Here is a 121,896-nt window from a genome sequence, read left to right as displayed (position 1 = left end):
TGGACAGAGATTTTGGCAGCTGTCACAGTGTTAGGGTGACCGAGTTTGGAGTTCAGGACCCATAAAATAGAGAGTTTTGGTAAATGACTTTGGGTTTCATTGAAATCCAAAAGGACCACACCTTAGCCATAAGCACCATATCCCAGGACTAAGAGATACGGCCTAGAATTGAGAACAGGATGAAGTAACCCTTCCCTAACCAGACTGCCACAGGATCAAGACTTTTTGCCAAAAATTTAATTGCCTGCCAGAACAAACTCAAACTATTACCCTTTAAAGATAATAATATAGTTATGTGTATTGTATTGTAAAATCCTTTGTAATGTATCAATCCCAAATGTTCAGTATACAAACTCTTAGGTTTAAAGAATCCACTATCTTGACCTCCCAAAGTGCTGGGATTGCAAGCATAAGCCACCAAGCCCAGTTTAACAAATGTTTTAAGCTTAATGAAAAAAAAATTTTTTAATGCCAGTCTAGGAGTTAGAAAGCTCAAAAACTAGCTTATAAGTACACAAGAGTGAAAGCAAGAGGTCAGTTAGCTAGTTAGTTATTAAAACAGCTCAATTTAAAAGAGTGCAGTGTCCAAGGCCTTGCATGGTGGCTCATGCCAGTAATGCCAACACTGTGGGAGGCCACGGTGGGAGGATTGCTTGGGCCTAGGAGTTTGAGACCAGCCTGGGAAACATGGAAAAACTCCGTCTCTATAAATAAATAAATAAATTAATTAATTAATTGGCTGGGCATGGTAGTGCACACTTATAGTCCCAGCTACTCTGGAGGTTGAGGTGAGAGGATCGTTTGAGCCTGAGGTTGAGCAGAGGTCGAGAGGAGGTTGTGGTGATCTGAAATTGCAAGACTCTGTCTCAAAAAAAAACAAAACGTATAGTGTACAGTGGTTTGGACCAGGGCGATGGCAGTGGATGTGGAGTAAAGCGAATGGATATGCCATATATATATATATATATTGCAGGTCGAACCTATATGATTTCTAAAGGTTTTTAAATGGGTCAGAGTAAAGACAGTATCAAAGATAATAAAATAAACTAAATTCCTTGAGTGCCTACTGTTTCATCGCTGTTCATATTTAATTCTCACAACAAACCTGAGTAGGTACAATTAGCACCCGTATCTTACACGCCATCCGTTTCTCCAACCTTAGGACTGGGAGTACAGGCGGTGGTTCTTGGGACCCAGCTAATGTCCAAAAGGAGCCGGGTCAGGAATTCCAAGAGGTGAGGGTGGGGAGGCGGTAGGGGAAGGAGCTAGGGAGGCGACCGCAGGGGCAGGGCCCGCTCGCTATTGGCTGAACTGCCGAGGAGGGTTAAACAGATTCCGCGTCGCGGACTGGTGGGAAGCTTCAGCCCCGCTCAGCCCCTCGGCCACGGCCGCTGCCTTCACTGAGACTTGGCACGCCGAGCCTGGGAGGATGCAGCACCCACTGTGGCCTGGGGGCTCCGAGGGGCTCCGGCTGCTTGTCTGCTTCCTGCTGCTGAACAGCTGCCCAGGGGGCTGCAGCGACATTAGTGCCCACGGTCAGGAGGAATCCTGGGGGGTGCGGGCAGGGCCCGGAAAGCGATCCTGAGAAGTGGGGGTCTGAAGGGGACCTCCAGGCTAGGAAATTTGGAAGTAAAAGAATGTGCTTAAGGACGTGAGAAGAGAAAAAGGTAGAGAGCATCTCGCGGAAAGAGGCGTAGGCATGGGATAGGCTGGGCGTATGGGGTCTGGACCCACCAGAAGGGCGTTCAGGGGAAAATTGGGGATTTGGAAAAGAGGTCGGAAAAACAAATGGACAGAGAGAGGTAAAACTGGCCTATGTGGCCACAGGAGAAGCAAGAAAGGCCAGAAAAGAGATGACCAGGGCTGCGGGTATCGGGGTCTTGGCTCCAGGGAGAAGGCTGGGCGGGGAGACGAGCTAGGGCTTCCTCGTGCTGTGATCCGATTTCCAATAAGGGGACCGCTAGGCTGAGGGAAAGCAGGATGGAGGGGGAATGGGACCGTCCTTCTCCCCGTCCCCTGCACCAACCCGGGTAGACACCGCGCTGACTCACGCGCCCGACTGCGCAAACTCGAGAATTCCTGCGCAGAGTGCATGGGGAAGAGAGCGCAAACTCCTAGTCTGTCGCCCCTTCTCACTGCCTGATTTTTGGGCTTAGAGGCCAATGCAGCGGATTCAGGAACAACTGTGAGGGGAGGCCTGGTGGCAATGAGAGGATGAGGGCCGTGGGGAAGGGCCGCCAAGCCTTGCGGAGATGCCTCACCCACATTCCGCCCAGCGCCGCCGCCACGCCGACTTCCCCACCTTTCAGCCCCACGGGCAGCGCCAGGCGCGCTCGGGGCCCAGGCCGAGCCCGTGCGGGTCACCACTCCGTCCCACCAGTCTGGTAACGCTGCCTCAGAGAACCAGCTCCCCTTCCCAAAACTCTTTTCCTTCTCCTCAGGGTGTTGGGGGTTCCACTCCTTCCTTAAGGAGGCTTTCTCATCCCCAAATGTCTCTACTTAAAACTTTCTTGTCACGCTCACCCCCCAGGAAATTATTAGACATCCACTTGATTGGGTAGGAAAATTCCCTTTTTTAAAGACCTGTCCAGAATGGCTCATGGTAACTACACTATAGCAAAAAACAGACTGTCCTCCAGCCCCATCTCACTTATCTGGAAGAAGGAAGGTGTGCATAGCATTAGGGGTTCTCTTCCCCAACCCCTGTCCTTCCCCCATGCACAACTGGGCAAACTGTGGGTTTCAGGAAAAGGATGCAGACCCTCAAACCCTAAACAAATCAATACTTTTTCTTTCTAATGATTCCAGGCCTTCTCCCTAACACTTCCAGGCTTCAATGACTTCCCTAAGATGAAGCTCACCTGTTTCCCCAAACCCCACCTACCCACCTGATTACCTTTCCTGTGTGCTTAGCTTTCTGAGCCTCTGCTCACCTGAACTTCTACCTTTGCCTGTAAGTTTGGTTCTAATCTGTAAGTTGGTACCAAGAGTGAACAAGGCCCAGGGGCTGAAGAATATGGCAAGTGGTGATGGAGGAAGGGAAAAATTAAAGAAGGAAGACTTGAAGCAGGCAAAGGTGCTGGTAGGGGGAACAGAGGTCAGGGGTCCAGGAGCAACAGTACAAGGAACCTGCTTCTCTTCAACTGAGATGTGGAAGGCTTCTGGCCAGGTTCCTTGCTGACACCACTATTTTGCCCTTAGATGGTCAGGACCAAGTAGGAGTAGGGCAGCTTTGGCCCCTCCAAGGATTTGCCACCCCAGTCTTCCAGCATTTACAGGTTGTGTTCCAGCAGATTTTGCCCCAAGGTAAGTAAAAGCTGGAGAACAGAAGTTGGGACCTGGTTAGATATGGGGAGGAGGGAAGAGGGGCTATCTGACCTGAGGACAGGCTTTCTGTTCCCCAAATATCTCTACTTAAAACTTTCTTGTCACATTTACCCCCATGGGGATGAGACAGGAGTAGGGGTGGGATCTGGATGGGTGGACTATTTGCACTAGAACACCCTGGAAGAGCCCAGTAGAGGCTTCTAGGGAAAAAAACACCTGAAAAAGGCCAGCATCCAACTCCTTGAGACTAGTCTCCCCTCAACCCCGGTACTATATGAGCTTTCCCAAAGCCAGGACTCCTCAAGTTCTCAGCCAGGAAAACACTCACCCACTTCAGCCTCTGAGTAGGAAATTATATGACCAACAGATGGAAGGAATGAAAGGGAGTGGAGAGTCCATTGGCAACATGTGGCTGACCCTGTTTTAGAGCAGAGTTTCATGAATGTTGGGGAGGAGAGAGTCAGATAGGAAATCTTCCTTGAGTTCATATTACCACTGCTAATGCCTAATATGTGCATAGTGCCTTAGAGCAGTAGTTCTCAAAGTGCACCCCTGGACTGGCAGCATCAACCTCACCAGGAAACTTGTTAGAAATGTGAATTTTTGAACTTCAGCACAGACCTACTGCATCAGAAGCCCTAGGGATGGGAAACAGCAGTCTGTATTTTAACAGACCTTGCAGGAGAGTCTCATGCACACGCTAAAGTTTGATAATCACTGCCTTGGCATTTTCTAAGCACTCTTTACATTCCTAACCTCATTTAATCCTCACAGTAGCATCAAATGAACCAGCAAAGAGACTGTCATCATAATCCTAATTTGAATATTATATGCTAGGCACTATGCTAAGCAACTTTAATACATCATCTTGTTTAATTCTTTCTGTAAAATGTAATCTGATGTGTACTTGAGGGAAAGGTTGATCTGATCCCTGGAGTGGATCTGAGTGTCCCAGGTGTCAACTCACCCCATCTTTTCATCCTGCAGGTCTGTTCTGGAAGGATGATATCACCCAGGATGCCATGATCCAAAAGATGGAGCACACCAGCAGACTGCATCCCCAAGATCCATGCCTGAAGGATGGCAAGGCAGTTTTCCCCACTAAAACCGCTGGGGTGAGGTGCGTGAGACCTGTGGTCATTCCAAGCATTCTGGCAGACGGAACAGGGAAGGAATGTGTGCTAAAGCTGCGGGTAGAAGTTTCCAGGAGCACTGTGAGGAGAATAATTCAGAGGTCCTGTTTGGAATCAGCAGAGAACAATTTCATGATCCATTAGTGATATCTGCAAAGGGAGGGGAGGTGGGTGTAGCAAGCCTAGGTCCAGTATGTCATTCCCTGTCTCTTCTAGAAGCAAGCAAGAGGAGAAACTTTGACTCCTATTCCCCACGGTGAGTCTCATGTATCTTCTCAAGAATTGTGAATCCCTGACTTTGTATCCAATTGCTTTTCCTGTGGGGCCCTCTCACCCTTTTCTGCCTCCTTCTCAACTCCTGGTTTCCCTCCTCACAGAGCCCCCTGGCCAAGGTGAACAGGGATCAGTGCTTTACCTCCAAAGTGGTTTCTAGGGTCCTGAAACAAGAGGTGGCCAACCCTGTCAAGGTAAGGGGCTCACTTTTTCTTGGGAGGTTGGACCTGTTTAAATGAGGGAGGCAGATAGGAAGAAGAGAATGGGCATTGGGGTGAGGGCACACAGCTGAAGGAAAGATTTTTCCATTCCTAATCAAAGGTACCCCTAATTTCCTGTATCTCTCAGACTTCCTATAGGCGTTCACATGGGGGGCTGGACATGATGCAGGCGCTGGGAGCCTCTAAGGAAGAAATTATCTATAAGATCATGCATAGGCATTGAGTTTAAAATAGCATTGAGAGTTTAAAGTAGGCATTGAAACTGCAGAGTTTTCAAAGTTAAAGGTCTTCCTTTTTGCCATATACGCCTTTGTATACAGCAAGTGATAGCAACACTCCCTTGATGAATGGGAGATGCAGCTCAGAGACCCTCACATTCAGCCTCCCCATTGCTCTACTCTATGGCCTGGGCAAGTCACCCGGGCAAGGCTCTGAGACATCTCTTTGGGATCTTTGAACTCTTCAGAATCCAGAATGGAAACCGCCCATCTAGTACTACCATCCATCTTTATAGATGAGAAATTGAGGCCCAGGCCATGGGATGTACTCAAGGCCACACCATGGGTTTGTGGCAGAGCTAAGACTGGACCCAGGTCTCCTGATTTCCAGCTCTTTCCCCTGCACAGTCCCTGCCCTTCCTCTCAAGAACTGCAGTGGGATTGGGTCATTCCAAACATCAGACTCCTCCACATTGAAAAAAGAGGGTTTTTTGTTTGTTTGTTTGTTTGTTTTTGGTTTTTTTGTTTTTTTTTTTTTTGGACTAAGACCTAAATTATAAGAAGGTGGCAACCAGAGGAAGATGTAAAGGAAGGGCATCTTAGGCAGATAGGCAGAGAGCATTGCCACTACAAATGTCCTGAGACACCCATACCATGGCATGTTAAAGAGTGGACAGAAAAGTCAATGGCAGAAGATGAGGGTGGAGAATTAGACCCAGGACTGACCACACAGGGGCTCACAGATCATAGCAAAAGGTTTGGATTTTATTCTAAGTGCAGTGGTAATTTAACTGGGAAATTTTAAGGAAAGGAATGTCACAATGTGATATGATTTTAAAAGGCCTCCCTGGTGATGTTGAGGAATGAACTGTAAGGAGAGCAAGAGTGAAAACTGAGAGATCTGTAAGGAGAGGCTCATCCTGGTCCAGGGAGACCGAGGTGGCTTGGATTTGGGTGGTGGCAGTGAAGCAGGGCACCCCCGGCTGGTTGCACCCTCCATCTAAAGGCAACCTGCACCACAGGGGGTTCCAGCTCCTCATACTCTCCAAGGAAACGGATTCCTACTTCCATATGTGGCAGCTGGGCTTCCTAAGCCTGGATTGGTTGCTAGGGCAACATAATCAGAGCTCAGTGACAGAAATGACAGAGACCTACCTGTGGGGGACTGGTTGCCCTGGTGCTCCCAGGAATAACGCAAACAAGGAGCTGCCATTCTTCTCCAGACCCGAGCTCAAGGGCAAACCATGGAGAGATGGGGCTACGTGTGAGATCCAAGGGTACAGGCTCTCAGTCAGTGTGCTGTCACCATGCCGAAGGGTTACTCAAATCAGGCTGTTACTACGGTATTTGTGGAAGGAGGGCAGATGAGGGAGGAGCCATCATCTCACATCCTGACTCTAGATCCCTTGTTTCTTCTCATTTTAGGACTTCTCTGGACCATTTCCTACTGTGGGCCACAACCTTGTGACTGATTGAGACCTCATGTGGAGCCTCCCTGCCCCAGCACCCTTCCCATTGACCTTCAGAGGGGCAGTTCTTGGATGACCCAGATCTGAATCATTAAAGTAAACTCTCAAGCAAACACTGTCTGTGGGCGTGTCTTGAGGCAAGATGGGTGGGGGTTGAACTTGGCCAGAGCCTCCAAAGGGAGGGAGGTGGGATGAAAACATGGGGTGGGGATGAGGGGAGCACAACTCTTGACTGATGGAAGGCTGACTTCTGTCTTGTTTTCCTTCCACTGATAATTCCTGGAGTGGGGAAAGTGTGAGTGAGACCACAGCTGGAATGGCAGCCCCCCCACCCCCAGCCACACTGTGTGGTCTAGTTGCCCATCCTTTCACATTATGGGGAGGTGGACTCCATATTCATTTATTTTACCCCTCATGCCAGGCAGGCCTGGCCCCTGCTGTTTTTTGAGGGTCCCCATCTCCAGCATTATAGCCCCTGCCAGGCTTTCCCACCCATCCTGTCTACAAGGACCAACAGATCAGTGTTGAGGTCAGAGTGTACACACATTGGATATTCTGATCGTTCTTGCCAGTTTGCTCCTGGTAGCTTAAAATCTTAAAAGGCAGTTGGTAATCTCACCACCCATGCTCAGCCAACAACCAAACACTAGAATGTCCTATTTGCAGAGCTTTATACATCTTGAAGCACTTCCACACACATTGGAGGCTCACAGGTGTAACCAAATGGGCAGGTATCAAGGCTGGGTTTCTTGGCCAGGCACAGTGGCTTACACCTGTAATCCATCCCAGCACTTTGGGAGGCCAAAGTGGGTGGATCATTTGAGGTCAGGAGTTCGAGACCAGCCTGGCCAACATAGTGAGACCCCCCCATCTCTACTAAAAATACAAAAATTAGGCTGGGCGCGGTGGCTCATGCCTGTAATCCCACACTTTGGGAGGCGAAGCAGAGGGATCACCTGAGTTCAGGAGTTCGAGACCAGTCTGGCCAACATAGTGAAATATCATCTCAACTAAAAATATAAAAATGAGCTGGGCGTAGTGGTGCACACCTGTTATCCCAACTACTTGGGAGTCTGAGGCAGAAGAATCACTTGAACCCAGGAGGTGGAGGTTGCAGTGAGCTGAGATCATGCCCCTGCACTCCAGCCTGGGCAACAGAGCAAGAGTCCATCATAAATAAATAAACAAACAAACAAACAAAAATTAGCCAGGCATGGTGGCACACTACTCAGGAGGCTGAGGTAGGAGAATTGCTTGAACCTGGGAAGCGGAGTTGCAGTAAGCCAAGATCGCACTACTGCACTCCAGCCTGGGCGACAGAGTGAGACTCCATCTCAAACAAACGAACAACAACAACAACAACAGAAAGAAAACACTGGGTTTCTCTAACGAATTGGAACTTGGCCACACCACATCTTCCCCATTTAAACAACCCAGAGAAACTACATGACTAGTTCTTAATGATCCAGATTCTCAGTCATGCTACTGTGGTTGTCCTTTCCCTTCTTGTTGTGTTCAAGGACGTAGCTAAAGCCAACATTAGACCAGTCATACTCATTCGTACCTAGTTCTTATCAAATCAGTTAACCCCTGCCACTCATCCATCTTTCCTTCTTGCACCTTTCTTTCTCATTCATTTTCAAACATGTATGTAATCATGTGCTTCACTGTGCCTGGCCTTTATGCTGAGTCACATATTTGGTTCCTGCCCTCAAAGACCTTTAAGAGTAGTCAGGGCGGGGTGTGGTGGCTCATTCCTGTAGTCCCAGCACTTTGGGAGACTGAGGCAGGCAGATCACTTGAGTCCAATAGTTTGAGACCAGCCTGGGCAACATGGCAAAACTCCATCTTCACAAAAATTCAAAAATTAGCTGGGCGTGGTGGTGTGCAGCTGTAGTTCCAGCTACCTGGGAGGCTGAGGTGGGAGGATCACTTGAGCCCAGGAGGTCGAGGCTGCAGTGAGTCATCGTTGTGCTACTGCATTCCAGTCTGGGTGACAGAGTGAGGCTCTGTCAAGAAAGAGTCAAGAAATAATCAAGAAATTAAGAGGCTCTGTCAAGAGGCTCTGTCAAGAAATAGTCAAGAAAGTAAGCCACGTATAACATAGCATCATTCAGGTATCTACAGGGAGTGAATGCAGTGGACACCCCACCCCATATCTCCTGCCTGCATCTCCATTTGCCTGCAGCTGCAGGTGAACAGTTCTTGAACCTGTCAACCTTCCCACTTCACGTTGTAGGATTCTACTTCTCATCTTGTAGGCTTTCTGGAATGCCAAGGGACTGCCCACCTGTGCCCCAGGCAGCCCTGAAGCACCTGGGATGTAATGCCCCTAGAGGCAACTCTCAACCGGTTAAGGACCAAATTTAGTGCAAAAATATCCCAGATTCCACCAGCCCTTAGTGGACTATTCTGAGGAATGTTCAATATGATTCTTCAGAGGGTCCCTAGTGAGATTCAGCCTAGTCACCCACAGTGGTAACCTGTTCAGCAACGCACTTAATATTATTGGCTTTTCTTCCTTCTATGGCTTACTTTCCCTATCCCTCATCTGTGATTTCTGGAATCATCTCCCACACGAACTACCTACACCCAAATTCTTATTTATTTATTTATTCATTCATTCATTCATTCATTCATTCATTTTTGAGACCCAGATCTCGCTCTGTCACCCAGGCTGGAGTACAGTAGTGCAATCATACCTCACAGCAGCCTGTCTCTCAGGATTCTTCCACCTCACTTGAGCCTGACTAGCTGGTACTACAGATGCTCACCACCACGTCTGGCTAATTTTTTTGGTTTTTAGTAGAGATAAGGTCTCACTATGTTCCCCAGGCTGGTCCCAAACTCCTGAGCTCAAGCGATCCTCCTGCCTTGGCCTCCCAAAGTGCTGGGATTACCAGCGTGAGTCAACATGCCCAGCCCAAGTTCTTGTCTCACTCTGCTCTTAGGTCCACACAGACCAAGCCTACTATGTGCCAGACACTCTTCTAGGCCCTGGGGATACAGTTGTGAACAAGTCAGAGTATCCACTGCCATGGATTTGGTTATAAATCATTGACTAACTGCCTGGGTATAGGGAAGAATCTAAGCAATTTATCCGGCCCACAGAGCATTCAAGTTCTTGTCTCACCAACCTCTTCAACGCTGCGGTGTTTCCCCCATTCTGCCGTCCTATGGGCGCCAGCAATTCAGCCCTATTTGCATTTCCCCAAACATGCCCAGCTGGTTTATGCTTCTGGGCCCTTGTATCAGCAGTTCCCTCTGCATATAAGTGCCCCATCCCCAGCACACATTGTCAATCTTATCTGAAAAATCTAAATTATCCTCTGTGGTCCATTCTCTGACCCTCCTAACATCACCCCCATGCCCAGAGGAAAGTTGCAGAGGTTGGAAAGGAAAAACCTATAGGGGACATTAAATAATCTGATAATTCTGGGACATGGCGAATGGGTAGGAAAGATGGGAGTTTTTAGAAAGGAAAGCAGGTTCAGTTCCTATTGCAGAGGACCAGGTTATCTAATTTGGGTAGTATCTGATAGGTGATGAGGAGACACTAAATGTCTTTGAGCAAGAGAACACGATGAAAGTTGTGCTTAAGCATAGCCTCACATTTCTGTTTAAGGATGGATTAGAGAACAGGAGAAAGTGGAAACATTTTAGAAAGACTGTTGCAGTGGTGGGGGTGTGCCACACAGGACCTGAATGGGAGTGAAAGAGGACATGTATGAGAGATATTTTGAAGGATGAGTTAATAAGCCTTGGTAACTGTTATGGGTTGAATTCTGTCCACCCCCAAAAAACAATCATATGTTGAAGTCCTAAATCCCAGCACCTCCAAATGTGACGTTATTTGGAAATAGGGTTGTTACAGATGTAGTTAGTTAAGATCAGGTCATTAGGACAGACTCTAATTCAATGTGATGAGTGTCCTTATAAAAAGGGGAAATACACAGTGGCCAGTGCCCATAGTCCCAGCTACTCAGAAGGCTGAGTCGAGATAATCGCTTGAGCACAGGAGTTTGAGACCATCCTAGGCAATATAGGGAGACCCAATCTCAAAAAAGGCAGGGGCAGGATTTGAAGACAGCTATAGCTACAGCAAATATGATGTGCAAAGTTAAAGAGAATGGAAACCATCCACAAGGCAAGGAGAGAGGTCTGGAACAGATTCTCCCTCACAGCTCTCAGAGAGAATCAAAACTGCCAACAGCTTGGTTTCAGATTTCTAGCTTCCAGAGCTGTAAGACCATAAATGTCTGTTGTTAAAGCCACCCAGTCTATGGTACTTTGTTACAGCAGCCTTAGCAAACTAGTGCAGATGACGGGGCTTTGTTGAGAGAGGAGCCTTACCTGAATTTAGAGATGTTGTGACTGAGAGAATAAAAGTGCCATTCACAGAATAGGAATATCTGGAGAATTAGTTGGAGAAGGAAAATGGATTTACTCTGAAGAGTTAAAGCTGGGAGCTCATTTAAGGACATCATCACAGCTGTGTCCTCCTGTCTCTTTCCTACTTCATTACCTTTTCTTTGGATGTCTGATCATTTTTGTCAACACATGCTGTAGTATCTTCTATATTTATTTTTTCATGAATTTCTGCTTCTGGTAATGATGCACCAGGTCATTACCTCAAGCCCTTTGGATGTCTGATCATTTTCGTCAACACATGTTGTAATATCTCCTATATTTATTTTTTCCTCAATTTCTGCTTCTGGTGATAATGCACTAGGTCATTACCTCAAGCTCATACTCCTCAGGCCTCCGCTGAAGACAACTTGTCTAGACTGATTCCTCCCAAAGTCAAACTGTGAAATAAGGTCTTGTATAGGGGTTGTTTAGTTTGGGAAGATATCACAAGATCAACATAAAGTATAACAATAAAAAAAGAAAATAAAAAAAGAGTGGGAGAACGAAAACAGTGAAACAGAATGAGTTATAAGCCACTGGGAATCAGTTCTTCTGGGGACCCTTTAAGCATCATGTACAAGATATACCCTACAATTGTCCTTCAGAAAGAAAACTATCTTCTAGTTTCCATCCGCCATTGGATCAAGAGTTGGCCTATGGGACGTTAATCTCCTCATACTTCCAGGTTTTTCATGGATGAGAATGACTGAACAGATTCCCAGGAGTGCCTAATACTGTCGTAGCAGAGCATAAACAAGAGATATTTAGTGCAGGTGAGGCAAGTGGTGTCAGATGATGCCTGCATGCTGCTGCTGGCTGCAGCAATGGCTGGAGTTAAAAGATAACTCAGGCCAGGAAAGGTGACTTACACCTGTAATCCCAGCAATTTGGGAGACTGAGGCAGGTGGATCGCTTGAGCTCAGGAGTTTGAGACCAGCCTAGGAAACATAGCAAAATCACATTTCAAAAAAATATATAAAAATTAGCTGGGCATGGTGGTGCATGCCTGGAGTCCTAGCTACTTGGGAGGTTGAAGTAAGAATTACCTGAGCCTGGGAGTCCAAGGCTGCAGTGAGCTGAAATCACAGCACTGCACTCCAGCCTGGGCAACAGGGTGAAATTCTGCCTTAAAAAAAAAAAAAAAAGAAAAAAAAAAGTGGGTGAAAAATTACCAAAATCTTTTTTAAACCATCAAGGAGCAAGCAAGAGAGTGAGGAGAAACTGACGCAGACCAAGATCCAAGAAAGGAACAGAATCCAGAGATAGTAGACCCAATGTTGCAATGGAGAAATTACAGGCTTTTTCTGCAATGGAGAATTGCAGAAATTGCTGGAGAAATTTTCCATTCTTAAGAAGTAGATTGGCCGGGCACGGTGGCTCACGCCTGTAATCCCAGCACTTTGGGAGGCCGAGGCGGGTGGATCACGAGGTCAGGAGATCGAGACCATCCTGACTAACATGGTGAAACCCCGTCTCTACTAAAAATGCAAAAAAATTAGCCGGGCGTTGTGGCGGGCGCCTGTAGTCCCAGCTACTTGGGAGGCTGAGGCAGGAGAATGGCGTGAACCCGGGAGGCGGAGCTTGCAGTGAGCTGAGATCGGGCCACTGCACTCCAGTCTGGGCGACAGAGCAAGACTCCGTCTTAAAAAAAAAAAAAAAAGGAAGTAGATGACCAGCCTGGGCAATGCAGTGTGACCTCGTCTTTACAAAAAATAGAATTAGTGGGGCGGGGCGGCACGCACTGGTAGTCTTAGCTACTTGGGAGGCAGAGGCAGGAGCACTGATTGAGCCTGGGAGGTCGAGTCTGCAGTAAGCCAAGGTTGCACCACTGCACTTCAGCCTGGGTGACAGAGAGAGACCCTCTCTCTCGGGGGAAAAAAAAAAAAGAAGTAGAGAAAACACTGATTTAGACAGCCTGTGGAGCTAGTGGACTAGATGTCAGAATCCAGGGCTTGTAAACTTCTCCCTGTTTTGGCCTGGGAACAAGAAACAAACTCCAAGCATAAAGATAAAAAAGTAAAATTAGCTGGGCATGGTGGTGCATGCCTGTAATCCCAGCTACTCTGGGAGGCTGAGGCAGAAGAATCACTTGAACCCAGGAGGCGGAGGTTGCAGTGAGCCAAGACTCCATCTCCAAAAAAAGGAAAAAAGATACAAAAGTAGTAACCCTTGCTTAGTCTGCAGTATGGCTCTGAAATTGGAGTAAGGTTATATTAGATTGCTAGTGCTTTCAGGCACCTGCAGACATAAATGAAAATCCATCAAAACCTTAAATTATTTCTACAAATAATTTTCCAAATACTACGCTCTGCACAATAGATAACAAAAACAGACTCACAGTGATTTCAATGAAAAACATTGGTTCCAGCATAAAACATCTGTGCTCGCTATATTCAAACATATGAAGACCAAACTATAATTTTTGACAGGAAACCAGAAACCACAGAGAGTAATATAAAAAATATATATATAAATATATTTATTTTATATTATTATTAAACTCCAGCCTGGCAACAAAAGTGAAACTCCGTCTCAAAAACAAAGACAAAAACAAAACAAATACAAAAACAAAAATTAGCTAGGTGTGGTGGCTGACACCTGTAGTCCCAGCTACTGAAGAGGCTAAGGCGCGAGAATCGCTTGAACCCGGGAGGTGAAGGTTGCAGTGAGCCAAGATTGAGCCACTGACCTCCAGCCTGGGTGACAGAGTGAGACTTGGTCTAAAATATATATATATATATCTTTAAAAGAACTAAATATGCCAAAATACATGTGGCAAAAACTGATCAAACTTAAAGGAGAAATAGAAAAATTCACTTTTATAGTTGGAGATGTCAACACCACTCTATCAGTAATTAATAGATGAAGCAAGCAGAAAATCTGTAAGGCTATAAATGATCTAAACAGAACTGGTCGACATTTAGAATACACCATCCCAGGGGAAGGAGTTCTACTTGTCTTGACACCATACAGGTGGCTTGAGAAGATGTCCTTTGAAGACCCAGTATAGTTTCTGTGCCCTGCAGCAGCCCAAGTGCTTTAAAGCCGTTTCAAGCTGTATAGTTTGCACACCCATCCCAGTGGAGGGGAAAGGGGATAAGTGTTTCAAGGCAACCTTTTCTGCACTTTGCTGAGAATAGCAAAGGGCCTTCTATGAAGGACAAAACTTGCAGAATTGGGTGTGTGGGAGAGCAAAAAAAAATACTGTAGATTGAAGATCTACATTGAGCATCTTCACAGCCCACAGCCTTCTTCCCAATAGTGTTAACTCTGCATTTTTACAGCATAGCATGTGTGCAGTCTTTGGCTACTACTGGTGTATTATTTAGGGGAGGGAGGGATGGGGAGGGGAGAAAGGGAGATGTATAGCATCATTTTGGTTAACATTTGGGGCCTGATAGGGGAAATGGTGAAGCAATGGAAAAGAACAGACAACTAATGATTTGCTTCTATGTCCAGAATATTTTACCTTAAAAAACAATGTCATTGGCACCATAAATAAGGGCTGTGAGAGACTGTTTAAAAGCTGTGAATGTCTGAAACCTATTAGCCAAGGTGTTCCCTGCCTAAACTTATTGCTGTTCCTACGAAGGACTAAGCCAGTTCATAAGTTACCAAAGTTCCCATTTTGGAGATGGAAATTGATGAGGAGGGAAAGTCTTTTATTGGAGAGTATACAATACAAGCAGATTATTCTGTCTCAGTGATGCTAATTCCTGAAATTAGAAGACCCTTTCTTTTCCAGTAATGAAGTTATAAATATCAGCTTGTTCATCCAAGCCACTGGCTGAGGTGTTAGGGAAGAGGAAGAGGGTGGTAGAGGAGATAAGACAGTAGGGAAAGACAAGGGCCCATGCTCTTAGCGGGAAAAACTCTTGGAGCCATTTTTAGTGGGGAGAACTCTTGGAGCCATTCCCTTTTTTGAGCGTTGAACTCTGAAACCATTGTTGGCAGGGTTCAGTCACTGACAGCACAAGTTTCACTGAATTGATCCAAGAGTTTAGTGATTTCAAAAGCATTGGTCTCAGGAGAAGATTAAACTTTCATATTGGGCAGTGGTTCACTTTAAAACACAAACACACACACATACAAATTTAAGCAATCCTAAGAAGTAACTGATAGCCAAAATGCTCTGTCTTGAGTCATGAGATCCATCAGTTCTTGATAATTGTCTAGACTTGCATCTAGAGCTACATTGTAAAGTCCTTTTAGGTATGTGTTAGATTTCTGTGTAAACTTTGTTTAAATGTAAACTTCATACTACACTGTCAGTTTTTGTCTTAATAAAACTATAAATTTATATTAAAAAAAATACACCATCCCAAAACTGCAAAATAACATTCTTTTTCTTCTAGAGACAGGGTCTCACTATGTCACCCAGGCTAGGGTCCAATTGTGTGATCATAGCTCACTATAGCCTTGAACTCCTGGGCTTGAAAGATCCTCCTGCCCCAGCCTCCTGAGTAACTAGGACTATCGGGTATGGCACCATGCCTGGCTAATTTTTAAATTTTTTTTGTAAAGATGGGGTCTAGCTATGTTGCCCAGGCTGGTCTTGAATTCCTGGCCTCAAGTGTTCCTCCTGCCTCAGTCTTCCAAATTGCTGAGATTATAAGCATGAACCACTGCTTCCAGCCAAAATATAGTCTTCTCAAGCTCACATGGAATTTTCACCAAGACAGACCACCGTAAAAACACACCTTTACAAATTTAAAAGAATAGAAATTATACAAAATATGTTCTCCAACCACAATGGAATTAAAGTAGAAGTCAATAACAAAAAGATAGCTCAAATATCTGAAATTGTCAAATATCTGAAAAACAACACCCTTCGAAATAACCCATGGGTCAAAGAAGTTTCAAGAGATACTTTGTTTCATTTTATTTTTACTTTTATCTTTTTGAGACAGTCTTGCTCAGTCACCCAGGCTGGAGTGCAGTGGCACAATCTTGGCTCACTGCAACCTTTGTCTTGCCTCCTGGGTTCAAACAATTCTCATGCCTCAGCCACCTGAGTAGCTGGGATTACAGGCATGTGCCACCACGCCCGATTAATTTTTGTGTTTTTAGTAGAGATGGGTTTTTGCCATGTTGGCCGGGCTGGTCTCAAACTCCTGACTTCAAGCGATCTGCCCGCCTCAGCCTCCCAAAGTGCTGGGATTACAGATGTGAGCCACTGTGCCCCACCCCAAGAGAAATTTTAAAATTAAACAAAAATGAAAATACAAATTATCACAATTTGTGGGATGCAGTAAAAACATTGCTTAATGGGAAATGTATAGTGATGAATGCGTATATTAGAAAATCAGAATGATCTAAAATCAATGACACTGGCCTAGTGCAGTGGCTTATACCTGTAATACCAACACTTTGGGAGGCTTAAGTGGGAGAGGATCACTTAAGCCTCCCAGATTGTACCAATTGGCTAAATTAATTGTACCAATTGGCTGGCCTAGCCAATTGGTACAATTAATTTAGAAAACAGTTTTATATTAGCCATTAAAGTTGAACATACACTTGTTAGGGCTCATCAGTTTAACTCCCAGGTATACAGTGGTTCTTAAATTTCAGCATGCGTTAGAATCACCTGGAGGGATTGTTAAAGTCAGAGAGTCACATTCACAGCTGCTTCTTCAGTAGTTCTGGAACCCAAGAATTTGCATTTCTAAGAAATTTTCAGATGATACTGATACTGCTGGTCCAGAGACCACAGTTCAAGAACTACTAGCTTAGAGAAATGCACACATATGTACACAAGAGACGTGTGTACAGGAATATTCATAATAACAGCCAGGCGCGGTGGCTCACGCCTGTAATCCCAGCACTTTGGGAGGCCAGGGCGGGAGGATCACCAGGTCAGGAGTTAGAGACCAACTTGACCAATATGATGAAACCCTGTCTCTACTGAAAATACAAACATTAGCCAGGCGTGGTTGCGCGCACCTGTAATCCCAGCTACTCAGGAGGCTGAGGCAGGAGAATCACTTAAACCTGGGAGGCAGAGGTTGCAGTGAGCCAAGATTGTGCCACTGTACTCCAGCCTGGGTGACAGAGCAAGACTTTGTCTTAAAAAAATAATAAATTATACATAATAATACCAAACCTGAAACAACCCAAATGTCCATCAGCAGAAAAATGGATACAAGTTTTTTTGGTTTTTTTTTTTTGAGATGGAATCTCACTCTGTCACCCAGGCTGGAGTGCAATGGCGCAGTCTCGGCTCACTGCAACTCCACCTCTCAGGTTCAAACAATTCTTCTGCCTCAGCCTCCCGAGTAGCTGGGATTACAGGCATGAGCCACCACACCTGGCTGAGAATACAGGTACGTGTATCCACGCCCAGCTAATTTTTGTATTTTTTGTAGAGACAAGGTTTTGTCATGTTGCCCAGGCTGTTCTCAATCTCCTGGGCTCAAGTGATCCTTCTGCCTCGGCCTCCCAAAGTCCTGGGATCACAGGCATGAGCCGTTGTGCCTGGCCTCTACAAAAAAAAAAAAAATTAATTAGCCAGACATGGTGGCTCATGGTGGTGGCTACTCAGGAGTCTGGGGCAGAAGGATTGTTTGAGCCCAGGAGTTGAAGGCTGCAGTGAGCTATGATCTTGCCACTGCACTCCAGACTGGGTGATAGAGTGAGATCCTGACTCTGAATAAGTAAATAAATGTTTAAAAATGTATTAGTCACTGTTAGAGGTCACAACACTACACCGACTTATTATTTTGCAAAAGGGTAAAGAGAAAAAACTAAGAATGTATGTTACCTTTCCAGTTGGAGTTGCATTTTAGTGTAAACTAAACCCAGTTGATGAGAGAAAGCCCTTCTTTACAAAATAAAATAAGTGATAAATGTGAATGGAATGATAGGATTATAAAACTCTCCATTTTGTAACCTCTAATGAAATCATTTAATAAAGGATGGATCACCAATGAATAGTGAAGCCATTAGGTGAAAAGTTGATGAGGAATTATATAGTCTCACAGTGCCAAAGTATCATCCAAGGATTACATGCTGGTCACATTAGAAACACACAGCTTTACATGCAGAGATCTGGCTGTCTCTATTTTAAATCAGTGATCAATTTAAACATCACTAATAGAAAAAGCAGACATCACGTACTTCCTGAAATGATGCAATGAGAGGCATTTTGCTTTAAAAATTCTTTAATTTGATACAATCAAGACTTCATATACAACTTCTAGTTTACAGGAAATACAGGTGATATACAGGTTATACACTGGAGAAATACAGGGAAATACAACATGAAGAAACAATTAGATAAACCCAGAAGAAGACTTCTAAAGAAAAATTGACCTGGTCTATAAACATGACGATGTCAAAAATGGGGGAGGGGAAACAGGAGATAGTGTCTATGCTAATTTACAGAGAATTAAGAAACATAACAAAGGCAGTGGTTGTCTTTAATTGACTGTTATTTTGAACAAAACACCTGAAAAGAAAAGACATTTGGGGAAAAAAAAATCTGAGACATTTGGATATGAACTGAGCATTAAATGATATTAAGGAATTATTGTAAATTTTTTAGGTATTGTAACGGCACTTAGGTTATGCAGGAAAATGTCCTTATTTCTTTTTTTTTTTTTTTTTTTTTTTTTGAGACGGAGTCTCGCTCTGTCGCCCAGGCTGGAGTGCAGTGGCCGGATCTCAGCTCACTGCAAGCTCCGCCTCCCGGGTTCACGCCATTCTCCTGCCTCAGCCTCCCGAGTAGCTGGGACTACAGGCGCCCGCCACATCGCCCGGCTAGTTTTTTGTATTTTTTTTTGTAGAGACGGGGTTTCACCGTGTTAGCCAGGATGGTCTCGATCTCCTGACCTCGTGATCCGCCCGACTCGGCCTCCCAAAGTGCTGGGATTACAGGCTTGAGCCACCGTGCCCGGCCAAAATGTCCTTATTTCTTGGAGATGCATAATGAAATATTTAGAAGAGAAATGTCATGATGTCTATCATTCATGTTTAAATACTAAAAAGAAGCAAATATGGTAAAACATCAATAACTATTAAGTGTGGATGATGAGTGTGTAGCTATTCATTATGCATTTCTGTCCTTTTTTAATTTTATTTTATTTTACTGGAAAGCAAGAGAGGAAGGAGATCAAACTTGAACTTAAGAAGCTCACTCCCCTACTTATTGGATGACTAGAGTGGAAGCAAAAGAGCAGTTAGCTGATTATTGCAGTGGTCGTGGTGAAAGAGTACAGTGTTTTAGTTCAGGTAGTGAGGATGGACAGAAGTGGACTGATGGGAGATGTATTTTGCAGGCAAAAACCATGAAATGATTGATTGAGTTGGCACAGGGGGAGAGAAAGGAGAGTCAAAGCTGATGATGAGGCTAGGCCCGGTGGCTCACACCTGTAATCCCAGCATTTTGGGAGGCAGAGGCCGTTGGATCACCTGAGGTCAAGAGTTCAAGACCATCCTGGCCAACAAGGTGAAACCTCATCTCTACTAAAAATGCAAAAATTAGCCAGGCAAAGTGCCCTGTGCCTGTAATCCCAGCTACTAGGGAGGCTGAGGCAGGAGTATGGCTTGAACCCAGAAGGTGGAGGTTGCAGTGAGCCAAGATCATACCAGTGCACTCCAGCCTGGCCAAAGAGCAAGACTCCATCTCAATAAAAAATAAATAAAAGCTAATGATGAAAGCTAATATGTATGGAGCATGGAGTATGTACCAGTCCAGTCATCTTTCTAAGTGATCCACATTAGTGTAACTAACGAAATCTTCACAATCTTCGTGTGAGGCAGATACTAACTATCAGTACCTCCACTTTGCAGATCAGGAAACTTGGACGCAGACAATTTAAACAAGGTGCCCAAGGTCATACTCTTAGTAGATGCCCTGCTAGAACTGGAATCTAGGCACGCCTAACCACTTCTTCTTAAGGAAGAGACCAATACCATCAATGACAATGAGTAAGAGTACTTATTCTACCCACTTTTCTGCTTCTTGTCTTCGGGTTTATCATTCTGGACCCACCTATCTTTCCTGGCCCCCCACTCAACTTGACCCTCTTCGCCCACCCTGGGGCGGGGAGACAGAGGTGGTCCTAGAAGAGGGCTACAGGTCAAAAAGGGGTGGGGCCAAGTGGGAATTCTAGCGAAGCGCCTACTATTTGACGGAGGAGGGATGGGCTGGGTAGGTCCCCCGCTCCGACAGGGCTCTTACGCCATATGTGACGCAAATTAGCTTACGAGTCGGGGGTGGAGGTGTCGTCAGCACCCGCCTGCTGTTGGCCGCGTTGCAGCGAGAGGGGCATGTAGACCCCGCCTCGTAGGGAGGTGGGGAGCGGCAGGCCCCGCCTCGGCCCCTCCGGCAGGCTCCCGCCAGCGTCGCTGCGGCTCCGGCCCGGGAGCGAGCGCCCGGAGCTCGGAAGGATGCGGCGCCCGCGGCGTCCTGGGAGTCTCGGGGGATCCGGGGGTCTCCGGCTGCTCCTCTGCCTCCTGCTGCTGAGCAGCCGCCCGGGGGGCTGCAGCGCCGTTAGTGCCCACGGTCAGGAGGAAACTTGGGCTGGCGGGTGGTGGGGGGCGGGGAGCAGCTTGGGGCCTGGAGCGAAACTCGGTGGGGGTGGGGGTGAAATGTCATGAAGCTCGGGTAGAATATGGGTTGGGGGAGGCATGCGAGATGAGGAAGGTGAGAGGGCGTCTGGGAGGAAAGGGGCGTAGGCCTGGAGGTGGGGCTGGGAATACGGGGGCGGGACCTAAAAGAATTGGGCTCAGGGGAAAATTGCAGGTTGGGGAGAAGGACGCGGGGTGCATGTGGGCAGAGGGACTTAGAGACCGGCTGCGAGACCACAGGAGAAGCCAGTTGCTCCGAGGCGCCTGGGAGGCGGTGACAGGCGCTGAGGAATGGGAAGAGGAGGGGGCGGGGACGTGGCGGGGAGGATGAGGGAACGGTGATCTCTGGGCAGTGGAAACCTGGGCCGCAGGCATAGAGTCCCAGCTGCGCCAAGAGAGAGACCAGGGTTTCTCCGTAAGCCTAGAAAGGCTGATTGCAGCGATTTGATCTCCTGTAACGGGGGACAGCACGGGGAGGGGGCAGAAGAGGATGAAGAGGGGAGGGTCCTCTCCTGTCCCCCTCCCCACAGCCAGGCCTGGTGCTGACTCACATCTGTGCGGACAGAGACAGTCAGCGCTGACTCACGGGCGGGGGGTGGGGGTAGGAGGACGGCGCGTGGGGGAAGGGGCGCAGCCTCGCCGCCTGGCGCCCTCTTTCCCCACCCGGGCTTGGAGGCCCGAGAGGCAGAGTACTTCCTGTGACGCTGTGGGTTGGCAGAATAGAACAGAGGGCTCAGGTCTAGTGGACAGTCCTCGCTCTGTGACCCCTTCCTCTCTGGTAACCGCCTCCAGGCGAGCCCTTGGCGGCGCCAGACTCAGAGCTTCAGCACCGCGGACAGCGCCAGCGGCTCGGGACAGCGCGGGAAGAGCTGCCTAAGAGGCACCCTCCCCAGCCCCACCCATACCCTCTTTCCCCCGACCGGGGGAAGTGTGCTAGGGTTTCCACCTCTTCTGAGTTCCAGGCCATTATAGGATGCTTTTGGATATTTGGGAAGGAAATTCCCCTTTCAGAATTTGGCCAAAACCTCTCCTACAGTAATTCTATGAGTCTCTCTCCCTGCACCTGGAAGGTTTCTTCCCCATCACTCAGTTAAGCAAACAGGCTTTTAAGGATACAGACTCACAAATTCTTAAAATCCAAAACTAGATCCCATGATTCCTTTTAAGAATTTCAGGCCTGATTCCTACTCTCCTCCCAGCTTAAGGCCTTCTTTAGAATGAAAGAATAAATTGCATCTGATTCTCCCTTTCCCAGCCTGTCCACCCATCTGCCCATTCTCTGTGTGTGGGTGTCTGAGCCTCTGCTCACCTGTTCCTCTACAGGCTGTCTATTTGACCGCAGGCTCTGCTCTCACCTGGAAGTCTGTATTCAGGGTGAGTGAGGCCCAAGCATAGAACTCACAAGATGGGGGTGAGGGGTGGAGAGAGGGGTAATAAAAAACTAGAAGGGGAGAGAGGGTCCAGAAAGGAAGAAGGCTACTGGACTTGAGAAGAAGGAAGACTTGCCTGGAAGAGGAGAGGTAGGGGAGGAGGTGAAGAGAGTACTGTTCATTTGCAACCTGGACTTTGGAAAGCCTCTTATTCAAGCTCCCTGCTGACACCACTTTTGTGCCCTCAGATGGCTTGTTTGGGCAGTGCCAGGTGGGAGTGGGGCAGGCCCGGCCCCTTTTGCAAGTCACCTCCCCAGTTCTCCAACGCTTACAAGGTGTGCTCCGACAACTCATGTCTCAAGGTAAGGTCTGGGTGCACTGGAGGAGAGAGATTGGAACTTGGTTAGTTATGGGTGGGGAAGAATATTGTTCTACGAGGAATATTCTTATCACCCCCACTGCTGGAGCCTCATCTTCCCAGATCTTGCTGGAGTGAGAGGTGGAACCCTAGAGATGGGCTATTCACATTTGGACTCTCTGGAGAAGCCCAAAGGAGGCTTCTAGAAGAAGTCACTGGAAAAGGCCAGCTTCCATCTCCTTAGGACCAGTTCCTCTCCCTGGCAGAGCCAAGAACTCTGGAATCTTCAGCCAGGATAATATTCCACTCACCCAATTCTTCATTCAACAAGTATTTATTGAGTACTGAATGTGTAGCAGGCATAGTTTTAGGTATTTGGGATGTGTCAGGGAATAAAACAAAGATCTCTGCTTACTGGAGTTTATGTTTGGGGGATAAGGGGAGGGAACACACTATAAAAGTTAGAAAATACATAGTGTCTTAGAAGACGATAAATAGCATGGAATATTACAGCAGGATAAAGGGATCAAAATGGTGAGGTAGAAAGCTACAGTATCAAATCAGGAAATCAGGTGGTCAAGGTGGACATTATTGAGACTATGAAATCTGAACAGACTTTTTAAGGAGGTAGGGGAGTTTGTCAGAAGGTTATCTAGTGGAAGAGTATTTCAGGCAGACCAAATAGCTAGGACAAAAGCACAATTCTGAAGAACACCATGCAGGCCAGAGGACTGTAGAGGAGTGATGGAGAGGAAGAGTAGAAGGTCCAGTCAGGTAGGTAATGGGAGAAGGAATGTGGATCACTTTAGGGCCTCATAGGGGAATGTGTGGACATTGGCTTTACTCTGAGTAAAGAAGGAAACCATTACAAGATTTGGAGCATAGGGGCGCATGATCTGATTTACACTTTACAAGCATCACTTTTGCCGCTGTAGTGAGACTAGAATAGATGGAGTCAAGAGTTGGTGAGGGGGACCACTAAAAACAGCCACAATAAGTTGTTCTGTCTATGGAGTGCCGTTCTTCTGTTTCTTCACTTCTCTAATAAACTGCTTTCACTTTACTAAAACAAACAAACAAAAACTACAATAACTCAGATAAGAGATGAATATGGATTAGGCCAGGGTGATTACAGGGAAGAAATGAAGGATGACAGAATTCTACATTTATTTTTAAGGTAGTCAGCACTATTTCGTGAAATATTGGATATGGTTATAAAGAGAGGAGTCAAAGATTTTTTTGGGTTTTTTTGTTTTTTGGTGGTTGTTGTTGTTGTTGTTTGAGATAGAGTCTTGCTATGTCACCCAGGCTGGACTGCAGTGATGCGATCTTGGCTCACTGCAACCTCCACTTCCCAGGTTCAAGTGATTCTCCTGCCTCAGCCTCCCAAGTAGCTGACATTACAGATGTGCACCATGATGCCTGGCTAATTTTTGTATTTTTAGTAGAGACAGGGCTTCACCATGTTGTCCAGGCTGGTCTTGAGCTCCTAACCTGAAATGATCCATCCGCGTGGGCCTCCCAAAGTACTGGGATTACAGGCGTGAGCCACCACGCCCAGCCAGGAGTCAAAGGTTTTATTTACTGAATAACTGAATAAGTGGAGATGTCACTAATTATAATGTGGAAACTTGCAAACGGATCAAGTTTGTGGGGGTGTTCAGCTTTGAATATGTTGAGTTTAAGATGTCTACTCAAGTGAAGTGGGAAGCTGAGTACATGAGACTGGATTCTGAGAGACAGAAGTCTCAACTGTAGATATAAATTTGGAATTCTTTGGCATATAAATGGTAATTAAACTCATGAGGTGGATGAGATAACCAAAAGATTGAATGTCTATGAAGAAGACCAAGGATCAAGTCCTAGATAATTCTTACATTAAAAGGACCAGGCCAGGTGTGGTGGCTCACACCTGTAATCCCAACACTTTAGGAGGCTGGGGCAGGCAGATCACGAAGTCAGGAGTTCAAGACCAGCCTGACCAACATGGTGAAACCCTGTCTCTACTAAAAATACAAAAATTAGCCAGGCGTGGTGGCAAGTGCCTGTAATCCCAGCTACTCAGGAGGCTGGGGCAGGAGAATCACTTGAACCCAGGAGGCAGAGGTTGCGGTGAGCTGAGATTGCACCACTGCACTCCAGCCTAGGTGACAGAGCGAGACTCTCCATCTCAAAAAAAAAAAAAAAAATGAGGACCAGGAGAAAAAGAGGAACCACCAACTTCCTCTCAGGGAGACTGAGAAGGGGAAGCCAGTGGAGTAGAATTAAAAACAACAGTGTTCATTGTTCCAGAAGCCAAGAGAAAGTGTACCAAGGAGGAGGAGTGACCAACAGTGTCAAATGATGATTACGGGATACGTAAAATAAGATATGAGAATTGACCACCAGATTTGGACATGCAGACGTCACTGGTGATCCTGATGAGAGCAGCTTTGGTAGAATAGTTGGGAATAAAATCCTGAATAAAGTGGATTAAGAGGGAATGGAAAGAGAGGAATTGGATACAGTCAGTACAGACAACTTTTTCTAGAAGTCTTGCTGCAAAGAAATGGAGTGATCCCTAGAGAAGAACGTGGGATCAAGCAGTATTTTTCTTAAGATGGAAGAAATTGCATACTGTTTGCATGGGAATAATGTGAATAATTCAGTAGAGAACAAAGGAAATTATGTAGGAAAGAGGAGAGAATGGCAAGGAGAATATTCCTGAGTAGGTGAAAGGGGACGAAATCTAGAGCTCAGAGGAACTGGCTTTAAATAGGAACACAGACAGCTCATCTAATGTGAATAAGCAAGGAGGCAGGTGTGGATGTTGGTAGATACCAGAATACGAGTTAAGAGCAGCACAGATTTTAAATCCAGAACCAGAGAAGAAAAAATGAGGGTGAAAAGTGGGAAATTATTCCTTCAGAATAACTCCTGACAGCAGAGATTTTTGGGGAAAGAGTCAAACAGGAGAGCTGTCTATGAATAAGATGATGATGATAATGATGATGGTGATGATGATGACAACACTGAAGATGATTATACGTGTTTAAAACATGTGGATTGTGCTTTAGAGTTTTCTAAGCACTTTGATTTCCCTGATCACCCTTGATCTCACAACAGCTTCCTGAAATATGTATCATTTCCACTTTACAGAGAAAGTTGAGGTTCAGGGTCAACACAAAGAATAACAACAATAGTAATAATAATTATGGTAATAGCATTTGTTAAAAGTTCACTACATGACAGGCACTATTCTAACTGTTTGATATTTATATGTGTTATTTTAATGATAATAACAATCCTAGGAGGTGTAAATCCCCATTTTATAGATGAGGGAATTGAGGCTTGGAGAGGTTCAGCAACTTGCCCAAGGTTACATCAGTAGCAAAGGCAGGATTCAAACCCAGGCGGTCTGGCTCCAATAGCTGTACCTGAGGGTGGGAAGAGGACAGCTCAGATCATCCACTGAGTTTGTCCCTCTACTCTGACAAACCCCATGAGCTGCAGGGCAGAGGGTACAGTTCTGATCCCCAGTGGTCCCCATTACTGGATCCCTAGACTCCTGAACCAACTTACGCCATACTTTTTCCTGACAGGATTGTCCTGGCATGATGACCTCACCCAATATGTGATCTCTCAGGAGATGGAGCGCATTCCCAGGCTTCGCCCCCCAGAGCCCCGTCCAAGGGACAGGTAGTCAGCCTTTCTCGACAACTCTAGCAATGGTGAGGCTGGTGAGTCTGTGGTTGTCCTAATGGATGCAGTGAAGGGGAAGGAGGTGGGCACCAAGGCCAGCATGCTGGGACACAGGTAAAGAGGTGCAGGAACGATCACTCTCTGACATGCTCACATGGCCAACAGGAGCTGAGCTCATCTCTAGGGATCCAGAAAAACAGGGGCATTTTTTAAATGTTTTGAAAAACTTTTACATTGGATACTTTAAAAGAAGCATCAACGTAGTCATCATGGGAGAAATTAGAATTTTGTTGGACTGAAGTTGTTCAATATTCCATTTCATTATTACGTGAATTTCTATATGACAGGAGCTGCCATCATCTTTTTGTGGTTAGGGCCTCTAAAGACATCATCCAGACTCTGTAAAGCAGAGAAAGTAAATGAGGTTTACGGAGCTCAGATGGTGAATACCAGGATGAAGATGGCATAGTGACGGGGGGTGGAGGAGCAGTCCCGAATATTTGGACATACACTTGGAGAGTCAGGTGTGGGGACATGGCACACGGGGCAACGGGGACAGCTGCAGCCACAGTTCATATAGAGAAATTCCTGGCTGCCTTCCCCTGCTCCTGTTTGCCCCTTCTCCAACCCCAGCCTCATGATTACCCAGCCTTTGCAGCTGTTTCAGAGACCCAGCCATGCTCACCAGGAAGGCAGATACCTCTGCCCTCAGCTTGGCCCTCTGGTCCCTCCCCATGCCCACCCAGCCCATCTCTCTTCCCCTGAAGTCACCCAGTTTCTAAAGAGGTCAGGCCTGCTCTTAACTGCTGAGCCTGCCTGTACCCGAGTAGTTCTGCCTTGCAGGCTCTCTATGCCCTTCCCCCGGCTACAACACATACACTTTGCTTTCCTCTACAGGTCTGGCTTGGCACCCAGGAGACCTGGTCCTGCTGGGGAGCTGCTTTTACAGGACATCCCCACTGGCTCCGCCCCTGCTTCCCAGCATCGACTTCCGCAACCACCAGTGGGCAGAGGTGGAGCTGGGGCCAGCTCCTCTCTGTCCCCTCTGCAGGCTGAGCTGCTCCCCCCTCTCTTGGAACACCTGCTGCTGCCCCCACAGCCTCCCCACCCTGCCCTGAGTTACGAACCTGCCTTGCTGCAGCCCTACCTGTTCCACCAGGTAAGCCCTTGACTCTGGTCCCACCCTGACCGCAGTCTCTCAGCCCGGACTTCTGCTCTTACCCAGATTTCTGGTTTTTCACAGTTTGGCTCCCGTGATGGCTCCCGTGTCTCAGAGGGCTCCCCAGGGATGGTCAGTGTCGGGCCCCTGCCTAAGGCTGAAGCCCCTGCCCTCTTCAGCAGAACTGCCTCCAAGGGCGTATTTGGGGACCACCCTGGCCACTCCTATGGGGACCTTCCAGGGCCTTCACCTTCCCAGCTTTTTCAGGACTCTGGGCTCCTCTATCTGGCCCAGGAGTTACCAGCACCCAGCAGGGCCAGGGTGCCAAGGCTGCCAGAACAAGGGGGCAGCAGCCAGGCAGAGGACTCCCCAGAAGGCTATGAGGAGGAAGGACTAGGGGGTCATGGAGAGAAGCCTGCTTCCCCAGCAGTGCAGCCAGGTAACAAGGTCCTCAGCATCCACCTCCCTGTGAGGGCTGCTTTGGGGGAACCATGGTTGGGCCCTTCCCTGATAATCCATGCATTTGTTAACTTGTCCTTAAATTCATTCATACACTTAAGGAATGTCTACTGACAAGCTGTTCTATGCCAGGCACTAGGAAAGTGGTGGGGACACTGTGGAGAGTGGAACTGACGTGACTCTTTGCAGTGGAGAGTCAAAATGTCCTGAAGTTTGATCTGGGTCCTAGAAAGACCTTTCCCGCAAAGTGTGGACAAGGGCTGGGAAAGGGAGGGTACCCCTTGGTGTCCTGGTGTTTGGGAAGAGTCTCTTAATATGCTAGTCCCCTCCCATCCTCACTCACTCATCAGCATCCCACAAGTTCATCGCACAATCAGCCCTGAGCTCTGTGTCTGACTTCCAGCAGATGCGGCTCTGCAGAGGCTGGCTGCTGTGCTGGCGGGCTATGGGGTAGAGCTGCGTCAGCTGACCCCTGAGCAGCTCTCCACACTCCTGACCCTGCTGCAGCTACTGCCCAAGGGTGCAGGAAGAAATCTGGGTAAGTGTCCAGGCAGAGGGAGGGACCACCATCTCCCAGCTCCATGGAGGCCGCTTGCCCTGCCTCAAGACCACTTGGAGTAGCCTGGAGGGGAAAAGTCAGGCTTTAGGGGAGAGAGTTCCTTTGAGACACAGGGTCATTGCCAGCAAGGCAGGGAGCAAGGGGGTAGGGTGGTGAGCTTAGGAGTTAGATCAGGAAAGACTAGAGGGTGGAAGTAATGGAAAAAGCAGCCAACAGAGGGTGTGAGCAGGAAAAAGGAGGCATCGGGAAGGATGAGTTGGTGACAATGAAGGCTTAAAAACGGGCATAGCCAGTGCTAAGGAGAAGCCAGAAATTGAGGTGTAGAGAAATAATTGAACAAAGAGTAGCTTTGAGAGAGATGGCCAATGGCAGAGGCAGAGGGAGGAGTTAATAAAACAATAAATTGGGAGGACGAAGCAAAGAGGAATGAGGCCAGGCTTAGGATGAGACAGTAACAGGGTCATGGTCACTGACTGAGATGAAGACCACAGCAAATGTACCAAGTTCAGGGTCTCTGGCCCTTTCTCCCACTTGTGTTGTGTAGACCTTGGCCACGGCCATTTTTCCAGACTCTTGTTTTTCCTGTCTTGCAGGAGGGGCTGTAAATGTTGGAGCTGATATCAAGAAAGTGAGTCCCCAGCACCTCCTCGACTGATAATCACTCCATGGCAGCACGCCCCCTCGCCAAACCTAAATCTCAAATTCAGGACCCAGAATCTGTATCCTCCCACCCCTCATTTTGGGGGGAAACCAAGGCCCAGAGACCACAAGTTATTGCCTAAGGTCTCCCAACAAGTTGATGGCAGAACTGGGGCTAGAAAACCAAATTCTTAATTCATTCCTCTTTTCACTGCAATCGTTTCAGATCATACTAGGGAAGGAGGGAAGTTTCGAGCAGGGAGCCCTTCCTGAGCTTCTGTAGCTGGAGGAGCTCTGCTTCTTTCTGTTTCATGTGTTGGATTTCTAAGACTTTGTGGCTAAACAAAAGTCTAGAAACCACTGCCTGACTGTTTGTCTTTTGCCCTCACCCCAGCTTCTCTTGCTGCAGGGGTTTTCTGTCTCCAGGCCCACTCTGTGGATTAGTACAGACCATTTTCTTTTCTTTTCTTTTTTTTTTTTTTTTTTTTTTTTTTTTTTTTGAGACGAGTCTTGCTCTGTCGCCCAGGCTGGAGTGCAGCGGCCGGATCTCAGCTCACTGCAAGCTCCGCCTCCGGGGTTTACGCCATTCTCCTGCCTCAGCCTCCCAAGTAGCTGGGACTACAGGCGCCCGCCACCTCGCCCGGCTAGTTTTTTGTATTTTTAGTAGAGACGGGGTTTCACCGTGTTAGCCAGGATGGTCTCGATCTCCTGACCTCGTGATCCGCCTGTCTCGGCCTCCCAAAGTGCTGGGATTACAGGCTTGAGCCACCGCGCCTGGCCGACCATTTTCAATCATTCAATCCTTTATCCATTCATGCATCCACTTACTTGTCTCAGATGCTCTGGTGTCCTCTCTGTACCCAGCACCGCAGTGGTCCCTGGGGGTAGAAAGTGAAAAGCAGGTCCTGAGCTCCACTGTGGAGAGCTCCGAGTCCAGGGTACCCCTTCCCCTAGCACTGTCCAGAGGCCACACCTCCACCCTCTTCTAAACAGACAATGGAGGGGCCAGTGGAGGGCAGAGACACAGCAGAGCCTCCAGCCCGTACACCCCCCATGCCTGGACACCCCACTGCCAGCCCCACCTCCAGTGAAGTTCAGCAGGTGCCAAGCCCTGTCTCCTCTGAGCCTCCGGAAGCTGCCAGACCCGCTGCCACATCTGTCCTGCTAGAGAAGAAAAGCCCACTGGGCCAAAGCCAGCCCACAGTGGCAGGACAGCCCTCAGCCCGACCAGCAGCGGAGGAATATGGCTACATCGTCACTGACCAGAAGTAAGAGCTGCATCCTGGGAAGCCTTCTGGTCTGCTGGGAGTTGGGCTGGCCTGCCTGGCCAGAAGCAGAGAGCAAAACGTGCAGATGTGCAGGGACAGGGAACTGGCGGGCTGCTCTGCACCCCTGGAGTGGCCTGCTTTAAGAAAATGACTGAGAGGGTTGCCCCACTTTCCTTCTTCTCCCTTCTCCCATCTCCAGGCCCCTGAGCCTGGCTGCAGGAGTGAAGCTGCTGGAGATCCTGGCTGAGCATGTGCACATGTCCTCGGGCAGCTTCATCAACATCAGGTGGGGCTGGCACCTTGCTGGGGCAGTGGCCGAGATCTAGAAAGCAGCTTGAGCAAGGAGGTGGCTGGAGGGGCTTGGGGGAAGAAGGGCAGACAAGCTCTGAGCTCAGGGATGCTCCCAGTTGTGTTGAAGGTCCAGCCACACCCAGCCTGTTGCTGGCCCCATCCAGCATCTTCCTTGCCTCAGACGCCCCTGTAGGGCGTGCCGGATCTGCTCCAGCCCCATGCTCTAATGGGGAGAGGGCTTCGGTCTGGGGTGGAGAAGGCAGTAACATAGCTCCTATCTGGCAGTGTGGTGGGACCAGCCCTCACCTTCCGCATCCGGCACAATGAGCAGAACCTGTCTTTGGCTGATGTGACCCAACAAGCAGGTAAATATCTCTGCGACCTCAATCCCAGGCTTGGCCCCAGCCCCATTCCTAAGTGGATATATCCAAGCCTGTGACTGATGCCCCCTTGAAATGTTCCCAGCCCACATGGGCCCTGCCTGCCGCTTGGCAGAGCAAGACAGAGGACGGAGACCACATGGGACTGGAGCGAGCCTGACCTTTGTCCTCCCCGCAGGGCTGGTGAAGTCTGAACTGGAAGCACAGACAGGGCTCCAAATCTTGCAGACAGGAGTGGGACAGGTATGCGCTAACTGGAGAATCAGTCAAAGGCCCCCGAGGGCTGATATTGTCCACAAGAGCTGGAGACAAGCCAGAGGGGAGAACTGGAGCTGAAACCTCAGGTGTCCGTAGGCCCGGCTGGGTGGGCGCGGCCTTCGTTCAAACAGCCCCTCCCCCTGCAGTTCTCTTTCTTACCAGTAGATGGCGCAGGTGTCCCTTCCCTGCAGGACCAGCCGTGTGCAGTAAAAAGACCTGAGAACTAGTTGAGCCGCCCTTAGCCTGCTGGAGCAAAGTCTCCAAATTCCAAGGGAACACCTTGCACAGAAATGACATTATATTCAAAATATGTTTTGTTTGTTTGTCTGAGACAGAGTTTCACTCTTGTCGTCCAGGTTGGAGTGCAATGGCTGTATCTCGGCTCACTGCAACCTCCGCCTCCTAGGTTCAAGAGATTCTCCTGCCTCAGCCTCCCAAGTAGCTGGGATTACAGGCACCCGCCACCAAGCCCGGCTAAATTTTTTCTTGTATTTTTAGTAGAGATGGGGTTTCACCATGTTGGCCAGGCTAGTCTCGAACTCCCAACCTCAGGTGATCCGCCCACCTTGACCTCCCCCCCGAAAATGCTGAGATTACAGGCGGGAGCCACCACGCCTGGCCTATACTCAAAATATCTTTGTCCTCTGCATCCAACATGGATGCCTCACATTCTACAATTCAATTCCTAGGGTTCTCCATCCGTTTTTAAATGCAAACACTCCTGGTGGGGGCCTCTGGCACTGCACTGTAGTTGAGTTGATCCGATGGGGATTGAGAGCCCATCTGGCTGTACCACCATACCCCTACTCTCCCAGCTTTGCCCCAGGAGATGTCCTAACAGGGGGGGAGCAGGGTGAGGAGCAGCTCTGAAATCTCCCCGTGCCACTGCCTCCCTTGATTCTAGCCTTGTTCCCACAGAGGGAGGAGGCAGCTGCAGTCCTTCCCCGAATCGCGCACAGCACCTCTCCCATGCGCTCAGTGCTGCTCACTCTGGTGGCCCTGGCAGGTGTGGCTGGGCTGCTGGTGGCTTTGGCTGTGGCTCTGTGTGTGCGGCAGCATGCGCGGCAGCGGGACAAGGAGCGCCTGGCAGCCCTGGGGCCTGAGGGGGCCCATGGTGACACTACCTTTGAGTACCAGGTGTGCAGCCCCAGAAGCTGGTTGAGCAGAAGAAATGCAAGGGGCTTGGGAGTCTGGGTCTTGCGTGGAGTAAGGGTAGGAACTGAATGGGGAGTGAGCCCTCATCCCCGGGAAGGTCCAGTGGGGGCTGGAGAAGCCCCGGTGGGAGGGAGTATGGTATGGGCCTTTATGAACGCATGGGAATTGGGAGCATACGGTGCCTAAGGTTCTTCTTGGTGCTGTGCTTCTGCGGTTCTGGGATTCCACTCTGTCACGTCTGAGGTTAACATAAGCACCACCGAAGCAGAACCACCCTGCAAAGGATCAGGGCCAGGCAGAAGACCCTACCCCAGAGGAGCTGAGTTTCACTGAAAATCAGTCAAGGACAAGCCTAGGAGCCCAGAGCTGAACCCAGGGCCCTGCTGAAAAGTTTCAGGGGACTCTTGGACCTCACCTGATTCTTCCTCCACAGGACCTGTGCCGCCAGCACATGGCCACAAAGTCCTTGTTCAACCGGGCGGAGGGTCCGCCGGAGCCTTCGCGGGTGAGCAGTGTGTCCTCCCAGTTCAGCGACGCAGCCCAGGCCAGCCCCAGCTCCCACAGCAGCACTCCGTCCTGGTGCGAGGAGCCTGCCCAAGCCAACATGGACATCTCCACGGGACACATGATTCTGGTCAGGACAGGGCCTGAGCTCAGAGTGGGTGAAGGAACGGGATGGTGAGAGAGGCCAGGCTGGCTGTGTGGGCCAGAGCCAGACCGTGGTGCCCCCACAGGCATACATGGAGGATCACCTGAGGAACCGGGACCGCCTGGCCAAGGAGTGGCAGGCCCTCTGTGCCTACCAAGCAGAGCCAAACACCTGTGCCACCGCGCAGGGGGAGGGCAACATCAAAAAGAACCGGCATCCTGACTTCCTGCCCTGTGAGTGAACCCTACTGGTCAGCCTGGCCCAGCCCTCTCTCTGCTGTGAGGTCTGGAGGGCTTGGGGTGAGGGGTTGGGCTTCTGGCTGAGGCTGAGTGGCAGAGGTCCCGCGACGCCAATGACCAGAGGGCCATCTGGGGTGGGGTGTACAGATGACCATGCCCGCATAAAACTGAAAGTGGAGAGCAGCCCTTCTCGGAGTGATTACATCAACGCCAGCCCCATTGTGAGTGGCCCTGACTCCAGCCCCCACCTCTGCCCCATCATTATCCTGGCCCTAGGCACTCCATTTCCCCATGGTCACCTCCCACCCCACCAACCCCCTGGAGTGGTGGGGCCTGATATCCTAGCAAGGAAAGGGGGAATTGCCAGCCTTCTTAGACCCTGACCCACTTGCTTTGACCACGCCTGTCCATAGTGGCATTTCCCACACTGACTCATGGTGTATCTTCCCTGCCTCCAGATTGAGCATGACCCTCGGATGCCAGCCTACATAGCCACGCAGGGCCCGCTGTCCCATACCATCGCAGACTTCTGGCAGGTGGGCTCTTAAAGGGAGGGCTTCTCTGGGGTCCTTGTGGCCAGCCAGGTCCCAGGTAGGTTAGAGTGGAGCTCACCTGGGTCTCTGTCCCTAGATGGTGTGGGAGAGCGGCTGCACCGTCATCGTCATGCTGACCCCGCTGGTGGAGGATGGTGTCAAGCAGTGTGACCGCTACTGGCCAGATGAGGGTGCCTCCCTCTATCATGTATATGAGGTCAGCAGGGCCCCACAGCAAGGGGACAATGGATGTGGGGAGAGTAGATGATGGCCTTTTCGTAACTTTTTCTTCACCAAATGAGCACTCAACAGTCTTTTTAAAAAGCCTTTTATTGGCCCTGCTCATGATTCATACATATATGAATATATATAAACACATATATGCATATACATATATTCACATATGTACATTGTGTGTGTGTGTGTATCCTGTCTAGAGTCAAAAAACATTCATAGAGACTTATGATAAAGGCACAGAAATAAAACTATAAAACCACCAAAACCGAGGTAAGAAGCTAACAGCTAAGTGTATATTAGACAGGGAAGATAAGTATACCCAAATACTGAGATTAAGACGTACGTTAATTGAGTCTAATTTAGCTCTGAGTTTCCTGGTGGCCAAAGCAAAGAAAGAAATACCCGTTGTATATGTTACTAATGTAAAAGAGAAACAAACTTTTTCATTCGAAGAGAGACTAGGTGGAGGGGTGGAGAAAGAGGGGGAACTGGGCAGAGGCCAAGCAGGGGAAAGAGAAAGATTTCAGACAAATGGGAGAATGTGAGCCCCCACTAAGACAAAAGACCTTAAGAACATAACAGAAGCTTCTCATCACCAGATAAGCCTGAATAGTAATTTTTTTCCCCACCAAATAAGCACATGACGGTTTTTTAAAAAGCCTTTCATTGGTCCTGCTGGTAGTTAATGAAAAAAATCCAATAAGAGTATTACAGAATTTCATCCAAGTTTATGGCACGTGTAGTACCGACACTCTGGTAGACCCTGCGAGGGAGAGGGAGGAGAAACTCCGACCTCGAGAGGCTCACAACAATAGTTGTGTCTGGGTGGAAAAGCTACCAATGGTCCTGAGCAGTAGATAAGTGACAGGTAGCCAGGGTTCCTGGGACCGCTGGAACTTATCATTTGAACCGTCCTGGGAGGCCGGGGGGTGGTTGGAGAGACCGAGAAGGTCTCGAGGAGCGCGCGCGCAAACGCTGAGACTGGGGCAGCCCGCGGCGCTCAGGTCTGGGCCCCTGCCGGGCAGGTGAACCTGGTGTCGGAGCACATCTGGTGCGAGGACTTTCTGGTGCGGAGCTTCTACCTGAAGAACGTGCAGACCCTGGAGACGCGCACGCTCACGCAGTTCCACTTCCTCAGCTGGCCGGCAGAGGGCACACCGGCCTCCACGCGGCCCCTGCTGGACTTCCGCAGGTGAGCGCGGGCGCCCCCGCCTGGAGGGGCCGCCTGGGCGGGGAGCGGAGCCGAGGTCCGCCCGCCAGCTCGGCCTGGAGCCCCGGGTCGGGCCTGGAGCCTCGGCCTCTGACTTCTGGCCGCCCCCTCCAGACCCCACGCTCCCACCCCTAAAACCAGGCCTGAGGCTCCGGCTGTGCCCGTCCCCGCGCCTCCACCACCCGCGTGGGCCAGCTCCGCGCCGGCCGCTGCTGCTCCGCTCCCTCTCTCTCACGCTCCTGGGACTGGCTCCTTCTCCTCCACCTGCTTCCTCCAGAGGGCCTTTCGCTTTCTGGTTCCCCTCCCTCTCCGGGGTCCCTGCTTCCTGTCTCCTTCCTGGTCCCTCCTGCCCCGCTGTCTCCAGGCCCTGCACTGCGCTGCCTCGCTGCCCCCTCCGTCTCTCACTCCTGCCTGCCCGTCTCCCACCATCCCTCCTCTTCATCCCTCGTTCATCCCTCTCCGTCTCTCCGCCTCTCTTTTTTTTATTTATGTGGCTTTCATTCTTTTTACTTTCCTCTTTCTTCCTCTTCTCTCTCTCCATCTCTGTCTCACTCTGTCTCTGCCTCACCCTTTCCTTCTTTCTCCATTTCTCCCTCTCTGCCCCCTCCCCTGTTTTTCTCCACCTCCCTCCCCTGTCTGCCAGTTTCTCTCTGCCACTCTGTCCGTCTCTCCCTCTCCCTCCCCCTGCGTGTCTTTCCTCTCTCTGTCCTTCCCTCTCCCTTCTTCCCTCTTTCTCTCTCTCCCTCACAGCTGCCAGTGTCATTTTTGTGATCTGCAGCTAGTATTCTCACTCCAGTTGCATAGTCACAAAAGTGATCATTGGCAGGTGTGGCTGCTGCATGGACAGACAGGACATGTGGCCCGGGGACCACCCCGAGCTGGGAGCAAGGGGGACAGGGAAGAGGCAAAGATTGTCAAAGGAGTGTGGGAGGATCTCTGGATTCTGGGGGGCTCAGTGGAGCAGGTGGGGACTAGACAGGGGCTACCTGACGGGCTTACCCTTTTCCAACACTGACACCAAGACAGGTCAGCCCTCCAGCGTCCCCTGCCTTTCCCAGCCCCAGACAGGTACTTGGGAAGCCTGCCACCAAGGGCAGGGGCCCACCCACACTGCACCCTTCTCCTGGTTCTCTGTCCCTTGCCAAGCTGGTCTAATGTCTCTAGGTAGTGGACAGAGGAGCAGAGCTGGGGGTGGGGACGTGGGTATAGTTTCTGAACCTCTGGACAGCAGTTTCTAACTGGGGTCCCTGAGGCCTGAGACACAGGCATCTTGAAAGCAGTGCCAGGGTATCAGAGCTATTTCCTTTTTTCCACATTTAAAAAATCGTGATAGAACTAGTGCATGGATCTGTTTTAAAGCTGCACGGATAAGCTAAAAGATTGCTTTAGGCTGGAATTATGTAAACTCAGTTGGCATTAGACATCCAGAACAAATAAATTGTTGCTTAATAAATGTAGTTCGGGGCCAGGCGCAGTGGTTCACGCCTGTAATCCCAGCACTTTGGGAGGCCGAGGTGGGTGGATCACTTGAGGTCAGGAGTTCAAGACCAGACTGGCCAACATGGTGAAACCCCGTTCTGCTAAAAATACAAAAATTAGCCAGGCATGGTGGCAAGCACCTGTATTCCCAGCTACTCAGGAGGCTGAGGCAGGAGAATCTCTTAAACCTGGGAGGCAGAGGTTGCAGTGAACTGAGACCGTGCCACCACACTCCCACTTGGGCAACAGAGCCAGACCCCCCCTCAAAAAAAAAAAAAAAAAAAAAAACAGAAAAAATAAATGCAGTTCAGTCAAGCCCCCCGAGAAGGAAAACAAATTAATAAAAGAGACCCTAAGAAAGTGACCCTGAGCAAGCTCCTTGGCCTCCCTCCGTGCCCCTACCTGTGAGATGAGGATGATGACACATGCTTTAGAGCAGAGGTCCCCCACCTTTTTGGCACCAGGGACCGGTTTTGTGGAAGACAATTTTTCCATGGCTGGGAGAGGGGGGTGGTTTGGGGATGAAACTGTTCCCCCTCGGATCATCAGGCATTAGATTCTCATAAGGAGCTGGCAACCTAGATCCCTCACATGTGCCGTTCACCATGGGGTTCGTACTCCTATGACAATCTACTGCAATGGCTGATCTAACAGGAGGCGGAGCTCAGGCAGTAATACTCACTTGCCCACCACTCGCCTCCTGCTATGTGGCTCGGTTCCCAGCAGGCCACAGACTGACATCGGTCCATGGACCAGGGATTGGGGACCCCTGCTTTAGAGGGTTGTTGCAAGATTTGATGAAGTATGTAAAATCTAGCATAAGTGCCTGATACATAGCAAGGGCTCAATTAACTCTAGATGCTGCCTATTATCATTATTAAATGAACAAAAACAACTATTGTGACTACTTTTCTACCCCAGCCCTCTGACATAACAGCCAACGAGCTAGAAAACCATGTGGACTCCTATAAAGCCATTCTAAGTCACCTGGTCCCATAGCTGAAGGACTGCGAAGTTCCAAACTTCAATCTGAGAACCCCTAAGAAGATCTTCCCTAGTTCTGGCTTGCAGGGATATCAGGAGTATGCAGGTGACTCCCAAAGCAGAAAGGTCATAAAGGACAAGGGCAGGTTAGATGGGTTCACTGAGAGATGGAGAAGCCCCCTACTCCTCACTGAGACGTGGTCAGGAGCAGCAGAGAAAGGTCTGAGGTCCAAGTGGACCCCAAGCCTGAATGTAATGTGGCCACAGAATGCCTGTGCTGAAGTGAGACTGCTCCAGGGAGATAGACAGTAGCACAATGTCCCGAGTTGAGGGGTTGGGGTTGTCTTCCCTTGGCCCGGGGAATGCTATGCCCAGGGCAGCCTGATGTCACAACTGTTAAGGACCACTGGAGCCTGAGTCGGGAGGAGAACAGCCTGGGTGGTCATAGAGGATGGCAGAGGGGCAGAGCAACGATGTAGCAAGACGGACACCCTTGAAGTCACCAGAAAGCCTATTCCCTTGGACTTGGGCAGAGGCGGCTCTTGATATGATGATGTATTATCATTAATAGTTGCTACTATGTATTGAGCACCTATTGTGTGCCAGACCTGGCACTTAGCTCTTTACATGGGTTATCTCATGTGATCATTGTAAGAACCCTAAGGAGGTTATTCTTCCTATCCTCCATTTTACAGGTAAGAAAACTGAGGCTCAAAGAGGTTAAATCAGTTGTTCCAGGCACATAGCTTGGGCACCTAGCTTGTAAGGCGAGCCCAGTGCCACCCACACCAGCTCTGGTTCTTTGCCTCCAGCCCTGGCTCCTTTCTCCGACCATCTTCCCCCTCTGCCCCCGGCAGGTGGGGAGAAAAGGAAGAAAGAGAGGCCCATGGCATGTGTTTCGGCTTCCCTTTCCCTCTCTGCTGGTGCCCACTGGCCCTCACACCCATTTCTTGTTGCAGGAAGGTGAACAAGTGCTACCGGGGCCGCTCCTGCCCCATCATCGTGCACTGCAGGTGGGTGGAGAGGAGGTCCCTCTCTCTGGTCCAACTCCCTGTGTGCGTCTCCTGTGCACATTGCCTGCCTGTCCCCTTGGTGCTAGCAAACCAGGCATGGGCCAAATCCAGCACACCACCTGTTTTTAGTGGCCAATACCTAAGAATGGCATTCACATTTTTAAATGGGTGAAGAAAAAAGAAGAAAAGTATGTGACACAAACTGTATGTGGCCCACAAAGTTGAAAAATATTGACCATTGGCCCCCATACACAAAAAGTTTGCTGAAGGCTAGAGAGGCCCATCCAGTTCCCTCCTGTTGCCTACGCTTCAGGGTTGAGCCATGGCTCTCCTCTTTGGTTGTCCTATTGCCCAAGTGACACCCACAAGTCACAGACTCCCCTCTCAAGGCCCAAGTCCCAGCATGCAGGTGCTATGAGCTTTCCTTCATCCTCAGCTCACTCACTCCTTCTCCAAGCCAACCCAAAGGGGTCACCCAGTGTCCTCCCCTCCCCCAGGCCTTCAGGCCTCCTCCATCCCTCCTCCTTTCTGCTGCATTGCAAGCTAAACCTGTCACTAACTCCTGTTTCAGTGATGGTGCGGGGAGGACCGGCACCTACATCCTCATCGACATGGTCCTGAACCGCATGGCAAAAGGTAGGGAGCTTCCCCATGGCGCCCGCAGCCCCCAGGCCCTTTTTAGAGGCTCCCCAGCACACAGGGTTGGGAGCTTAGAAGGAGCAGGTTGTCAACCTCTAGGCTCTGCCCAGCCCTCCAAAGCTCTTTGCCTCCAGGAGGCCCCAGGTTTTCTGGGTCCTGTCCTCCTCTGGACACCCCCTGAGCAGTCCCATCCCCACCCCCATCTCCAGGAGTGAAGGAGATTGACATCGCTGCCACCCTGGAGCATGTCCGTGACCAGCGGCCTGGCCTTGTCCGCTCTAAGGTGACCTTGCCTTCCTGCCCCAACCCCAGCTGCCACCCTTCCCTAGCACCCACTTCCTGGCCACCCCAGGGAAAGCAGCAGCTGCCAACCTCTCCCACCTGCCTCTGTCCCTCCTCCAGGAGGACTCCCCTCCTCCCAGGGGACCTGCCCAGGGCCCCACACCCCCACCGAAAACTCCCCACTTTGAGGGCAGAGCAGAGGTCAGGCCTCTCCGTGACCATCCTGCCGCTGCCCTTCCCCAGGACCAGTTTGAATTTGCCCTGACAGCCGTGGCGGAGGAGGTGAATGCCATCCTCAAGGCCCTGCCCCAGTGAGACCCTGAGGCCCCTTGGCAGGCAGCCCAGCCTCTGTCCCTCTTTGCCTGTGTGCGCATCTCTGTGTACCCACTCCTCACTGCCCCACCGGCCACCTCTTGGGCATGCTCAGCCCTTCTAGAAGAGTCAGGAAGGGGAAGCCAGAAGGGGCACGCCTGCCCAGCCTCACGCATGCCAGAACCCGGGGCATCCCAGAGCCTGGGGCATCCCACGGGGGTGCTGCAGCCAGGAGAAGAAAGGACGTGGGCAGCAATTCTACCCAGAGCCTTCTCCTGCCTACATTCCCTGGCCTGGCTCTCCTGTGGCTCTCCTGTGTTTCCGGGAGCTCCCCCAACATCTATGTGTGCCCCTCTATGCTCCAATGTGGAAGAACAGGGTGGAGGGTCACCACACCTGGCTCCCCTTGCTTCTCAGCCCCAGGCCTGCCTCCTTGACTCACACTTGGGCGCTCCGCCCTCCCTGGCCTCATGCCCAGCCTCCTCCCACCACCCTCCCACCATGTGCTGCTCAACCTCTCTCCTTCTGGCGCAAGAGAACATTTCTAGAAAAATCTACTTTTGTACCAGTGTGAATAAAGTTAGTGTGTTGTCTGTGCAGCTGCAACTGCAACCCAGACTCCTACACATTTCTGTCCGCTGGGCATCTGGACTCCAAACCCAGCCTAACCCCGGAGCTGGTCCCTGCTGATCTCTCAGAAGGTGCAGAGAGCAGAGCGGGAGAACACCAGCTGCCAGTAAGGCCCTCCTAGGCGGGAACGCTAGGTTAGAAAGAGGCTTCCTACGTGGCCAGCAGTCTCCAAGGTGCTTTACATGATGAGTCTCATTTTACAGATGGAAAGACTGAGGCACAGAACTTGCTTGTGGTAACACATAACACAACTTGTAAGATTGTAAAGTGGCTGGGCGCAATGTCGCACACCTGTAATCCCAGCACTTTGGGAGGCTGAGGCAGGCAGATCACCTGATGTCAGGAGTTGGAGACCAGCCTGGCCAACATGGAGAAACCCCATCTCTACTAAAAATACAAAATTAGCCGGGCATGGTGGCTCGCGCCTGTAATCCCAGCACTTTGAGTGGCCAAGGCAGGCATATCACCTAAGATCAGGAGTTCGAGACCAGCCTGGCCAACATGGCAAAACGCTGTCTCTATTAAAAATACAAAAAAAAAAAAAAGGCCATGTGTGGTGGTGGACACCTGTAATCTCAGCTACTTGGGAGGCTGAGGCAGGAGAATCGCTTGAACCCGGGAGGTGGAGTTTGCAGTGAGCTGAGAGCGTGCCGCTGCACTCCAGCCTGGGTGACAGAGCAAGACTCTGACTCAAAAAAAAAAAAAAAAGAATATAGATAGATGATAGATAGATAGATAGATGGATAGATAGATAGATAGTAAGGTGGAGTTAAGAGTTTGCACCTGGCTGACTAACCTCCTCTCTACTACCTCTCCTCTCAGTTCTTTTTTTGTTTTGGGGGTTTTTTTGGAGACAGAGTCTTGCTCTGTCACCCAGGCTGGAGTGCAGTGGTGCGATCTCGGCTCACTGCAGCCTCTGCCTCCTGGGCGCCAGCGATTTCCCTGCCTCAGCTGCCCGAGTAGCTGGGATTACAGGCATGCACCACCATGCCCGGCTAATTTTTTGTATTTTTAGGAGAGACGGGGTTTCACCATGTTGCCCAGGCTGGTCTGGAACTCCTGAGCTTCAGAAAATCTGCCCGCCATGGCCTCCCAAAGTGCTGGGATTACAGGCAGGAGCCACCGCGCCCCGCCTCCACTCAGTTCTTGGCAGCTGCTTTGTGCCTTTCTGCTGCCAGATTGAGGTAAGGCCTGAACAAGGTGATATTAGCAAAGTGCCTGCCACACCTTAGGCAAAACTATAGCAAAACTCTGACAGTGAGTTCAGGCTGGGCCTGTGAGATGCTAGGACAGGCGTTCCCCTGGGGATAAAGGACACACTGTCTCACCGCAGCTCCCAGAACTCTCCACCCTGTATGGCCCCAGAAGGTATACTCACCTGCATGTCATGAGGTGTCCTTGGACAGAAGTGGTGGACATGAAATAAGGCAAAAAGAGCCTTAGGCCTGGCGTTACTTGGGAGTTAGGGCCACTTACCTATGCTGAGACTCAGTCTCCTTAAATAAAAAACAGGGCAAACACCATCTGCCCTGGAGCCGGAGTGAAGGGACCCGCCAGCTGACCACAGGCCGTCCCGCTGTCTCACCCACACTGCTGAGGTTCAGCACCGGTGATAGCCATCTCAAGGGCTAGACAGATGTAGATAAAACAGCCATTTGCAAACTTCCACCCGACTCAGGATGGAAGTTTGAAATTCCTCTTTCAGGGTAGGCTGCTTCTTAGCTTTGAGAAAAATATAGTAGAGGCCCTTTGGTGATTGATGCTGAAGCAAGAGCCCGTCCTAGAATGGAAGAGAGGCCTGGGGAGCCACCCGGCCCTCCCTGACAACGGAAAGGTGCTTGTCCCAGCACGGTGGCTGGAGATGAAAGGGAAGGGGTACCTGGCTTTTTCTTCTGTGGGCCGTGGGCCCTGGGCGGGCTGGACTCGTGCCACTCCACGTGCCACTGGCTCACATCTTGGGCTGAGCCAATGAAACCTGCCCAGGGGCTTAGTCTGTGGGCCTCGCGGGGGTACAGTTTAAAGGTTTCACTGTGTGTTCTCAGCTTTCTGTGCTTTTAGTCTTTTTTTCTTTCTTTTTTTTTTTGAGACAGTCTCACTCTGTTGCCCAGGCTGGAGTGCAATGGCTTGATCTTGGCTCACTGCAGCCTCTCCCTCCCAGGTTCAAGCGATTCTCCTGCCTCAGCAGCCGAGTAGCTGGGATTATAGGCATATAGGCAGGCACCACCACATCCGGTTTTTTTTTTTTTTTTTTTTTTTTTTGGTATTTTTTTAAGTAGAGACGGGGTTTTGCCATGTTGGCCAGGCTGGTCTCAAATTTCTGCCCTCAAGTGATCTGCCCGCCTCAGCCTCCCAAAGTCCTAAGATTATAAGCATGAGCCATCGTACCCGGCCTCAGTTAAGTCTTAACTGAGTATGGTCCTAGCTGTGCTGTGAAGTGCTAAGGGGTGAGGCCCCTCATAAGGGCAGCATCAGCTGCTAGAGAAAGCTGGTTGTGGGCCCCCAAGAGGTGAAAGGAAAGAATGGAGCATTGCCTGGTGTTCCATAACATACTTGGGGAGGGCAGCCTGGTCAAAGAGGGCACTTCTGCCTTCAACTGGCAAGGCCTGCATCTCTAGCTGTAGGGGCATAAAGGGAGATGTGAGGCCTGAAGTGTCACCCACTGTCCCTTAGAGGCCCTCCTGGGCCACTCCAGAAAGTAGGAACACAAGAACACAACATGCCACCGAGCTCTCAAAACTCAGTTTTATTGACTTCCAGCATTTCCCCCTGGATCTGAGCTCAGCCCAGCTGGTTTTGGTTCGTCTCTGAGGCTCAGTGTTAACGGCGGCTAGCTCCACCACTCCCCTCCCTGGCCACCGGGATCCCCAGGCAGGGAGGAGGAGAGGCGGCTCATCTGTGATGTTGGAAAGAATGGGCAGCAGGGTCAGAGGCCAAAGAAAGCCATACAAGCAGCAGCATGCCTGGAGCTGCCATCACATGCCAAGCCCCGCCACACACACGCCCCTGAGGGTGGCCTTGCCCTCAAAGCTCTCTGCCACCCACACTCCTCAGCTTTCTGGAGCCACACTCTGCTCAGGCGGACATGCTACTTGCCCTGGCTTGTTCCTGGGACCCCAGGCTGCCCATGGGAAAGGAACCTCTCCCAGGTGCTGCATGGCTCTGCCCTGCCCACTCTAACCCTGGGGCTAGCAAGATGTGTCAGGGGAACCAATGCTCAGATCATTCCTCCTTCATCTACAACCCTGCCAGCCCTCCAGGGATAAATCAAAAGACAAAATCTCCCCATCTCACAGCGAGTGACAAGCCGACCTGGGCTACTACATGTCCCAAGATGCACAGCTCAGTAACCACGCACCACCTCCCCCAAGCGGGATCTATCAGAAATGAGGCCGGGCGCACCGCACTCTGGGATTTGTAGTTCCCAGGAGCCAGCTCACCCAAGGAAGAGAGTGCACAGGCTAAGACTACTGCCGCCTCCCACCCGGCCCCCACCCACTACCCAGGCCCCAGCTCTACACTCAGCATGGGTGAGGGGGAGAAATAGAGGGTCCCCTCCCAGCACATGGGGGAGGGCGCTGTCCTGTTGGAACTGTGCAGCGATTCTGGATCCCGGCATCCAGCTCAGAACACATCTGGGGAGAGAGCGGGGGCGGGGTGACAGGAGAGAGCATCAGCGGCAAGCTGTGGAGGACAGGGCTCAGCATGCAGACCTGGGCTGGCCGCATGGCCTCTCCCTGAGCCCTGATGTATGGTAGGGAAGCAGTATGGGTGCAGTTCCCACCTAGGCCTCCCTCCTGGTTCCCCCTGGTCCTATCCCACCTCTTCAGAGTGAGTCAGCCTCACCTCTGCCTAGTCCTGAGGGTGAGGGCAGGCTGAGGCAACGGGAAGAAGGGAGGAGGAGTGGGCTCCAGTTCTGAATCCGGACAGCTGAGAGGCTCCCGCCCCACCCAGCTAGCCTCCCCAGAAGACCTCACAGCCCTACCGGCCCCAGCATCTTCCTCGCCACATTGAGGCCTTCTCGGGGAAGGAAGGAAGAAGGGAGTCCTAGCCAGACGGCAGTGAAAGCAAGCGATGCGGCCCGCAGGGAGTTGCAGAGAGAATGGGAGGGAGGAGAAGCAACACCAGAAGAGAAGCAACAGAGACAGTCAGAGCACAACATGGCACAGAAACCAGGGTTGGGGGTCTGCAGCTAGACCAGGAGAGCAGGAGGCTCCACTCCGCCTGCGCTGCTCCCCAGTGGAGCTGCCGGCTCCGGCTCAGACAACCCTAGGCCAAGTCCTCCTTCCTTGACACCATCAGCAACACAGGTGGCAGAGGACCTGGGCACAAAAGGCCCAGCCCAAACCACTAATTCCCCTTGGAGCTCCCCATCCAATAAATGCAACCTGGCTCCTCGGGCCCTTCCACTGTCCTGACACCCCCCACCCTGGGTTTCACCAGGGACCTATCAGTCCTGGGCTGAGCACAGCAAATCCCAAGCCCACAGTGGGGTATGGGGGGCCTGGGAGGGAAACTCGTGGAGGGAGCATGGAGTTGCAAAGCAGTTCCTACAACTCAGGATACTCCCCTCTGCTCTTCCCACAGTGAGCCAGACCCCAGTCAAGACCTGGATCAGGTCAGGTTGGGCCTGGTGGTCAGAGGATGAGGCAGCGAGAGGCCTTCTCCTCTGGGGATGGGCTGCGTTTGGTTGCTTCACCCCTCGCACCCTCCTGGGTCCCTCCCAAGCCTGGATCTTGGTGCTGGGCCTTGGGCCGCCCCTGCCGTCGGTGCTGTGCCTCCCGCCCACCTGCGGGTTTCTTCCCAGCTGCCTCCATCTCTGACAGGCTGTAGGCCATGGCCAGCTGCAGGTCCTCATCCTCAGAGAGGTCGCTGTCCAAGGGACATGAGGCAGGGGTCTGCTGGACCTGTGTGCCCCCAGACCTGGAAGTGACTGACGGCTGCTGCTCGCGACGGCTAAGCTCCAAGCCCAGTGCCAGGTCATCTGGGACACCTGCAAGAGTCACAGCCACCATGAGGCCCCAACCTGAGCTGGGGTATTACTGCCAGGTTGCCTCACACAGTAACGACCTTGACCACTTAAGAGTCTCTCATTTGGAATTGGCACACATGCATTTTGGCACCTAGGGCTGTGATTTTGAGCACAGGGAAGTATTCAGCTCTACCAGGTAGGAGTTCCTACCCTTGGGCAAGTCACTCAATATCCCTACCCCTCCCTTTTCTCATCTAGAAAGTGGGAATGATGGCCGGGCACAGTGGCTCATGCCTGTAATCCCAACACTTTGGGAGGCTGAGGTAGAAGGATCACTTGAGCCCAAAAGTTCGAGACTAGCCTGGGCAACATAGTGAGACCCCAACTCTACAAAATATTTAAAAATTAGCTGGGCATGGTACCACACGCCTGTAGTCCCAGCTACACGAGGGGCTGAAGTGGGAGGACTGCTTGAGCTGAGGAGGTCGAGGCTGTAGTGAGCCATAATCGTGCTGGGCTGGGCACCAAAGCAAGACCCTGTCTCAAAACAAAAGAAAAAAAGAAAAAGAAAATGGAAATGATAGTGCCTTCATACTCAAATTGTTCCACTGATTAAATACGTCAGCCCATGTAAAGGGCTTGGTGCACAGTGCTCAGAGTCAGCAGGCAGGAAAGGTGAGCTATGGTGACGGTCCTGCACAGCAAGGTGTTGCAGAGACAGTTCTGCTCCGGGAATCATGCGTCCTGAGTTTGACTCCTGGCCCTTCCCCTTACTTGGAAGAAAAGAGTCTTGAGCCTGGGCTACTTGGAAGTTAGGGTCATTTAACTATGCTGCAGCTCAGGCTCCCCAAACTAAAACTGAGTGGATACCATCTGCCCTGTGTACTCCCCCAGATGCTTGAAGAATACAGAGGATATCGTATATCTGGAAGTGCTTTAAAAATAGTAAAGTGCTTTGCAAATGTAAGGCACCCCACTCACAGTGACGGCGATGGCTTCGTGAGACTCCTCCGCCCCCTTCCCAGCATTGCCATCTCTGATCCTACCAGTCTGGCCTGTTGCCACTCCCTCCCAAGCCCCAAGCGAGTTCAGAGAGCAGCAGTTTGGGGAGGAGGCTGCTGAGGTTGGGGCTGGGGCTTCCTGCCAGGGGCTGGGTGGTGGAGCCACTCCTCACCATTGATTGTGACTGACTTCAGCTGCCCATCCTCCTCCACTTCCACCCGCTCCTGCCCGTTCTCCATGATTCTGTGAGAGATAGCACAGTTCAGGCAACGAACAGTGATGGACTCCTGCAGGTGCTGGTCACAGTTCTGGCCACCGCAGTAGAGAGTGCAGACTGGGCCCTGCCCTCAAGGAGCCAATTTTCTATTTGAATACAGCTACCCAGCAGACCTCTTACACCTCTATGGCCCCAGAAGGAGCTCTTACCTGCGTGTCGTGATGCGGCGTCCTTGGACAAAGGTGGTGGACGTAGAAACAGAGCGAAAAGCACCAGCCCCGGGACTGAAGGAGAAAGATGAGGAGGAGAAATCTGGCATCGGGACAAGGGAGAAGGAGGAGAGGTGGTTAGAAGAAGACTGCGCTGCCTATCGTGGTCACCGAGGCGCCAGGCCTCCTCGCAGGGCTGCTGGAGGCAGGGCTCCCAACACAGGAGACAGGCTTGGAAAAGCAACAAGCTCAGTCCAAGGGTTCCAGGAATCGGAGCTTGCAAAAGTGGGAAGGGGCAAAACTTACCAGAGTGCCCAGGGAAGGAGGAAGAGAAGGTAAAGAAAGGGCCTGAGTGTCGGGAACCCCGGTTCTGAAGCTCTGAGAAGGGGCCCAGGTCATCTGCAACAAGTAAACAGATTAGCAATCCTCTGGTAATGACATTTCCCCCCAAAAGTGTGTGAGCCCTGCTGTTAAGTCTGGAAGTATAAATGCTAAGCAACTGGGTAGGGTTTTTCTTTTCCGCTTTTTAGTTGGGCTTATTTATAATTAAATTCCTTTTTAATGTTGAATTCGAAGACGCTCACTAGTTAATTCTGTCCACAATAAAGAATAAAGGAAGGAAGGAGGGGGCAGAGGGATGGAGGACAGATGGCTCTTTCAGTACAGGCAAATCATCATGACGCAATGACAGGCAGACACAGCTAGGAGTCCAGCTCTGCCATGTGCTATGTGACTCTGAGCTATTGGCTGTGCCTTGGTTTTCTCATCTGCAAATGGAGATAAAATTGCCCACCTCTCAGGGTTCACTAGAGAATTAGGGAATGTAAAATATTTGGCACATATCAATCATTAAAAAATACCAGTATCTGTTTTATAGGTAATAATAATAATATTGTTAACAAGATGCTTTGAGTCTTGCTTTCACAGCTCTTACTGTAGAGGTCTAACAGCGTATTATTGTCGTTGTCATTTAATAAAGTGAGTCTGTGAAGTGTCACTGTTGGATCACGGGGGTTCTAGCACATGTATGGTTCTGTCCCAGCTCTCACTGGACCCAGCTCCACAAAATCTTCTGTCCATGGCATTCCCATCCCCTCTCAGCCTTCTACCTCAGGGCCTCCCAAATGATAAAAGGACAGGCCTGGAAGGGGAATTTGAGCCATTCAGAGGCTTCCGGCATCCACTCACCAAAGAGCTCTGCAAAAGGGTCTCCACTCCCGAAGAATTCCCGGAAAACCTCCTCGGGGCTTCGGAAGGTGAAGGTGAAGCCAGGCCCACCACTGCCAGCTTCTGCCCGAGATGGGCCAGTTCCTGGAAAGGCAGGATAAGGAGAGAGCTTAGGGCATGCATCCTGCCCTGACCTAGGGACCTCACCTAAGGCATGGCCAGGAGTCTGAGAAAGCCTTCACTGCAAGAATCTGCCCTGCCCCTCTCCTCCCTGCCCCACCTCCATTCCTGGACCTCGTCACTCCACCTACCTGTCCCCGTCAGCCCTTCCCGGCCATAGCGGTCGTAAATCTCCCGCTTGTGCTCTGCAAAAAGAGACCAGATGATTTCACCCTCCCTCTGGGATGGCCTCCCCTTCCAGGCTAGGACGCTCAAAGGATTGTCCAGAGACTGACACTCTGACACTTGGCGGGGGAAGGCAGGCACAGCAGGGGACCCATGGCACCCCTGCCATAGGTTTAGGCAGCAACTCAGCCTTTCACACAGCCGACCTCTTCTCATCTGGAAAATGGCTGTCATCACAGCACTTAACGCACAGGGTTGTAGCAAAGATCAAATGAGACCATCCACGTAAACTGCCTACCAGTGCCTGACACATAGGAAGTGTTCAATAAATGTTAGCTAATGATTACTACATTATTATTCACTGGGGCTTAGCCTAAATCTCACCTCCTAAGAGAGGCCTTCTACAACCACCAGAACAAAAGCAGGTGCACGTTATTCCCTAACACTCCACCTGCCCCGTTTCTTCCCTCTAGAATACTCTTCACAAGTTGTAACTGTCTGTGTGTGTGCCTGGTGAGTGTTGGTCTTCCCTGCCCCTCTGGGCAAGGACAGTGCCTGCTTGTCCTCCAGTTTCCCCAGAACCCAGAGAGTGCCGGACACTGTCAGCATTCAGCGAATTACATTTTGAATGAATCAATAAAAAGGCCGACCTGGATTCATATTCCAGCTCTGCATGGCCTTGAGCAAGTTACTTCACCTCTCTCAGCCTCAGTTTCCTTGCCTGTAATATGGGGGTGATAGAACCTGCCTCATAGGACGGCTGTGAGAACTCATGGAGATGACACCCACCAATGCCTGGCATGCAGGAGGCTCAGCTCACATGAGTTACCTGCCCTGCTTCCTTCTCCTTGCAGGTCTCATGCCAGTCACTCCTACCAGACTCTGGGGAGCAGATACTGAGCTGTCCCTGTGGGAGGGGGTGCTTAAATGTCAGGCACAGAGGAAACTAGGGTGGCAGAGACATTGCTTTAAGAAAATGTGAGCTGGGGCATGAAGTAGGGAGTGATGTGCTGGGTCCTGCCTGATTCAGGCCCTTACTGTCAGACAGCACTTCATATGCCTCCGCCACCTCCTTAAATTTCTTCTCAGCAAATTCTTTATTATCTGGGTTTTTGTCTGGGTGCCACTGGAGAGCCTTGCGCCGATACCTGCAGAAAGTGGGTGCAGAGGAGCAGGTTGGGGGACAAATGCAGGCACTTCCCACCCAGGAACAGAACGACCCGTTTTCCCATTAGCCCATCACTGTCCTTTCACCACCGTGTCCCAGTCCACCCCAGCTGCTAGGGCTGCCTCTGCTGTGATGTTTTCATCAAGTTCCACCCTCTCTCATGTGCCACCAGTGCTGGGACCACGTGTACAAGCGGATACAATGCCAAGGTGAGAAGGCCTATCCCTAGCCCCTCCCTAGGGCTCGCTGGATTGGGGCTGCAAAGCTTGGGGCACATGTGGCCTCGAAGAGTACAGGGACACCGGCCCCTCCTCCTCACAGAGCCTCGGCATCTTTGCACTGCAGCCTGAGAATGCCCAAATCTAGAGGGAAGAGGGAACGGGGAAGGGGGAGGGGAAGGGAGGGGAGGGGAGGGGAGAGGAGGAGAAGGAGGGGAAGATCCACTGGAGAACAACTCGTAACACAGTGCAGCTCCCAGCGGAACTAACTACTTCACTCTCTGGACGTTCTGCTTGTACTCTACCAGGGGTCTCTTTCCTCCCTGCAGGTGTCACTCGGAGGAAGCCCCCCACCCCAGGGCTTTCTAAGGACCTGGTTCCCTCAGACACCTACAGGTGTCACTCTGAAGTGCCCCCATGGTGGTGGCGGGTGGAGGGTGAGAGGTTTTCTGTTGCACACGGAGGCACTTACGCCTTCTTGATGTCATCAGCAGACGCACTTCGCGGCACGTCTAGGATCTCGTAGTAGGATGCCATGGCAACTGGTCAATCGTCAAGCGGGCCTCCTTGGGGCTGCAGGAGAGAAGGAGTCAGGCGGAAAAAACCAAGAGCCCCTCCCTGTGGCTGCAGCAGTCTCCCCCCGGGTGGCGGGAGGCGCTCCCAGTTGGAAGTGGAGCCCACCAGGCTCTGCTTGCGGCCGGTGACTAGGCTCCCTCCCGCAGCCTTATCTGTCCCCGAAGGCCGGGGCCAAGAGCTATCTTGACGCCCAGGCCCCCGAGCCCTATCGGGGCCCCCCAACTCCAGCAGTCCGACCCAGGGCCCCCAGCCTGACCCGGGCCCCCGGCTGCACCTCCTCCGCCGGGAGTCCCGGCCTCTTGCGGCGCCCCGCCCCTGCCCCCCGCCGGGAACCGTCTGGCACCCGCAGCCCGGCTCGCGGCTGCTGCGTAGGACGCGCCCGGCCCAGCTGTGCGCGCAGGCATGCGTCAGCGGCGCGGAAACTACTAGAGACCGGGAGAAGGCCCGCTCCGCCAGTCCCCTGGCGGGGGTGGGGACCTGCAGGGGCTGCCGGGAGAAGAGGGCGGAGCCAGCTATTTTGGGCACGCACCAGGACGACGTCAGCCCCAGCTGGGACCTGGGAGACTGCTGCCCCGCCTCCATCCAGGCGAGACTTGCTCGCACGGAAGCTGGGGCATCCCACAAACAAGCCGCCCGGCCCCCAGGTCCCTCTGTCACTTTCTTATAAACATGAGCGATGATCCATGCTTACTCACCCACCTCGAGGACTCGTACTCCTCCCTCCCTCCCCCGACCACAATTCTAACTCCTCCCCCTTCTTCAGCTCTCAGCTCCAGCCCCAGGTCCCCCAGCAGGCTGCCCTGGCTTTCCTGAGTAGGTCAGAACTGCCTTTTACAGCATCTCGTGGCATTTCCTTCATCAGTCTTCTTAGAGCCACAAATTAGCATTTATTGGTTTGATTATTTTTTATTACCATTCACCTCACCCACTAGAATGTCGATTTCACAGGGCAGGAATTGTGTGTTTTCTCTCACTGGTCTATTAGAGCAGCTGTCGGGGTTCAAAACTACCCGTAGGATGAATAAATAATGAACATCTGCAAACCTCTTGTTGACAGTTTGGACACATTTCGGGGAGGTGAGGTAAAGGGGACAGTAGAACAGAATTCCCCAGGTTCAAGTCTTCCCAAACTGATCCTGACTAGGCCTATTCCACTGCAAAATGCTCCCTGGGTTCAGGCCTCATGGGAGGGTTAGGAAACCTTCCAGAATTGTCTCCTGCTTGATCCCATCCAGGCCAATCCACAGGCGTTAGCTGAGCATTTTTCTGCATTCAAGATGCTGCCAGATCGTATAAAGAAGAATGTGGCCCAAGTCCTGCCTTTGCAGAGCTTGAACTTGATAAGATACCAGCCCATCAGTGTGGCCCGCCTGGAAACCCAAGGCTTTGGAAACAGTACAACCTGGCATTACTGTGAGACTTGGGAAAATCTCTGAGCACTCTTTTTTTCTCACTAAATATAGGTAGTGCCTAGGGTTGTTTGAAAGTCAAATGAGACATGGTACATATTAGGTGTTACTGCGGTCCTCGCTGGCATCGTGATTGGCTCAAGCAATAATGGTTACGTGAGTCCAGAAAAGTGCTTTAGGCTGGGGGACCCAGAAACACTTCGCCAACGAGAAGGGCTTGAGCCGGACGTAAGAGAAGAAGGTGGTGTGAGTGTCCTGTTTTCCTGGCCGCCCACCATCAGAACCTCCTGCCTACATTTGGGGAATTCCCATCGCACGGGCCCTAATGGGAAGCATGCCACCATTTGCCACAAAGCCCCAATGCTTGCTCTCCCTGACTCGGCTCTAGGGTTGCAGGCAGAAGACATGAGCTCCGCCAATCGGATGCTCCAACTGGGACTTTGAATCTGGAGCAAGTCACGGAGAAGCAGGGCTGGTTGAGGAATTCATTTCTGCGGCAGTGGTGGAGGCGATGGGGCCAACAGCGGCCTCTAGTGTCTGGAGGAGGAAATGTCAGTGCTAGTGCCGCAGGTGAGCGAGGAGAGTAGGGGGATCACTGCGGAGGGTGGAGGGGACGGGAGTCTCCTACATAGGCTGTCCTGTGCCCAACCTTGAGTGTGGTGCTGGCTGCCCAGCTTCCCTGGGTGCCTGTCTGATTGCTGACCCTTGTTTGCTGGCCCTTGCATTGATTCCAGTGCCATCCGATATCTCTGTAATTGTTGGGGGCAGCGAACTTGAAACAATTTGCCAGTTAGCTTCTGCTGTTTACAAGAGTCCTGACTGACACAAAGACTAAGAGTTAGCCTTGGTATAAGAGGAAAGAGTGGTTGGGTTAAGTCACTCCAGATTTTCCAGATCTCTGCCTTTTTCTTCTTACTCTGCCGTCCCAACAGACATTTGTCTAGCACCTACCGTGTATGTCTTGTTATATTAAGAATAAGAATATAGCAGGGCGCGGTGGCTCACGCCTGTAATCCCAGCACTTTGCGAGGCCGAGGTGGGTGGATCACCTGAGGTCGGGAATTCAAGACCAGCCTGACCAACATGGAGAAACCCTGTCTCTACTAAAAATACAAAATTAACCAGGGTGGTGGTGCATGCCTGTAATCCCAGCTACTCGGGAGGCTGAGGCAGGAGAATCACTTGAACCCGGGAGGCAGAGGTTGCGGTGAGTCAAGATCGTGCCATTGCACTCCAGCCTGGGCAACAAGAGAGAAACTCCGTCTCAAAAAAAATAAATAAATAAAATAAGAATATAAAGAAGCTTAAATTCCAGTCTCTGTGCTCAAGGGGATAGGACATAGACAAATGACAACTGAGGGAAATTATATGGACACATCTAGCAGACAAAGGTTTAATTTCCTTTGTCCACAAAGAAATCCCAACTAATAAAAGACAATGCCATTTTTAAATGGACAAAGGGACAGGCAGCTCACAGAAGAGGAAATACTGGCTTTTAAACATATGAAAAGATGCTCAATCTCGTTCACAAAAAAAAACGTAAACCAAAGCTACAACAGGCCAGGCATGGTGGCTCATGCCTGTAATCCCAGCATTTTGGGAGACCAAGGCGGGTGGATCACCTGAGGTCAGGAGTTTGAGACCAGCCTGGCCAATATGGTGAAAACCTGTCTCTACTAAAAATACAAAAAGTAGCCCGGTGTGGTGGTGTATGCCTGTAATCCCAGCTACTCGAGAGGCTGAGACAGGAAAATCACTTGAATCCAGGAGGCGGAGGTTGCAGTGAGCCAAGATCATGCCATTGCACTCCAGCCTGGGCGACAAGAGTGAAATTCCATCTAAATAATAATACATTTTAAAAGAATAATAATAATAAAGCTACAGCAAAATACTTTGGGGTTTTGGGGGGGTTGGTTTTCTTTGTTTTGTTTTTTGAGGTGGAGTCTTGCTCTGCCACCCAGACTCGAATGCAATGGCACTATCTTGGCACACTGCAACCTCCCAGGTTCAAGCAGTTCTCCTGCCTCAGCCTCCCAAGTAGCTGGGAGTACAGGCATGTGCCCGTAATTTTTGTGTTTTTTGTAGAGACGGATTTTCACCATGTTGGCCAGGCTGGTCTCGAACTCCTGGCCTCAGATGATCCACCTGCCTCGGCTTCCCAAAGTGCTGGGATTATAGGCCAGAGCCACCACACCTGAGCACATGGCCCCAACAAAATACTTTGTTTCTCTTATTGGATGATTGACAAAGACCAAAAAGTTGAAAACATTGTATGGGCAAGGCTGAGGGCACAGGCCTTCTTATAGATTGGTAGTGGGAGGGTGGGTAATTTGGTGTGACTTTTTTTTTGAGACAGAATTTCGCTCTTGTTGCCCAGGCTGGAGTGCAATGGTGCAATCTTGGCTCACTGAAACCTCTGCTGCGTGGGTTCAAGCAATTCTCCTGCTTAGCCTCCCGAGTAGCTGGGATTGCAGGTGTGAGCTGCCGTGTCCGACCTGGTGTGACTTCTAAAGAGAGCAAGATTTAAAATGCATAATCTTTGACCCAGAAATCTCAATTCTAAGAATGTATGGTTATACATGAAAAAAAAAAATACAAGTGTTGCAGCATTCTTTTTAATAGCAAAAGATTGGAAACAATCTAAATATCCATTAATAGCAGACTGGTAAAACAAGTGTTGGTATGATATATGATGGAATATTATATTGTGACCAAATAGAATGAGGCATAGCTAACGGTATTCATATGGACCATCTTCCAGATTTATTATTAAGTGAAAAAACAAGGTGTAGAACAAAGTGTATACTGAATGTGCATACAAGCATGGTAGTACAGATGGAGCATCCCTACTCCAAAAACCCCAAATCTGAAATGTTCAAAAATCCAAAACTTTTTGAGTACCTGACATGATGCCACAAGTGGAAAATTCCATACCTGACCTCATATACACAAACTGTTTCATGCACAAAATTATTTAAAACATAGGCCGGGCTCAATGGCTCAGGCCTGTAATTCCAGCACTTTGGGAGGCCAAGGCGGGAGGATTACCTGAGGTCAAGAGTTTGAGACCAGCCTGGCCAACATGATGAAACTCTGTCTCTACTAAAAATACAAAAATTAGCTGGGCATGGTGGCAGCCGCGTGTAATCCCAGCTACCCGGGAGGCTGAGACAGGAGAATCACTTGAACTTGGAAGGCAGAGGTGCAGTAAGCCAAGATCACACTATTGCACTCCAGCCTGGACAACAAGAGCGAAACTCCATCTCAAAAAACAAAACAAAACAAAACAAATATTTAAAACATTATACAACATTCCCTTCACGCAATGTGTATCAGGTGTATATGAAACGTAAGTAAATTTCATATTTAGACTTGGGTTTCAGTCCCAAGATATTTGGGGTATTTCATTATGTATGCACAAATATTTCAAAATCTGAAAAAATCTGAAATCCTAAACACTTCTGTTCCCAAGCATTTCAGATAAGGGATATTCAACCTATACATATGTAGACATCTCTGGAAGGAAACACTAACAAAAACATTAACAGTGGTGACTGCCAAGAGCGGAACAAGATGAAAGAGACTTATTTTTCTTGTTCCTAAATCTCTCTGATATTTTTCGAATTTTGAAACATATGCACCTAATAACTTCAAATTCATACTGATTGTTAAAAATTGAGTTGGGGGAAATAAGACATTGACAAGAAGCCAAGTGCTATCATACAAGGAAGCCCATGCCAGGCGCCAAATGAAAAATAGAGACAGAGGTAGATGCTGAAAGAATCCAGAAGAGAGAGAGCTCCCTGGGGCTGGGTAGGTTCTGGATGGCTGTGACCTAAGCTGGAAGGAATGGCAACATTGAGACAAGCAGGGGGAGGTGGCGTTCCAGAAGGAGGGAATGGTGACAACACAGCTTTGAAGCCAGGCATGTTCCTGACACATCAGAGACCAGGGAATAAATTTGTTGGGTAGAATCTGAGCTTGGGAACCTGTTTCTTTTGTCTGCCTGCAGAAGGCAATTGTACTTTGGCTTTAGAAGTGTCGGGGATGAAAGCATTTCCCCTGCACTGAGGGAGTCCCCAGGAGCCAAGCTGGGTGGTGCTCCCAGCTGCCCCAGGAGGTCTGGGTTGCCACCTCTCCACACCCACACCCAGTCCAACCCAGGCCTGCCAGGGCCTGCCAGCAGAGTATTACTAGCAGGAAGACGTCAGGGAGATAGCTATATAACCACCCAGGGTGAGCTGGCTGGTTCAGCAGACAGGAAGGGAGATGAGCTGCCTCTCTGGATCCGCAGCCATCTTGGCAGGTGAAGAGCTCACCTCCCTCCCCACCCCCAATCCTGGCCTTTCCCAGGCCCTCACCACCTCCTAGGAGATGTTGGGGGATGTTTTCCAAAGGGCACTGATAGCCCCAAAACCTGGCCCCAAAGAAGCCTCTACCCCCATTCAGACCCAGAAGCTGGGACTCTCCCCTCTACATCAATGCCCTCCTTCCCAGAGCCTGGGCAGGGCAGTGTGAAGCGTCACCCGCTCCCTGCCCCAGAGGCACCTGAGTCACTGTCTGGGCACTGGGGACCTGGCAGGCTCAGAAGAGGTGGCGTCTGGAGGGGTGCCTAGAATCACTGTGGGCAGGAAGTGGGGGCACCTAAGAAAAAGGTGGGGGAGCAACATGTGATTTGGCGCAGGCTAACCTGGGTTTGAATCCCGACTCCTCCATTTATCACCTTGGGCGAGTCTTTGAGTCAGTCTCCACATCTATAAAATAGGCATTCATTGAACAAGTTCATCCAACAAATATTAATCATCTAACATGCCAGGCAACTGGGGTAATGAGAACAATGAAAAACAGTCCAAGGCCTGTCTGAGAGCTTCTGTTCCAGTGGGTGTAATAACTGTACTAACCTCAGAATTAAACAAGATTGTATGGATACAGGACGTAGCACATAGTAGATGCTCACTAAATGATGGCTATTTCTTGGGGTATGAAGGGCTCCCAGAGTAACACCTCTTCCCTTCCCAAGTTTGAAAGCAGTTGATAGAAAGACACATAAGTCAAATATATGGAGATTTAAAAGTCAGCCCTTTTAGCAAGGCATAGTGGCTCATGTTTGTAATCTCAACACTTTGGGAGGCCAAGGTGGGAGAATTGCTTGAGCCCAGGAGTTCGAGACCAGCCAGGGCAACATTGTGAGATCCTGTCCTTACAAAAATTGTATTGTATTGTACTGTATTGTATTGTATTGTATTATATTGTATTGTATTGTATTGTATTGTATTGTATTGTATTGTATTGTATTGTATTGTATTGTATTGTTGTATTGTATTGTATTTATTTTTTGAGATGGAGTCTGGCTCTGTCGCCTAGGCTGGAGTGCAGTGGCACTACCTCAGCTCACTGCGACCTCTGCCTCCTGGGCTCAAACGATTCTCTTGCCTCACTCAGCCTTAGGATTTAAAGTTTGCCATCTGTTTGGAAGTGGAGGTGGGAAGCTGTGCATGCATAATGCCACAGGATTGATAAAAGGTCAACTGTTTTTATCAAAAAGTGGTGAGTGTCAGGGCCGGGCACAGTGGCTCACCCCTTAATCCCAGCACTCTGGGAGGCCGAGGCTGGTGGATCACCCGAGGTCAGGAGTTGGAGACCGGCCTGACCAACATGGTGAAACCCTGTTTCTACTAAAAACATAAAATTAGCCTGTAATCTCAGCTACTTGGGAGGCTGAGGCAGGAGAATTGCTTGAACCCGGGAGGCAGGGGTTGCAGTGAGCCGAGATCGTGCCATTGGACTCCAGCCTAGACAACAAGAGCAAAACTCCATCTGAAAAAAAAAAACAAACAAAAGTGGTGAGTGTTGACAGAGATTACTGGGAGGTAATCTCTACCCTTACAGTCCTACCTTTACAAGCCATTCTCCCTTTGTGGCTGCCACTGCACCATTCTTCTGCCTCAACCAACTCCAGTATCAGGGCTCTCTATTACCCCAAACTCCTGCCTGGAGAAGACAAGCCTCCAGATCTCAGGAGGGGCTAGCGGGCACTAGATTACTTTAAGGATCACTTCGGATCCTCCTGGCCTCACTGGGCTCTTGTTGCAGCTCCATGTGGGGTCCCACCGACTTCACATATGTTCAACTTAACAGCACCTCCTCCTCGCCCAGGGTTTCCTGATGACTCTACAGCCGAAGTGTGTGTAATCCACCAGTGCAGGGGAGTTAATGCTGGATGCGGCGAAGGTTTAACCAGTGGAAGAACAGAGCCAGTGCATAAACCCCACCCCCAGCCCTCACCTGCCCACTCACCCAAGGATGGTTCTGAGATGCCATTTATTCAGCTGCATTTTCTCTAGGGTGAATTCTTCCTCCTTCTGTGCCTTACTTCCCTTGGCCCCCATTCTGTTCGCTGTAATTGCACTCTGTAATGAAATCTAAAATCAGATCTGCTTTCTGGGGAATAGAGGCTAAGACACCAGTGTTCCTATCTCTCATGGAGAAGAAGCCCTCCCCACATGGTTTTTCCCAAGAGAAAAAGACATTCGTGAGACAATAAGGCCACAGCACTTTATGTAGGACAGACAGGCAATATTCCCCTAGTACTCATCCCCCACTTCTTTTCCTCCCCCCCTCTAAGCTATCCATGCCCACCTCCTTGTAATCCTTCTCCAGGGCAGTCATATCCTCATAGGCCTCAGAGAACTCACCTTCCTCCATACCCTCACCCACATACCAGTGCACAAACACCCTCTTGGCATACATCAGGTCGAACTTGTGGTCCAGGCGGGCCCAGGCCTCGGTAATGGCTGTTGTGTTGCTCAGCATGCACTTGGCACGTTGCACCTTACCGGGTCACCCCCAGGCACCACAGTGGGAGGCTGGTAGTTGATACCAACCTTGAAGCCTGTGGGGCACCAGTCCACAAACTGAATGCTGCTCTTGGTCTTGATGGTGGCAATGGCAGCGTTGACATCCTTGGGCACCATGTCTCCATGGTACGGTAGGCAGCAGGCCATGTACTTGCCGTGCCGGGGATCACACTTCACTGTCCAGGCTCAAAACAGGCATTGGTGATCTCTGCCACCGACAGCTGCTCGTGGTATGCCTTTTCTGCAGAGATGACTGGTGCATAGGTGGCCAGGGGGAGGTGGATGCGAGGGTAGGGCACCAGGTAGATCTAGGACTCCATCAGGTCCACATTGAGGGCCCTGTCAAAGCGCAGAGAAGCCATGATGGAGGAGACGATTTGGCTAATGAGGCGATTGAGGTTGGTGTAGGTTGGGCGCTCGATGTCTAGGTTGCGGCGGCAGATGTCATAAATTGCTTCGTTGTCCACCATGAAGGCACAGTCTGAGTGCTCCAGGGTGGTGTGGGTGGTCAGGATAGAGTTGTAGGGCTCGACCACGGCTGTAGACACCTGGGGGCTGGGTAGATGGAGAATTCCAGCTTGGATTTCTTGCCATAGTCAACAGAGAGCCGTTCCATCAGGAGTGAGGTGAAGCCAGAGCCAGTGCCCCCGCCAAAGCTGTGGAATACCAGGAAGCCCTGAAGTCCTGTGCACTGGTCAGCCTAGATAGGGAAGGGGAGGGGAAATGTGGGGCATGGAGCACAGCTGATGGACAGGAAAGAACCAACTGTGCTGTTTTAAATTCCCAAAAGTTTCACGAACTCCTTGGAAGACTTTTCCAAGGGCACAAAAGAGATCCTCATAGAGAGGGCCCAGGGCCCACCCTTTCTCCTCCCTGTCCCTCTTCCTCTGAAATCTCCTGAGGTCCTTAACACAGAGGTCTGTTGTATGCTGGAAAAGAGGGGTATGATGGTGGGTGGAGTTGGCTGTCTAGGCTGACCAGTGCGCAGGACTTCAGGGCTTCCTCATCTTGTTGTCATAACTTGCCAACTCCACCCACCATCATATCCATGCCCCGCTGATTTAACTTTGGATGTTTCTAGAGGGCTTCTCTACTAAGAACAACAATCCAGGAACCTCATCCCCATCCTTTGTAAAAGTCAAGGCCAATCATAGAGGCTTTGGGCTGACATTCTTTGAATCTCTGCCTTTCACAGGGACTTCCGCCCACATCCTTGTAACACAAGGTGGTATCCTGGGAATGCTTATGGACCCCCACAACTTGGTCAGGCAGCCCATCAACATGTTTGCCTTAATGGACACCCTGCCTAGCACCAGGCCAGCCACTTCAGAGATGCAGGGGACACCAGCTCCAGGCTGGAAGCTACAGTTGGCCCCCCTGATCAGAGTGCAGGACCTCTCCTCATTGGTCCTGATCCTGTGTGTTTCTCCCAGAGGCTGAAGCTGTCCTTCCCCAATCTGGTGTCCAGACTACCTCACAACAGGAATTCAGATTCACTCCCCCTGCCCCAGCCCTCAGCCCTTTCCTCAGCAGCTTCCGAATCCGGTCCAGTACCAGGTCGATGAGCTCCTTCCCAGTGGTGTAGTGGCCTCGGGCATAGTTATTGGCAGCATCTTCCTTGCTTGTGATGAGCTGCTCTGAATAAAAGATCTGGCAGTATGTACCCGTTCAAACTTCATCGCAATGGGCAGAGTTTTGGGCTCTACCTCCCTCTGCGATACAGCTGCTGGAGCCCCAGGGTACCCGAAGGGAGTGGGGTCACCAGCTCCCAGGTTCTGCATTCAGGCTGCATTCAGGCTGCTGCTATTACCTGTTTGGATGTGTTTGTGCTGCTTGGATGTGTTTTTCAATAAGGAAAGGGATGTGCAGTGGCCTACAGACTCAGGAGCTGAGTAACAGTGATTCTGTACATCTGGAGTTCTAATTGGCTGCAGCACCTGGGAAGCTACACCACAAATGCCATGCTCTGCAGTTATGGAGTAGGACTTGCTGTGGTACCCAGGGACAAGGTCATGCCTGGGACTGATCATCACTCACCGATCACAGCAGGCTCCAGATCCACAAACGCTGCCTGGGGCACATGTTTCCCAGCCCCAGTTTCACTAAAAAAGGTGTTGAAGGAGTCATCCCCTCCCCTGATGGTCTTGTCACTGGGCATCTGCCCATCAGGCTGAATCCCATGTTCCAGGCAGTAGAGCTCCCAGCAGGCATTGCCAACTGCACACCAGCCTGCCCTACATGGACTGAGATGCACTCACACTGAGTGGGCAAAGGGCAGAGAATGGCCTTCACAGAGGGAAACATCATGCCTGGACATGGTTCCTGCCTGCCTTCCTTGAGTGGCTCTTTGACTGAGGGCCAAGGTTCCTGGACTCTACTCTGCTTGCCTCACCTCCTGCGTCTAAGCATTTACTGGTGGCATTGAGGAGCAACAGGCATTGGCTCTAGGGGCTGGGCCAAAATCCTTGGGGGAAGCAGAAGATGTGGGCAGTTCTGAGATTATAGACTCTTGCTCAGTGCCTGTCTCAGTGAGGAACACTGAAGTGATCAAATGAATCTAGAAGTGCAAGATAATCAACCCCCAGTGTCCAGAAAGAAATTAGGAGTCATTGGTGAGGGAAGCAAGGGAAAATAGTACAAAGATAAAGTACACGAGACATTAGCTCCAAATTTGGAATAATGGTGCTCTCTGGCAGGGGAAGCAGATAGATGCAATTGGAGACAGATTCTATTTCTCAAGCTTGATAGCTGCTGTTCATCACATTATTCTTTTCTTTTTCTCTTGAGACAGAATCTCACTTTGTCACCCAGAGTACAGTGATGTGATCATAGTTCACTGTAGCAGGCTTGGACTCCTGGGCTCAAGGGATCCTCCTGTCTCAGCCTCCCGAGTAGCTGGGACTACAGGCATGCACCACCATGCCTGGCTAAGTTTTAAATTTTTCTGTAGAGACAGGTCTCGCCATCTTTCCCAGGGGGGTCTTAAACTCCTGGGGTCAAGCAGTCTACCTGCCTTGGCTTCCCAAAGTGCTGGGATTATAGGTGTGAGCCACCGCTTCCAGCCTATCATGTTATTATTTATACCTTTTTGCATTCCTGAAATATTTCTTAATTGTTTAATGAGGATGCCTTCTCCAAAAATGTAACACTTCACTGACTATTTTTATATAACACAAGGGCCTGACTTTTCATGATTTTTAGATGACTGAGATTAATCCAGAAATAATCTGTATTCCAGCCCCATTACTTCTCTACTTGTCTTGAGCAAAAGTCTTAACCTCTTGGTCAGTGTTCTCCTTTTGAAATGTGGACAATAATAAGAGCCCCTTCCTAGAAAAACTATGAGAATTAAATGAAAGAATGCATGAAAAGTGCCTGGCCCACTGCCTAACACACACCAGGGTGTGCCGTGCATGTTGGGTTCCCCTTCCAATTTCCTACCCTCAATCCCTGATGTCATAGTAAGAGAAGGTAATGAATTGAGGCTAGGCACAGTGGCTCATGCCTGTAATTCCAGCACTTTGGGAGGCCGAGGCAGGTGGATCACTTGAGGTCAGGAGTTCGAGACCATCCTAGTCAACATGGTGAAACCCCCTCTCCACTAAAAATACAAAAATGGTGCATTCTTATAATCCCAGCTACTTGGGAGGCTGAGGCGGGAGAATTGCTTGAACCCAGAAGGCGGAGGTTGCAGTGAGCCGAGATTGCACCACTACACTCCAGCCGGGGCCACAGAGTGAGGCCCTGTTGCAAAAAAAAAAAAAAGATAATGAGTTGAGCTGAGACCTCAAGAATGGGAGAAATCCCAGGACCAATCCTGGGGCTGCCTTAGCTCACCAATCACCTGCCTGGTGCTGCATCTCTGAGCCTGACCAGCCAGTTCTGTCCACAGACCCAGACATCGTCCTGGCCCCCAGAACTACTAGCCCATTGCAAGGTGTCTCTGGCCCCTCCAGGAATGATGTCTCACACTGGAGGCAGCAGGTTTGGGGCAAAGAACTCGGCCTCTGGCCAGGTGCAGTGGCTCACACCTGTAATCCCAACACTTTAGGAGGCCGAGATGGGCAGATCACAAGGTCAGGAGATTGAGACCATCCTGGCCAACATGGTGAAACCCTGTCTCTATTACAAATACAAAAATTAGCCGGGTGTGGTGGCATGCACCTCTAGTCCCAGCTACTTGGGTGGCTGAGGCAGGAGAATCGCTTGAACCTGGGAGGCAGAGGTTGCAGTGAGCCAAGATTGCGCCACTGTACTCCAGAATGAGACTCCATCTCAAAAAAAAAAAAAAGAACTCAGTCTCTGGAGTCACACAAACCTGGCCTCAAACCCCCATCTCTCTGCGACCCAGTACTAGCCATTTCACCTCAGCTTCCCTAGCACCTTTTTCATGACTGTAGAAAGAGAGGAATCTCATAGCCAGCGGCCTGTGTTGTTACATTGCTTAGTTCTACTTATTAGCACTAATAAGATGCCAGGTGAAGGTGGCACTTTATACACATTATCTCATTTAATCTTTACCACATTCACCTTAGGTAGGTAGTTTTATTACCGCCAATTTATAGATGAGGAAACTGACCCTCAGAGAAGTCAAGTAGCTTGCTCAAGGTCATGAGCAAAACCAAGAATATTAAGAGCAGGGACGGCCTGGCACCAACCATGCTCTTAACTGTTCTTCTATCCTGCCTGGTAGGGAGGTGGGTAAAAGATATCAAATGAGCCCCAGGCACAGCCAGCTTTTGACAGATGGGAGCACCACCCTTTCCCTCCTCCTTCTTCTCCCCACTGATCTGTAACTGACATGAGAGGTCAGACAAAGGCACAGCAGATGGGCAGGGTGGAGTGAGGAACCAGAGGGGAGAAGCTTCCAGGGAGGTTGTGTCCCCATGGTGGGAAGGTGGGACCAGAGCCCAGCGGTGAACCTGTGGCAAGGCCCAGGGTCTGGAGATTCTCAGCCAGCAGAGGAAATCGCCTACACTTTCTGCTCAAGTCCTGCTTCTCCCACACTCCCCATGCCTAAATTCAGACCCCCTCAGCAGCCCTGCTCCTCAGCCTAGGCTCAGCCCCACATCCTGGTTACCATCGAACTTTCCTTCCCTACCCCCTACAATGTCCCCTACACCTGCACACTTGGGGGCCACAGCCACATCTGGAAGTCTCTTTCCCTCTCCCTACCTCACCACATACTGTAGCCCCATCAACATCTGGACTCCCAAGGTACCGTCACGCCAGATATCTTGGGCCCACTGGGACCCTCACTTGCATGCTTTCTGCCTGCCTCACCCTCCCAAAGTGCTGGGATTACAGGCATGAGCCACTGCACCTGGCCTATTACTGTTCTTAACCTGTTACTGTGCCTAATTTATAAAAGCCCCTTCTACTCACCATGCTGCCTGGACAGGGGCTGGCTGGGGTCCTGTCTCTCTGTCTGCTGCAGGATAGTGAGCAGGGATGGATCTGTGAGAGGCCTGCAGCAGCCAGCCTCCTCTTTATACTCTCTGGGTGGCTTTCAGCGGGTGTATGTTGTTAGAAACTGCCTGGGAGGGCAGGGCCTGTTGACTTGGTCACAGAGCATCAGGCAAGGACTGGGCCTGCGCCCAAACAGGGGAGCCAGCTGAGGTGGGCAGAGGAGGGGCCAGGGCTAGTAACTCCACACAGGTATCCAGGCCCCTGGGTACATGGTACCTGTTGTCAGTCACGCAATCCCATTTCCTGGTGGCATAGCCTGCACTTCACAGGTGGAAGACGATTTAGGAATCAAGGCCCTGAGTTCCAGCACCGCCCCCACCCATTAAACCCCCTGCACTCCCCTGCCCTAGGGTTGGTGACGACTGTAAGTCAAGTGTGGGTGGGACTAAGAAGATCTCTACAATGATCCAGAAATGATGAGTCCTCAGCCAAGAGATCAAGCCTCAGGACATCCTGCTTGAAAACTCAGAATATCATAGAACGAGCAACCTAGTACTTGGTTTTAATCCCACCTCTAATAGCTACTAGCACTTAACTTCTTTTTTTTTTTTTTTTTGAGACGAGATCTCGCTCTGTAGCCCAGGCTGGAGTGCAGTGGCCGGATCTCAGCTCACTGCAAGCTCCGCCTCCCGGGTTCACGCCATTCTCCGGCCTCAGCCTCCTGAGTAGCTGGGACTACAGGCGCCCGCCACCTCGCCCGGCTATTTTTTGTATTTCTTAGTAGAGACGGGGTTTCACCGTGTTAGCCAGGATGGTCTCGATCTCCTGACCTCGTGATCCGCCCATCTCGGCCTCCCAAAGTGCTGGGATTACAGGCTTGAGCCACCGCGCCCGGCCAGCACTTAACTTCTTTTTTTTCTCTGTTTCTCATCTGGAGAATGGGGAGAGGTAGTATTATGAGGTCTAAACAAGGTAACCTTTCTTAAGTGCTTAGTCCAGAACGGCTGTTGCTCTCCAAGGGCAAAGCAAGAGCAGGGCCTCAAGGCACTTCCTAAACATCTCCTCCTAGCCCATGGCAAGTCACTGCTGCACTAGCCTGGCCTTATGTCCCCAGAAAAGGAGTCTCCTGATCGTCTTAGGCAAAATTCTGAAATAAAAAGGCTAGTCTCTAGCATTTGTATCCTGCTTTATGCATTTTTTTTTCTTTTGAGAAGGAGTCTTGCTCTGTCACCCAGGCTGGAGTGCAGTGGTGCAATCTCAGCTCACTGCAACCTCCACCTCCCGGGTCCAAGTGATTCTCCTGCCTCAGCCTCCTGAGTAGTTGGCTTTACAGATGCCTGCCACCAGGCCTGGCCAATTTTTATATTTTTAGTAGAGACACGGTTTCACCATGTTGGCCAGGCTGGTCTCAAACTCCTGGCCTCAGGTGATCCACCTGCCTCAGCCTCCCAAAGTGCTGGGATTACAGGCGTGAGCCACCGCACCTAGTCTTCTTTATGCTTCTTAAGGCACCTTCTCCCCATACCTCCTTTGAATCCCTCAACAACTCTGTGAGGTAGGCAAGGCAGGGCCTTCCTTTCCCAGGATGAAGAAAAGGAAATTGAAGTCCCTAGTGTCCTGCCTGAGGTCACGTGGGGATTAATTAGTGCTGGAATTAAGATTCATCTGGGACTCGGGTTCTGCTTCCCCTCTTTCCACAGCAGCCCCTCCTTGGTCTTTATCTCCTTCCTCCCAGTCTTCAGTTCCGTGGCCAGCCAGGGTCACTCCCTTCTGTACCTGTCAACTCTCTTGCCTCCTGCTAGCTTCAGCATCCTTGTTTGACTAAACCAGAACCCTGGTTAAATTTATTTTGTCCCCAGCTCTTTGTCTGCATTCACCCAGTTAAACAGTGGCCATAGAAAAATCCAGAACCATGCCGACTGATGTTTTGAATGCATGGCCACTAGCCTCAAATGGACCCTCATGTTGCCCGGAAACCACACCACACAGTAGCCCCCCACTAGCCACAGCTTCACTTTCTGCAGTTTCAGTTGCCTGCGGTCAATCATGGTCTGAAAATATTAAAGAAAAAGTTCCAGAAAAACACAATATGTAAGTTTTAAATTGCACACCATTCTGGGTAGTGTGATGAAATCTAGTGCCGTCCTACCCCATCCTGTCTAGAACATCCCTGTGTGCAGGGTATCCACACTGTAGATACTACCTACCCATTAGCCACTGGGTAGCTGGATCCCTTATCAGATCGACTGTGGCGATGCTTCTGCTCATGTAACCCTTATTCTACTTCATAATAGCTCCACAGCTCAAGAGCAGTGATGCTAGCATATTATTATCATCGCTTTATTTCTCTATATCATTATTGTTCTTTTTTTTTCTTTTCTTTTTTGAGACAGGGCCTCACTCTGTCACCCACGCTGAAGTGCAGTGGCGTGATCTCAGCTCACTGCAACCTCTGCCTCCTGGGTTCAAGCAATTCTCTCACCTCAGCCTCCCGAGTAGCTGGAATTACAGGCACACGCCACCACACCTGGCTAATTTTTGCATTTTTAGTAGAGATGGGGTTTCACCATGTTGGCCAAGCTGGTCTCAAACTCCTGACCTCAAGTGATCTGCCTGCCTCACCCTCCCAAAGTGCTGGGATTACAAGCATGAGCCACTGCACCTGGCCTATTATTGTTCTTAACCTGTTACTGTGCCTAATTTATAAATTAAACTTGGTCATAGGTATGCATGTATAGGAAAAAACAGTATATAAGGTTCAGTACTATCCACAGCTTCAGGCATCCACTGGGGGCCCTACAACATATCCTTGTAAGTAAGGGGGGACTGTTGTACAATTCTCCAGTCCCTCTTCCAGATAGCAGCCAAAACCAGAACTAGGTCTGCCAGATTTAGCAAATAAAAGTATTTTATATAGCAACCCTGTCCAGGAGGTAGTTGCTAATGTGAATTTTCAGCCACTGTGTTACATAGTGCAGTCGAAACAGGGGCTTTTTCAGAGCCCCTCTCATCCCAGTAAGCTAGGGAATGATCTCAAGTTGGTTAACTCTGGCTTTGGCTACAGACTGAAGGTTAGAACTCTTCTGTCTCCCACCTGGAACAAAGAGGCCCAAAGAGGAGACCCAGCCACCCAACACATCGAAGATAAGAAAGCTCAGCCTTCTACTGGGTTGGCCCATGAAACCACGGACCTCAGGAATTATTGTCCAGATGGAGTGATCTGGGGCCCAGAGGGCCCACTGGGCTCAAAACTCTCTTGTGTAGCACTTAAACTTCTCCCAACTGGCCTTGGGAGTTGGACTCTCAGAGTCAGCCTAGGTATCACTAACCCCAAAAAGAAAACTATGCTAATGGCAGTCAGCTGCCTTACATAAAGAAAAGTGAAAAGACTGAGTTTTGTGATCTTGGCTCACTGTAACCTCCTCCTCCTGAGTTCAAGCAATTCTCCTGCCTCAACCTCCCAAGTAGCTAGGACTACAGGCATGCACCAACACACCCTGCTAATTTTTGTGTTTTTAGTAGAGATGGGGTTTCACCATGTTTGCCAGGCTGGTCTCAAACTCCTGACCTCAGATGATCCACCTGCCTTGGCCTCCCAAAGTGTTGGGATTATAGGTGTGAGGCCTGGCCAAGACTGAGATTTTTAAAGCATTTTAATGCATCTGGTTTAAAACATAAGAGGCCGTGAATACTCTTAATTTCTTCAAAAAATGTTGAGTGTTTGCTGTATGCCAAGCACCATTTCAGGTGCTAGGGATACAGTGATGAACACAAAAGTTTATGCTTTTTTTTGTAGGGGGGATGGAGTTTTGCTCTTGTTGCCCAGGCTGGAGTGCAATGGTGCTGTCTCGGCTCACTGCAACCTCCGCCTCCCGGGTTCAAGCGATTCTCCTGTCTCAGCCTCCTAAGTAGCTGGGATTACAGGCACATGCCACCACGCCTGGCTAATTTTTGTATTTTTAGTAGAGATGAGGTTTTATCATATTGGTCAGGCTAGTCTCGAACTCCTGACCTCAGGTGATCTGCCCACCTCAACCTCCCAAAGTTCTGGGGTTACATGTGTGAGCCACCATGCCTGGCAAGTTTATGCTCTTAAGAAGCTTACATTCTAGCCTGGGCAACATAGTAGGACTCTGCCTCTACAAAAAAAATTTTTTTTAATTAGCTGGGTGTAGTGGCACATGCCTGTGGCCGCAGCTACTTGGGAGGCTGAGGAGGGAGGCTCACTTGAGTACAGGAGGTCAAGGTTGCAGTGAGACAGGATCATGACACAGTAAGACCCTGTCTCAAAAATAAATAAAATGGAGCTTTCATTTTTGTGGGGAAGACAGACAATAAACAAACAAGAACATTCCAGATAGCAATAAGCATGTGAAGAAAACAAGGCAGGATAATGGGACGGAAAGATATGCAGGGGCTGCTATTTTAGACTGAACAGAGAAGAAGCCACTCTATAAGAAGATGATATTTGTTTTTGTTTGTTTGTTTGTTTGTTTTTGAGACAGAGTCTCGCTCAGTCGCCCAGGCTGGATGGAGTGCAGTGGTGCGTTCTCGGCTCACTGCAACCTCTGCCTCCCGGGTTCACACCATTCTGCTGCCTCAGCCTTCTGAGTAGCTGGGACTACAGGCGCCCGCTACCACGCCCGGCTAATTTTTTGTATTTTTAGTGGAGACGGGGTTTCACCGTGTTAACCAGGATGGTCTCGATCTGCTGACCTTGTGATCTGCCCACCTCGGCCTCCCAAAGTGCTGGGATTACAGGCGTGAGCCACCGCGCCCGGCCAGAAGGTGATATTTGAACTGAGGGCTGAATGGTGAGGAGTCAGGGAGGCAAGATCTGGAAAACGGTGCTCTAGACAGACAGAATAAGCAAGTGCAAACATTCATAGGTGGGAACCAGCCCAGTGTGTCCAAAAACTCAGAGTGAGGAAGGAAGAGAGCTGCAAAAAATGAGATCATAGAGGTGAGGGGCCTTGGAAGGAGAATGGCTTTTATGTAAGTGTAACGGGAGGGTTTGAAGCAAGCGTCATTGCCTAGCTTGTGTTTCAGAGAGATGACTGCAACTGCTGTGTGGAGACTGCATTAGAGTTTCAAGCCTAGAGGCAGGAAGCTAGTTCAGAGGCTTCTGGAGGCATCTAGGAATAACGGGATGGTAGCAGGGGGTGGTGAGAAGTAGCTGGGTTGGCAGTAAAGTGAAGGACATACTAGTGTAGGCGGTGGCAGAGCTTCTCAACAGCCTTGCCTGCCCCTGCCCCAATTCTTCGCTGGCAAGGTCCTGATTTTATTTGAGTATTCACCCTTGCTCAAGGAAGACGGCTTTCCCCCAGACCTAGGGGTGTGTACAGATTAGTCCAAACCATCCATGGTCATTTAACTCCCTCCCTCCAGTGACTGGTTTAGGCAAGAGCTAGTGAGATAGAAGGGGGAAGTCTGCTAGGGCGCTTCAAGGAAAGGTTTTTCTCCTGATAAAAAGAGATGTGGGAGGAAGCCCCCCATTTCCTGCCTTAAGACAGAGTCATATAAGGACATGATACTTAGAGCTGCTGTATCTTGTGTTCCTGAGGGAAGATGTCACCCGCTCTTTGAGGATGACAGAGCAGAAAGTTAGAAACACTGGAGTTATTGGTGACATGACTGAATCAACCCTGGAAAGGCCCTATACTCAGATTTCTTGTGGAATAATAAATACCCTCATTGTTCAAGCCACTGATAAGTTAGGCTTTCCATTATTTGCAGCCAAAAAATTCTAACTTAAAAGACGGAGAGGGGAGAGAGAGGAAAATGATCCTAAAATAAAGATTTTATCTATTTATTTATTTATTTATTTATTTATTTATTTTTTTAGACAAAGTCTCACTCTTTTCCCCCAGGCTGGAGTGCGATGGCATGATCTCTGCTCACTGCAACCTCTGCCTCCTGGATTCAAGCAATTCTCCTGCCTCAGCCTCCTGAGTAGCTGGGATTACAGACACCTGCCACCACACCAGGCTAATTTCTGTATTCTTAGTAGAGATGGCGTTTCACCGTGTTGGCCAGGCTGGTCTCGAACTCCTGACCTCAGTGATCCGCCCACCTCGGCCTCCCAAAGTGCTGGTATTACAGACATGAGCACCTGGCCAATCCTAAGATTTTAACTCAAGTACTTGAGAGGAAGATGATCACTCAGACTGGGAAGCCTAGAACAGAAGCAGTTTTGGCAGGGAGTGGGGTGAGGGTAGAAAACAGAGTTCCATGTTGACTGTGTTATGTTTGAGTTGTCTAATGGGCTTTCAAGTGGAGATGTCAAGAAGATAATTAGTCATATGAATCTGAAGTTCAGAGGAGAGGTTGGAAAGGGAGATATAAATTTGAGTCATCAGCATATATATGACACTCATTTCTTTTTATCCTATTTCACTATTGTATGGGAGTGTATATACTCTAGTTCTATTCCTTTTTAAATAATTCCAAAAATGTTACAATAACTTTTTATTATGAATATTAAAAATATACCTAAAAGTAGAGATAATATAATAAAACCTCATATATTCATCACCAGGCTTCAACAATTGCTCCTTTGGGGAGAAAAATAAATGAAGGAAATAAGAGAACCTGAGACTGGGTTATGAGGAACACCATTTAAAGTTAAACTATCAGAGGCCACCAAGAAGGAGGGGCCAGGACAAAAGCTAGGAGCCAGTGCTGTCATCGAAACCAAGAAAAAAGAATTTCAAGAAGGAAAGAAGAATCGACCACGTGAAATGCTGCTGTGAGTGGCTGAGAAAGATGAAGATGGAGATGTGTGGCCTTTGGATTTGGCAAGAGGCAGGCCACTAGAGACCTTGGCAAAAGCGTCTCAGCAGGGCATGTGAGTCAAGTCTGCAGGGAGAGTATTGAAGGGTGAATTCATGGATATGTGATGAATAGGGCTACCCGTTTTGTAAAGGCTGTGCTGTGAGAAGGAGGATGGCTGGGAGATGCTCCAGTCTGGAAAAACTGAAGGGTGAACATCACTAAGGCTGTGACTCTACCTCTTCCAGATGGAGTCAGTGCAAACATTTTAAACTTTGAATACCTTGCTGCTCTGCTCCAAGATAAAGGTGAGACGCTGGGAAGGGGTCAGAAAAGATGGAGATGATAATGGGAAGGGAGAAGAGGGAGAGAGACCCAGAGGGAGAGTACACATGTAGGTAGATGGGCTGAAAAGTAGTTCAACAGGAGAGTGAATTCGAAAAGTAATTCAACATCTGGCAGCATTTTCTAGATTCTGTACATGTCTGTGAATGTCTAAAAGTTTTTAATCTGGTAAAATGGACCATTACCTGCATACTTACCCAGAGTTTATGGCCCTAATTCTGGAGATCTGTAAACATCCTGAGGACACACACACACACACACACACACACACACACAATCAGAAGCAGAATCTGTATTTCACTAACATGCCCTGGGCATTTCTTTCTTTCTTTCTTTTTTCCAGATGGAGTCTCGCTCTTGTTGCCCTCGCTGGAGTGCAGTGGCACGATCTCGGCTCACTACAACCTCTGCTGCCGGGTTCAAGCAATTCTCCTGCATCAGCCTTCTGAGTCGCTGGGATTACAGGTGCCTGCCACCATGCCTGGCTAATTTTTTTTTTTTTTTTTTTTTTTTTTGATTTTTGGCAGAGACGGGGTTTCACCATGTTGGCCAGGCTGGTCTCAAACTCCTGACCTCGCGATCTGCCTGCCTCGGCCTCCCAAAGTGCTGGGATTTCAGGTGGGAGCCACCGCTCCTGGCCACCTTGAGCATTTCTTCCTGCACCCATGTCTTCTCCATTTTGTCAGCTAGAAAGCATGCTTGAGGGTTGTAAACTCTTAGCTACAGTGGCCAGGGTATCATAAATGTGTAACGTGGGCTGATCGTATGAAGTTAAAGGACAACATACACGTGTGTTCTGTGTCAGGGAGACACAGAGAGTGATGAGGACTGTGGCAAACTGGAGGGAGCTTGTTATCCATCTTAAGATGGTAGCTTCTGCACACCTCTGTTGTTGTCATATTATTTTCCTACTGTTACTGTAACAAATTATAATAAAAATCATAGCTTAAAACAACACAAATTTGTTATCTGCCAGGGCAGGAGTTCCGAAGTCCAAAATGAGCCAGGTGGGCTGGGCACGGTGAATCATGCCTGTAATGCCAGCGCTCAGGGAGGCTGAGGTAGGCAGATCATTTGAGCTCATGAGTTCAAGACCAGCCTGGGCAACATGGTGAAATCCCATCTCTACTAATACAAAAAGAAGAAGAAGAAAATAAAAACTAGCCAGGCGTGGTGGTGCACACCTGTAGTCCCAGCTACTCAGGAGGCTGTGGTGGAAGGATGGCTAGAGGACGGGAGGTGGATGTTGCAGTGAGCCAAGATTGTGCCACAGCACTCCAGCCTGGGTGATAGAGCCAGACCTTGTGTCCAACAAAAACAAAAACAAAAACAAAAACAAAACAAAACAAAAATTGGGCCGGGTATGGTGGCTCATGCCTGTAATCCCAGCACTTTGGGAGGCCAAGGCAGGTGGATTACCTGAGGTCAGGAGTTCGAGACAAGCCTGGCCAACATGGTGAAATTCTGTCTGTACTAAAAATACAAAAATTAGCCGGGCATGGTGGTGCACACCTGTAATCCCAGCTACTCGGGAGGTTGAGGCAGGAGAATTGCTTGAACCTGGTAGGTGGAGGTTGCAGTGCACTGAGAGCTGAGATCACACTACTGCACTCCAGCCTGGGTGACACGGAGAGACTCCATCTCAAAAAAAAAAAAAAAAAGAAAAGCCCAAAATGGGCCAAGTGCAGTGAGTCATGCCTATCTCAGCAGTTTGGAAGGCTGAGGCAGGAGAGAGCTTACAGCTAGAAGCTCTAGACCAGCTTGGGCTGGTCTAGACCAGCAAGACCCCATATCTATAAAATATATACAGTGTGTGTGTAGTGTTTTGTTTTTGTTTTTGTTTTTGTTTTTGTTTTTTTTTTTTTGAGACAGAGTTTCGTTCTTGTTGCCCAGGCTGAAGTGCAATGGCACAATCTCGGTTCACCGTAACTTCTGCCTCCTGGGTTCAAGCGATTCTCCTGCCTCAGCCTCCTGAGTAGCTGGGATTACAGGCATGTGCCCCACACCTGGCTAATTTTGTATTTTTAGTAGAGACCGAGTTTCACCATGTTCGCCAGACTGGTCTTGAACTCCTGACCTCCAGTGATCTGCCTGCCTCGGCCTCCCAAAGTGTTGGGATTACAGGCGTGAGCCACTGCGCCTGGCTGTATGTATATTTTTTTGAGAGAGAGTTTTACTCTGTTACCCAGGCTGGAGTGCAGTGGCTCCATCTCAGCTCACTGCAACCTCCACCTCCTGGTTTCAAGCAATTCTCCTGCCTCAGCCTCCTGAGTAGCTGGGAATTATAGGCTCCTACCACAATGCTTGCCTACTTTTGTATTTTTAGTAGAGACAGGGTTTTACCATGTTGGCCAGGCTAGCCTCGAACTCCTGACCTCAAGTGATCTTCCCACCTTGGCCTCCCAAAGTGCTGGGATTATAGGTGTGAGCTACTGAACCCAGCCATAATATATATATCTATCTCTATCTATCTATCTGTATATATATATACACACACACACATACACACACACATATATGTATATATATGTATATATATAGCTGGGTGTGCTGGTGCCTGTCTGTAGTCCCAGCTACTAGGGAGGCTGAGGTGGGAAGATTGCTTGAGCCTAGGAATTTGAGAGCAACATTGCAGTAAGCCATGATTGCACAGCAATCCAGCCTGGGCAAGAGAGCAAGATCCTGTCTCAAAAAAAAAAAAAAATGGGTCTTACAGAACTAAAATTAAGGTGTTGGCTGGGTTGCCTTCCTTCTGAAAATTCTAGGGGAGAATCTATTCCTTGACTTTTCCATCTTCTACAGGCTGCCCATATTCTTTTACTCATGGCCTCTATCCCTCTTGAAAGCCAACAATCACATCATTCTGACCTCTACTTACTTTTGACCTCTTCTTTATTTCTTAATTTTAATTTTTTGGTAGAGACAGGGTCTCACCATGTTGCCCAAGCTGGTCTCAAACTGCTAACCTCAAGTGATTCTCCCACCTCAGCCTCCTAAAGTGTTGGGATTACTGGCATGAGCCACCACACTAGGTCTGACCTCTTCTTCTTTGACTCTGACCCTTCTGCCTCCCTCTTTCATTTATAAGGACCCTTGAGATTACATTGGGCCCACCTGGGATAATCCAGGATCATTTCCCTATCTCAAGATCTTTACCTTAATAACATCTTCAAAGTCTTTTGCCATGTAAGGTAACAGTCATAGGTCCTGGAGATTAGGATGTGGATATCTTTGTGGGGGGGGGGGGGACGTTCTTCTGCCTACCATCTCTGAAGTGAAACAATTCTTCTGACACACATTTAGCAAATGCTAACCAGATGTGCTAAGCACTATGGTAGGCACTAGAAACAAAGATGAATAAGACACAGTCCTTACTTGCAATAGTTTGCTATCTATAATAGCAAGATGGACATGTACACAAATAACTACAGCATGATGTACTATATGCACTAAAATAAATGTCACAGGTACTTACACAGTGCCTTGATGTGAATATGTACATCTCTAAATTCATCTGATACTCACAATCTGAAGTGTTATTCCCAGTTTTCCAAATGAAGAATCTGCACCTGAAGGTCAAAGAGGTTTAGGGTTTTTCCTAAGATAGCTCAAGTCTCTTACTACATTCATTCTGCTAGGATAGGAGAGCACAAGGAAAAAGAGGTTCAGGGAAGGTGTGCAACCTACTGCCATGTGTCCTGTAGTCACCACGGACGCTTCCTTTGTAGAGACCATGACCTTATTCCCCAAAGCAGCCTCATTATATGCCCCTGTCAGTTTTCTTTTTATGAATGAGTCTTGTTCTCCCAACCAGAAGGCAAGTCTACTGGGAAGAGAGAGACCTTGTCATATTTCACTATATTCCTTTCCATGCCTTGCCTATTTTGTTGCTAGAGAGTTGCCATCACGAGTTCTTTCATGGTATTGTGTTGTGTTGTCAGGTGATGGGGGAGGGTCGGGTGAATCCTTTCCAAGCGATGTAGAGCCGGGAAGACAGGTTTCTTAAGATCTGCAAACCAGCAGCACCTGGGGCACTGCCAGATGACTTTCCCCAGTAAAGGGAGACAATTAGAAAAGGCAAGGCAGGCCGGGGTGGTTGCTCAGGCCTGTAATCTCAGCACTTTGGGAGGTTGAGGTGGGTGGATCGCTTGAGCTCAGGAGTTTGAGACAAATCTGGACAATATGGCGAGATTTTGTCTCTACTAAAAATTAAAAAAAAAAAAAAGTCTGGGCGTGGTGGCTCACACCTGTAATCCCAGCACTTTGGGAGGCCAAAGCGGGCGGATCATCTAAGGTCGGGCGTTGGAGACCAGCCTGACCAACGTGGTGAAACCCTGTCTCTACTAAAAATACAAAAATCAGCCAGGCGTGGTGGTGCATGCCAGTAATCCCAGCCACTCGGGAGGCTGAGGCAGGAGAATCGCTAGAACCCGGGAGGCAGGTGTTTCGGTGAGCCAAGATCATGCCATTGCACTCCAGCCTGGGCAACAAGAGCGAAATTCCATTTCAAAAATAACAATAATAATAATAAGCTGGGCATGGTGGTGCATGCCTGTGGTCCCAGCTACCGAGGAGGCTGAGGTGGAAGGATGTGGTAGAAGGATGGCCTTGAGCCGGGAGATGGAGGTTGCAATGAGCTGAGATTGCACCACTGCACTCTAGCCTCGATGACACAGCAAGACACGGACAAAAAAAAAAAAAAAAAAAAGAGAGAGAGAGAGCGGGAAAGCAGAAGTAGCTTGAAAAGATAGGGTGGGGAGAATGGAATGAAATGTAGAAAGAAGTGCTTCTGCGGAGACCTGGGGCAGAGTGCTGAGACCATTAACGTGCAGGTTGCAGATCCTGCTCTTGGCTTAGAGACAGAAGAGACCGGGAAAGAATCATCCAAGATATGAGAATCTCGATTTTCTTCTTTTCTCTTCAGAGTCAACAGATATTTTGATAGCTTACAACAATGTTTCCACTATGACATCACTGTCTCCTTTTCACCCACGAAAATGTCAAGGACTCAGTGAGGTTAAGTCACTTGCCCAAGGTCACACAGGGTAGCCTGGAAGAGAATCCAGGTCCTGAGGTCTCCGGGTCAGCACTCCCACAGTCTGGCAGCAGGAGAGCGGGCAGGTGCCCGCAGCGAGGGCATCATAGTGACAGCGCTGATGACGGGCCCACTAACCCGCGAGCCGCCGGCAAGCCGCGGCAGATTCCGGGGTCGGCCGGGGCAGACAGGCTGCTGGGCTCGACTCTGCGGGAGGTCCTAAGGCATCGGCACTCTGGGGCTCAGGCTGTGCAGTTCTGGGTCCTCGGCCGCCCACAGGCGTCGGCGAAAGCCTGCCGCCCGGGCCGGGGACCAGGAAGCGTCAGGCAGCTGGCAAGGTTTCCCCGGGGACGCGCCACAGCCTCACAGCCGGCCCGAGTCTCCTGGGAGGCGGGGCTGGAAGGGTATGGGTGAAGGCCAGTTGAGGCCGCTTGGGAAGGACAGCCTCGCCTGCTCCCGACCTAAGTCGGAACATGTGGATGACCGGTGCCTCCAGGACGCAGGTGCAAGTGAGACTCGCCCTGTCACAGCACCCTGCGTCTCCGTGGAGGCCCTAGGGAGCCCAGCGAGTAGGCTTAAAACGAGGAAAGAATGGTTAAAGCCCGAGTCGCGACTCTTAATCCCAGCCCGACAGGTGAGGAACCAGTGCGCAGCTTGGGTAGGGTACGCGGCCAGGCTCCTCCCCTCGGGGGGCCTCTTACCCCTCCTGGGAGGCGTGGCCTGCCGGCCGCCCAGCCTCTAGTGGGCGAGCGGGGAACGCGGGCCCCGCCTCCCGCCTATAAGGGCGGTGCGGCACTGCAGCTAGCGCAGTTCTCACTGAGACCCGTCACCCCGACTCAACGTGAGACGCACCGCCCGGACTCACCATGGTGAGTGCGGCCCCGCCGGGGTCGCGCCCGTCCCCTAATTGCCCCTCTCCTTTGGGGAACTTTCCTTCCAGGCATGCTCGGGGACCTCCACCAGGCGTTCCAGGTCTCCAGGAGGTGCGAAGGTTTTGCATCCTCCCTCCCCAACCCCCTCCTGGTGACTTTGGCCGAGCCGTGTAGTTCACCTTCGGTGGCTGGGGTTGGGGCTTGGGGTGGAGTGCAACTCTTCAGTAACAGAGAGGAACCCTTCTGGCACTCTGCTCCTGCCTTACCGAGCATTTGTGTCCCGACTCTGTATGAGAGTCACACAGGCCTGCGCCCCGTCCTTTCCGCGGGCGAAAGAAGACGCGCTTGGCTGCCCTCTTGCATCCCCAGTCCCCAGTCCCCAGCACTGACCGAGCACGTGCTTGACATTAGAAGGTGGAAGGGGGTCGGGTTACCTGGTGCCACATCCCCCTTTCCTCTGTGTGTGCATTCCAACTATCCACAGAATCACCCCCCACTCGTGACTCAGCACCCCGCTTCTGAGCTGAGAGGGGTGGTGGGAACGGAGTTCAGCCTCCTGAAGCGAGCCGGCCCTCTCCAGCCGTAGCCCGGGTGCGCGGATGGGCAGAGACAGCTGGCGCTGAGCACTGCGCGGGCCGAGGCCAGGTTGGGGGGGAGGGGGAAGAGGTGCATGTAGGGGGTGGTATTTATAGCCCAGGAGCGGGGGCCGAAACCCAATCCCCGATTTGGGCTGGGAAATAACTGGAAAGACTCCACCGGGAGAGCGGATGTAGGGCTGGGCTGCAGGATGGCGCCCACCCTGCCCGGGACAAGGCGGGTTACCTCTGGGGCCTAACCACAGGTTCCACTTCCTTTTCTGGGTATTTGGAAACCGTCACCCCGCCATTTCGGTGTGGGAAGGGCGCGCGGGACCTGCCGGACTTTAGTGCTTTAGGGGTTAATTTGGGGCTGACAGGGACGGAGCCTAAGGCAGTGAGTGTCCCAGTACCCTCAAACCTTATTGCTGGCCCCTGCTGTCTGAGCTTACAAGCATTACCGTCGCTATTTCCGTGCGGGCTGACACGGGAGATGAAAGTGGTGAAGACACCCAGGGTGTGGGGGTGGAGGTGGGGAGAGGAACCAGATGGGATTGATCCCCAGAGCCAGATAGGATTTAAAGGTGAGGGAGGAGGGCATCCTGATGGCGTGTGGTCAGTTGATGCCAGATTGGATGGTTGAGACACCTCTGCAGCTTACAGGAAAGAAAGAGGGAAAGGGTTCTATGAAGTCTAGCTGTTCATACTCAAAGCAAAGAATCAAATGGGGAGGCCTCTAGCTGTAAACCCATACCTCTAGGAAACCTTTTTTCATGTGGAGCCACAGAGCTCACTTGACAGATTCCCCACTGAGAAGTGGGCTAAGAGGTTGGCCTGCCCTGCTGGGTGCATCCAGGTGGGGAGTCCTGTACCTGGGAGCCCGGGCAGGCTGCTAGCCTCTTCTCACCTCTGCCCAGCCCCAAGCCTCCACTTTTGCCAACTGAGTCATCCTAGCTGGTAGGCGATAGGGTGGAAGAGAGACTTTCGAGGTGAGGTGAGGACTTGTGGATGTGGGGCTCATGCTGTGTCCCCTCTCTCTATCCCTCAGCGTGAATGCATCTCAGTCCACGTGGGGCAGGCAGGTGTCCAGATGGGCAATGCCTGCTGGGAGCTCTATTGCTTGGAACATGGGATTCAGCCTGATGGGCAGATGCCCAGTGACAAGACCATTGGTGGAGGGGACGACTCCTTCACCACCTTCTTCTGTGAAACTGGTGCTGGAAAACACGTGCCACGGGCAGTTTTTGTGGATCTGGAGCCTACAGTCATTGGTGAGAGAAAGTGGAGACAAAACTGAAGGGGGTGGAGCATGACTCAAAGCTTCTCCCTGGACAGAGAGGGTATTTAGACCAGGCATTCCTGGCCCTGAAAATTCCTAGCCGTATTTGAAGCTGCAGAAGGCAAGCTGATCTCAGACTGGCCTGGGCAGCCGGTCTGGGTTTCTCTCACACACTGATATCTCAGGCTGGCAGGAGGATGAGTCCTCCATGCATCTGGCCACAGCTACCACCCTGGGGGAGGAAGGTCCCTGCTGAGCATAGTTTTGTGGTTTTTGCTCTTCCAGATGAGATCCGAAATGGCCCATACCGACAGCTCTTCCACCCAGAGCAGCTCATCACTGGGAAAGAGGATGCTGCCAACAACTATGCCCGTGGTCACTATACCATTGGCAAGGAGATCATTGACCCAGTGCTGGATCGGATCCGGAAGCTGGTGAGAATTTGTCTTGGGAGGGAGGGAACTTTTGAGACTGTGCTAATGGTCAGGAGTATTTTTTTCAGATCCCTTTCAGGGAGTCATCTCTAACTGTACATGGTCTCAAATGTGGTGCTGCTATGGCATCCTCAGTATTTGCCCTGACTGCTGATGTATCTTGCACTTTATGCAGCCGGGTGATAAGAGTCCCTCAGGCCCCTCCCCTACCTAAACAGTTATTTCTCATTCTTGCCTTTCAGTCTGACCAGTGCACAGGACTTCAGGGCTTCCTAGTGTTCCACAGCTTTGGCGGGGGCACTGGCTCTGGCTTCACCTCACTCCTGATGGAACGGCTCTCTGTTGACTATGGCAAGAAATCCAAGCTGGAATTCTCCATCTACCCAGCCCCCCAGGTGTCTACAGCCGTGGTCGAGCCCTACAACTCTATCCTGACCACCCACACCACCCTGGAGCACTCAGACTGTGCCTTCATGGTGGACAACGAAGCAATTTATGACATCTGCCGCCGCAACCTAGACATCGAGCGCCCAACCTACACCAACCTCAATCGCCTCATTAGCCAAATCGTCTCCTCCATCACGGCTTCTCTGCGCTTTGACGGGGCCCTCAATGTGGACCTGACAGAGTTCCAGACCAACCTGGTGCCCTACCCTCGCATCCACTTCCCCCTGGCCACCTATGCACCAGTCATCTCTGCAGAAAAGGCATACCACGAGCAGCTGTCGGTGGCAGAGATCACCAATGCCTGTTTTGAGCCTGCCAACCAGATGGTGAAGTGTGATCCCCGGCACGGCAAGTACATGGCCTGCTGCCTGCTGTACCGTGGAGATGTGGTGCCCAAGGATGTCAACGCTGCCATCGCCGCCATCAAGACCAAGCGCAGCATTCAGTTTGTGGACTGGTGCCCCACAGGCTTCAAGGTTGGTATCAACTACCAGCCTCCCACTGTGGTGCCTGGGGGTGACCTGGCCAAGGTGCAGCGTGCCGTGTGCATGCTGAGCAACACGACAGCCATCGCTGAGGCCTGGGCCCGCCTGGACCACAAGTTCGACCTGATGTATGCCAAGAGGGCGTTTGTGCACTGGTACGTGGGTGAGGGCATGGAGGAGGGTGAGTTCTCCGAGGCCCGTGAGGATATGGCTGCTCTGGAGAAGGATTACGAGGAGGTGGGCATCGACTCCTATGAGGACGAGGATGAGGGAGAAGAATAAACCAGCTGCCTGGAGCCTGTTCACTATGTTTATTGCAAAATCCTTTCGAAATAAACAGTTTCCTTGCACGGTTTCTTGTCCCCTCTGAGTGCTTGAGCTTCTGCTGCCTTCCCCTTCATGCTGCTGCTGCTCTCACTGTTTGCTGTTCATGACCCTTATCCCTTCCGTTGAACGTGAGACCTGCAAAGGGGCCCTTGCCAGGCCCAGGAAGCATAACCCCAGGGACTTTAAATCGAAACCCTAGGGGTATTCAGTATAGGGAGGAAATGAGGACCAAATCCAGGCACAAACTGTTGAAGGATGAGTCTTCAGTTCCTTTTCAAGTAGGAGTTTAATCCAGTGGTTTCTGTCTTTGAAAGTTAGACTGCTACCCTGTTCTTCCTGCTGCCTCTACATTTACCAACTCTGGAAGCAAGGCTTGGCCCAGACTCCTCTGTGCATTATGAGGGTTTGGGAGTGGGGCTGGGCTGGCCCAGAGTTCCTGGGCATGGAGCCACATCATAAGCTTGGGGGATGGGAGGGAACACAGGCGATCTCCTAGAGTTGTTTGTGCCACTGCACCTCTGAGCAGCTTTGCATAGCTTCCTGTCTTGCTGCTTTGCTGGAGCTGGGGCTGTGCCATTAAAAGTCAGGTCATCTCCCCTCTGTTTGTGATTTCTTTCTGGCCTCAGCCTCCGTGCTAGCTGGTGGGAGACTCCTGCTAGGGCCCTGGGGAAAGCTTCAACTTTGCTAACAGGAGCCCCAGGCCCCATGCTGATGTCAGCCTATGGGGTGGACATGGTTGGGGGGAGGAGGCTTGGATCGCAAAAGAGCAAGAGATGCCAACCCTGCCCTTGCCTTTCTTCCCTGGTGTTTCAGGGAACAGTGCTCTTCCCTAGGGAACAGGTTTGAAGCCCAGCTAAGACAGGGCCCCTGTTTACTCAGCAGAGTAGGCAGGAAGTGGCAGCTGGATACTGCCACACCACACTGCGTCATTAATCATTAACCATGTATGAGCTTGAACGATCAGGGAGACATGGGCCAAAAACAGTTGCTGCTGCCACCTCCACTCCCCTTGCCCCTAGGTTGAGGATGGGAGACCTGTAATCTCCCTGTACCAAAGCTTCCTCAGGTGTCTCCACCCAGAGGCCCTTGCCTGGCAAACCGGCTGGGCTGCTCTGACTAAGCTACTCACCCCAGGAGTGAAGGAAGGAAAGAACTAGTTGAGTGCTTTTAGGGGACCCTGGTTCTTGACACAGGCAAATGCCAGCTTGAGCCCAAGCAGCTTTAAGTTTTGATCTAAGATGAGCTAGAACTGTCCACGGCTAACCAACCTCCTGTGGAATGAAGTCACACCATTGCTGACTCTGCAGCAGTCCTCCTCCTTCCCAGGCAGTTCTCCTGGAAATGGCAACCAGACTTTGGGCCCCTTGCACCTCTTCTCTCACTCTAGGAACACTGAGACTAAGATCCACACCAATCTGCTTCCACTTTATTCTTGTTTATACATTCTCCTGCTCCCAGATTTGGAGGCAGAACACTATGTGAGCTCAACAGTCCTGCTCAGAGTCATGCTCCGTATCCCACCATTTCCCTTTTCCCAACCCCCACCCACTCCCACTCAGTAAGGCCCCTTGCCCAGGTTTTGCTCTTGGAAGAAAGCAGAAGAGCAGATGCAGGACTAAGATGATTGTCCTGACCCCGCTACCCCCAAGTGTAAGAGCAGTCCTGGATGGAATGGGTAGAGATTCCAATGAGGGATGGCAACCCTCTTTCCGAGGCACGAGGGGCCATCTTCTCAACCTGCTGCCTTTTCAGATTTGGGTAGTATGCTGGCCAGGAGCTGGGGGCTGCAGCGCCTCCAGCTGACTGAGAAGGAGAGGAATGTGAGGACGCTGATGCGGGTCCACAGTCATCATCGAGGCCAGGAGCTGCCGCAATGCTGAAGAATGCCTGTGGAGGGAGGAGTGCAGGGGGACTGGATGACACCTATCTGTCAACCCAGCTAATACCAGGGGGGAGTCTGAAATACTTGATGCCCCATTCGTTGCGTGCTCACCTGGGGCTTTGTGGGATGCTGAGTTGGTTCTGCACAGCAAGGGCCACACTGTCACCCTTTTGGAACACCATGTCATAAGGGCCTTCTCCAAACATCATGGCATATAGCACGCAGCCTAGGGACTGAACATAACTTGGTTAGTCCCTAGAAGGGGACCAATGGAGATGACATCACTCCCCTTACTTCTGTGGTAAAAGACTACATAAGCTAAAAAGAATAAGCTGACCTCAGCCACATGGCACCACCAGGGCACAGAGAAACTGCCAGTCGGTTGGAGGTCTCCGCAGCCCCTGCTTAGCTTAGCCCCTGCTCTTCAGTACTGACACTGAGCTGTATTCACCTTGTTCGGGGCAGGGATTATACCACATCCGGTGCAACTGGGTATCAGTGACAGTTCCCAGGAAGGAAGTTGAAGTGGATGGGGACATACAGTGGTTCCTGGGGCCCCATGCAACAGAAACCAACGACCTACTCTACTCCACAGCAGGTACAGAGCCACAGCCCTCCCTACCCAGATACCCACCCACATGCTCCTCACCCAGACATCAGTCCGCTCATCGATGACACAGTGACTCTGCACAGAGAAGAGCTCTGGGGCTCGGTAGGAGATGGTGCACCGCTGGGCTGCCCAGTCCTGGAACAGTGATCCCAGAGCTCAAAAGTGGGGCACTCGTCATGGTCATGTGACCAAACTGGGGCATGCACCAGAAGGGGTGGGAATGGGGAACAGGTGAGAAAAGGAACCTGGAGATTCTTTTACCTGCAGGGTCAGAGCCTGGCGGGAGCCCTCCACATTGATGCATGCTTGATTCATAGAACCCAAGTCCATTAAAACTGGCTGCCCCTCATCTCCGAGCAATATATTGGTGGGCTTCAAGTCCCTGTAGGCAAGTAGAAGTGACCTATGAGCATCTCTGGACAGGAAGGCTGGAATCCCAGCAAGCAAAAGAATCATACAGGCTGTTTCTTGGGAGAACAGAAACCTCCCATTTCTCTTGGTAAGGCTCTTCCTCTGGGCCCCAGCAAGCATACAGGGTCCTCCCACTGACCTGTGGGCATAACCCTTGGCATGAATGGCCTCAAGGCCTCTGCAGATCCCCAGCAGCAGCCAAAGGATTTGATCCTCGGTCAGGAAGTTGCCTTTGTCCTTCAGCCTTTCTATCTCATTCCACAGCGTACCTCTCTGCAACACAAGTTTCCCTACAGTTGGAGATGTTTTTGGAGCCTCTGCTCCTTAGGCCTGATCCCTTCCCTATGTCAAAGCCTATCAGCCCTTTCATGATACACACCTCAAACTCAAAATCTAAAGTGGCCAAACCCAGGACATGGTCCCTGCTTCCTAACATGCTGGACTGCTCACATAGCCCATGGGTAGGTGGCTCTGTTGCAACCCCCTCCATAACCAGGAGTCTTTCTGACCTTGAAGAACGGTAGCAGCAGCCAGGCCTCATGCTTAGCACCCCGCTCCCTCAGACAGTAAGCCACGAGGCGAAGGATGTTGGGGTGACTGAAGAGGCGATGCATGTCGGCTTCTCGCTGGGCCTCCTCTCGGTCCTGCTGCTCGTGACACAGGATTCGCTTCAGGGCGTAGAAGTGTCCATCATGTAACCCTTCCACTAGGTCCACATAGCTGAACCCACTGTGGGCCAAAGGGGTCAATGAAGGGTCATGGTCATCTCCCACATGGCTAAGACCAAGCGAAATTTCCTGGTGGGGAGTGGGGTGTCCTTCCCATTTAGCAGAAACCCTCCCAAGATGTGGCTCTAAGAGAAATCTGAAGAATATTACACTGTGAGCTCCTCAGGAGCAGAGATACAGAAATCTTTGAGGTCCTATGGTCGGAATAGAGACCTCTGCACGTGACAGATGCTAAATAAATAATAGCCAACACTTATCAAGTACTTAAGAACCACGCACTGGGTGAGACATTTTATACACATTATCTCATTTAATCCTCACAACTCCATCAGTGAGGGATGATAATCATCTCCATTAAACATATGAAGAAAACATGGTTTATCAAGGTCACATGAGGTGGATTTAGCAGGCCTGGCTCCAGAATCCACCTTCTTGATACTGTGTAGCTAGGCTCTGTCAGGTGAGAGAAGATAGGGATAGGGATAAAACCCTTGTGCCCCAAGCACGTGCACACCGCTTTCCTTCAATGACCACAACCTTGAGGCCTAGTTAACTGACTTCCAAACACTCACCCCTCCCCCAGTTTCTGGATGAAGAGGTAGCGCTTATTGTCAATGATGACAGTTCCCCGAGAGCAGACACACAGCGCGTGGCCCATAATGTTTCAGTCATCCTCTTCAAGGACAGTCTGAGGCTACCGAAGAGCTCGTCCAGGGTGAGTGGGCTCTTCCAGGAGATGCGCTGGGGGCCAAGCGGATCATGCTGGAAAGAAAACAACGGCAGGGTCTCACACAGGTCCGGCACAATCTAGACGACTCATGAAGTACCAAGGCGGAGAGCTCAGGCCCAGGTCTCTGGAACCTACACTACTGTCTAGAGAAAATGGGCCTTGCTCCTTCGCCAGCTTCAAGCGCGGGGGGTCACGGGCCTTACGGCCTCAGGACACACAGCGGCTACCGGGCCACTTCCTCCAACCCCAGCCCACCTTTGGGCAGGCCCCGCTCCCACGCCCGTCGCGCCGCAAAGACAGAGCACAGCGTAGTTTCAGAGGACGTGCGAAGCTCACGCCCACTCCTGGCAGGGCCCACCCCCGGCCTAGGAGCCCAGAGTCCGGAATGGGCCAGCCTGCACTCCCCGACTGACCTGGCTCGGGACAGAGCGAAGCGCCACCGACCGGAAGCAGTGCTGACATCATCACTCCGCGGCGGCGTAACGGCCCGCGGTATCTTAGCAACCGCTGGGCATCTGGAGGATGTGGGGGCGCGGAGCTGAGAGGCCCAGGGCGAGCTAGGTCTAGGGGTGGACGGGTCCCAGGACCCTGGTGAGGGTTCTCTACTTGGCCTTCAGTGGGGGTCAAGACGCAGGCATCTGCGCCAAAGGGGAGCAAAGCCGGGCTCGGCTCGAGGCCCCCAGGACCTCCATCTCCCAATGTTGGAGGTAGGAGGCTTCATACCTCCGGCGCTCTGGGGCAGAAAGCGGCCACTACACTGCAGCCCGGAGGGGATTCCAGGTAGGGGCGGGTCTGGTGGCCTGGTCTCCTGATCCCTTACAACCTTCCGGGTTCTGGCCTGTATCCCACTACCTCTACTCTCAGTGGTTAAGAGCTCAGGCTTGTGAACCAGACTTTCAGTTTCTAAATTGAGTGTTAATAGCATACTAGGTGTGTAACCTCGGGCAAGTTACTTAACCTCTCGGATCCTTACTTTTAGTAGCTGTAAAATAGGTATAATAGTACCTAATGTTAAGTAGCTTAACTGTGAGGCCAGACTGACTAGTTCAAACGCCAGCTCTGTTAACGTAGTTGTGTGACCTTGGACAGGCTACTTAATGTTTCCCTCCTTTCCTCTCCTCCTCTGTAAAATGGAAATGATAATTATCTACTTCATGGAGTTGTTTGAAGATTAAATTAGATGTACAGTGTTTAATACAATATCTGACACATAGCCTTCAGTACATGTCAATAAACAGTAATTATTATTACCCTGATCTTCACATCCCATTCTTGAGATTGTAAAGTCAAAAGGAAAGGAAATTCACAAGTTTCCAAGCCTTGGCACAAAGCAGTTGTCCTTAACATCTGTTGCTGAGGCAGGCAGGGTAAGCTGGAGAGGGGTGCACTTCCAAAGAAGGTGGAATGGCCAGGAGGGAATTGCTGTTTTGCTGAAACAGTGCTCTCCAGGAAAGAGGTCTGTCTTGTGACCTGGTTCCTTCCTTCCACACGCCGGATCACCCTGAAGATTTTCCAACAGTTTCCCTTGATTCTGAACCTGTTTTAGCCCTTTGGTTCTGACATTCATTCATCCCGATTTAACCTACTCTGCCAGACCCTGTGCTAGAAGCTGAGGATTTGAGATGAACAGGGCACTCCCTGTCTTCAGGGCCCCCAGTCAAGTAAAGCTATGCTTCTCGATTTCAAAGGTGCCTAGGATCACCTGGGAATCTTGTTAAAATACAAGTTCTGATTCTATAGGTCTGAGGTAGGATCTGAGGTTTTGCATTTCTTTTTTGTTTGTTTGTTTTTTTGAGACGGAGTCTCGCTCTGTTGCCCAGGCTGGAGTGCAGTGGCAGGATCTCGGTTCACTGCAACCTCCGCCTTCCGGGTTCAAGCAATTCTCCTGCCTCAGCCCCCACCCCCACCCCCACCCCCACCCCCACCCTCGGAGTAGCTGGGAATACAGGCGCGCGCCACTAGGCCCGGCTAATTTTTGTATTTTTAGTAGAGACAGGGTTTCGCCCTGTTGGCCAAGCTGGTCTTGAACTCCGGACCTCAAGTGATCCACCCGCCTCAGCCTCCCAAAGTTTTGGGATTACAGGCGTGAGCCATCGTGCCCAGCCAGATTCTCCAGTTCTAACAAGCTCCCAGGTGACGTTGATGAAGCTGGTTCTTGAACTGCACTTTAACATGATGTAGAGGATTTTACAAACTAGTAGAGTAAGGGGGTGGCTGCAGGCTGGAGAGGAAGTCCAGGCTAACCGCCTGGCAACTTGAGGTGATCTCCGCCCCCTTGTTCGCCGAGGTTCCCTCCCAGGAATCCGACACGTGACGGTCTGTCCGCCGTCTCAGTCTAGAGGAGCGCTGTAAGCGCCATGGCTCCCAAGAAGCCGTCCTGCCTTCGCTCCCTGCTGCTGCCGCTCAGCCTGACGCTGCTGCTGCCCCAGGTAAGATGAGGCGGCGAACCAGCCGGCCGGGTGCGGTGACGTGGGATCAGATGATCAGATGAGAGAAAGTCCAAAGTAACAACCAAACAACCGGCAGGGGTAGTTCCATCTCCTCTGCTCTTGGCAGGCGCTGACCCTGGACGCTCCCTCGACCCAGGCGTCTGCTGAGCAGCGTCTCTTTCTCTTTGTAGGCAGACACTCGGTCGTTCATAGTGGATCGGGATCATGACAGGTTTCTCCTAGATGGGGCCCCGTTCCGCTATGTATCTGGCAGCCTGCACTACTTTCGGGTACCGCGGGTGCTTTGGGCCGACCGGCTTTTGAAGATGCGATGGAGCGGCCTCAACGCCATACAGTTGTAAGAAGTGCTCGCAAGAGCCGTGGAGGGATGGGACCTACTCTTTCTACCGTCCCCTTAGAAAGGAGGTCGGGACAGGAAGACTGCCAGGACTCCTAGGCCAAGGGTGGGAAAGGGCAGGCCAAGACCTCCTTCCAACGGCTTCCTGGAGATTCCCTGCAAGGCCTGAGCCCTTAGGCCTCCCTGGCATCTCTCCACCTTGGGCCCTATTAACCTTTTCCTTTCTCAGTTATGTGCCCTGGAACTACCACGAGCCACAGCCTGGGGTCTATAACTTTAATGGCAGCCGGGATCTCATTGCCTTTCTGAATGAGGCAGCTCTAGCGAACCTTTTGGTCATACTGAGACCAGGACCTTACATCTGTGCAGAGTGGGAGATGGTGAGTTAGCTGGAGAAGGGATAGAACTAGTTATCCTTGTGCAGTTCCTAGACTACTCCCATCTGCCCACACCCTAGGGCCATCTCCAGCACTATACTCAATTCCTTCGCTTCCTACCTTCCCCACCACACCCCACAACAAAACCTACATGCTTCTTTGTTCTCTTTATGTTTGTCTCAGGGGGGTCTCCCATCCTGGTTGCTTCGAAAACCTGAAATTCGTCTGAGAACCTCAGATCCAGGTGAGTTGAGACAAAAGATTTAACACAGAAGCAAGTAAGTAAAAAGGGCCATTTGGGTGCCAAAAGCAGAAGACACCATTCCCAAATTGGAGGTCATCATTCATTTACCAAGTGTTTCCGTCACACCCAGCAGGATGCTAGAAACTGGGGGACCAGACAGACCCCTATCCTGTGCTGTAGAGCTTATAATATAGTGGAAGAAACTGGGCCGGGCGCGGTGGCTCAAGCCTGTAATCCCAGCACTTTGGGAGGCCGAGACGGGCGGATCACGAGGTCAGGAGATCGAGACCATCCTGGCTAACACGGTGAAACACCGTCTCTACTAAAAAATACGAAAAAACTAGCCGGGTGAGGTGGCGGGCGCCTGTAGTCCCAGCTACTCGGGAGGCTGAGGCAGGAGAATGGCGTAAACCCGGGAGGCGGAGCTTGCAGTGAGCCGAGATCGCGCCACTGCACTCCAGCCCGGGCGACAGAGCGAGACTCCGTCTCAAAAAAAAAAAAAAAGAAACTGATTTTAAAAAAAACAAAAAACGGCTGGGGACGGTGGCTCATGCCTGTAATCCCAGCACTTTCGGAGGCCAAGGCGGGTGGATGACCTGAGGTCAGGAGTTTGAGACCCACCTGGCCAACATGGCAAAATGCCATCTCTACTAAAAATACAAAAAATCGGCTGGGCGAGGTGGTGGACGCCTGTAATTCCAGCTACTTGGGAGGCTTAGGCAGGAGAATCGCTTGGGCCCAGGGATTGGAGGTTGCACTGAGTCGAGATGGAGCAACTACATTCCAGCCTGGGTGACAGATCGAAGAGACTTTGTCTCAAAAAACAGAAAATCCTATCAGCTGTATCATCACAAACATTAAATTTAAGTGCTTTTTATCACCCCCATTGCCTCCACCCTGGTCCAAACCATCTCTCTCAGCTGGCTTATTTTATAGCTTCCTAACTGGTTTCCCTTGTTTGCCCTCTCTCCCATACAATCTGTTCTCAGTAGAGCAGCCAGTGTGATCCTGTTCAAATATAAGTTTAAAGATACATCTCAGATCTTGTCATTTCTCTGCTTAAACTTCTCCAGTAGATTCTCATCTCATTCTGAATATGAACCATAAATTCCTTAATGTGGTAGGTCCTACACAATTGGCCCCAGTCACCTCCTCGACATTATTGCGTTTCTCCCCCATGTTCACTCTGCTCCAGCCACAGTGGCCTCATTGCTGTTCTTCAGACCCACCAGGCCTTGGGCTTTGAGGCCTTTGCATGTGGTGCTCCTTCACCACAAGCTTCCTGCAGAAGTCACCTTGGGGAGGCCTTCCTGGTTTCTCTTTTCTCTATATATACATACATATATATATGTATATATGTATGTGTATATATATACACACACACACACATATATATATATAAAATTTTTATTTTTTTTGAGACGGAGTCTTGCTCTGTTGCCCAGGCTAGAGTGCAGTCACGTGACCCTGGCTGTCTGCAATCTCCGACTGCCAGTTTCTTTTCTTTTTTTTTTTTTTTTTTTTTGAGACGGAGTCTCGCTCTGCCGTCCAGGCTGGAGTGCAGTGGCCGGATCTCAGCTCACTGCAAGCTCCGCCTCCCGGGTTCACGCCATTCTCCTGCCTCAGCCTCCCGAGTAGTTGGGACTACAGGCGCCCGCCACCGCGCCCGGCTAGTTTTTTGTATTTTTTAGTAGAGACGGGGTTTCACCGTGTTAGCCAGGATGGTCTCGATCTCCTGACCTCGTGATTCGCCCGTCTCGGCCTCCCAAAGTGCTGGGATTACAGGCTTGAGCCACCGCGCCCGGCCCGACTGCCAGTTTCAAGTGATTCTCCTGCCTCAGCCTCCGAAGTAACTGGGATTGCAGGCACCTACTACCTTGCCTGGCTAATTTTTTGTGTCTTTAGTAGAGACAGATTTTCGCCATGTTGGCCAGGAGGGTCTCAAACTCCTAACTTCAGGTCATCCACCCCCGCCTTGGCCTCCGAAAGTGCTGGAATTACAGGCATGAGCCACCACACCTGGCCACTCTCTCTATATTTTAGGCTCCCCATATACCACCATTCTTGTTTGTTTGTTTTGAGATGGAGTTTCGCTCTTGTTGCCCAGGATGGAGTGCAGTGGTGCAGTGTCAGCTCACTACAACCTCTGCCTTCCGGGTTCAAGTGATTCTCCTGCCTCAGCCTCCTGAGTAGCTGGGATTACAGGCATGTGCCACCACGCCCAGCTAATTTTTTTGTATTTTTAGTAGACACAGGGTTTCACCATGTTGGCCAGGATGGCCTCAATCTGTTGACCTTGTGATCTGCCTGCCTCAGCCTCCCAAAGTGCTGGGATTACAGGCATGAGCCGCTGCGCCCAGCCTTACCACTGTATTTTATCCTCCTTCCTTGCTAGGGAATACAATATTTTATGTTTTATTATTTTATCTTTTTGAGATGGAGTCTTGCTTTGTCACCCAGGCTCGAGTGCAGTGGCATGATGTAACCTCACAGCAGCCTCCGCCTCCCAGATTTAAGCAATTCGCTTGTCTCAGCCTCCTGAGTGGCTGGGGCTACAGGTGCATGCCCACCATGCCCAGCCAACTTTTATATTTTTAGTAGAGACGGCATTTTGCCATTTTGGCCAGGCTGGTCTCAAACTCCTGACCTCAGGTGATCCGTCCACCTCAGCCTCCCAAAATACTGGGATTCCAGGCATAAGCCACCATGCCAGGCCATGTCTTTTTTTTTTTTTTAAGAGACAGGGTTTCACCACGTTGTCCCACTGGTCTCAAACTCCTGGGCTCAAGTGATCCACCTGCCTCAGAGTCCCAGAGTGCTGGGATTGCAGGTGTGAGCCACCACACTCAGCCAGGAATAGAATATTTTAAATTATTGTGTGCATGAAGCAAAGTTTGTGTACATTGAACCATCAGAAGTTAAAGGGTCAGATGTGGAATTTTCCACTTGTAGTATCATGTTGATGCTCAAAAATTTCAAATTTTGGAGCATTTAAAATTTCAGATTAAGGGTACTCAACCTATATAATAATGTTTTAATTGCTTATTTAAATCACCTGCATTGTCAGTTACATCAGGGTACAGGTCAGACATTCTACATTTCTGTGAACTCCCATGCTACTTTGTACCAATCTCAGGTATAAGTTGATTACATAATAAGAGCTCTAGGCTATGTATTTAACATTTTTCTTATGTTTATTTTTTGTGTAGATACCATTAAATTCACATAAGCATCTTACTTTTTTTCTCTGTCGCCCAGGCTGGAGTGCAGTGGTGCAATCCCCGCTCACTGCAACCTCCACCTCCCAGGTTCAAGTGATTCTCCTGCCTCAGCCTCCAGAGTAGCCGGGATTACAGGTGCCCACCACCACACCCGGCTAATTTTTTATTATATTTTTAGTAGAGACGGGGTTACACTATGTTGGCCAGGCTGGTCTTGAACTCCTGATCTCGTGATCCGCCCGCCTCGGCCTCCCAAAGTGTTGGGATCACAGGCATGAGCAACCACGCCCAGCCTACATTTGTTTTTAAGAGACACTACTTTAAGGTTTCCTATGTTCAAATTTCATTGACAGGCAAACATACAAGGTGCTTAGGGTTAGGAATTTCTTGACAAGAGTCATTGCTTCCCATATTTAGTGGTGAGCAAGTGTGATGGTAGCCCCTAACGCAGAAGCTCTGCTCCTTCTTTTAGACTTCCTTGCTGCAGTAGACTCCTGGTTCAAGGTCTTGCTGCCCAAGATATATCCATGGCTTTACCACAATGGGGGCAACATCATTAGCATTCAGGTACAAAGGGGAAGTGACTGGGGCAGGGGAAAGGTCCTTGACCTCAATCCCATAGCTGGGTTCCACTTTCCCTCCCCTCTGGCAGGTGGAGAATGAATACGGTAGCTATGGAGCCTGTGACTTCAGTTACATGAGGCACTTGGCTGGACTCTTCCGTGCACTACTAGGAGAAAAGATCTTGCTCTTCACCACAGATGGGCCTGAAGGACTCAAGTGTGGCTCCCTCCAGGGACTCTATACCACTGTAGATTTTGGCCCAGGTCTCATGCAAGGGCTGGGAGTGGAGTCTGGGGAGGGGACACCTCTTCCACGATATTTATCTTTTTCTTTTGCCTCCTTTTCACAGCGGACAACATGACCAAAATCTTTACCCTGCTTCGGAAGTATGAACCCCATGGGCCATTGGTGAGAGGCCAGAGGGGAATCAGGGAATCAGGGATAGGAATGGGTCCAGCTTATTTCCATCTCACTCACAGCTTCTTTCATTTCACACTCTAGGTAAACTCTGAGTACTACACAGGCTGGCTGGATTACTGGGGCCAGAATCACTCCACACGGTCTGTGTCAGCTGTAACCAAAGGACTAGAGAACATGCTCAAGTTGGGAGCCAGTGTGAACATGTAAGTAAAGACACTGGGGGCAATATGAATCTGTAGCTGGGAGTTGGGGATGAAAGTTAAGATTCAGTGAGTCAGCTTTTACCTGTTCCCCCACCCTCTCTCACTTCAGGTACATGTTCCATGGAGGTACCAACTTTGGATATTGGAATGGTGAGTCCAGATGGTCCCTGGGATGGAAGCAGGGAGGTAAGAAGGAATTAGAATCTAAGGGCCAGATGGATTAGGATGTCTAGAAGCTGAATATGGCCACCACTGCCCCCTCTGATGGCAAAATTCTCTGCATGAAGCATGCTTAGTAGTGCCTGTCATCTGAAATAGATGTTGAATTAAATTGGCTCAACTTCAGGTGCCGATAAGAAGGGACGCTTCCTTTCAATTACTACCAGCTATGACTATGATGCACCTATATCTGAAGCAGGGGACCCCACACCTAAGCTTTTTGCTCTTCGAGATGTCATCAGCAAGGTACCCTACCACTTCATTAAGCTCCAAAGGCTTTTATTAATTTGGAGGAAGGGAGTGCCCACATTGTAAAGGGATCCCATAAATTGGTGGTTATTGTCTGGGCCACAGAGCCCTCTGAGCATCCCACTGAAGCATTTCCCATTCACCCAAATGGAACTATGTGTGAAGACACACAGGTGTGCAAAATTACTGAGCCTCCATGACCCCTGAAGCCCTTCCCTGGGCCCCAGGTTAAGAACTCTGCCCTAGAGTCTTGGAATAGGTATTGTTTTCTGTGGTTTTCCTATGGCTCCTGAGAGAATTTGGGCTCAGTTCCAGGAAGTTCCTTTGGGACCTTTACCTCCCCCCAGCCCCAAGATGATGCTTGGACCTTTGACTCTGCACCTGGTAAGTTCCTCTACATCTTTTCTCTAATATCACACCTTTTTTTTCTGGGTAGCCTATTCTTTTTTGTCCTCTATCCAGAAACTTCCCTGATATTCTGATTCTTCTCCCTTATTCTAATAGGTTGGGCATTTGCTGGCTTTCCTAGACTTGTTATGCCCCAGTGGGCCCATTCATTCAATCTTGCCAATGACCTTTGAGGCTGTCAAGCAGGTAAGGCATAAACCCACATCTGGTGGAAATGACAACCTCCCTCAACAGCTACAGCCAAAAGTTCCTTGGCTATAGCCTCAGTGTCCTCTTTTATTTGTTTGTCTGAAGTACTCATTCTTCCACACCCAGGACCGTGGCTTCATGTTGTACCGAACCTATATGACCCATACCATTTTTGAACCAACACCATTCTGGGTGCCAAATAATGGAGTCCATGACCGTGCCTATGTGATGGTGGATGGGGTGAGAACCTAATTCCAGGCCGTAAGCCCCAAACTCCTCCCTTCCCCAGGAAGCATTAGCCTTAAGTTCCCCATATTTACACTTTTCCATCTGCCTGCTCACATTTGCAGAGGGTTCCAGGGATAAGCTGGGATGAGGAAGAGTTTAAGGATAGAGTTCTAGAATAGATGGGTGATAAATGGCTACATTCTCTCTGCCCTCCAAATAAGTATCCTAATGTGGTTTCCTATGCAGTGGCTGACGCTGAGCCTTGCTATCCTATCTCCTATCCACAGGTGTTCCAGGGTGTTTTGGAGCGGAATATGAGAGACAAACTATTTTTGATGGGGAAAGTGGGCTCCAAACTGGATATCTTGGTGGAGAACATGGGGAGGCTCAGTTTTGGGTCTAACAGCAGTGACTTCAAGGTGAGCTAGCTTTGCCTAGTTACATCCCAGGGCTTGATTAAGGATAGCTTGGCCTCAAAGCTTAGTGAATGATGACTTTTCATTTTCCTTCCCTACAGGGCCTGTTGGAGCCACCAATTCTGGGGCAAACAATCCTTACCCAGTGGATGATGTTCCCTCTGAAAATTGATAACCTTGTAAAGTGGTGGTTTCTCCTCCAGTTGCCAAAATGGCCATATCCTCAAGCTCCTTCTGGCCCCACATTCTACTCCAAAACATTTCCAATTTTAGGCTCAGTTGGGGACACATTTCTACATCTACCTGGATGGACCAAGGTATTGCTAATGGTGGTGGTTTGGGTAGCGGGGAGGTAAAAGAAAAAATCACAGGAGGGGAGCAGAAAGTATCCTCTGATTAGAAACCCAAAAGGGTATGATTCTACCCCTGGAGAGCTGACCCTTTCTTTTCCCCTCTTTCCTGCTCCCTATTCCCCAGGGCCAAGTCTGGATCAATGGGTTTAACTTGGGCCGGTACTGGACAAAGCAGGGGCCACAACAGACCCTCTACGTGCCAAGATTCCTGCTGTTTCCTAGGGGAGCCCTCAACAAAATCACATTGCTGGAACTAGAAAATGTACCTCTCCAGCCCCAAGTCCAATTTTTGGATAAGCCTATCCTCAATAGCACCAGTACTTTGCACAGGACACATATCAATTCCCTTTCAGCTGATACACTGAGTGCCTCTGAACCAATGGAGTTAAGTGGGCACTGAAAGAAAGGTAGGCCGGGTGTGGTGGCTCACGCCTGTAATCCCAGCACTTTGGGAGGCTGAGACGGGTGGATCACCTGAGGTCAGGAGTTCAAGACCAGCCTGGCCAACATGATGAAACCCCGTCTCCACTAAAAATACAAAAATTAGCCGGGTGTGATGGTGGGCTGTTTGTAATCCCAGCTACTTGGGAGGCTGAGGCAGGAGAATTGCTTGAACCCAGGAGGTGGAGGTTGCAGCGAGTGGAGATCGTGCCACTGCACTCCAGCCTGGGTGACAGTGAGACTCCATCTCAAAAAAAAAAAAAAAAGAAAGGTAACCCTTGGACCTGGGACATGGAGTGGGCAGGATCCCTTGGTGCTGGCCATGGTGACCATAAGGAACTAAAGGCCACAATGCCTCTGAATGTAAGTACAAGTACACATTCCTTGCGAAACTTTATTGTGATTAAAGTTCCAGAGACAGTACCAGCTCCACATGCCTCTGTGGCCCTGTCTTTGCCCTGGTTCCCGAGTGTCCTTCACCCCCATCTTCCAAATAACCTCTGGTTTCATGGGGATGAGAAAACCTAGGGCTGTTGTGAATGTGCCCTCAGGTCCCTGAGTTGGCCCCAGGTAGAGCTGTAAGAGATCAGGAAGAGGGCCTCCCTGCCTGACGGCGATGATCCTGGAGGCAACGTGTGGAGCAGAAAGAGAAGTCGAGATAGTGAAAGGGAGTGAGGCCTTGGAGGGATGCCCCACAACTCCAGCAGCGTCTGAACAAGAGGAAGAAAAATGGCTGGACAGGTACCCCAGAAACTTTCCAATCCACGCTCTCCCCATCCCTCCTCCTGCCATTTCTGTTTTCACTGCAGCATCTGCCAGAACATCTCAAATCTCAACAAGCCTTCTGAATACTGTGCAGGCACTCATTTCACCTGCTCCCAATGGTCCCTGCAACATTACAGTACACCCACTCCCTCATCCCCCGCCCCATACCGAGTATTGACGATTGCAGAGTCAGGGATTGGAGGGGTAGGGGCTCCCAACTGGGCAGCGAGTCGGCGATCTGCAGCCAGAGCTTTCTGTGGGAGACAAGTTGTGTTAAGGACAAGGCCCCAGTGGTGAGTAGGGCACCAAGAGGTGAGAGCTGCACGCTGGGGAAGGGGCTAGACCAAAGGAAGCTTTTCCATGGACAAGAGAACCTCCAGTCTCACTTTCTCTTGGTCACTGAGGGCGGCAAATCGCCGCTGCTCTTCTCGTTCACGCTCCTCCTGCTCCTGCTGCCTCCGCTGCTGTTCCTCCCGTTGCCGCCGGGCTACCTTCTGCTCCCTTTTCCGTGTAGCCTGCCGTGCCTCCATTTCTGGTGTCAATGGTCCTGGCACCTGGAGGATTTCAAATATAAGACCCTATAAGCTATCCTTGGTAAAACTGCAAGAAGTAGAAAGGATCTAGCCAGGAACGGTGATGCGTTCCCACTCTGCTTGTCCCTCCTATTCCAGCTGACCTGAGCCTTGTTGTAATCATAGGCATCTGGATTCTTCTCCATGAACCTTCGGAACTCATTACGTGTTGATTTGTCAGCCGCAACAGTATAAGGTGGCCGGGCCCGAGAGTCCCTAGGCGCAAAAACTCCAAAAATGGGTTTAACTTGCCTCCTGCCTTTCCTAACATCACCCAACCAGACCAAGAGAATATTGTCAAGTAGCCAGTGCCAACTTTAACCTCCAAATTATCCTCTCTATACCCAAAATGACTCAGGATGGGGACCTTTACTTACTGCACAGTGGGGTCGGCACCTGCTTCCAGCAGCAGACGAACCACTGAGCCTCTGCCAGCTGCAGCTGCTGCATGCAGGAGAGTAAAGCCACCAGAGCCCAAGGGGGCACTGAGCAGAGACAGAATTCCAGGGTCTGCAGGGCTGGGTGTTAGCTGGAGCTTCAGCACTCCAACATCTCCAGCTCGGCAAGCAGCAAGCAGTGCATCCCAGAGCTCTGGCTGACCAGGGGCTTTGGCCTCATCCAGCAAAGGACCCAAGGGGGCTGCAACTGCCTGGGATGACTGTGCAGAAGGCTCATCTTCTTGAGGTTGCTGGAGAAGAGTCCGATGTGCCCCAGCCTCCTGGTCTCGGCTCTTCTCCTTCTTATTCCTTTTTCTCCTTCTCCGCTTGGGCAATACTTCAGACTCACGAAGATCCAGAGTCCCCACAGTCAACTCTACTAACTCCAACTCTACCTGAAAGCCATCTTCTCCCTCTGACCCTGAACCTAGGGAAAAACCTGACATGTGAAATCCATCTAGGGAGTTCTCAGAGGGTGGAAGCAGATGCATAAGAATGAAAGCCTGAAATGAAATTGTTTTTGTCACCCAGATAAAGTAGCACATCAAGAGTTGAGTCCATTATATCACATGCAGAAATGAGACTCTCAGCCCAGACAAGAACAAGTCGCTGGACTCTCCCTGTGAGCAGCCTTAGGATGCTACACAATAGAGGAAAACATGGAAGCAGCCCTCAGCCTCAAACCACAGCATCCAATCAAAGATAAACTATGTGAGATCCATGCAACACATGCACGCATCTGCTCCACGCGAAGACTTTCTTAGCTCTGGGGAAACATCCATAACAAAAGAGATAATAGGCCAGGCGAGGTGGCTCAAGCCTGTAATCCCAGCACTTTGGGAGGCCAAGGCGGGCGGATCACGAGGTCAGGAGATCGAGACCATCCTGGCTAACACAGTGAAACCCCGTCTCTACTAAAAATACAAAAAATTAGCCAGGCATGGTGGCGGGCGCCTGTAGTCCCAGCTACTCGGAGGCTGAGGCAGGAGAATCACGTGAACCCGGGAGGCGGAGCTTGCAATGAGCAGAAATCGCGCCACTGCATTCCAGCCTGGGCGACAGAGCGGAGACTCCGTCTCAAAAAAAAAAAAAAAAAGATAATAGATTTGGAAAGGTCACTAAACATGTCTCAGTAATTGCTAAGATACAGACACTGTGTGGGTGTGTGTTTAAATAAGGAAATGGGTCAGTTATGAGAGTAGGGAATTTGCCACTGCATTTTTAGGACAGAAACTCAGATCTGACAGTTGCCAGATAGTAATCAAACCCTGTTTGGGAGATTCCTCATTCTGCCCAAGTGCTTCCTTTTCATCACTGCAGATCTTTCTTATTTCTTCCTCAGTAGGCTTCTTTCTCTCCTCTCTTACTGTTTTCCAGTGTGTCTGAGGTAAGTGCAGTCTGACTGCTTCCCGAGGGTCGTCTTCTGCCATAAAACAAAAGATCTTTCTCAACCTTATCTGAGGAGAAGCTAGTGCAGATTTCTCTCAATGCAGATGTAGCTGGGCTGCAGTGCAAGGCTTAGAAAGTCCTCTGGATATACCAATGAGAATGGAGGCTTAGGTTGGAGAGAACAGGAAGGTCTAGGGAATTGGGATCTGGAGCAAAGGCTCACCATAGATATGCAAAGTGGTCAGCTTATGGAGCACACGCTGTAGCTCTTGGAAGGTGGGTCTGCGGGTGGCGAGGGGGATATCCCAAAGTCGGGGATCCCCCCTTTGCAGGGGTGCCCCCTTGCCTCCAAAGAACAAAGACCGGCCAGAGCGGGGAGCACGCAACAGTATTGTACCAGCCTCCTCCAGCGCCTTAGCCCAGCCTGGCCCTGCCAGCATGTCACGAACATCCTAGAGAAGAGAGTAACTCAGTCCTGCATACCTTCACTTGGTATTTTTAAATCTCCAACTAAAAAAATGGCCCACAGAAGTGCAAGGAGTGGAAAGTAGAGGATAACACGGAGAAACAATGAGAGGACTAAGGCTCCTGGGGAATCCCTCATTTACCTTTGTCTACCTATAATGAAAATTGGAAGGATATGAGTCAAAAACCTTCCTACTTAACAAGTGAGTTGAACTGAGATGCAAAGAGTATGGATCCGTACCACCCGATCTAAAAGGCTTAACTCACCTTATATAGTGTGGCTTCATTGTAGCGCCTCAGGTTGGCTCCAGCAGAGCGTGACGGCCCACCCCGGGCATCCCGAAGCCCCTGGGCTGTGCCCCGCTTGGCCCGCACCGTATAGCGGTGAAAGGTTTTGTGTGTCACCACTTCTCTTCTGTAGACAGCACAGACTCAGTACTGGAGACCAGCTGGTGCTCCCTAGCTAACAGGATCCACTCCATCCTTACCCCCATGCAGCACCCTCTCACCCTTGAAATATGGCACCAGCAAAGTGCCCAGCTGCAGCCATGAGCACCACGCAGTCTCTGGGACCTCTACTTTGCAGGTTCTGTAGCAACAGTTCTGCCTCTCCTGGGGGATCCTTGATGACAGAGAAGCATCAGAAACATATCTGTTGCATTCACTGAGAGCAAGAAACCGAGGGTCAATTTTCACAAACATTATCTCATTTAATATTACCACTCTGAGACTTGTTTCCATTTGACAAACAAGGAAATTTGAGGCTTGGAGAGGTAGTTAAGATGAAGTGGTAGAATCACAATTCAAACTAAATTGGTTTGTTTCCAAACTTAATTCCCTTAAACTTAATCCTTCCACAATTCAGGCCAGTTTCAATCCAAAACTATGTTGTCAAGCGTGATACCCACACCCAACAGGAAGGAAGAGAAGCAGGGAGAAATGCACTAGGCTAAGGGAAATCTAGGCTGGGTGTACAAAAAGCTGGGGTTAGCCATACAACCTGCACTGTCACTTGCCTGATGAGGGCCTAGGACGCAGCGGTAGGCATAAAGAAACTGGCCCTGGGCATTCTGGAAAAGAACACGATGAGGGTAATAGCCTTGGGGTTGGCTAAACTTCTCAAATGTAGCCCTCTCCTGATCTAGTGTCTGCAAGTCCTCCTCACTGGCTGAGTCTGAGTCTTCTGATCCTGAGATGCTGGAAAGATCTCCTGAGGACAGACAACATAAGATACAAAGTTTGGTACCCCATCTTTGTTCTTTCCTCAAACTCTAGTGCTTTCTTATACCTCCATGTCCTACTCCTACATAGGTCCCCCTACCAATCATCACCTGCGGAGCTCTGCTTTTCAAAGTCCAGGGCAGACAGGAGAGGCTTGTCCTTGAGACGTTGCTTTAGGTTAAACCGATGCCAGTCAAGCTTATAATGTTCCCTCTAGTACAAAGACAAAGAGTGAGATAAAGGTAGAAATATGCCCCAGCCTGGCCTTGTGTACTGGCCAAGACCAGTTATAGAATTCTAGGAAGTACGACCAGGTAACACCAACTGCCTCAGTTAAAGCATGGACCTTTATGAAGACAAATCAAATGTCTACTTCTCCGCACCCACCATTACACTTTTGCTTCTAACATCTAGCTCTGCACCTGACCTATTACCTGTTCTTGGTGGTTCTGGAAGGTTTGGTCACAGGATGAACAGAATAACTTGTCTGAAATATCCACAGGACCCTGGAGTAGCTTTATTTCTGGGCTTTCTCTCTCCCCTGAGCCTAAATAAGGGAAGAGGAATTAGACATAGAAAGGGAGCCCAAATCCACAGTGACAAGAATTATATTCAGTGTGTGATATACAAAGCAGAGGAGGATACAAGAGATGGCATGATACTGCCTTCAAAGAATTTACACTCTAGTAGTCATGAAATAAACAGTACAGCAATCACTTAATGCAATAAACATGCTTCTGAAAAAATGTATGTAAAATGAATGGAAATAAAATTGGCCAGACGCAGTGGCTCATGCCTGTAATCCCAGCACTTTGGGAGGCCGAGGCGGACAGATCACGAAGTCAGGAGATCGAGACCATCCTGGCTAACACAGTGAAACCCCATCTCTACTAAAAATACAAAAAATTAGCCGGGCTTAGTGGCAGGCGCCTGCAGTCCCAGCTACTCAGGAGGCTGAGGCAGGAGTGAGACTCTGTCTCAAAAAAAATACATAAAAAATAAAGTAAAATGAATGTAAATAAAAGCTGGCCCTGGGCATTCTGGAAAAGAACCCGATGAAGGTAAAAGCCTTGGGGTCGGTTAAACTTCTCAAATGCAGCCCTCTCCCGAGATCCAGCGAATGCAAGTCCTCCCCACTGGCTGAGTCTGAGTCTGAGTCTTCTCTAAATTAGCCAAACAGATTGTTTAGGCGAATCCTAAAGAAAATAATTTCGGTTCAGTTTAAAATTATTTTTAACTGTACAAAAACCACTTCCCAAATGCTATGTTTTAAAGTTTACATTTCCAATTAGTGTACAGTTTGTCTAAGAAGAGGTGCAAGAAAAGATTTAGCCAAACTAGAGTTACACAAAACAGGCCCGACACGGTGGCTCAGGCCTGTAATCTCAGCACTGCGGGAGGCTGACACAGGCAGATCACTTGAGGCCAGGAGTTTGAGACCAGCCTGGCCAACATGGTGAAACCTCGTCTCTACTAAAAATACAATAATTAGCCGGGCGTGGTGGTGCGGGCCTGTAGTCCCAGCTACTCGGGAGGCTGAGGCAGGAGAATCACTTGAACCCGGGAGGCGGAGATTACAGTGGGCGGAAATCGTGCCACTGCACTCCAGCCTGGGCGACAGAGCAAGACTCTCAAAAAATAAAGCTATACAAAACAATAATACATTGTTTTATATTCAGCAAAAAGGAATAATTTGAGTGGCGCCCGGTTAAATGTGGAATATATCTGAGAACTTGATCTCTACAAAGTTGAAAATGTTTTTGAAAGGAATGGTGTTAACGTGAGGAGACATATGCGATGGCAAAAAGACTTGTTTGAAAACAAGGGCTGTGCTGGAAATTACCCAGAGATTAAATTAATTTAATCAAGCAGAAAAATCAACTGGCCTCCTAAACTCGGGAATACCAATACGAATGTGTTCCCTGAACAAGCAATACGCTCTAAGGAGCCCTGTCACGTTTCACTGAAACCTTCCCGGATACCTGAACAGGAAGTACGCGGAGCCCGGGCCAGAGCCTCCCCAGGCGCGTGGCTCACCAGGCTCAGGCCCTGAAGGATCGGAGCATCCGCGCTGAGGTCAAACAGGGAGATCGACGCAGGAGCCCGGGCTGCATCTGGAGCCGGCGACATGGCTGAGCAGAAATTACTTAGCAGCAGCTCCTGGAGTAGAAAGCGTGTCAGAAACAGAGCTCCTGCAAATGAGATCCTACTGCTGCGTCTCCTGCCTGCCTGACTTCGTTTCTCCTGCACCGCAAGTCTTCTCGTCCCTCATCCTGCTACCAGCGGTGAGATGAATATCTTGACCCCAGTCCGGTTTCTCAAACCCCCAGGCTCGGCCCACAAAAGAATGAAATGGGCATCCAGCTCCCGAATCGAGTCCAACAGAGTTAAAAATCACTGAGGTTGCCTAGCCGAACTTTCTTCGTTACCCATGCGACCAGCAATGACTGGCCCACGTAAACTCGCCCACGCCCTTACAAGCCGCACCAAACGTCCCGGGAGCTGAGCGGCACGCAAGTCCTCAAGTCGACAGCCTGATTTCTGCAGCACAACAATCCCCGTCACTACGGAGCAGCGAAGAGGACAACCGGCGGCGTCCGCACCTGAGCCCCGCCCCACGTACAGCACACTATTGGGCCGCTGACTGTCCAAGACCCGCCTCGAGCCTTTAGTCTCATCCCTGAAGCCAAGAATTGGCAGTTGTGTCTCCACCCCCCGTGCTTATTGGCCAGCCTGGCTGCGGGTGACAGTGAGTGGCAGACACCGGGCCTAGCGCTCCGGATCGGGCCGGGCCGAGCCGAGCCGGCGGAGCCTCTGGAATCACACGGGTCGCTGTTTCTGAGGTGAGACGTGAGACGGTTATTGGAATCCCAGGGCCCGTGTCTGGCCTTGCTCAGGGGTGCCTGCGGAGCCCTAAGTGAGCTCGCGGCAGGTAACGGGGGAAGGGGCGCCACCGGCGGGGCGGGGGCGTGCAGCCGGAATGTTTTGATTGCGGGCGCGCGCAGACGAGGGCGCGCGCGGGCGCCGGGGCCGCGCGCGAGGTTGTCCGCTGTTGGGAGCTGCCAGCCCTTGGCCTGGGGCCGGGCGACCCTGGGGCGAGGTGGACTCCGGTCCACGGTCGCCGCGGCTGGATGTGGGGAGGCAAGCCAGCCCACCCGGGCTATTAGCTGTAGGGCTGACTCGATCCCTGCAACATCCGCAGGAACCCCTGAGCCCAGGCCCAGCCGGCCGGGGCTCCACGGGCCCTGGTCCACACGGACCCTTGAGTGGTGACTTCCCTGAGGGCCAGGACTCTCACTAGCCCAGGGAATCCCACCGGGGCCAGGCTGGGCCAAGATCCACGGCCCCCAGGGGCTGCACGGACAGGTGAGTACCACGACCATGCCTGGCTCCCAGGACCTAGGGAACCCACAAATTCACCTAGGATCGGGGGTCTACACTGACCCAGTCAAGGTTTCCCATCCAGCAGGTTTGCTCACCGGCTGGATCTTTGGTGCTAGGGAAGTCAGAAGAGGGTGACCAGAAAGGTCCTCTTCAGGAAAGACTCTCTTGGGGTTTTGTGGACCTTGAGAAGTATGTCATTTCTGAGGCTAAGGTGGGGCAATGGAGAAATAGTCCAGAGGGGCCCCTGGCCTCAGGTCTGTACCCACTCATTCTCCATGGGGTCCCTAAGTTATTTCTTGAGACTCTGGAGTTGGAAGAGTGGCCCTGTTTAGCGCAGCCAGAGGAAGTGCTCGTAGTCCTGGGCTGGAAGGGTGCTTCTTCCTCACTGCAGCCTTCCTGCCCCATGCTCGGCCTCCTCTTCATGGGGTGTGGATGGGTGGGAGGGTTGAGTTCCTTTTTATCCCCACTCCCCACTCTCTGGGGCCTGACATCTTCTCCTCCAGCAGCTGCAGAGCATCGAGGGCTGGAGTGGAGCACATACTGTCCATGGAGCTGGTAGGGCCATGTGCTTTTCTCAAACATTTGTTTGCAAAGTGCTTCCAACCTGCTAGTCTCTTGGGAGACCAGGGTTTCCAGGATGGGTGGGGGAGGGACTTTTCTGTCCGTTAAATAGAAGATAAAACAGCCCCCAACAAAGGGGCAGATTCTGGCTTTGGGCCAGGAAGGTAGCAGTAGATGCCCAGACTGGCCAGAGTTAAGGCCTCCCCAGCCCTGAGCTTACTGCCTTCCTTGTGTTACTGCTTCTCTGCCTCTGAGCCAAGCAGGCTGGTAGTGGAGACAAAGCCCAAGGGTACTTTCTTACTCCTTTTTGCACTAGGCAGGGCAGCCTGTGGGCAGCAGCTGGAACTGAATCAGGGTCTCTTCTTCCTCATTGGCAGGTGGTCAAGGTGGACAGGGGGTGGTGGTGATGGCGCAGTTTGACACTGAATACCAGCGCCTAGAGGCCTCCTACAGTGATTCACCCCCAGGGGAGGAGGACCTGTTGGTGCACGTCGCTGAGGGGAGCAAGTGTGAGTTCTTGGACATGACAGCCATAGGGAGAGCTGATGGAAGACCATGGAGGGAGCAAGGGGCTTGTGTTCTCCCAGAGCTCTGACATCTCTGTTCCTATCCCACAGCACCGTGGCACCATATTGAAAACCTTGACCTCTTCTTCTCTCGAATATCCTTTGTGTTTCTGAGTTGGAGCTCTGGGACCATTAGTGTCTCTTTAAGCCGGGTCTCTGGTGGAAGGTGGGGGTAGGTTTGACTCTAATACCTGGAATGGGTAATGGAGCTCATCTTGAGGCTGAAAGAGGCTGGTAAAATCATCGTTAAGTAATGATAGCCCACATTTACCAAGATCTGTGTGCCCGTGTCTACTTTGTGGTGTTAATTTGTGGAGCCTTTCTAAGGGTAAGCCTCCATTTTTTTTTTTTTTTTTTTTTTTTTTTTTGAGATGGAGTCTCTGTTGCTGCTAGAGTCCAGGGGCAATCTCAGCTCACTGCAACCTCCACCTGCTGGGTTCAAGCGATTCTCCTGCGTCAGTCACTCTCCCACGTAGCTGGGATTACAGGCACCTACCACGATGCCTGGCTATTTTTTGTATTTTTCATAGAGACAGGGTTTCCCCATTGTTGGCAAGGCTGGTCTTGAACCTTCTGACCTCAAGTGATCCACTCGGCTTGGCCTCCCAAAGTGTTAGGATTACAGGCGTGAGCCACCACACCCAGCCAAGCCTCGTTTTTGATGGGATATTAATAATCGTAAAAAGTAACATCTTTTGACTCATTCTGTATCAGCTCTGTGTTAAATACTTTACATGCATTATCTCAGACCTAATACTCCTATGAGATAAGTGTTATTCATTCCTAATGTGCCACTGTGGACGGACAAAAGTTGAGAGGTTAAGTAACTTGGTAAAGTCACACAGCTAGAAAGTCACAGAGCCAGGACTTAAGCTTGAGTGTGTTGATACCAAAGTCTGTGCTCTTACCTGCTATCTTTACTGACCACTTTTTCTTAACAATTATACGTTTATAATCTGCACCAGAAGAATGGCTTCACATGTATGCTCATTGGGGAGATCTTTGAGCTCATGTAAGTATAAGAAGGGACAGATGATGTGGTGAAAGAATACGTCTTAGTCTTTCCTCTCCTTGTACTCACGCCTGGCCCAACCTGCCAGTACAACTCAGTCCTAGGCTAAAACTTTGTAAACCTCTGTAGTTCAGGGACTGGGTGTGGCACCAAAACTTACAGCTTCACCTTTCTTTTTTTTTTTTTTTTTTTTTTTGAGACGGAGTCTCGCTCTGTAGCCCAGGCTGGAGTGCAGTGGCCGGATCTCAGCTCACTGCAAGCTCCGCCTTCCGGGTTTACGCCATTCTCCTGCCTCAGCCTTCCCGAGTAGCTGGGACTACAAGCGCCCGCCACCGCGCCCGGCTAGTTTTTTGTATTTTTTAGTAGAGACGGGGTTTCACCGTGTTCGCCAGGATGGTCTCGATCTCCTGACCTCGTGATCCGCCCGTCTCGGCCTCCCAAAGTGCTGGGATTACAGGCTTGAGCCACCGCGCCCGGCCACACCTTTCTTTTTTTTTGAGATGGAGTGAGTCTCACTCTGTCGCCCAGGCAGGAGTGCAGTGGTGCGATCTTGGCTCGGTGCAGTCTCTGCCTCCCAGGTTCAAGTGATTCTCCTGCCTCAGCCTCCTTAGTAGCTGGGACAACAGGCATGTGCCACCATGCCTGGCTAATTGTTTTTGTAATTTTAGTAGAGATGGGAGTTCACCAAGTTGGCCAGGCTGGTCTCGAACTCCTGACCTCAGGTTAGGTTATTCACCTACCTCGGCCTCCCAAAGTGCAGGGATTACAGGCATGAGCCACCATGCCCGGCCAAGCTTTCTCACAAGAAAAGCTTTCCAAGGCTTATCTCTTCCATGAAGAGAACCCAGGCCTTGGTTGGGCGCAGCAGCTCACACCTATAATCCCAGCACTTTGGGAGGCCCTAAAAATACAAAAATTAGCCAGGTGTGGTGGCGCACGCCTGTAGTCCCAGCTACTTGGGAGGCTGAGGCACAAGAATCACTTGAACCTGGGAGGTGGAGGTTGCAGTGAGCTGAGATTGTGCCACTGCACTCCAGCCCAGGTGACGGAGTGAGACTCTCTCTCAAAAAAAAAAAAAAAGGAAAAGAAAAAAGAACTCAGGTCTTGACCTTGATCATCTCAACGCTCCAGTGGAAAGTACATTGTTCAGTCAGGAGGTCTCAGAGATGCCAGCCACAGAGAAAAGCCTCTGTTCTGCCTTGGCTGTACCATGGCCTGCTCCTAGGCAGAGAGCCTCCTGGGAGAGAGAAGCCATATAGCATTGCCAAAGGGGAAGGGGCTAAGAAGCCCTCCTTCAATCAGAAAACTCCCCCAAGGGCTTTTAACTACAACCTCAAAAGGCAATCAGGGACTGGAGATCAGAGACCCACAGGATGAAACCTTCAAGAGTCCAGAAGTGGTGGCTGAGGTTACCATGAGGTGAGGAAAGCAGGCTGCAGCTGTGGCAGCTGAGGCTAAGAGCAAAGAGTGGGCCTGAGACAGTTCTGTGGGGCTGAGGAGCAGAGAGGGCCCACTGGGAGTTCTCCAGGCCCTTCCAGTTCCCAGTCTTGTTCTGCTACCTCCAGACTCTTCTCTTCCCACTGGGTTTCACTGGGTCCTCTCTGGCTCTCAGACTGCACTCCTTCTTTCCAACTCTCCAGGCAGTTCCTCTTTGTGGTTGCCTTCACTACCTTCCTGGTCAGCTGCGTGGACTATGACATCCTATTTGCCAACAAGATGGTGAACCACAGTCTTCACCCTACTGAACCTGTCAAGGTCACTCTGCCAGACGCCTTTTTGCCTGCTCAGGTCTGTAGTGCCAGGTAAGGGCTGCAAGTCAAGAGGACACCATAGCCTTGAGTTCTGCTAGCAGGTGGGTAATAGAGTGGAGTCTGAGGCAGCAACTCATACTCCAGAACTGACTCAGGCTCAGTCTTGCAAAAATACTTCAGGATAGCAGCGTCTCTGCCAAGACTCCTTCCTCAAGGGCCACCTCTCCTCCCCTTCTTTTTTCCCACCAGGATTCAGGAAAATGGCTCCCTTATCACCATCCTGTTCATTGCTGGTGTCTTCTGGATCCACCGGCTTATCAAGTTCATCTATAACATTTGCTGCTACTGGGAGATCCACTCCTTCTACCTGCATGCTCTGCGCATCCCTATGGTAAGACTGGGAAGTTGGGCACTTAGCCCATAGTCTAAGATGTATTGGGAGGTATGGGTGTATACCTGGGCATCAGTTGTCCTTATCTGTCATTGGCAGGTCAGGAAGTGTCTCTTTTTTTTTTTTTTTTGAGACGGAGTCTCACTGTGTCTCCCAGGCTGGAGTGCAGTGGCGTGATCTCGGCTCACTGCAAGCTCCGCCTCCCGGGTTCACGCCATTCTCCTGCCTCAGCCTCCCAAGTAGCTGAGACTACAGGCGCCCGCCACCACGCCTGGCTAGTTTTTTGTGTTTTTAGTAGAGACGGGGTTTCACCATGTTAGCCAGGATAGTCTCGATCTCCTGACCTCGTGATCCACCCGCCTCGGCCTCCCAAAGTGCTGGGATTACAGGCTTGAGCCACCGCGCCCGGCCAGGAAGTGTCTCTTAAGCTCACAACCCCTGAACCTCACTTCTAATACAGGGCAAAGAGGTCGAGGCAACAACTCCACCTTCCATACTTTGTCTCTTCCCCACCTCACCCTGCAGTCTGCCCTTCCATATTGCACGTGGCAGGAAGTGCAGGCCCGGATCGTGCAGACTCAGAAGGAGCACCAGATCTGCATCCACAAACGTGAGCTGACAGAACTGGACATCTACCACCGCATCCTCCGTTTCCAGAACTACATGGTGGCACTGGTTAACAAATCCCTCCTGCCTCTGCGCTTCCGCCTGCCTGGCCTCGGGGAGGCCGTCTTCTTCACCCGTGGCCTCAAGTACAATTTTGAGCTGATCCTCTTCTGGGGACCTGGCTCTCTGTTTCTCAATGAATGGAGCCTCAAGGCCGAGTACAAACGTGGGGGGCAACGGCTAGAGCTGGCCCAGCGCCTCAGCAACCGCATCCTGTGGATTGGCATCGCTAACTTCCTGCTGTGCCCCCTCATCCTCATATGGCAAATCCTCTATGCCTTCTTCAGCTATGCTGAGGTGCTGAAGCGGGAGCCGGGGGCTCTGGGAGCACGCTGCTGGTCACTCTATGGCCGCTGCTACCTCCGCCACTTCAACGAGCTGGAGCACGAGCTGCAGTCCCGCCTCAACCGTGGCTACAAGCCCGCCTCCAAGTACATGAATTGCTTCTTGTCACCACTTTTGACACTGCTGGCCAAGAATGGAGCTTTCTTCGCTGGCTCCATCCTGGCCGTGCTTATTGCCCTCACCATTTACGACGAAGATGTGTTGGCTGTGGAACATGTCCTGACCACCGTCACACTCCTGGGGGTCACCGTGACCGTGTGCAGGTGGGCCAGGGCCGCGGGTGGGAGCAAGCCATCTAGCATTCCTGGGAAACGCTTACATCTCACCATGACCCTGATCCCACTAGGTCCTTTATCCCGGACCAGCACATGGTGTTCTGCCCTGAGCAGCTGCTCCGCGTGATCCTCGCTCACATCCACTACATGCCTGACCACTGGCAGGGTAATGCCCACCGCTCACAGACCCGGGACGAGTTTGCCCAGCTCTTCCAGTACAAGGCAGTGAGTGGAGTTGGAGTTAGGGCCTGCTAGAGACTGGCTGGTAGCTTGGTGGTGAGGGCTGGGCTCCCTCCTGCTCGCTTGTGACCTTGGTCCCGCCCTTTTAGGTGTTCATTTTGGAAGAGTTGCTGAGCCCCATTGTCACACCCCTCATCCTCATCTTCTGCCTGCGCCCACGGGCCCTGGAGATTATAGATTTCTTCCGAAACTTCACCGTGGAGGTCGTTGGTGTGGGAGATACCTGCTCCTTTGCTCAGATGGATGTTCGCCAGCATGGTCATCCCCAGGTACTGGGAGAGGAGGGAGCCAGGTGGCCAGGGATAATGCTGGAACATACAGTGTCTTTGGGAAAACCGCAAAAAGACACCTCTTCTGAGTTACACAAAGGCAATCCTATACCAGGGGCACACTGCTTGGGAGCCTGGGCTGGATTTCAACCAATTTGCACCCTTGGCCAAGCTCCCTTAAGAAAGGCACAACACGGCCGGGCGCAGTGGCTCAAGCCTGTAATCCCAGCACTTTGGGAGGCCGAGACGGGCGGATCACGAGGTCAGGAGATCGAGACCATCCTGGCTAACACGGTGAAACCCCATCTCTACTAAAAAATACAAAAAAACTAGCCGGGCGAGGTGGCGGGCGCCTGTAGTCCCAGCTACTCGGGAGGCTGAGGCAGGAGAATGGCGTGAACCCGGGAGGCGGAGCTTGCAGTGAGCCAAGATCACACCACTGCACTCCAGCCTGGGCGGCAGAGCGAGACTCTGTCTCAAAAAAAAAAAAAAAAAAAAGAAAGGCACAACACAAGTAACTGCTCAGCATGCGGCCCCGCCTGGGGTGGGGGGCACTAGGGCCCCTGGGAAAGATTGACAGTGCACTGTGGTTTCCGTCCTCCAAGGGTAAGGCCTCTCCACTAACAGGAAAGGTGCAGGAAGGCTCCTGGCAGAGAACAGTCCTGCTTACTCTGCTCTTCCTTGTGCAGTGGCTGTCTGCTGGGCAGACAGAGGCCTCAGTGTACCAGCAAGCCGAGGATGGAAAGACAGAGTTGTCACTCATGCACTTTGCCATCACCAACCCTGGCTGGCAGCCACCGCGTGAGAGCACAGCCTTCCTAGGCTTCCTCAAGGAGCAGGTTCAGCGGGATGGAGCAGCTGCTAGCCTCGCCCAAGGGGGTCTGCTCCCTGAAAATGCCCTCTTTACGTCTATCCAGTCCTTACAATCTGAGTCTGAGGTGTGTTCCTGGGGACTGGGAGATGATGGGCAGAGTGGACTTCAGGAGCTGGGAGTTGAGGACCGGGCATGGGGTGGAAGGCTTCCTTCTGTCTCTTAAGTATGTACCACTGGGGCCTGAGATACAGAATACTACGGGACCCCGGACGCCTTTTTCGTTCCTTAAGAATTCTACCTACCCCTTTCTTTCATAGCCCCTGAGCCTTATTGCAAATGTAGTAGCTGGCTCATCCTGCCGGGGCCCTCCACTGCCCAGAGACCTGCAGGGCTCCAGGCACAGGGCTGAAGTGGCCTCTGCCCTGCGCTCCTTCTCCCCACTGCAACCCGTGCAGGCGCCCACAGGCCGGGCGCACAGCACCATGACAGGCTCTGGGTGAGTAAATGGGGGCCAAGATGGGAGGGCATGGCAGCCCTCAGCAGCTTGTGTGGGTCTTGGAAAAGTTCACAGCTGCTGTCTGTCTGTACTGGGAGAGACAGGGTGGATGCCAGGACAGCCAGCTCCGGGAGCAGCGTGTGGGAAGGACAGCTGCAGAGCCTGGTGCTGTCGGAATACGCGTCCACAGAGATGAGCCTGCATGCCCTCTATATGCACCAGGTGAGTACGCAGCTGAAAAACAGAGTGGAGGGTTTAGATGCGGAGAAGTAAGACTGGGGTTCCAAACCCTTCTCTGCCATTTACCTGCTCTGCCACCCCCAATCCCATATCTACTTTCTTAATATCCTTTTTAGCTAAGCGTGCTCTCATCCAGGGCCTTCACACACTTGCAGTTTCCCCTGCCTAGAATCCACTTCCCTGGGATATCCAGATGGCCTCCTCCTTCTTCTTCGCAGGTCTCTACAGCTGCCGTTTCCCTGAGACTTTCTCTGATCACTCTCAGTAGGCTTCCTTGCCCACCCTTCTGAGTCTTCCTGTCTTAGTTTTCTCCATAGCATTTAGCACCATATGACATACCGTGCTTTTTCCTTATTTATTTACTTATTCTATATCCCCTCTACCAGTATATAAGCCTCACAAGGGCTGGCATTTCTGTCTGTTTTGTTCACTGCTGTCTCCACACACCTAAAAGAGTGCCTGGCCCTTAGACCATCAGTCGGTTTGTTCTTGAATCAAATGAATAGGTAAAATGAGGGCCATTACAACACAGGCTTCTTCGGGGGATCTGCTGTGAATGTAACCTGCAAAGATGAGAGGTATATTACACACTATTAACATAATAGGTGCTCTGAGGCAAGGATTCTCAGGGAAGGGATAAAGCAGGAACTGACTGATAGCAGGTTGGAGGGCAGCTGTTTCAGATGGACATCCTTCTGTCCCCCACTAATGAGCCCCCCATTTCTCCAGCTCCACAAGCAGCAGGCCCAGGCTGAACCTGAGCGGCATGTATGGCACCGCCGGGAGAGTGATGAGAGTGGGGAAAGCGCCCCTGATGAAGGGGGCGAGGGCGCCCGGGCCCCCCAGTCTATCCCTCGCTCTGCCAGCTATCCCTGTGCAGCACCCCGGCCTGGAGCTCCCGAGACCACCGCCCTGCACGGGGGCTTCCAGAGGCGCTACGGCGGCATCACAGGTATCTAGTTGGGGGTATAGAAGGAAACAGGCTGCAGGGAAGAGTAGTTCTTCCAGGGCCTCTCAAGGGGAGGAAAGAGGTCTAAGGGACCAGGCCCAAAGACTCACCCCGCCAAGCAGCCCCCAGCCTGTTCCTCATTCTTGTGTTCCTTCTGTGAGTATACTTACTCTTACTTGTCTCCAGATCCTGGCACAGTGCCCCGGGCTCCCTCTCATTTCTCTCGGCTGCCTCTTGGAGGGTGGGCGGAAGATGGGCAATCGGCATCAAGGCACCCTGAGCCCGTGCCCGAAGAGGGCTCGGAGGATGAGCTACCCCCTCAGGTGCACAAGGTAAGGGCCCCAGGGCCTAGGAACAAGTGCCAGAAGTAGTAACTTACAGGGTGAGGTAATAGCCTTTCAGGGGAAGGAAGGTATGCCCCACCCCCACGCAGAGATTCTGTACCCTCCCCTCCAAAATACACTACCCCTTCTTTTCTCAACTGCTCTGCAGGGCTTGGTTTTTCCTTTCCTTACCTCCCCAGGAATCAACCTTTCCTGTCCCTTTATCTCTAGGTTTCTATGGGGCTAGCAGGTATCAGCCAGTAGCTGAAGACTATCTCTGTTACCAACCCTTTCTCTCCACAGGTATAGACAAAGCTGAGCAGGGTTCCTATGGCCCAGGATGGAGGCCACCGCTGCCCTGCCATCCCATCCCGTCTTTCCGCCATGGGAGGGCTCCTCTGAGTGTTGCCTGGCCCCACGTGTGTGGTGTTTGTGTGTCTGTGCCTGGCCAATGGAGGTGCCAACACTGGGCGCTTGCCACAGCCCCAGGAGAGGAATTTGGGGCCTAGGAACCGAGGGCACACAGGACTCTAGCCTCATCCCCAGGACCCCCTTGGCTCAGAGTGTGGTGCTAGAAACCGGTCCCCAGCCCAGCCCCAGTACTGCCACCTTTACACCTACCCCTGCAAGTCTCCAGAGGGCTGCCCACCACAGAAGCTGCCAAGCAGGGAGAACCTGTGCCAACTGTGGAGTGGGGAGGTTGGGCCTGGACCCTCAACCCCTGCAACCTTCCCTAGCCCCCTCAATAGATGAGCAGGTCAGGCTGTGGCCCTTACCTCACCCGCAGTTCTCGCCCAGTGCTGCAACCGGCTCGCCTCTCTCCGCTTCCTGCACATCACTGGCCTGTGTGTGCTGCTTGCTCCTGTTCTGTTTGCTTGCTCCCATTCCGTTCGGCTTTTGCTTTGCGTTGGGGTGAAGGCCCTAGCTTCCAGCTCCCCTCAACGCTATCTTTTGACACTAAGAAAGAAGGTTTCTAAATTGTAGGAGCAGGATGGAAATACTTTGCTGCCCTTTCCAACTTTTAGGATGGGCCCCCAGGAGACTAAGGTCTTCCTGGGCCCTCATTGCTGCTTATCGTACCCCCCATCACGTGCACATGGGACAGACCGGGCTGGAGGGTGACCTCAGCTGTGTACGTCCCAGCAAGAGAGCTCTGGCCCGCATCTCGCTGTCCCCTGGAGGGGGATGAAGGGCGATGCCTCGCCCGAGGCTTTGGGCTGCTGCACTGCATGCTGGGACTGCTCCTACTCTGTCCCACCCCTCACCCAGCTGTGGTCCGGCTTTGGGAGAGTGGTGAATTGCGCTGCCCGAACTCGGAGCGGAGCAGGATACGGACCGTGTACAGCTTGATAACCCTTAATAAAAAGGGAGTTTGACCAGACTTCTTCTTGTCTCGCGCGGCTAGAATCCTGGGAACAAGAGAAATGGGATGGACTCGGCCGGGGTCTAGAAGAAAGTTATGTTTAGGCCGTTGCTCAGATACGCTGAGCTAGGCGGCTGGCGGAAGGGCAGCTTCCGACCCACGGTTCTGTGGAGGTCTGTTTCCAGCCCCAAGCCACGATTCCGTGGAGGTTTCCAGCCGAACGTGGTGGTCAGATTTCCCGCTCTGAGCACGTAAACAAGCCGGCTCTGCCCCTCTATTTTGCATTCCTCGCGTGCACCATTTCCCCCGCCCCCCTTCGGAGACATTTGGCCAATGGGAACCCTGGTAGGGGCTGGGGGCGGTCATGTGGGCGGGGCCACAGCTGTGGAGCTCGGTGCGAGTCCAAAACCGAGCATTCCCGTGGGCCTGCAGTCGGCGGAAGGGTCCCAGGCCCAGAGCGAGCGGGGCCGGGCTCAGACGGCGTACGTGCCCTGCGTGAGTGCGTGGCGGCGGCGCGTGCGCGAGGGGAGTGGGCAGTGAGGCCTGGTCCACGTGCGTCCCTTCCCGGGACCCCCGCAGCTTAGCGCCCAGCGGCTACGTGAGCCGAGCACCCGGATGTCCTCGCCCCTCTCCGAGTGATCAGTCCCGTCCTTTGGTCCCGCAGTGCCCTTAGCCCCGGCCGGTGTCCACGCATTGCCATGGTGACTGTGGGCAACTACTGCGAGGCCGAAGGGCCCGTGGGTCCGGCCTGGATGCAGGATGGCCTGAGCCCCTGCTTCTTCTTCACGCTGGTGCCCTCGACGCGGATGGCGCTGGGGGCTCTGGCCTTGGTGCTGGCTCTTCCCTGCAGACCCCGGGAGCGGCCCGCTGGTACTGATTCGCTGTCTTGGGGGGCCGGCCCTCGCGTCTCTCCCTACGTGCTGCAGCTGCTTCTGGCCACATTTCAGGTGGCGCTGCCCCTGGCCGGCCTGGCTGGCCGGGTGGGCACTGCCCGGGGGGCCCCACTGCCAAGCTACCTACTGCTGGCCTCCGTGCTGGAGAGTCTGGCCGGCGCCTGTGGCCTGTGGCTGCTCGTCGTGGAGCGGAGCCAGGCACGGCAGCGTCTGGCAATGGGCATTTGGATCAAGTTCAGGCACAGCCCGGGTCTCCTGCTTCTCTGGACTGTGGCGTTTGCAGCCGAGAACTTGGCACTGGTGTCTTGGAACAGCCCACAGTGGTGGTGGGCAAGGGCGGACTTGGGCCAGCAGGTGAGGGACTCTGTAGGGAGGGGGAAGCCTCTGCAGGCCGGGCCTGGGAGAAAGCACTGCCTGTCCAGTCACACTGCTTCCAGGCTTTAGGATGCCTCTAAGCAAAGGGAGAAGGGAGGGGCTGAGTCCTGCGGGGAGCTGATAGCCAGCTGGTGGGGTGTGCCTTTGCTGAGTCACTGTGGTTTTGCTTTTTTTTTTTTTTTTTAAGCCTGTAAGTGCTGCATGTGTTCCTGACACCAGTCCCTGGCCCTATTATAAGTAGTAATACAATGAAATTTTATTCTCAATGATACTCTCTCCACTTATATTTCCTTCTAGGTTCAGTTTAGCCTGTGGGTGCTGCGGTATGTGGTCTCTGGAGGGCTGTTTGTCCTGGGTCTCTGGGCCCCTGGACTTCGTCCCCAGTCCTATACATTGCAGGTTCATGAAGAGGACCAAGATGTGGAAAGGAGCCAGGTACACCTCAGTTTCTTTTTTTTTTTGGAGACAGGGTCTTGCTCTGTCACCAGGCTGGAGTGCAGTGGCGTAATCTCGGCTCACTGCAACCTCTGCCTCCCAGGTTCAAGCGATTCTCCTGCCTCAGCCTCCTGAGTAGCTGGGACTACAGGCGCATGCCGCCATGCCCAGCTAATTTTTGTATTTTTAGTAGAGACAGGGTTTCACAGCATTGGCCAGGATGGTCTCGATCTCTTAACCTCGCGATCCGCCTGCCTCAGCTTCCCAAAGTGCTGGGATTATAGGCGTGAGCCACCGCACCCAGCCTCTTTTTGTTTTTAAGACAGAATCTTGCTCTGTCGCCCAGACTGGAGTGTAGTGGCGCAATCTCAGCTCACTGCACCCTCTGCCTCCTGGGTTCAAACAATTCTCGTGCCTCAGCCTCCCAAGTAGCTGGGATTACGGGTGTGTACCACCACACCCAGCTAATTTTTGTATTTTTAGTAGAGATGGGGTTTCATCGTGTTGGCCAGGCTGGTCTTGAACTCCTGACCTCAGGTGATCCACCTGCCTCGTCCTCCCAAAGTGCTGGGATTACAGGCATGAGCCACTGCACCAGGCCTCACCTCAGTTTCTGAATCCTAGAGTCTCTTCATTTTATTCCCTGTCATCATTCCTTCCCTGCAAAATGAAATGCTTCTTTTCCAAATATCAGTTTGCAACTTAGTTTTTCTGACCCCATCAAGGATCACTTGTGGGTCTGAGATACCTGGGAGCTATAACCCAATATGTTTTTCCCTAACGGGTTTCTGGCTAGTGCACTTGCTTGATTTCTGAGCTCCCCTCCTATGTGTTTCACCATCCTAGGTTCAGTCAACAGCCCAACAGTCTACCTGGCGAGATTTTGGCAGGAAGCTCCGCCTCCTGAGTGGCTACCTGTGGCCTCGAGGGAGTCCAGCTCTGCAGCTGGTGGTGCTCATCTGCCTGGGGCTCATGGGTTTGGAACGGGCACTCAACGTGTTGGTGCCTATATTCTATAGGAACATTGGTGAGCAGGAGGAGCACCAGCTCAGTGTGCTGGTCCTTCATCAGTTTGGTGGCTGGGGTGGTCCTTACCTAGGGAGGTGGGACAGAGCTGGGTGGTCAGAAAGAGGCTGTGGCTGGTACCTGGGGCCATTTTGCCTGAAGAGAGTCCTGGGTGCCATAAGTGGGCTCTGACTCATTTTCTCCACAGTGAACTTGCTGACTGAGAAGGCACCTTGGAGCTCTCTGGCCTGGACTGTTACCAGCTACGTCTTCCTCAAGTTCCTCCAGGGGGGTGGCACTGGCAGTACAGGTATGAGAGACTCCGCCCTCACCCTGCTAGGTACAGTCCCTTCCCACAGGCATTCCCTCACCATCCACCTCCATCAGCATTCCTCCCCAGCCCCCATGTGCTCTCAGACCTTTCACTTCCTGGTGCTGGGCTGACATCCCTCAGCTCCCAGGCCCTACTGAGGCCTCCCCTGGCTCCCTACAGGCTTCGTGAGCAACCTGCGCACCTTCTTGTGGATCCGGGTGCAGCAGTTCACGTCTCGGCGGGTGGAGCTGCGCATCTTCTCCCACCTGCACGAGCTCTCACTGCGCTGGCACCTAGGGCGCCGCACAGGGGAGGTGCTGCGGATCACGGATCGGGGCACATCCAGTGTCACAGGGCTGCTCAGGTGCCACCCCAGTGGAAAGGGCATGTGGGAGGGTGGAGCCAGAGAAGCACGGAGAGGGGCCTGTAGGAGGAAGAGAACAGACCTTGCCTGAGGAGCTGCCCCTCCCACCTTAGTGTTTTTTAAATCATAGGATTATTGTACACATGCCCTCCTAATAACTCAGGTAATGCAGGCAGAGGGCAAATCTCTTTCGAGCTGCCCTCACTTCTTCAGAGCTTCCCACTGTTTAGTATGTTGGGTTCTGCTCTTTTTTTGAGACAGAGTCACGCTCTGTCACCCAGGCTGGAGTACAGTGGTGTAATCTCTGCTCACTGCAATGTCTGCCTCCCAGGTTCAAGCAATTCTCCTGCCTCAGCCTCCTGAATAGCTAGAATTACGGATGTGCACCAGCGTGCCTGGCTAATTGGTGTATTTTTAGTAGAGACAGGGTTTCACCATGTTGGCCAGGCTGGCCTCGAACTCCTGGCCTCATGATCTGCCCACCTGGCCTTCCAAAGTGCTGGGACTACAGCTGTGGGCCATCGTGCCTGGCTGGGTTCTGCTTTTTTGCATTTTTACATGCATACTATATATGCAGACTCACATAACTAATATGGTATCGTGGAGGTTTTTGCTAAAACAAATGGTATTGTGACATAGCCATCATTCTCAGAGTTGCTTATTACCAGAACATTATGGAGATATGTTTTTCTTTCATGCCTGAAGGTCTCCCTCATTCATTGTAATTGATACAGAGAATTCTGTAGTTTGGGCATGGTTGATTTAGCCACCCACCTCTTGAGGATAGAATCAATTAAGACTGGTTCCAGTCTGTTGCTTGAAAATAAAACACTACCCTGAAATGTCTAGAGGCAGGGTTGCTGGGTTTAAGCCCCCAAACCTTTCTTATTCACTTGACCTGCCCTCCTAGCTACCTGGTGTTCAATGTCATCCCCACGCTGGCCGACATCGTCATTGGCATCATCTACTTCAGCATGTTCTTCAACGCCTGGTTTGGCCTCATTGTGTTCCTGTGCATGAGTCTTTACCTCAGTGAGTGCTGCTGGGTGACACCATCTCCGTGAACTATCCAGAGACTCCCTTGGCCATGAGCTCTGTCCCCACTCAAGTGACCCACCTATGGGAGGTGTTGGATTGGTGGACTTGAATGGGCTCCTGGTGCTCCTCATGTGATGGGCGGGTCTCTTCTATCAAATCAAACCTTAGCTCAATCTAGCTGAGGGGGCTGGGGAAGGACATTCTTGTTACGTTAAGTCTGCACTGTGGACACAGGTCAAGGAAGCCTCATTTGTGTAACAAGATGCAGCTTGCTTTCATTTGTTTACCAAAAGCGTTTTCTACACATGAGGCTTTGTGTAGGTTGCAGAGATACCTCCCTGTGGAATCTGGGTCTCTGGGCTTGAGCATAGGTTTAGTGTGTACATGGCAGGTAGTGGACATTGACATTTGGTCTCTGCTTTTGGGGATGATGTCCTATTCTGCTCCCCATCCTGTCACCCTCCAGCCCTGACCATTGTGGTCACTGAGTGGAGAACCAAGTTTCGCCGCGCTATGAACACACAGGAAAATGCTACCCGGGCACGAGCAGTGGACTCTCTGCTAAACTTTGAGACGGTAACAGAGGCCCCAGTGGCAGTGGTGTAAGGTGTGGAGATGTGGAGGAGTGTGGCTAGGACCACTGGGGCTGACAGAGAGCTGGGGGTGTGATGTTTGTGTGATGTTTGAAATAAGGAAGGAGGACTGAGAGTTGGGGGGAATGACCCGAGTGCCATGTGTTGTGCCCATGCCAAATAATTTTGGTTTGAATTCATCAGGTGAAGTATTACAACGCCGAGAGTTATGAAGTGGAACGCTATCGAGAGGCCATCATCAAATATCAGGTGAGGATGCTAGTTTGAGGCCTCCAGAGAATAATGCCCTGGCCTGGTAGAATTTTCAGGGCCAGGAGTAATAGTCGAATGTTGGGGTGGAAGGGGCCTGGGCCCAGGTTTGGACTCACTGATGGCCATCGTGTATAGGACATTCCTCTTCCTGTGTTATTGCCCTCAGGGTTTGGAGTGGAAGTCCAGCGCTTCACTGGTTTTACTAAATCAGACCCAGAACCTGGTGATTGGGCTTGGGCTCCTCGCCGGCTCCCTGCTTTGTGCATACTTTGTCAGTGAGCAGAAACTACAGGTGAGGCAGGATCTTGGATGAGAGAGTGGGGCACAAGGAAAAGGGGGCCTGGGGCCTGTGTCTGGGCCACCAGGCTCTTGGCTAGGAAGTGGGCAGGGTGACAAAAGAAGAGCAGCCTGCAGGCCTCCCGTGACGTGGTCCGCTTCCTTGATCGCCACAGGTTGGGGACTATGTGCTCTTTGGTACCTACATCATCCAGCTGTACATGCCCCTCAATTGGTTTGGCACCTACTACAGGTAATCTGAGCCCTGGCCCTCACCTGTCCAGGGCACATTACTACTTCCTGGCTACTCAGAGAAGTCCTAACCAGCACCTTTTTGCAGGATGATCCAGACCAACTTCATTGACATGGAGAACATGTTTGACTTGCTTAAAGAGGAGACAGAAGTGAGTGAAGGGAGAGGAGTAGGGTTTGGGGAAGGAGGAGCTGTGTGGTGTTTCTTGTGCTTGGAAAATACAAAGCTGAGAACCTCAGCACACATGGGTGGTGCCCTTCCAGGTGAAGGACCTTCCTGGAGCAGGGCCCCTTCGCTTTCAGAAGGGCCGAATTGAGTTTGAGAACGTGCACTTCAGCTACGCCGATGGGTGAGGCCTTCCTTTGCTTTTCTGTGCTTTTCTGCACACTGCCTTCCTGCTTCTCACTGCTCTGAATCCCTGCTTTTGGAAAAGAGCCTGGGCAGGGGAGGGGCAGGGCCTACTAGCAGCTCTGGTGATGGAAGGCGCCTGCTGAGCAACCACCCTCCCTTGCAGGCGGGAGACTCTGCAGGACGTGTCTTTCACTGTGATGCCTGGACAGACACTGGCCCTGGTGAGAGGAGACTCAGCCACTTGGCCCAGATGCCTCAAGCTTCCCTCATTCAGTGCCCATGGTAGCTCGTGACCCAGGGTGTGGAGTCAGAGAGCCCAGTCACAACAGGCAACAGGATTGAATGGTGCAGCCTCCACGGACATCGGTGACCTCTTGGAGAGGGAACCTTAAAAGCCAGTGGGCCTCAGCCGGGTGTGGTGGCACACGCCTGTAATCCCAGGACTTTGGGAGGCTTAAGTGGCCAGATCACCTAAGGTCAGGAGCTTGAGACCAGCCTGACCAACATGGTGAAACCCCATCTCTACTAAAAATGCAAAAATTAGCTGGGCGTGGTGGTGGGCGCCTATAATCCCACTACTCGGGAGGCTGAGGCAGGAGAATCACTTGAACCTGGGAGTCGGAGGTTCCAGTGAGCTGAGATTGTGCCATTGCACTCCAGCCTGGGTGACAGTGAGATTCGATCTCAAAAAAAAAGAAAAAAAGAAAAAAAAGCCAGTGGCCCTGAGATTTTTTCCACTGTTTCCATTGCAACAGGTGGGCCCATCTGGGGCAGGGAAGAGCACAATTTTGCGCCTGCTGTTTCGCTTCTATGACATCAGCTCTGGCTGCATCCGAATAGACGGGCAGGACATTTCACAGGTAAGGTTGCTCAGGAGAAGACTGTAGTTTAGGGGTCTGTGTGTGGAGGAATGATAAGGGCTGGGTGTCCAGAGAGAGTAGATGTCACCCTTGCAACAAAATAGGGCCATTCTAGCATGATATAACCTACAGTCACACAAGTAAAGTAGTCCTATGAAGGATTTGTGTGGTGCCATAAAAGCTACAAAGGTGGCTCATGCCTGTAATCTCAGCACTTTGGGAGGCCGAGGCAGGTGGATCACTTGAGCCCAGGAGTTCAAGACCAGCCTGGGCAACATGGCACAACACCCTCTCTACAAAAAATACAAAAATTAGCTGGCCATGCTGGCGCACACATGTAGTCCCACCAGGAGGCTGTAGTGAGCTGTGATCATGCCACTGCACTCCAGCGTAGGTGACAGAGCAACGCCCTGTCTCAAAACAAAAACACACACACACACACAAACAAAGGTACAAAGATCTTCTGTAGCCAAGTGTGGTGGCTTACACCTGTAATCCCAACACTTTGGGAGGTCAAGGCAGCAGGATCATTTGAGTCCAGGATTTTGAGACCAGGCTGGGCAGCATATCCCGACAACCCCATCTCAACAAAAAATTAAAAATTAGCTTGACATAGTGGCAAGCACCTGTGGTCTTAGCTACTCAGGAAGCTGAGGTGGAAGGATTGCGTGAGCCCAGGAGGTCAAGGCTGCAGTGAGCCGAGATTTTGCCACAGCAATCCAGCCTGGGTGACAGAGTGAGACTCTATCCCAAAACCAAACCAAACATTGGCAGCAATCTGGTGAAGTGGGAAGAGAAGATGGGGAAACACAGAGGAGTGATTTGCCCACACGGCTAAGGTCTGGGGCAGTGATGGTGGGATTCTTAACAGGGCCTCTTATCCCATGTGCTTCTGGCCAGCCCACCCTCCCTCCCAGGCCTTGGGGGTATCTCACAAGGCAGATTGTGTGGTCTTTTGGCCCTAGGTGACCCAGGCCTCTCTCCGGTCTCACATTGGAGTTGTGCCCCAAGATACTGTTCTCTTTAATGACACCATCGCTGACAATATCCGTTACGGCCGTGTCACAGCTGGGAATGATGAGGTGGAGGCTGCTGCTCAGGCTGCAGGCATCCATGATGCCATTATGGCTTTCCCTGAAGGTAAGATTCCTTTGCAGAGAGTCCCCTCCCCTCCTGGTGTTGTCCTGTTAATC

The 121,896-nt window shown here is 50.9% G+C and overlaps 9 protein-coding genes and 1 pseudogene across 27 annotated transcripts in view; 6 read left to right on the top strand and 4 right to left on the bottom strand.

Annotated features, from left to right (window-relative positions):
• The first annotated feature begins 913 nt into the window (after window positions 1–913).
• RESP18 (regulated endocrine specific protein 18) lies at window positions 914–6,705 on the top strand. Its single transcript, XM_025405376.1, has 7 exons — window positions 914–930; window positions 1,333–1,535; window positions 3,202–3,306; window positions 4,315–4,442; window positions 4,838–4,927; window positions 5,082–5,166; window positions 6,598–6,705. Exons 1-7 carry the CDS (start codon window positions 914–916, stop codon window positions 6,642–6,644), a joined length of 675 nt encoding a protein of 224 aa, XP_025261161.1. The 3' UTR covers window positions 6,645–6,705.
• A 13,496-nt stretch (window positions 6,706–20,201) lies between these two features.
• PTPRN (protein tyrosine phosphatase, receptor type N) lies at window positions 20,202–40,381 on the top strand. 4 transcript variants are annotated; one of them, XM_025405563.1, is made up of 23 exons: window positions 20,202–20,556; window positions 21,945–21,995; window positions 22,240–22,353; window positions 25,931–26,027; window positions 26,928–27,189; window positions 27,274–27,628; window positions 28,055–28,186; window positions 28,801–28,835; window positions 29,840–30,114; window positions 30,314–30,400; window positions 30,691–30,770; window positions 30,964–31,028; window positions 31,962–32,180; window positions 32,632–32,832; window positions 32,933–33,080; window positions 33,234–33,307; window positions 33,545–33,622; window positions 33,717–33,836; window positions 34,882–35,048; window positions 38,489–38,542; window positions 39,114–39,178; window positions 39,391–39,464; window positions 39,707–40,381. In XM_025405563.1, the coding sequence occupies exons 1-23, from the start codon at window positions 20,442–20,444 to the stop codon at window positions 39,776–39,778; spliced, it is 2,940 nt and encodes a 979-aa protein (XP_025261348.1). In that variant the 5' UTR covers window positions 20,202–20,441; the 3' UTR covers window positions 39,779–40,381. The 4 variants fall into 4 exon arrangements, with proteins under 4 accessions (XP_025261348.1, XP_025261347.1, XP_025261349.1 ...); XM_025405562.1 differs by having other exon boundaries at window positions 28,052–28,186; XM_025405565.1 differs by lacking the exon at window positions 20,202–20,556 and adding an exon at window positions 20,767–20,892.
• A 2,749-nt stretch (window positions 40,382–43,130) lies between these two features.
• DNAJB2 (DnaJ heat shock protein family (Hsp40) member B2) lies at window positions 43,131–50,759 on the bottom strand. 2 transcript variants are annotated; one of them, XM_025405589.1, is made up of 10 exons: window positions 50,551–50,759; window positions 50,173–50,273; window positions 49,353–49,462; window positions 48,281–48,334; window positions 47,991–48,113; window positions 47,109–47,201; window positions 46,803–46,905; window positions 46,549–46,619; window positions 45,192–45,395; window positions 43,131–44,037 (listed from the first exon to the last, which is right to left on the bottom strand). In XM_025405589.1, exons 2-10 carry the CDS (start codon window positions 50,235–50,237, stop codon window positions 44,027–44,029), a joined length of 834 nt encoding a protein of 277 aa, XP_025261374.1. In that variant the 5' UTR covers window positions 50,238–50,273; window positions 50,551–50,759; the 3' UTR covers window positions 43,131–44,026. The 2 variants fall into 2 exon arrangements, with proteins under 2 accessions (XP_025261374.1, XP_025261373.1); XM_025405588.1 differs by having other exon boundaries at window positions 43,131–45,395.
• A 7,510-nt stretch (window positions 50,760–58,269) lies between these two features.
• On the bottom strand, window positions 58,270–60,715 carry LOC112636733 (annotated as a pseudogene).
• Window positions 60,716–75,814: 15,099 nt separating this feature from the next.
• Window positions 75,815–80,549, top strand: TUBA4A (tubulin alpha 4a). Of its 4 annotated transcripts, none has more exons than XM_025405580.1 (4): window positions 75,815–76,736; window positions 78,598–78,820; window positions 79,114–79,262; window positions 79,505–80,549. In XM_025405580.1, the coding sequence occupies exons 1-4, from the start codon at window positions 76,509–76,511 to the stop codon at window positions 80,474–80,476; spliced, it is 1,572 nt and encodes a 523-aa protein (XP_025261365.1). In that variant the 5' UTR covers window positions 75,815–76,508; the 3' UTR covers window positions 80,477–80,549. The 4 variants fall into 4 exon arrangements, with proteins under 4 accessions (XP_025261365.1, XP_025261366.1, XP_025261367.1 ...); XM_025405581.1 differs by lacking the exon at window positions 75,815–76,736 and adding an exon at window positions 76,799–76,971; XM_025405582.1 differs by lacking the exon at window positions 75,815–76,736 and adding an exon at window positions 76,912–77,619.
• On the bottom strand, window positions 80,491–85,365 carry STK16 (serine/threonine kinase 16). 3 transcript variants are annotated; one of them, XM_025405585.1, is made up of 8 exons: window positions 85,296–85,365; window positions 84,725–84,914; window positions 83,934–84,153; window positions 83,564–83,697; window positions 83,275–83,395; window positions 83,053–83,148; window positions 82,515–82,636; window positions 80,491–82,408 (listed from the first exon to the last, which is right to left on the bottom strand). In XM_025405585.1, the coding sequence occupies exons 2-8, from the start codon at window positions 84,808–84,810 to the stop codon at window positions 82,270–82,272; spliced, it is 918 nt and encodes a 305-aa protein (XP_025261370.1). In that variant the 5' UTR covers window positions 84,811–84,914; window positions 85,296–85,365; the 3' UTR covers window positions 80,491–82,269. The 3 variants fall into 3 exon arrangements, with proteins under 3 accessions (XP_025261370.1, XP_025261371.1, XP_025261372.1); XM_025405586.1 differs by having other exon boundaries at window positions 85,018–85,363; XM_025405587.1 differs by lacking the exons at window positions 83,564–83,697; window positions 83,934–84,153.
• Window positions 85,340–95,632, top strand: GLB1L (galactosidase beta 1 like). 3 transcript variants are annotated; one of them, XM_025405579.1, is made up of 18 exons: window positions 85,362–85,589; window positions 86,870–87,033; window positions 87,170–87,311; window positions 87,503–87,669; window positions 87,899–88,049; window positions 88,230–88,290; window positions 91,984–92,078; window positions 92,164–92,338; window positions 92,425–92,483; window positions 92,577–92,698; window positions 92,808–92,848; window positions 93,045–93,163; window positions 93,476–93,550; window positions 93,671–93,760; window positions 93,890–94,003; window positions 94,279–94,410; window positions 94,509–94,724; window positions 94,885–95,632. In XM_025405579.1, exons 3-18 carry the CDS (start codon window positions 87,240–87,242, stop codon window positions 95,158–95,160), a joined length of 1,965 nt encoding a protein of 654 aa, XP_025261364.1. In that variant the 5' UTR covers window positions 85,362–85,589; window positions 86,870–87,033; window positions 87,170–87,239; the 3' UTR covers window positions 95,161–95,632. The 3 variants fall into 3 exon arrangements, with proteins under 3 accessions (XP_025261362.1, XP_025261363.1, XP_025261364.1); XM_025405577.1 differs by lacking the exon at window positions 86,870–87,033 and having other exon boundaries at window positions 85,340–85,589; window positions 87,182–87,311; XM_025405578.1 differs by lacking the exon at window positions 86,870–87,033 and having other exon boundaries at window positions 85,346–85,589.
• On the bottom strand, window positions 95,582–102,681 carry ANKZF1 (ankyrin repeat and zinc finger domain containing 1). 3 transcript variants are annotated; one of them, XM_025405574.1, is made up of 14 exons: window positions 102,538–102,675; window positions 102,033–102,210; window positions 100,485–100,597; window positions 100,161–100,263; window positions 99,846–100,039; window positions 99,339–99,451; window positions 99,097–99,244; window positions 98,588–98,816; window positions 98,243–98,398; window positions 96,916–97,402; window positions 96,643–96,754; window positions 96,353–96,520; window positions 96,135–96,220; window positions 95,582–95,911 (listed from the first exon to the last, which is right to left on the bottom strand). In XM_025405574.1, the coding sequence occupies exons 2-14, from the start codon at window positions 102,178–102,180 to the stop codon at window positions 95,788–95,790; spliced, it is 2,181 nt and encodes a 726-aa protein (XP_025261359.1). In that variant the 5' UTR covers window positions 102,181–102,210; window positions 102,538–102,675; the 3' UTR covers window positions 95,582–95,787. The 3 variants fall into 3 exon arrangements, with proteins under 3 accessions (XP_025261359.1, XP_025261360.1, XP_025261361.1); XM_025405575.1 differs by having other exon boundaries at window positions 102,480–102,634; XM_025405576.1 differs by lacking the exons at window positions 100,161–100,263; window positions 100,485–100,597; window positions 102,033–102,210 and having other exon boundaries at window positions 102,538–102,681.
• A 39-nt stretch (window positions 102,682–102,720) lies between these two features.
• On the top strand, window positions 102,721–113,713 carry ATG9A (autophagy related 9A). Of its 5 annotated transcripts, XM_025405572.1 has the most exons (17): window positions 102,820–102,893; window positions 103,253–103,416; window positions 103,938–103,989; window positions 104,373–104,504; window positions 104,613–104,656; window positions 105,509–105,573; window positions 107,214–107,375; window positions 107,574–107,715; window positions 108,241–108,989; window positions 109,073–109,226; window positions 109,331–109,510; window positions 110,200–110,448; window positions 110,642–110,820; window positions 110,925–111,042; window positions 111,790–112,012; window positions 112,196–112,341; window positions 112,636–113,713. In XM_025405572.1, the coding sequence occupies exons 4-17, from the start codon at window positions 104,402–104,404 to the stop codon at window positions 112,639–112,641; spliced, it is 2,520 nt and encodes an 839-aa protein (XP_025261357.1). In that variant the 5' UTR covers window positions 102,820–102,893; window positions 103,253–103,416; window positions 103,938–103,989; window positions 104,373–104,401; the 3' UTR covers window positions 112,642–113,713. The 5 variants fall into 5 exon arrangements, with proteins under 5 accessions (XP_025261354.1, XP_025261353.1, XP_025261357.1 ...); XM_025405568.1 differs by lacking the exon at window positions 103,253–103,416 and having other exon boundaries at window positions 102,750–102,893; XM_025405573.1 differs by lacking the exon at window positions 103,253–103,416 and having other exon boundaries at window positions 102,821–102,893; window positions 103,941–103,989.
• A 507-nt stretch (window positions 113,714–114,220) lies between these two features.
• The window catches only part of ABCB6 (ATP binding cassette subfamily B member 6 (Langereis blood group)), an 8,796-nt gene continuing 1,120 nt past the window's right edge, over window positions 114,221–121,896 (top strand). The window contains exons 1-15 of one of the 2 annotated variants that reach the window (XM_025405566.1): window positions 114,221–114,942; window positions 115,261–115,398; window positions 116,245–116,425; window positions 116,612–116,713; window positions 116,897–117,080; window positions 117,991–118,112; window positions 118,585–118,694; window positions 118,895–118,960; window positions 119,130–119,255; window positions 119,416–119,492; window positions 119,580–119,643; window positions 119,756–119,841; window positions 120,007–120,064; window positions 120,599–120,703; window positions 121,669–121,843. In XM_025405566.1, coding sequence (XP_025261351.1) covers window positions 114,394–114,942; window positions 115,261–115,398; window positions 116,245–116,425; window positions 116,612–116,713; window positions 116,897–117,080; window positions 117,991–118,112; window positions 118,585–118,694; window positions 118,895–118,960; window positions 119,130–119,255; window positions 119,416–119,492; window positions 119,580–119,643; window positions 119,756–119,841; window positions 120,007–120,064; window positions 120,599–120,703; window positions 121,669–121,843 — 2,143 coding nt within the window. In that variant the 5' untranslated portion in view covers window positions 114,221–114,393. The remainder of the gene's footprint in view (window positions 114,943–115,260; window positions 115,399–116,244; window positions 116,426–116,611; window positions 116,714–116,896; window positions 117,081–117,990; window positions 118,113–118,584; window positions 118,695–118,894; window positions 118,961–119,129; window positions 119,256–119,415; window positions 119,493–119,579; window positions 119,644–119,755; window positions 119,842–120,006; window positions 120,065–120,598; window positions 120,704–121,668; window positions 121,844–121,896) is intronic. The other variant, XM_025405567.1, reaches the window with a different exon arrangement.

Source organism: Theropithecus gelada, chromosome 12 (genome assembly GCF_003255815.1).
Source record: "Theropithecus gelada isolate Dixy chromosome 12, Tgel_1.0, whole genome shotgun sequence".
In the NCBI taxonomy this organism is placed as follows: domain Eukaryota; kingdom Metazoa; phylum Chordata; class Mammalia; order Primates; family Cercopithecidae; genus Theropithecus; species Theropithecus gelada.
This window is presented reverse-complemented; position numbering and strand designations above follow the sequence as displayed.

Coding starts and splice junctions, on each gene's coding strand:
- RESP18 (XM_025405376.1), top strand. Junction 3,307..4,314: donor CCAGCAGATTTTGCCCCAAG/GTAAGTAAAAGC, acceptor TTCATCCTGCAG/GTCTGTTCTGGAAGGATGAT. Junction 5,167..6,597: donor AATTATCTATAAGATCATGC/ATAGGCATTGAG, acceptor TTCTCATTTTAG/GACTTCTCTGGACCATTTCC.
- PTPRN (XM_025405562.1), top strand. CDS start 20,442: ATGCGGCGCCCGCGGCGTCCTGGGAGTCTCGGGGGATCCGGGGGTCTC. Junction 22,354..25,930: donor CCGACAACTCATGTCTCAAG/GTAAGGTCTGGG, acceptor TTTTCCTGACAG/GATTGTCCTGGCATGATGAC. Junction 32,181..32,631: donor ACACTACCTTTGAGTACCAG/GTGTGCAGCCCC, acceptor CTTCCTCCACAG/GACCTGTGCCGCCAGCACAT.
- DNAJB2 (XM_025405588.1), bottom strand. CDS start 50,237: ATGGCATCCTACTACGAGATCCTAGACGTGCCGCGAAGTGCGTCTGCT. Junction 48,335..49,352: donor ATATGAAGTGCTGTCTGACA/GTAAGGGCCTGA, acceptor CTCTTTTTGCAG/AGCACAAGCGGGAGATTTAC. Junction 46,620..46,802: donor CGCCGCATCACGACACGCAG/GTAAGAGCTCCT, acceptor TATCTCTCACAG/AATCATGGAGAACGGGCAGG.
- TUBA4A (XM_025405580.1), top strand. CDS start 76,509: ATGGGTGAAGGCCAGTTGAGGCCGCTTGGGAAGGACAGCCTCGCCTGC. Junction 76,737..78,597: donor TCTTAATCCCAGCCCGACAG/GTGAGGAACCAG, acceptor TCTATCCCTCAG/CGTGAATGCATCTCAGTCCA. Junction 79,263..79,504: donor TGGATCGGATCCGGAAGCTG/GTGAGAATTTGT, acceptor CTTGCCTTTCAG/TCTGACCAGTGCACAGGACT.
- STK16 (XM_025405585.1), bottom strand. CDS start 84,810: ATGGGCCACGCGCTGTGTGTCTGCTCTCGGGGAACTGTCATCATTGAC. Junction 84,154..84,724: donor ATCCAGAAACTGGGGGAGGG/GTGAGTGTTTGG, acceptor TTTGGCCCACAG/TGGGTTCAGCTATGTGGACC. Junction 83,396..83,563: donor GCCAAGGGTTATGCCCACAG/GTCAGTGGGAGG, acceptor ACTTGCCTACAG/GGACTTGAAGCCCACCAATA.
- GLB1L (XM_025405577.1), top strand. CDS start 87,240: ATGGCTCCCAAGAAGCCGTCCTGCCTTCGCTCCCTGCTGCTGCCGCTC. Junction 88,050..88,229: donor TCTGTGCAGAGTGGGAGATG/GTGAGTTAGCTG, acceptor TGTTTGTCTCAG/GGGGGTCTCCCATCCTGGTT. Junction 92,699..92,807: donor TTGGGAGCCAGTGTGAACAT/GTAAGTAAAGAC, acceptor CTCTCACTTCAG/GTACATGTTCCATGGAGGTA.
- ANKZF1 (XM_025405574.1), bottom strand. CDS start 102,180: ATGTCGCCGGCTCCAGATGCAGCCCGGGCTCCTGCGTCGATCTCCCTG. Junction 96,521..96,642: donor ATGATTACAACAAGGCTCAG/GTCAGCTGGAAT, acceptor GAAATCCTCCAG/GTGCCAGGACCATTGACACC. Junction 96,221..96,352: donor CCCTCAGTGACCAAGAGAAA/GTGAGACTGGAG, acceptor TGTCTCCCACAG/AAAGCTCTGGCTGCAGATCG.
- ATG9A (XM_025405569.1), top strand. CDS start 104,402: ATGGCGCAGTTTGACACTGAATACCAGCGCCTAGAGGCCTCCTACAGT. Junction 105,574..107,213: donor GGGGAGATCTTTGAGCTCAT/GTAAGTATAAGA, acceptor CCAACTCTCCAG/GCAGTTCCTCTTTGTGGTTG. Junction 108,990..109,072: donor GTCACCGTGACCGTGTGCAG/GTGGGCCAGGGC, acceptor TGATCCCACTAG/GTCCTTTATCCCGGACCAGC.